Source organism: Dermacentor andersoni, chromosome 10 (genome assembly GCF_023375885.2).
Source record: "Dermacentor andersoni chromosome 10, qqDerAnde1_hic_scaffold, whole genome shotgun sequence".
Classification (NCBI taxonomy): Eukaryota; Metazoa; Arthropoda; class Arachnida; order Ixodida; family Ixodidae; genus Dermacentor; species Dermacentor andersoni.
Window position 1 is genome coordinate 84,253,245 of NC_092823.1, and position 144,179 is coordinate 84,397,423.

At 46.0% G+C, this 144,179-nt stretch overlaps 1 long non-coding RNA gene across 1 annotated transcript; it reads left to right on the forward strand.

Annotated features, from left to right (window-relative positions):
- The first annotated feature begins 23,575 nt into the window (after window positions 1-23,575).
- On the forward strand, window positions 23,576-73,283 carry LOC140213538 (uncharacterized). Its single transcript, XR_011890398.1, has 5 exons — window positions 23,576-23,792; window positions 30,057-30,241; window positions 50,962-51,038; window positions 71,538-71,639; window positions 73,085-73,283. It is a non-coding gene; the product is annotated as an uncharacterized lncRNA (long non-coding RNA).
- Window positions 73,284-144,179: the final 70,896 nt, after the last annotated feature.

A 144,179-nucleotide genomic window follows, 5' to 3' on the forward strand; every position in this document is an offset into this window, starting at 1 on the left:
GATGCAAATGAACGAAACGCAAAGAACCAAGAAAACCCATCTCAGCATTCATAGTGAAATGGGTTCTGCCGGAATTTTCTGGATGTACTTTGTCTATAATTAAGAAAGAGCAAATTTATCTTGACGTTTTGTAGTTTTGTTATTGTGAGAGTGCTGACTTGTTTTTTTTTTTTTTTCACGTGAGAGCTCATATTTTAGCACTGTCATTAATTAATGCCTAATGATGTGCAGTCTAGCTTCAAGGAATTTTTTCAATATTTCCTGCGACCAGCTGGCGCTCGCGAAAAAAAAAAGATTGAAGAAAAATATGTGATCAAAAGTGTAGGCGGGCAGCAGAAGCTAAATACAGTTCAATGCAATTTAGCCAGCTGATGCGAATACAAAAAGAATTCACTCTTACAGGTGCTGTTTGAAAATATCCTGAAAATTTTACTACGGACACGCAATCGTGGACTGCTACATTTAAGTGTAAAATAAAAGCGGGCACTCACACTGGTCGACCGGATTACCATAACAGCAGACTGCGTCGAAAGAAAATTGCAAATACCTACAAGAATACGTTGTTATTATCCCTGGATTAACGGCCAAACGTCTTTGAGGAAATACGGTAATGAAGGTCGAGTTTCACATGTCGACTCTTCGCATTGGAGTCGCAGAAGAAACAGAAACATGCTGTATGACTCTCCGAGACAAATGTTTCACGAAATGTTAAGAAAATCTTCTCTGCTCTTCCTTTAATACCCTTAAAAACAATACAATCTTATTAACCTCCCTTCTCAAGAGCTGCGTTGTTCTAAATTCCATTCGAAGCATTTACTTTATCGTATAAGTTTTCTTGATTCGATACATCCTCTCGAACAAGCTTCACTGTGATTGCTCGCAGCTTAAGAATTAGGCGTCCGAGGATTCCTGCTGAAATGCAATGAAGTGCCTGTGAAGTTTTTCCGTTTCAGCAAGTGCGGCGTTCTGTATTTATTGGAACAATTTCAACCCGTTAGTGTCACATTTAAGCTTCGAGTTTTTCTGCCATGTAATCGCTCTTTTCAACCTATCCCACGGTGACATTCAAGCCCCATCCCTTTCCCGGGAAATGTGTTTGCTGAAAACAGTGTGTCTGTCTGTTTGTGGCCCGTTAACAGCTTGTTCCCGCGGTGCAGATACACCGCTCCGCAAGCCAGGAATCGTATCCTTGTTGCCCAATAAAACCAATAATTGCCCATGGTTCTCTCACAGCCGGGCGGTTATACCTATGGCCATTATTTTCGTGCACGCTTTTATCTCCACTGCTTCTTCTGTAACTGCAAACCTGCCCTAGTAAGCGCTATTAGAGTCGTGTGTTTTTATTTGCGTGTATTTGTGGCGTGAATCCTCATGTTTTCATGGGCCAATCGCAAAACAGTGGTATTTCTTATTGGCATTTGCGCCGGCTTGGTCGTGTCAAGTCCGCTTCGAGCGAGCGTATGAAATACGTTGACGCCACCTCAAGCCAGCCAGAAGTCAAGTTCACGTCAAGTTGAATTTACGAATTCTGCGGCAGCTGTCGGCAAAATAAACATTGTGAGGTTTGAATAGTCATCGCATATTACTTCTGCCCTTATGAAATTAAAAACTTGTTACCCTAATGATACTGCGTAGAACTACATAACCATAACATTTGGGCTTCTTTAGAAGCCGCTTTTCCCAAAATGCCGAGCAACCCTTGCTCTAGATTTGAGGTCGTACTTGTAATAGATCGCGGGCCGCCTAGGCTATTGTGCCGCAGTGCTCGGGTAGCTGGCAGAGAGCACCAGGGACACATTGACCTAAAACGCACTCGTGGATAATTGCCCAAGAAGCGGGAAACTAGAGACAGGTACATATCACCCGTCGCATGATTGCGACGCTCTGCCGCCTGCAGGTAGTAGAAAGGGGAGATACGCACACACAAGCGATGCGCGATTCCGTTAACTCGCAAGAAAAAAACGTTCTCTAACATATTACATCAGACAGCACAAGAATTTAGGATAGCAGGCGACCCGAAAATACCGAGAGGTGATCTCGGCAACCTGGCAATTGCGCAGAGGATTGGAACTCGACGAAATTAATCGCCGCGGACATAATCTACACAAAAAGAGGACAGGAGCACAACCTGCAAGACGGGTTAGGTACAGAAAACATTCCAAGGATTTTGCAAGCATCTCTTTCCTCGGGAAGGGCAGTTGGACGACTCTGAGTTCGAGCTCAGATTTGCGTCATTCTGAGAGGGGCTGTCGAAATGAATGCTCGAAGATACAGTGTCTTTTGATATCCATGCAACAAAGCATGAAGTTGTGCAAGCACTTAAAGAAATGAATCCCAACACGGCAGTGTGCCAACTCCTCGGCTGATGCCACATTTTGGGAAACTACAGGTGCACTAATCGCGCGCGAAGCGAAACAACTCGGCAAGCTCTATTTGAGTGCGTCGCGATCAAAGGTGCATGGCAACTAGTTGAGGTGCACTTGATTTCCGATCTCAGATCGGAAGTCAAGGTGACACCGAGATACTCTGCTGCGTAACTGTTTGCAGCAGTGTGCTGTTAAATATGAAGGTAAATTCGGAGGCTTTTTTTTTTTTTTGTTATCGTGATACAGACCGTTTTTGATATGTTACAGACATTTGCCGCTGCTAGCACCAGTGAACTATCTTATCTATTGAAAGATTTAGCGCCGAGTGCTCCCCACAATTGGTAATTTCCCTGTATATGATGCAATCGTCTGCGAAAAGTTTCGTATTGCAGTCGATGTCTTCGGTGACGCCATTTATTAAAAATAACGAATAAATATGGCCCCAGGACGGATCCTTGGGGGTCACCTGAGTTACGTGAAGCTCTGCTGATGATGCACCTTCGAACACCACGAAATGTGTTCGGCCGCTGAACAGTCTTTCACCCAATTCGTAACTGGGTGAACGCGTTTTTTCAAAGGATATCACGCGTGAGCTATGTTTCCGCGATAGCCACTATGTGTGGTTCTTGATCAAGCAGTAGATCTTCAAAACATATTATTTTATCTACTGACTCGTGCGTTTATTGTTAGTAAATTTATTTCTTCCATTCAGCCTTTCGTCGAGTCTTTGGGAATTCAATTTGTCGTCATTTTTTGCAAGGGTACCCTTTCGTCATTGCGTCGTCCGAGACATAGGCGATATTCTTATTATAAAGCTTGGTGTACGCTAACACAACTATTTTCTTTTCTGCATCGATTTGGTTTGTCGCTGTCCCAAAGCTTTTCCCGTCTCTCAGGAGTTTACGAGACAAATCTTCCCCTTAGCCAGCCTAGTATTCTTGAGCTTGAAGCCATTCTTTAGAATTTCTCCTTTCTTCCGAAAATCCAGAAGCTTCAGAATGACTGACCTGTTTTTCTTTGGGGCGTATCTGCCCAAACTATGAATTCATTTTATTTGAACTTGCTCCCGCACAAGAATGCGTTCTGTAATGTCTTTGTTGACAGCGAGCTCAAGTTCTCACTTGTCTCTTCTTTCATTTCATGTAGGCCATAAATAATTAGGTTTTACCGACGGCTGTGATTCTCAAGTTCCTCAATTCTCTGCTCAGGCGAATGCATTGTGATATTCCTAGAATAAATCTGATCGTAGCAGATAACTTTTTCGTCGAGTGCACCTAGCGCGTCCAATTTGTTGTCTATAGCTAGAAATCTTTTTGCTTAATTTCTTTAATTTCAGTAAAAATTTATTTCAGTTGCTCGGAAATTTGGACGAGAGCAGGTCCTGGGCTAATTTCTACGTCAGTGCCTAGCAACAAGTATTTTTTTTTAAGAAGCAATGTACATTCGAACGCGAACTCACATAGCCGCGGGTAAGGCAGGCCCGAAAGACAGAGGTCGCACGAGCGGATACATTTTCCGTAACGTTTCCTCATCTGAACAAGGAAGACGAAGTGATTACGGAACCGCATGGTGCGGGTGCCGTCGTGGTCTGTGGCCCTTCCGCTCCTGGGAGACGAACTGATAGGTGGTCTCAGCAGGGGCGACCGTGAGGCCCCGCATGCGTGAAGATCCCCGCGTGCTGACGTCGGCTGATAGCGTTGATTGTCACAGAAGATCAATGCTATCGTTAGCACGAGATTGCTCGTTGCACTTTGTCCCCTCGGATCGGTAGCAGAAAATGGCTTTCCCGTAGTGCCAGTGCACGAGTGAAGTGGCAGACCAAGAAACTGCACAAGGAAGACGAAGTGGTGAGGGAACCGCATGGTGAAGGTGTCGTCATACCCCATTACGCGAAAATCCGTCGGCTTCGGCATGACGGAAAGATGGTACCAGAGATTGCGACAGCGCAAAGAGTAAAAACAGGTCAAAAATTGCTCACATGATAGTCAAGTTTGTCAGTGAAGTTCCCGTTAACAAAGTAAATTAGTGGCATTGAAAAAAGAAGATTTTGCAAATTTGGTCTTGGTGGGAATCGAGCCCTCGCCTCCGGGGTGCGAGAATAGCTCGTTTCCCTGACGTAATGGCGGCTCCACGGTTCTGGCTGAGTAAAGGTGTGCCTAGTGCGTGCATCCTTGCACTCATCTCACGACGCAGCCATCTGGCTGACCACAGGCGTGGCCTAGTGCATGCGTCATTGGGCACGTGATGGCGTAGCCAATAGGGAGGTGGTGGTAGTAAGTGATCAGCGCATAAAATGAGCGCGTAGATGACGTTCTGAGGTCTACAAAAAGTATAATGCTTTTGCATTTCCAAACGTAAGTACTGTTAAGTGCTTCTGCTGAAATTTTTTTATTGCTGAAACATGAATTATGCTATCCATTCTCTAGGTTGTGCTTAGGTCGTAATTTGCGATTTTCTTTTGTGAATTTTACTATGAGAAATTCCATTAGTGCAGTAACGCCTGTGCGCCACGCGGAGGGCCTGTGTGGTTGTGGTTCTGAACGATTTTTCGTGTTACGACGTCCGACACCGACAACATATTTTCTGCGATACAACACCTTTAACGCTGTCGCGCTAATAAGCGCCACCAAACCGGTTTTTAAATCCTATTTTATTATTCGGTTCGACACATTACTTACAAGTGTCTTCACCATGCGAATTACCTTTCCAGGCATTTGTTCTCTATTTGAATAACTTGAAGAATCCTGTTTCCATTGGTCTTTTCTAAGTTTCTTTTGCGTGCCAGAAAGTAACTTGTACAAATGTGCCAGCATCTTCTACAAGCCTGATTGGAACGCTGTGGACGACCACGAATATACAGAAGGAAATAGACAATATCCTCATGAATACATCGCGGACGAATACAGTATACATGTCCACTCAGTGTAGCTCTATGTGGGGAAATTTTTATGCATCAATAATGATATATCACTTATTTGTGCGCACCCTCACCCACTTGCTTTAATGTGATTACGTAACCTCCGAGATTTAGCATCGTACACGTATCGACACCTGGCGCCTCCCATAGTAGTCGCCTGACTCTCGACATAGTGAGATCTGTCAAGCGAGGGCGCCACGGGTCTCGCAGTCGCAAAGTTTGCCGCCGTGGAACTAGTGGCAGGGTTGCCAGATGGCTTAATTATAGCCAAATTGGGCGACCTTTTAAGCGGATTGCCGTCGAAAATTCCTTTTGGCTGTATGGTTATATTTGGGCTATTTTTGTCTTGAGGACTTTGGAGTCCCGAAGCACACTTCAACACCTAAAAAATTTGCGAACGCAGTTTATGAAAAGCCAAAGCTAATTTCTGATAGAAAAATATGTAGGAAAATTCTAAAGCTGCGTATTTAGGCAATGTCGGCGCTGGGAGGATGGCGCTGAGTCGTGGCTGCATTGTGTATGCGTCATTTCAGCGCTAAGCTCTTTTCTTGTTTTGGGTTCGGCGTCATCTGCTGCCGGTTCACGCGCAATTCAGTAAGGAAAATAGTGAGGCTGACAGCTGTCGAGTACGTGTTCGCTGCCGGGTGCTATACAGCAAACAATTATGTGGACTTACACAACAGCTCAAGTGTATGCACGCATGTGTATGCACGCATTTTCCCCTGTGGTCCTTCTATGTTTATCAAGGGTTCCTCGAAGCCTATTGCTTGGTTTTCCGCCGTATCACCGGGTTATTTGCTTACCCTGTTACTTTACGAAGAAATCCGCAAGTCGCTCTAAACGATAAACACGACGGTTCGAGTCTTTATGCAGTACATGGACAGCAACGCATAGTAGTCTCAACTGTCGATCAAAACAATATGTTCTGCTCTCGCTAGTACGACTAAGCATCACCAAATTGGCGGGATAGCATCAGGAATGCAGAAGACAGCGTCAGAAATCTTATGTTCCTCCTGCTATGTGAGCTTCCTTTGTCCTTACTTGCGCTGCTTCTTTCGAACGAAGCCGTCGAACGCGGGTTCAGCCAGGTTTCGATGACAAAGAACGATCTGAGAAATCGCATATTGAATGAGACACTGCGTTATGTTTGGTCTTGCAAAGAGTGGAAGCTACTGCAAACATTTTCAGGCAGATGAACCATTTCTGTCGCGTTTGAACTATGCAGTTCTATATGGTCCGAGTTGCACTGAAAGTTGATTAAAATGGAACTAGATGTACATTTTATCCATTTGCGTTACCCAGTGTGAGAAGTATCAAATGCAACTTTACGCAATATTTTTTTTCTCGTTCTTTTTTTACTCAAGCGGCTTTCTATGCATGAAAGTTGCGATTGCTTCATGGTATTCTTTAATGTTGCATGTTGGTACAATTATAAGCGCAGTAAATATATGAAAAACGATGTTCGTTCACAGTGAAGATGGCAAGGCAAAGGCCGCTGAGTGATTGCCTTGTCAACGTCAGGATCATAACTCGTAAATTTTCATACCATACTCCTGCAACAACTTTTTCCCCCTTAAACTATGTACGTACTAAAAATTGCGATTAGGGCTAATCTTCTATTGCACGTACATTGTGATTATTGTATTTACTCTTTCTTGATCTTACCATTAATTTCATTGTACTTTGCTCGTGCGTATTTCTGAGCTTTGATAAAAAAAAGATAACTGCGTTAGATATACATAATAGGTGTTTGTCTGTTACGGCCGGATTGTATTATTTTTGCCCACGTTGCAGTGGTGGTTGGGAAAGAGTTCTTGCCAGTTTGTAAAGATATATATAGTGTTCTATTGACTTCCTGTTCTGATGTATAGTACTTGAATTTGTTAGGCAAAGGGGTTTACGCTGTACTTAACCTTATGACAGCCGCAAGCAACCAATAGAAGAGATTTTGTGTGTTCCCTAGTGGAATTACATTTCTTTACTTTCTTTCGAGCCGCACTCAAAGTAAAGTAAAGAGCCTTCTTCGAAAATTTGGCAACACAGGCATTCGTGCCTGTATTCACAGAAATGTAGGTACACGTTCTCATATCCCACGAATGTTGCCAGTGAATCCCTGTTTGAATACCGTGCAGTTCATCTCTCTTCGATTCTAATACCTTCTGCATTATTGCCAGAGCCGTAATTCAGGTGGCAATCAAAACTATAAATTTGAACTCGCCTCTTATGATATGGGCAAGCTGGTTGTTCTGTTTTTTCCCACTCAAAGACGAATTGCAGTCACAGCTGCCGCTTTTTCGCACGAGTAGAATGCGAGAAGCTCTCAAGTTTTTTCCGGAATCCAGTGTGCCTCCATACGGCAGCATTTGCTAACTTAGCGTCAAGTTGCTTTAGAGTAATTTGCGAGAGAAAGAGAGAGACCGGGAGAGAAATAACATGTTTCTTTTATAAATCAATCTTAGGAAAGGCATCCCTGTTTTAATGACTTGAGTCCGGGCCAAATCTTGGGCACTCGATCCTGACCAGCCTCAGTTGATCCTCGTGGTTGGAGCTGGCAATATTTCGCCCGACTGTTATAGAAAAATGCCTCGGGTAAAGCGAGGCATGGACTAATGCTAGCGCAGAATGCAGTTTAAGAAATACCAATAACGTTATGAGTAAACCGGAAAAGAAATTGTTCGGTTCATTCTAACAATGCATGGTCTTCTTCTGTACCTCCTTCTGTATATTGACATCTCTCCTTCGTATATTAACATGCTGTAAATTTTTAATCATCACAATAAAATCGATTCTAATTCTGAATCCACGTCTGAGTGGCAAGTCTCGCTAGAATTATTCACGCAGACCTTGAGGCCATAGTTGTGCTGGTTGCATGCGGAGGAAGTAATTTTAGAGTTGGAAAAATACCCCAACGGTGAAATTTCTACACTATCCACACCATCTATGAGACCCCTGCAGGACAGTATCAAATGTTTTGGCTACTTTTCTCTGACGAAAAGTTTTGGTCTGGCTATTTTTGGGCTACATTTTGTGATCATATGGCTATGTTTTGGTGGGGCCGTCAGGCAACCCTGGCTAGCGGAGATTATGTGCGATAACAATGACGCGCGACCACATAATGTCGCCGTTAGTATTTCTTTTGAACATATATATATATATATATATATATATATATATATATATATATAATTAACAGGACAGGGAAAGCGAGGAGCAGGCTGGGAAGTGACACCGATGTCGCCGTTCATCCGGCCGGACTAATGCATAACGGCAGCGCAGGTTTGTCAGTTGCCGGGAGCGCTACGCCTGTTCGTCACTATCTAAACAAGTAAAGTGGGTGAGAATGGATTGCTGCAGAAGCGGGAAGCAGGGCGCAGTGACTGCGTATGGGCAGCTAAAGAACAGAACGACCGTAAAATTTAATTCATCACGTGCTCAGCACATAAAAACTACATTAAACATGGGTAAAATATGCGCCCTACTTTCCTTAAATACTTGAGCGCCACAGTTGCGCAATAAGCATCTCAACCTAAGGACAAAATTATAAACACCATCAAAGTTATAACGTCCTGTCATCGTGAGCGCAAACTAATAGACGCTAGTGAACTCGAATGGTAGTGACACAGACACTCATCACGACGAGTTGTGCATAAACCTTTTCTTTGGGTGTCTCAAAAAAAATTTGCCCCAAATGCGCGCAGACACCCAATTCTCGGGTGACGATTTTTTTTTTTACTCTTTGGCAATACACAACATCTAGGTGAGGTTAATTACGACGGCACAACATGATGGTGTCCCGAGTAATGAAATGATGCGTAATTACTGCCGCACAATTTCTCGTTTCATTATTCCCGCCATAAGGAGCGAATTAGCTTGGAGGAATATATAAATGGTGAATACCCGACCACACGGGGTCACGTGAACCACAAGAACATGGACGACCGCAAACTCGTCCGTCGTCTCTTCAATTTCGCACAAGGGCTCACGTTCACTCAAAAATGAGCTAGGTGGGAAAGGGGCACCTACGCCTCCCTGTCGTACTTAAGTAAATGCATGCACAGCCTCTCTGAAAAAAACACCACCACCAATGTCTTGAACGTCACAGTGTGTTGCCGCCAACAATGACGTTTTCATGATGGCTATCATGATGAGTCCGAAGAAGGGAAGCATGCTTCAATTCTAGAGTTAAAATTTGACACAAATGAATTATTATGCGCCTGCTGTGAGACATATTTCCTGAAAGCGTTCCATGTAAGGATACTACGCTTATGGTAGTATCAATATAGCCTCAAAAATTGGTGTGTATATGCACACACAACATCTCAGGAGAACCTCAGGAAATCTCAAGAGAAGACTCACGTGTGCTTATATAAAGGCAGCTTAATATAGTCTCCACATATTCTAAATGACATAAGTACGTTGGAAAGTGCTTTGTTAGAACATTTATCACAATGAGTGTGCGTTTCCCTTGGTTATATCTGGCATATAACCATATAACTGTCATATAAGTGTCATATATCTTCAGGATATTTTTCTCAGTAGTACACTTAGCAAGAATTTTAGTGTGCATTCAGCGCTTTTTTGGACATGTATGCTGTTCTCTATTTTTCCAGGTTTACGTCTTCTATGGGAGGGCCACGCGACGGACGCAATTTCGAGTGTTTACACCAATCAATACTGCATAAAAGAGTGCAATACTTGCTACCCATATTATTTCGCCGCGGTTGCTCCTACACGAGACAGAACAGCTACCTCAAGTGATGTGATTGGTTGACATACAAGAATTCACTGATATATTAAATAACAGAGAGCTATAGAAATTTAAACGAAGGCAGCGGTAAAAGTGAAAGGCAGGATAGAAACCTAAAAATAAATATTTCAGATCCAGTACACAATTTGGAGTCTATGTGAAGAAGCTTTTGTTCAGTGGTTATTGAAATTCTACAAATGTGTACCTTTTGTTCCCGATTATTTAGCGTAAGATGAACTGCCGCGTGCAGGTGCTCACGCGCACCCATGGTCGGCACTGCGACAACAGAAGGCGGAAACAAGTTTATTCGAGATAAATTTCAGGGCTTTGTAGTCCGGTGTTAGGACTGGGGGCTCAATCCCATCGCTCGTAACCCGTTGTCAAGATTGGAGTCGGGCATGAATTAGGAGGTAGCTGGCCCATGCCGTCGTCCAACTTATCCACGCTGAGGACGTTGATGAAAGGAAGGACTGCTTCTCATCGAGAACGAGGAATATGGGTTTATTTACAGTATTTACATGCAGTTCATCAGTCTAGCATGACTGCGAGAGAAAGTACATCAGTCTAACAAGACTGCTTGAGAAAGTGCATCAGTCTAACATGACTGCTTAAGAAAGTGCACTGAGCAGCCGCACAACAGTGGTTTATAAACACGCGGTCCTCCCCCGATACCCAGGCGACGGAAACGGCCGTGCAGTCATCGTAAACAAGTCGCCTCTCTGCCGGACGGTTTACACACACACACACACACGCACTCACACACACACTTCCTTGCGCGAGGTCCACGGTCCGGAGCCGATGTCAGACGGACTTCGTAGAACTCGGGGCTTGTGTCATGTGTTATTCCCCGAGCTAACCCCCGCAACTTGGCCGGGTGCCCATTGTCTTGCGTCTTGGACGGCGCGTGGGAAGGGGCCTTCGTAAACGTTCCCGCGGCATCTCCCCCGCTCATAGCAGAACAGGTCGGCGTTGGTGGGTTCGGTAACAATAGTTCGTCCGCCGAACGCATTCAGTAACAACGGCGACGAGGCTAGAGTGTAAGGGTGGCGTTTCAAGAAAGCTGACGCCGCTGTCGCAACTGGCTCGCAAAACCTGCACGTCAGCTGGGCAATTCTTAACAGCGCCTCCACGTTCTTAACACCAGGCAATGACTGATTTTTGTACTTCGCGGGAATGTATTAGGGTCTCCCACGTCTTCTCTGAGAGAGCTAGCAAAAGCTCTCTTGGCAGGGGAAGGCCCTCGCATTCCCAGAGGATGTGGCTTTGGTTGGTTTTGTATGGCGTTTTTATCGTAGTTTCTGAATATTGGGTCAACTTTTCCATCACCCGCCGTGGTTGCTCAGTGGCTATGGTGTTAGGCTGCTGAGCACGAGGTCGCGGGATAGAATCCCGGCCACGGCGGCCGCATTTCGATGGGGGCGAAATGCGAAAACACCCGTGTACTTAGATTTAGGTGCACGTTAAAGAACCCCAGGTGGTCGAAATTTCCGGAGTCCCCCACTACGCCGTGCCTCATAATCAGAAAGTGGTTTTGGCACGTAAAACCCCATAATTTTAACTTTTCCATTTGTTAAGAGCGCTAACCGATGAGGAGAGGTAAGGGTGTTAATTTGAATTCGCTGGAGGACAGTGGCCTGCGTTCGTGTGAGCCTGCTCTGTAGTATGGGGTATATTTTGATGTCCTGTTTATATAGGTTAGTAAGTTCGTTGAAGGAAGTCACTACCTCTCCTAGCGGGGGTCCTGTTCCAAGAAGAGCGCGACCCAGTTTTTTAACCCTCGGGCCACTTTATGCGTATCCTCGTTGCCGGGATTTCCCGAGTGATATTTTATTTAAACATAATGTTGCCCTCATGTGACAGTCATTACACAGAGGGAATAGGTCATAAATACCCAACTGATATGGAACGAACTTTGACGTATCATAAAACTTCAACGAAACATCATCGAAAAATATCAAGATCATCGAACAATGGGCATAGAATGACTGACAAGAATGCAAAACACCAAGAAAACATTGAATTAATTTCAGGTAACAAAACTATCAAGAAAAGTTCCAAACGCTTGTACATCAGTTCATTCTGCAATATGTGCAGGTCGTCCATTCCATTTTTCGATGACATCAGGAAAAAACAAATAACGAAAGACGTTTGTGCGGGTGGCATATGGACGCATGGTTGCACCATGATTTATTCTGTTGCTAAGTCTACCAGGTGCACGTATGTACCTGTTTTCATCAATCTTTACATGACCCTGTAGAATCTGAAATAATAATTTTATCCTGTTGCTCTCTCGCCTAATTTCTAATAATTCCAAATTACATGAACTTAGCATTTCGGTAACTGAGTCTGTTTTTTGTACCTAGAACATACAAATCCAACTGCAAGTCTCTGAATTCTTTCTAGTTTAGAGTTGAGACCTTTTTGATGGGGACTCGAAACTACGGCAGCGTATTCTAGAACAGGTTGAATAAAAGTTTTGTATGCCATTAGCTTGGCGTCTTTGTTTGCGTTTCGTAGCTTTACTCGAAGAAAACAGAGCTTTTTGTACTATGCAGGGCATACATTTTCAATCTGGCTGCGCCAATTTAGGTCATAAGCAATCAATACAAAATATCTGAAACTAGACACATTTGTCAAAATAAAATTTCCAATATGATTTTGGTTCTGTCTTCCTGATAGAAATTTATCACGATCTTGTCTGTATTCAGTCCCAGACTCCTCTCATAAAAGCTGAGGATAGCGCTCTTACAGTCACTAAGGAGAATGTGGGTAGTTGGGTTTATGATGGCCATTTCTGTGGCCTCTTTGATTGATGTGGCTCTAGTTGAGGCCGCATTTACGATCATAAATTCTCTGTCCACGGATCACAGGGTGTATGTGTTGTCTCCCTGGTTGGAGGCGTCGACGAAGCTCGCGGTTTGGTATTGCTTGCGCTTTTCGCGTAGTTTGTCTGCCATTGCTTTTGTCTTGGCGCCGTGTCTGCCCGCCAAGGTGTTTCTGGGTACTGGCTTGATCTTTAGGTAATGTTTGATTGCGCGATATAGTTGTGCTCTTCCTCCCGTGGTGTGTATGGGTTTAATGTTAAGTTTTCTCAGGATATATAGAGCAGTCATCATGACTAATAGCCGTGTTATTAGTGCTGTTTTGTGTGCTCCGATCAGTTCTTCTAAGACGTTGTGCACTCTACGATGTTCTGGGTGCTGGTATAAAAAGGCAAACCTAGGGCCCATTAGCACGCTTGTCGAATTATAGCTTCTATTTTATAATTGTCTGATTTCCTGAGATGATAATAGGGAAAATAGTAGATTATGCGGCTGATTAAGAATGCCTCAATCAGCCTGGAAAAGCCCATATCCTTCATTCCTCTTTGCCTTTTGGCAACTCGCCTGAGCAGTCCCCCAATTTGTTGGCCGATGCTTTTCAGTTTTATGAGAGCCGCGGTATTCTGCGTGTTATGCTGAATAAGTATGGCCAGCATTCTAATGGTCTGAATGGGAGGAATCGGGCCACTTTCCAAAACATTTTTTATCAGTGCTTGTTGTAGGCTGTCTGTCTCTAGCGTCTTTTTGATTTTATTTCTAATTGTTAGGAGTTCCATTGATTTGTATTTCTCTATTTCATCTTATTTATTTCGGCTGTTCCGCCCACTTCTTAGAAAATCACCCTTGTTGGCGTATTCCATAGTGTGAAAATCATCATCGCCATCATCAACTCGCGAGGATCATTTCAAAGACCTAATTGGCGTTGGCATGATAGACGCATACGTGAGATGTCGGCCCAACATGGGCTGTAGACTCCTGTAGAATGGAACTAGTGGTTATAAAGCGTTCAGCATACCTATCACACATTCTGCTTCAGCCGATACTGTTAAAGTAGACAAGCAGAATCATGTATTGCGGCGGCTTGCCGAAGTTTGTAAATACACACAGAGATTTATATATGGTCTCATGTCTGTTTTTTAGCATTCTTTGTAGCATGTCTCAAAAGAAGTCAGCTTCCACACTATCAATAAATTAGTGATCCTTCATGCCAAGGATAAATACGGCAATTTGTCGATCACGAAACAAAAGTTCTTTGATTGCAACCACACTTTAACTGAACCTGATAATGTAGTTTAAGAAGACTGTTTTTATACCAAAAATCATGCACATCCGCTGGACTCGCTTAGGCACATCTGATAACGACATCGAACGTAAAGCGATCGATAGAGGGAAGCTCGAAACTGGATTTACACCATTGTATCAGAGATTGCCTTGTGAGAAGCAATTAAAGTGAATTCAAGGCTAAATCGTACCTTACAAAAATAAACTGTTTCAACCACTTAGAAAAAACTACATGGTTCTACAGGAAGTTCTGTGTAGGAAGTGCGTATACTGCAGGAAACGCAAGATTTAATGGCTAATCTGGATGCATACATAGGCCTACCAGATTTTCAGGATTTTTTTCAGGCGATTTCTCAGTTTTCATCTGCTGCTTCCACGCGTGAGCTTTCACGATATTGTGTGTACAATGGTTACAGCGTTGGGGCGCTATGATGACGAACTGGCGTTGAATCTCTGCTTTGGGCGCGTAATTAAATTTTTAGGTAGGATCTATTCGGCAAGACAGCAGAAGCAGCCAGCCAGCGGCGAGGATCAGGAAGGTCCGGGAGGATTCCCAAAGAAAGAAAGAAAGCAGTCTATCTATCTATCTATCTATCTATCTATCTATCTATCTATCTATCTATCTATCTATCTATCTATCTATCTATCTATCTATCTATCTATCTATCTATCTATCTATCTATCTATCTATCTATCTATCTATCTATCTATCTATCTATCTATCTATCTATCTATCTATCTATCTATCTATCTATCTATCTATCTATCTATCTATCTATCTATCTATCTATCTATCTATCTATCTATCTATCTATCTATTGTTGGAATCGCACCGCTGGCACGAGTTGTTGGGGTCTCGGTGCTGACGCCCGTTATTGCCAATGGGTCGCAAGCCCCAAGGGTAGCGTTGGCCTGGCGGCCTGGGGTACTGGAAGCATCCGAAGGTCCCGGCAAAGCAAGAGAAGACTGGTAACAGAACAACTTGTTTATTCTAACATAGCAAAAGAGCGGCCGGTCAGGTCGACCGAAGTGGAGAGACGGGAGAGCACGTAACTCAACAGTACAAATCGGAGCCTCTCTCCTGGCGTCCGGGGGCAGCTGCTCTTATACTCTCGGCGTCGCGGTCCAAAAGGGAAGGTCACGGGATGAAGGTCACGGGATGAAGGTCACGGGACGGCGGAGCATGAGCCCACGACGGCGCGCACGGTCGAGCCGAGAGACCTGCTGAACCGAGTGTAGTGACGCATCGCCAACCTTCACTTGGGGAGCTCCGCTCCCCGGCTGCCGCGCTTTGACAAGCGTGGGCACACACACACACACGCACACACGAAGACACGTGGCACTGAAACACGCCTGGACACGCTTGGCGGGTAGGCGTTGCGGCGGCGTCGAACGGGCCAAAATGTCCGCCGCTTTGAACAAAGCCCCGGCGTCCGTTGCATCCGCGCCGGCATTACCGCGCGTTGTAGGCGAAACGTAACAGACCGCCCCGCCGGGGGAAGGAGATCCCGATGGTCAGGGGACTGCATCCGCTGTCCGGAGGGATGTCGCTCGATGATGCTCATAACCGTAGTCGGGCGTCCTTTGGCGTTTCTTGAGCGCAGCGCACAGAGAAGGCCTCGTTCTCACGTTCAGGTGCACACAGGACACTGCAAAGTGACTTCGGGAGAGTTGACATTTTTGTTCTCGTTTCCGGCAAGCGTTAGAACTACGCTGAAAGTCAACCGCTCAGTCAGCAAGCACGGCACAACCCTCACTAAGCCCTGCCAGGCTCTTTCCCCTTTTATACTGCTGCCTAGTTCCTTACAGTAGTTTAGCAGCACTCAGAACGCGTCCACAAATCGGAAAATTGCACTAGAAAGCACATCATCACTTTGAAACACTACACAAAAGCAATAAGTTAAAAAAAATCCTGCCTCAGGAAGAAAAACATCAGTAACAAGCAATTTTGAGGCTGATTCCCACGTTAGGGGCTTCGACTTAAGCCATCGGCGTTACCGTTGAGACTCCCCTTTTTGTAACGTACCTCAAAGGAATATTGTTGCAAAGCGAGGCTCCAGCGCAGGAGGCGGCCATTTTTGGGAGAGATGGTCTGCAGCCATTGGAGAGGGCAGTGATCCGTTTCAATGATAAACCTCGAGCCGGCTAGGTAACATGACAATTTCTGAACGGCCCACACGATACACGCACACTCTTTCTCGGTGGCGCTATACGCCTGCTCACGACTGGTCAGCTTACGACTAGCATACAGGACGGGGTGTTCTACTTCTCCATTTTCCCGTTGGCACAGTACAACGCCCATGCCTCGCTCACTAGCATCACACTGAACAACGAACCCTTTTGTGTAGTCGGGCGATCGTAGCACAGGCCGGCTTGTTAGGGCGCTCTTTAGGGCGCTAAAAGCTCTTTCCTTTGTCTCATCCCAGACGACTGTTTGCGGCTCTGTCTTTCTTAGAGCATCCGTCAAGGGAGCCGCGATATCAGAGTACCTGGGGATGTACCTCTGATAGTAGCCGGCGACACCTAAGAACGACCGAATATCGGTCTTCGTGCGCGGTTGCGGGAAGTCTCGCACAGCGGCCACCTTTATTTCAGAGGGGCGGCGACGACCCCGACCAATCACGTGTCCGAGGTAGACAACCTCGGCCTGTGCTAACTGGCACTTGGGAGCCTTGACTGTCAAGCCCGCATCGCGCAGGTGGGTTAGCACTGCCCGCAAGTGCGCCATATGTTCCGGCCAGGATGCGGAGAATATCGCTACGTCGTCTAGATACGGTAAAGCGAATTCTTGCTGTCCCCGCAACACTTTATCCATGAGGCTTGAAAAGCAGTATGGCGCGTTCTTCAAACCAAAACTCAAAACTTTAGGACGGAATGTCCGCATTGGTGAAATGAACGCCGCATACCTACTAGCCTCTTCTGTAAGTGGAACCTGCCAATAACCCCTGACAAGATCTAGGGTGGAAATAAACTGAGCGCTACTCACTCTCTCAAGGCGCTCCTCGATGTTAGGGATCGGATAAATTTGATCCTTAGTGATGGAATTAAGCCGGCGGTAGTCGACGCAAGGACGAGGTTCCTTGCCCGGTACCTCAACTAAAATCAAAGGGGAGGTATAATCACTCTCACCCGCTTCAATAACACCGAGCTGTAGCATTTTCTTTACCTCAGCCTCCATAATATCGCTCTGGCGGGGTGACACCCGGTACGCCTTGGATCGTACTGGCTCTGGGGAGGTAAGTTCTATGTCATGAGTAAGGACAGAAGTCCTACCAGGCCTCTCAGAGAACAGACCTTGAAACTCTTGTAAGAGCTGGTGTAGTTCGGTTTTCTGCTCAGGCGACAGCGATGCTTTACTTATTAAGTCACTAATGACTTGATCGGTGTCTTTCCTGTTTGTCACTGAGCCTAGTCCTGGAAGCTCGACCGGAAGCTCTTCTAACTTTCCCGCATCGGGAATTTCCTCTCCAGTATCTGGTGCCTTTAACGCTACAGGCTCAATTTTATCCCGTTCGGGCGTGCTCTGAATACCAGCTTGCTGCGCCTCTGACCCTTTTTCATCGTTCAACAACGTCGGCCCCGCAACTACCGCCTTTGCAGCGAGCTCCCGAACTTTCGATCTGGTTAAGGCCTGAACGCTAGCCTCACCAAACAAAAGCCCCTTCTCGCGCAGGAGGTGATCGGACCTGTTCGAAAATAGGTACGGGTACTGGGGGGGGGGCAGCATAGATGACACTGCGGCCTCCGTCTCAAGTGCTCCGAAAGGTCCTTCAATAAGCACTTTTGCTACCGGCAGACACACGCTATGAGCTTCCACTGCTTGCTTGATCCATGCGCACTCGCCCGTGAACATATCGGGTTCTACGTAAGAGGGGTGAACTACATCCATTGTAGCTGCGGAATCGCGAAGCACTCGGCACTCTTTCCCGTTCACGAGGAGGTCTCGCATGTAAGGCTCGAGAAGCTTCATGTTCTCGTCAGTGCTGCATAAAGACAAAAACACGACTTTTGTTTTTGTTTCTGGACACTGCGCCGAAAAGTGACCCGGCTTCTGGCACGTATAACAAACGCGCGCTTGCCTCGTCTCGAACCGCTTTCTGCGTTCGGCTTCGGTTGCGGCCGTCTCCTCACGTTCGGTCGGACACTGCGCCGAAAAGTGACCCGGCTTCTGGCACGTATAACACACGCGCGCTCGCCTCGTCTCGAACCGCTTTCTCATGGGCGTGAACTTCGGCCTCTCAAACTTGGAGCCAAATTCACCCTTTTGACCGTCCTTAGCTCCACGAGCCCGACGCGTCACAAACTCCTCGGCTAGCTCAGCGGCTCGAGCCACCGTACTAACGTCTGGCCTATCCAAGACCCAGTACCGCACGTTCTCAGGTAACCGACTATAAAACTGTTCTAGCCCGAAACACTGCAGAACTTTCTCGTGGTCACCAAACGCTTTCTCTTCTTTGAGCCACTCCTGCATGTTTGACATAAGCCTGTACGCAAACTCTGTATATGACTCACTTTTGCCTTTCTCATTTTCCCGAAACTTCCGACGGAACGCCTCCGCTGACAGCCGGTACTTTTTTAGCAGACTCGATTTCACTTTGTCGAAATCCTCTGCCTCCTCTCTCTCCAAGCGAGCGACTACGTCGGCCGCCTCGCCGGGTAGCAAAGTGAGCAAGCGCTGTGGCCACGTTTCCCGAGAGAACCCCTGCTTCTCGCACGTTCGCTCAAAGTTAACCAGGAACAAACCAATGTCCTCTCCAAGCTTAAACGGCCGCATCAGGTCAGTCATTTTGAACAATACTCGTTCTCCTGCACCGTGTGCCTGACTTCCATTACGAGCGCGTTCCATCTCTAACTCGAGACGCTTCATTTCCAAAGCGTGTTGACGGTCGCGCTCTCTTTCTTTCTCTTGTTGCTCTCGTTCTATCTGTTCTTTACGTTCGCGCTCATCTTTCTCTTTCTGTTCTTTAAGTTCACGCTCCTGTCTTTTTGCCGTCTCCCTCTCCTCAATGGTCTCAAGGCATTCCGACAGCTCGTCATCCTCAGCTTCTAACTCAAGAATAGCCCTTAGCAGTTCTGGTTTTCTGAGTTTGTCTGAGACATCCAGACCCAACTCTCTTGCAAGCTCCAGCAATTTCGGTTTGCGCAACGACTTCAAATCCATGGCTGCTCTGAATGCTGCTTTCTCTACTGCCTACTATTGTCTTGCCGCAAACTAACCCGGCAGCAACGACAACCACAATTACCAGCTCTGTTTCTAACACTAACAAAAGCCTGGCAAAACTCAGAAGAAGAAAGTCCCGCACTCACCAAACCTCGCAGCCAAGAATTCAGCGCAGTCGTTCCGCTGCAGGCAACCAGTCATCACACAGGGCTCGTTGCACTGCTCCCGGATGGTCGTTGTGCTGCTCAGCATACATTCAACCGCATCTCTTCGCTGCTGGCCTCCGTTGTCGCGATCTCACCGCTGGCAACCAGATGTTGTAATCGCACCGCTGGCACGAGTTGTTGGGGTCTCGGTGCTGACGCCCGTTATTGCCAATGGGTCGCAAGCCCCAAGGGTAGCGTTGGCCTGGCGGCCTGGGGTACTGGAAGCATCCGAAGGTCCCGGCAAAGCAAGAGAAGACTGGTAACAGAACAACTTGTTTATTCTAACATAGCAAAAGAGCGGCCGGTCAGGTCGACCGAAGTGGAGAGACGGGAGAGCACGTAACTCAACAGTACAAATCGGAGCCTCTCTCCTGGCGTCCGGGGGCAGCTGCTCTTATACTCTCGGCGTCGCGGTCCAAAAGGGAAGGTCACGGGATGAAGGTCACGGGATGAAGGTCACGGGACGGCGGAGCATGAGCCCACGACGGCGCGCACGGTCGAGCCGAGAGACCTGCTGAACCGAGTGTAGTGACGCATCGCCAACCTTCACTTGGGGAGCTCCGCTCCCCGGCTGCCGCGCTTTGACAAGCGTGGGCACACACACACACACGCACACACGAAGACACGTGGCACTGAAACACGCCTGGACACGCTTGGCGGGTAGGCGTTGCGGCGGCGTCGAACGGGCCAAAATGTCCGCCGCTTTGAACAAAGCCCCGGCGTCCGTTGCATCCGCGCCGGCATTACCGCGCGTTGTAGGCGAAACGTAACACTATCTATCTATCTGTGTGTGTTTGTATATATGTATCTATGTGTGTTCGTATGTTTGTACCTAACCGTTTTTCCGCCTATCTGGGTCCCTGGGTGGTCAGGGTTCGCCTAGATAGCACATCGGGCCGCTGTGGTGTGGTAATAGGGTTCAAAACCATCGATTGGGCCATTCTGTGTTACTGAGTATGTGGCAATAAGTACATGCGTGTCACTCTTTAACGAATCTCTTTCACGCTGAAATGGGTGGCTGTTTACCTGGGACTGGGTATAGGTAGCACTGTTCGAGAAACTCTTTGACGCCGACTTGGAGTACTGGGTACGCGCCACTCTGTCTGTGCTTCTATCCAATGAACGTCTTTGATGCCAAATAGGGTAATAATCTAAGTGCCACTGGGAATGTAGCACTCTACAATGACGTGAAAGATCCCTTGAAGTTCTCCAATGCTGAGCGGAATCGAACTCACGTCACAAAGGTTTCCGACCGATACGAACCCTGCGCATTAGGTGGCTGTTCCACAAATGTACTGCCTATGTGTCGCTTTTTAGGGAACGCCTTTCACGCCAACACTTCAGCGAGCGGGGACATGATTGCGCTGAATATATGCCACTCTTTAGAGAACCTCTCGCTAACTTGGTTTACACACGAGCAGTAAAACAGCGCTAAGCAATAGGACGAGGAGGGGGACACAGACACCTCGTCCACACGTCGCACACGTCCTCGTCCTGTTGTTTAGCGCTGTTTTACTGCTCGTAATCATGAACCAACCAGCCCAAATGTGTACTATTCTTGGGTTACACAGTGTGCGCACTGAGTGTGCGGCAAGCGAGGGAACAATTGTAAGTGCTCGCAAGCACCATCGAACCACGCTTATCGTCTCGGAGGCCACGATCGGACATCTCGATAGTACCGCTAGAAGGCGCAGCGTGTCAAAAACGAAAAGCGCGAGAGGGGAGCACGGTTGTCGCATGACGCGTTACTCAGCGTAAGCACGCACCGGCGAACCACGAGTTTCGGAGTCCACGCACATGCTTCGAGGCGATGATCATAGATGGCGCCGAGTGTTGTCCTAGGGGAAGCGCGGAAGAGGAGTTGCGCTGTAGCACACGCCTCATGCAAAATTCGTTTAGGCAGTGGAAATACGTTCTCTATATTGAGTGCTACTCTCGACAGTCATCGATGGGTACCGTATAGTATCGGGCTGCTGCACTGGGGACCGATGTTTGAATCCCGCCACCGGACGCACTTCATTTTCTTTTAGGAGAATGCGAATCAACTCACCAAGTGCACAAAAAGCGACCGACTAATCCAGGCGATACCAAGGAATAAGCAAGCAAAGAAAGCTTCGCTTTAAAGTAAACTCCCGCAGTGCCGGTACCATTCACCCTCTTGTTCTGCACCCGCGCTCGCGTCAAACACAATTGCTTCCTTCACACAAACAGGTTGGTTCTTCTTCGAAGACTTCTAAAAACACTAAATAGTGCTGGAGCACCAGGTACTGACAAACTAGTTCCTATAACATCTATTTCTATATTGCGTGTCGCCTGCATAATATTTTTAGCGATATTTTGCTCTCTTGCTGGCTGCTATTCTTGCTTCTTGGTTGTATTATTACTTGTACAAACGTACCATGTTACGCATATCACTATAAATTTCTTCTGAAAGTTGGCACACGTCTTTGTGTTTTTGTAGTTTGACAGCCTCTGCCGCTCAACCGACTTCTGCAACAATTACCAATACTAATTAGCCCAATTCAATGCAAATAAGTAGCATTGCAAAGGATAGCAGTGATTTACTCGCGCGAAGCTTATTCCGGAATGTGTTTATACTAAGTTATTTACCATTCAAATATGATTTTTTTCTTCCATTCCCGAGTTTTGGTGACAGGGATAATAGTTTTCAAATAGAAAGTCTCTGCGAAGTGCAACAGAAATTTATTTAATAGTACCACATAAAAGACACTCAATAACCTTATCGAACGCACTGTCCCTGAGCTACACAAAGATATCTGTTGTAGAATCAAATGTCCAATAAAGTTTGTAAGAGTATGCCACGGGCATAACCTTTGTTGAAGAGCATGATAGTTATAGTCCTGCAGAAGCGACTAGCGTTCGTGGCACGTGACAGACCAGGCCGTAGAGTGAAATGCATTGTGTTGTTATACTGGACAGAGAAGGTTTCAGACGCAGAGAGATTAGACGCGCGCAGACTTGGCCTTGTATATACAGTTAATTACTATATAAAAAGCAGCTCTTCGGTTATAATATTGCAAATAGATGTCAGCACATACGGTGTCACCGAGCTGCCAGATCATTCTCAGAATGAATGCCCAAGACTACCGAGGCTACTACTACTTTTATCTTGCTTATCCGCTTCGGTGCCCCCATTCCTATGGTGCTCAGTTATTTAGCATGAGGTCGCGAATTACTGTAGGGAGTGGCCGTATTCCGATGTGGGGCGGTTGAAAAATAAAGGTCTATTTTTTAGGTACTTCTGAAAGGATCGTACGTACTTCATCAGAGGTAATATAGACGCCTCAAGTACGGGGTCCCTAAAGTGCAGTTTCGGCACGTCGAACCCAATGCCGCCCTCTCATTGGTTTCTAACACCATACCTATAGAAGGTAAAACCGTTTTCGTTAAGTCAGCATGCACTTCTAGCACATGTGTAATGGCAGACGATGTATTAAAAACATTTCCTAGCAGCGGTCTATACCAGCGGCAGCTTCAAAACGTTTCCTGGGAGGGGAGTTGGGAGTGCTGGAAGTGCGAAATAAGAAATGTTGGGAAAATTGCATGTGGTAAAACTTTTAACCTAATGAACAAGCACTATTACTGCAACAATTCGTAGCTTCCAGAATAAAAAAGGGGTATATCTGCAATAGATATGAGTACAAGAAAAAAAATACATTTCTTGGAAAGAGAAATGAAAGGTGTAGGCAACGTTCTGCTCTGCACTCTGACATTGTTCCATACACCATGACAGCCTCTACCTGCACAATGAGTTTGCCGCACCTGCGGGACGCAATACCAGAATGTCCGCGTTGACCGTAGGCGGCGTTGCTATAACGGCCACCTGCGAGTACTGGTGAGCATCGACCATGCGATTGCAAAGAAACAATATTTCTAGAAGAAGCATTAAAGCGCCACACTCATTGTTCTGTAAAAGTTTCAGGAAATAACTAGGCTACGAAGAATTGTTTCTGTGGGTGAATGCAAAATATCATTTTTGTTGGAAAATTTTTCTACCGCCGTGCAACGGAAAAAGTCCTACAAAACACGCGTACGCACTCACTCATGCGCGGGAACAACAATGCATCCAACGCTTGCGAGATTGGGAGCTTATTATACTTATTTAAGACACTCACCTAAGTGGACACGTACGCAGATAGCCTCCATCGAACATGAAGCGTTGGGCTAAAAACACCGTATGGTCGTCAATTATTGCAGCCGTACTTTCCACTGTTGTCTTCAGTGCGGAATTTGTTAACATCAATAGTAATGGGACTCTCAACCTCCCAATGGTAAGATTTCCTTATTGATATTGGTTCATCATCGTCTCGCTTTTACAATATTGTGACGCTGGCATCTAGAGGCAAGGTTATTGGCAAACGACAATTTAATAATAAATTATCTGGTTTTACGTTCCAAAACCACTGTCTGACTATGAGGCATGCCGTAGTGGAGGACTCCGGAAGTTTCGACCACCTGGGGTTCTTTACCGTGCACCTAAATCTAAGTACAGGGGTGCTTTCGCATTTCGCCCGCATCGAAATGCAGCCGCCGTGACCGGGATGCAAACGACAATTTCTTCCCGCACATGAGGGCTCCACAATTTGTCTACTTGCACAGATAATAGATTATAAAGCGGCCATGCCACAAAATTAAATGGCACATGAAGGCATATCTTTGAAGCTCGTGAGACATGGCCCCTCAATTTTTACCACGGAAAAAAATAATAAAAAGCTTCAAACTAAGATAACTATGTCAACCAGCCTTTTCGTTTAGCCACACTAATGCTAACAGTCAAGTCATCATCACTAACATCTTTTCCATCGAGCCGTCTCCGCATTGTCACCACCGGGCAAATTCAGAAAACACTTCCTCACCCCGCTGTTCGCACTGCTGAAATTTAATCCCGTAGCAGGGACACGTATAGAGCTCAGCAATGTGGAAAGTTGGGCTACTTGGTGATTAATCATCATACCAGGCTGGTGAAGAAGCGCACTGACACGGACACAGTGAAGACACACATGAAAAGCGAGTATCGTCTTTTCTTGTGTGTCTTCACTGCGTCCGTGTCAGTGCGCTGCTTCACGAGCAAGGTATGACGTATAGAGCGCAGTATTCGAAGCCAGAAAGCTGTAGCGACGATTATGCCTCTGATGTGCGTATATATAAAGAAACGCGGATCGTGGCAAAACGCATACGTCCCTGCCACAGCATGCAAACTTGCTGGTATAACAGTTAGAACTATTTATTTGTTTGATTATTCAAACACAATAGGTTTCAGACGCTCAAACAATGCAAAACCATTGCAGAGGCACCTAAATGCTTATACGCGTAACATGAAGTAAGCCAGAATCACGCACGTCGCAATTTCCCGCTTAAAACTTCTAATACGTTGCGCGAAATGCCGAATAGGTCCAATAAATGTGTTCAGCAGTCCTTGACCTATCATGAGTTGCGCTATTCACTTGCTAAGAAACGCAGATATTGGGTCAATTTATTCCGATGGTCACTTCTACTGCCTTTGTGTCAGCGCTTCGACAGGTCTATAGCATTTATCCTTCTGCCCTTTAAATGTCAGTGTCAGTCCCGTGCCGTGTCTGAAGAAGGCAAAGCTTACAAACAACTCTAACCATGTTCTCTTCCCCTTTGATGAACTTCATCACATCTAGTGTCACTAGTTTTTTTTTTACATTCCACGCTATTTCTCTGCCTCCTTTCTTGTGGTGCTACCCTTTCCGCCTAGCATCTATCCCAGCAATAATCGCCGGCTTACCCTAGCACGCTTCCATTTGCACATACAGCATGCGGCGCGTGGCGACGATGTTATCACCCTTGGACTTTATGTGGGACATCACGGCGACGGCAACAATGCGCCTGGAGTGTCCATATAATTGCTATCGCAACATTATTCGTCTAATTTTTTGTTTGCACTTCATTAGTTTCAAACTTCACACTTTCTACATTCCTGTGAAGAATGCTGTCACGCTGACAAACCGCATGCCATGCGTAACCTGGAATTACCGGGCGAACAGCGTCAAAGATAGGAAAGACAGGCAAGCTACGTGACTCTCATGATTTGGGGACAAGATAAACGCTCCAAAGGGAGCAAACGCTTGTGAAAATGCATGCATAAAAGCATTAACTCTGACATTGAGTCTGATTGAGTCTGACGCAGACATGGCCACATTTCTTTAGGGGAATATCGAAAAGCACTTGACAGAAGTTGTCAGGAGACTCCTTATCAAATTGGTTATTTTTTTTCGTCTCCCCAATGCGTGAAGCGTATGGGTGTGTAATTAGTGTTATTTCGCTCAGAATGCAATCGAATTCATAACTCAGAAACAAGTAGAATTAAATAGAATATCGATGTGTTAAGTGTGTCTTTTCGAATAAATAACACCTTTTTACACCACTAATGTGTATAGGGTCCTTCGTTGAGGGGTAGAACGCGATACCTCTACGAAGTTGTTTGGTCCTTTCATAAAGGTCCAGAAAAAGGCCGTTCTTAAAAAACAGTTAATGGTGCTTCACTTATGTAGGCAAGGGGTCAAAATATCATAATTTTATGTATGTATCTACGTATTACATGCTTACTTTGCTGGCTAATTCTAAGGCAGCTACCAATATATTTATTACATTTCGGCCTTGCTTGAAATGACCAAGCGAAACCCTTTCGCCGTCTTAGTAGCCGCGATTTGTACATGGATACGACAATGGCGCAGTCTATCGCAATTCCCACAAGTTGCCCACAATTACACGGCTGTTAGGCGCTAGGAAACAGGCAGCAATGCCATTGTTCTTCGTTGTCATTGCTGGCTGTGACGTTCAGAAGACGCTATTTCAACTAAGGTACGTTCAAAGAAAGGCCCGAAGATACTGCGAGTTGTTTATATATATATATATATATGTGTGTGTGTGTATATACAACAGCTGGTCTGCTCGAGGAGGCGAACATTGCTTGCATAATAAATTGAAATGCGCAATCGACTAATTACCAGAAAATGACTAATTACGCTTTAAAACGATTACCTTATGGCACATAAAGCAACTTACGAATTCTAGCGGCTGAGTTTCCATGACGGATCCACTTGGAACTAATTATCAGGATGACACCTGTTTCGACATAATAATTCTCGAACTTTGCGGAGAATTCCCTGACCTTCCAGCTACATTTGTGCTTCAATGCATAAAACGACGTGTTAGGAAAGTATGTGGAACGACGTTGTATTTTTACCACGAGTTTGAGGTTGCGTATCTCGGAAATAGTGTCAGCTCATGACCTTATTATCATGCCAGCGCTCGAGTCTCTTTGGTCAACGCTAAAGGATGCAGTGATTCGGCGGGTTTCACTTGCAGAACAGAAGCGCTTGCAGCGTCTTCTCTCGGCCGAAGAGCTCGGCGACTACCCGCGCACGCATTGCCTGCGTCACATGCAACCCCTGCAGGGTGAACTGCAGAGCCCAACGGACGCCTCTGTTCTTCGTCAGCTTTTTCTCAGACACTTCCCCGTTAACGTTCGCCTGATACTCGCCACCACAGAAGATCTTGACTTCGGCAAGATTACAGAAATAGCGGATAAAGTCATGGAAGTTTCAACATTTTCCATATCAGCCTTCAACGCACAAGCCTTGATTTAATCAGGTATCCTATAGATGTTTTTTATGGAGCATTTTTGTATCCATCTCCCTTTTTACCCTTCAAAATCTACATTGTACGCTAGCCGTGACTGTGACAGATCGAGCCTTACCAATTTCTCCCCTGCTTTTCTTACACCAAAACTCCAAACTTCTCTTGCTTATCTCAGCTGCTGACCAGTTGATGCTTCCGTCCACTTTATACCCAAGCGATTCTGGAAGGTGTACGCTACCTACGGCTCTCATTGGGTGAAGCTCTTCGCATTTTATTAGGAAGTTCTGAGTGGTCTCGGGATTTTCACTGCACCATACACAGGCCTCCTCTATGTTCCGAATATTTCTACGGTATGTTTTTGTCCTTAGGCAACCGACTCGAGCCTTTGTGCTACCGTGCCAGATTTGCCCTTCTAATTTTTTTATTCTCATTCTTGTAAATCGTGATGGTCCTTTCTATTTCCATTCTTTGCATCCATATATCTGTTTCTGTTTCTCCCGCGTTCTTTCCGATGACTCCTGGTTGTGTATATACAATTTCAATTACCTTGTACTTGGTTGCCAACTTTCTTGACCTCTTCCTCCATTCTGTGTCCACCCTTTTCAAGTACAGACACTTGTGCACTTCAACTGCTCATTTATTTTCATCTGCAGGTTCCCGAGTCTTTCTTCAAAACTAATTTTGATCTGTGCTTCTCTGGCTTCATAAGAGGCCCAACTCTTGTTGCCCTGCACTACCTCATTTGTGGTTTTCCCGTGCGCTCACAAAGCCAACCGGCCTACCGATCTTTGGATAACTCCCATTCCCGACATGATATCCAATTTTAAGATTAGAATGGCATTTGGGAGCCTTAGCGCTGGCACCATTACTCATTTCAAAATTCCACACACCACCTCATGCTTATTTTGCCCTCACAATGCTCTCTGTGTTTCATTACTGCAGAATTCCACTTCCCCTTTATTTTCAGATTGTCTTGGTGGGTGGTTGAGTAAGTCTCTCCTTCGTTTATGTACACGGCGAGGTAGTTAAATTACTTGAGTATGGGTATGAATTCCTGTTGAATTGACACCAGGTAATTACTTGGGCTTTCAACAAAGATCATAATTACCGATTTCTCTGTGCGCAGCTTGAGGCCTAGATTTGTCGCTGCATTGTCAGAGATATTAATAAGTATCTGTAAATGTATTTTTGTCTGCTAGTAACACTATGTTGTCCGCATACATAAGTCCAACGAGCTTCGATTGAGCCATTTGTCCATTAGGCATGGATAATAGATCAAGCTCCAATTCGCTGTTTTTTAGTCGTCTTTTAATGCCCTTAACCTAAAGCATGAACAACGATGCAGACCGAGGACAATTTCGCTCGAGTCTTTGGTGAATTTCCACCACTTCCTTACCTTTTCGATCGTCCCATACAATTTTTGCTGTGTTGTTTCTAAATATCTTCTTCAGCAGCTCCACGGAATCATCCTCTACGCCTTCGTGCTTAATATCCCATAACAGTTCCCTGTCTACGCCCCTTTATTATCTATAAATGCTATCGATAAAGGTCTATTCTGAGCTACTGAAATCTCTATTCACTGAGTTAGTACAGACATATCCTTTAAGCGTCTGCCTGGCGTGAACCCACTATGCAGTCCCCCTGGTAAATATTTTTCCTCCACGCACTTCGACAGTTCCAATCTTATGGCTTGCGTTGCCTATATATATATATATATATATATATATATATATATATATATATATATATATATATATATATATATATATATATATATATATATATATATATATATGACCGACGTTAGTGTAACTTGCCTGTACGAGCTTGTCTTATTGTTATCACCTTTGCCTTTGTATATGGGGTTCATCGTGCTTTCACGCCGTTCAACCGAAAATTTCTTCGTTATAATTACTTGCTCTGTGGAATTAGTCGGCAGTGCCTTGCCCTTTCGTCACAGGCTTTTGATTAGCTGTACAGAGATTTCATCGGGTCCTGCTACCGTGTTATTCTGCACAGGGGTGGGGGGATGCAGACTTCGGCATCGCCGGTAGCAGGGGAGGGACTCTTCCGCCCGGAAAACATCGGAGGGAGCTCGCCCCCTCCCCTTAGTAGGCACCTATGGCCAATTGTTTTTCATCCACTGTCATTTTGTTTTATTTATCAATTCCATATTCAATTAGGAAGTACAAGTAATTTCCCCTATGCGGCCCTTGGTGTCATTGTTCGTTTTCTAAGATATGACTAATACAAATCGGGTCCCTCGGATTTCTTCCTTCACAGTCATTACATACTAAGGTCTTGAATCCGGCAGTTTTGATGCCTTCAGCTAGCACCTGTTGGTTTATTTACCAGTTGCCTTCACCAAGAATTTTCCCGTTACACCTGCAGTAGAAATGATGTTCCACGTCAGCCGCCTTGGCGGTGTGTGGCGGCGCTGGCTTACACCCCCAAGTTTAGTTCTAGTAGATAAACATAAATGACCCAGAAAGTGGATGGGAAAATGGCGCCGCGGTATCTCAGCTGGTAAGATCATCGCACGCGTAATACGAAGACGTCGGTTCGTATCTAACCTCGAGCCCGTTTTTTTCATCCACTTTAATTTCCATGTATTTAGCATTGCTTCCATACAATTAGGAACTATAAGTAATTTCTCCTGAGCGTTCCTTATTGTCATATTTGCTGGCTTCTGATGATATATATATATATATATATATATATATATATATATATATATATATATACGCATCAAGACAGAACACTATACTATTAGCACAGCACGTCAAATGGTCATCAGTAAAGTAATAGGACCTTGGTTAAAAGTATTTTTCAATATGTACAACTTGCTATCTATAAATTATTATGCTTTACATTTTGCAATCGTATATATTTCTAACATATAAAATTTTTGCCGCTTTCTTGCACAGGTATTAAACACATCTGTTCCACTTTTCCTGTTCCTCTGGAGTTACCAAGTTCGTAGAGAAGATTCAAAGTGCAAAGGGTATGAATGCCTCAAGGAAACTGGAAGCTGTGAACAGATGCGAAAAAACACGCTTGATAATGATAAATACAATTTTACAGTCTCCAAACTTGGGGACGACAGTCAATGGTAAGTTGCTTTCTTAATCCTGTCAGACACTTCCTCCCCGCACCGAAGTCATTGTACCACCATTTGTTGTTGATTTCACGATAATTGTGTATCGATGCACAGACTATTTAGGAAGCACATTTTCTAAGTTAGCCCAAATATCAATTACCTGAAGGCAGAGTACCAAATGTGAACCTAAGTAGCTATCTGAATAATACCATGGTAAACCTATAGGAGGTCACTGTGGCTTTTATGATGCAACTGTAGAATATATGCAGGTACTCGGTCATCTCTTGCTGCTGGATAGCTATGACTGTTTTATGTTTTGGCTGTGAACTTGTAAAGATGTGACTGGGGATGATCGGAACCTGTGCTATAGAGCGAGATCATCATCGTCATCATCATCATCAGTCTGTTTTATGTCCACTGCAGGACGAATGCCTCTCTCTGTGATCTCCAATTACCCCTGTCCGGCGCCAACCAATTCCAACTAGCACCCGCGCATTTCCTAATTTCATCGCACCACAAATTCTTCTGCCTTCCTCTACTGCACTTCGCTTCTCTTGGTGCCCATTCTGTAGCCATAATGGTCCAACGGTTATCTAACCAGCCCATTATACGACCTACCCAGCTCCATTTTTTGTTCTCTTGATGTCAATGAGAATATCGTCTATACCCGTTAGGTCTCTGATCCAAACAGCTCTCTTTCTGTCTCTTAACTTTATGCCTAGGAGTCTTCGTTCCATCGCTCTTTGCGCGGTCCTTAACTTGTTCTCAAGCTTCTTTGTCAGTCTCCAAGTCTCTGCCCCATATGTCAGTACTAGTAAAATGCACTGATTGTACACGTTCCTTTTCACTGATAATGGTGAGCTTCCAGTGAGGAGGTGACAATGTCTGCCGTATGCGATCCAACCCATTTTTTTTCTTCTATGAATTTCCTTCTCATGATCAGGGTTCCCTGTGATTAGTTGAGCTATTTAAGCGTACTCCATCACACACTCTAGAGGCTGACTGGCGATCCTGAACTCTTGTTCTTTTGCCCCGTTATTCATCTTCTTTGTTTTCTTCATATTAATCTTCAACCCCACTCTTACACTCCTTTCTGTTAAGGTCCTCCATCATTTGTTGTACCCCGTATGCAGCGTTGCTGAATAGAATAACGTTATCGGCAAACCGAAGGTTGCTGAGGCATTCGACGTCGATCCTTACTCCTAAACCTTCCCAGTTTAATAGCTTGAATATATTTTCTAGGCACGCAGTGAATAGCATTGGCGAGCTGTGTCTCTTTGTCTGACCCTTTCTTTATAGATATCTTCCTACATTTCTTGTGGAGAATTAAGGTTGCTGTGGAATCTCTGTAGATATTTTCCAGGATATTTACGTAAGTGGTCTGTACTACGGGATAGAGCAAAATGCAAAATAGCAATTACATTTTTCCAGTTGATTGACTGGAAAACATAAGCTCTAATGACTTTTGACCTCGAAGAGAAGTTCATTCCTTTAAGAATTCTTCCAACCTACACGTTATATCTCTGCTGAGGAGGGGGAAACAACTTTAGTTTGTGCTGAGGGATCTATAGCATTCCTCTGACTGCTCTTACAAAAGTAAATGTAGGTACTTTTCATGATGTTTTAATGCCGTATGACAAGAGAGTTGTTGGATAGATGAGAAAAATAGCAGTATTCATAGCCGGAACTTACAAATCTTGTACATAAAAGGCTCCTCGATCGATGTTACCTATCAGTGTCCAGAAGGGGTTGCTACGAGATTTTGCATTGACACGTAGATTTGTAAGATGTGACGCACCTTTATGGATTGAGCACATGTCATTCAGCGAACTCTGTGTGCAAAAAGACTTGCTCCGGCGTAACTTTTTTTTATTTCGCACAGGAAAGTAACGAAATTTTGGGAACAGTTTGTATCTTTTCAACGATAACTAGAGAACTCGTTGCTAATGGTGATGATGACGATTTCTAGGCATACCCTTTGAAACGTGGCGGTGAGAAATATTCACCTAGATTGCTTAACCTAATCAGGTATGCTGTATGCTTTTCAGTCTAGCATTTTGCCTACACCTCCAATTTTCTCAGTTCCCTAAAACGTTTAGAGAGAAGGAAAGAAGGAAGGGCAGGGAGGTTAACCAGATTAAGTCCAGTTTGTTACCCTAGGAGGAGGATGGGGAGTAAAAGAGAGAGAGAGAGAACACATGAGTCTATACCGCACTTTCACATGCACTATGTTAAGTGTGGGATGTCTATAGTCGGGCGCTCAGGTCTGTTGCCTTCAGGTAGTGAAGAAGTGCTCGAACTGCTCTCTGGGCTAATGAACTATGACGCCAGGCTCCGAAGATCTTCTGTAAATGGCCTCTCCTCCAGTCTATTCAAACCACACTGGAAAGTCTGACGTTGGTTATCAAAACGGGAACAGTGGCACAGAAGATGATTGATGGTCTCTTCACACTTGCACTTAGGGCACATTGGTGAGTCTAAAGCTTTATATTTGCTCCACTTTCAATTACAGCGCTTCCGGAAGGTGCCCGTTATTTACTGGTCTTGCTGGGTAAACATCTACGCATTTAATTAAGATGTGCTGAGCTGTCTCCTGTATTTGGCTGCTTAGCTTCGCGGCGTTAAAGCTGTCCGCGACGAAAGGGGTGGCGTAGAAGTAGGCATGACATCGCGTTGCTCTGTTTCACGCCGTTGGTGCCGTTAATAGGCTGAGCCCATGGTAGCGCACTACAAAGTGTTTCTATTGCTTGAAGCGTACTCGATAATGCGTGCTAATTGGGTACGCTTCAAGCAATACAAAAGCTCGGTTCACTGATTCTCTGGAATACTACAAGATGGCGTTGCCCTCAGTTCACCACGAGTGGCGAAGCACACCAATTGCACCCGTAGTAATTATGTCGTATTCATTCTTTCTTTGCTCTTCCATCGTATTCATGTCGTCGTCATTCGTTGGTGATTATGACGCCATTGCCACGCAATCACTGCCTTCGCGTCGTCGTCATAGATTCTTGGTCATGATGTCGTCGTGATGCTATCGAGGTCTGTCCATTGTAGTCATTGCAGCTGCGTCATCCAATTCTCGTTATGCCATCATTGTGACGCCATCATGTCACGTTATCGTCGTCATACAATCGTCGTTATGCCATCTCATGCCACCGGCGCCATCTGTCGTCATCAATCGAGCTTCTTCATCCGATTCTCGTCATGCCCAGTCAAAACGCGTCGTCATCGTACAGTCGTCGTTAAGTCATCTTACTCCAAGGTAGCCGTGATGCCGTAGTGTCCACTTCATCGTCGTCATTCAAGCTTCCTCACATGATTCTGGGCATTCCGCCATCATTACATCGTCGTCGTTCATGCGTTGTCATCCTATTGCACTAATGCAGTCATCGTCACACTGTTGTCATTATACTGTCGTCACTTCCGGATTGTCATCCCATTTTTGCGGTGCCACCACCGCCATGCTGGCTGCTCTAGTCTACATTTTGAAAGTCAGCGAGCGCTCGAGTCTCATGGCGAAGCGTATTGTTTAAGCAAGAATTCGTTAAAACATTCCCTCAAGAGAAATGCGAAGGAAGAGTCAGGAGCTCAAGATTGGGAGCAAGAACGTTTAGCCTAATCCGCAACTAGCGCTTAAAATTCATGTTACACACTCGGTACTGTCCCGTGAGTTTCTTTCCCGGTAGAGCTTCTCGACAAGGCCTTTTGATGCACGATGCTACGGAGTTTTGCAAATGCACATGCAGCCTAGAAAAAAAATAGAGTGGTGTAAAAAGGGCAAACGTTAGTTACCGGCTGCGATCGAATGCTACCGTTGAACATGAAAATGGCCCAGCGACGCACATAGGGAAGCGAGAGCAACAGTCTGCACTGCGATGTAAAGTATCCAGGTGCATCGAGCCTAATGGCTGACGTAAGTTGGTTAGTATTTCAAACCGCCGCGAAGGGTTCATAATGTGCGAACGACCAGGTCGATGCTGGTGCCCAGAAGCACTTTTGAACGCTTGCAAGACGCGTAGTCGCATAAGCAGGTGCGCAATTTGTCCCGCACACCGTGCCTAATCAATGTTTGGCAGCAAGGACTGAAAGGGGGAAAATGAAATGGCAACCCAGGCGCCATTGACCGTTGAAGAAGAGCGACGCCCGCAAGAACTAAGAAGCATCCACCATAACTGAGAAGAATGAAGCAGCAATTAATCCTAGGCGGCTTAGTTTGTTGGTATGGAAATGGGCCTCGTTTCTCTTAATGCGATTGCGTTTTTTGCATACTTCAGTTGATTTGAGTGTGTCCGTCCGTCCGTCCGTCCGTCCGTCCGTCCGTCCGTCCGTCTGTCCGTCTGTCTGTCTGTCTGTCTGTCTGTCTGTCTGTCTGTCTGTCTGTCTGTCTGTCTGTCTGTCCGTCCGTCCGTCCGTCCGTCCGTCCGTCCGTCCGTCCGTCCGTCCGTCCGTCCGTCCGTCCGTCCGTCTGTCTGTCTGTCTGTCTGTCTGTCTGTCTGTCTGTCCGTCCGTCCGTCCGTCCGTCCGTCCGTCCGTCCGTCCGTCCGTCCGTCCGTCCGTCTGTCTGTCTGTCTGTCTGTCTGTCTGTCTGTCTGTCTGTCTGTCTGTCTGTCTGTCTGTCTGTCTGTCTGTCTGTCTGTCTGTCTGTCTGTCTGTCTGTCTGTCTGTCTGTCTGTCTGTCTGTCTGTCTGTCTGTCTGTCCGTCCGTCCGTCTGTCTGTCTGTCTGTCTGTCTGTCTGTAGCGATGTCTGCGCTTCATTTCACGCCGACGCGCATTGTGGCCATGGCGGTGTGTCCAAGACTTACACGAAACTTTAGCTTCGTTTTCATTGACGTGGCATGTACAAGTCAGCAAATACGTCGCTCGTGCCTCGATTGATAACTTCACAAATTAGCCCCACATCAAGCCGCTCCGTTGCAGCCAGTTCCATGCCCTGTCCGCCCCTTGAATTGCGTCGGCATTGATTTATCCTCTCATGTACGGCTGCTGGAAAGCGTTAGGTAATAGCAATGTCTCCTTTACTAGATTCCGGCCGCGTTGTCCGGTAATCTCGGTTCCGTGCCCTCTCCCTTTTCTCGTCACCGCGAAAAGGCAACGAGCGCCTCTCATGGCGAACGCCTGTAACTGAGATCACGTGCTGCGGCTTCTGAGATTACCATGGCATCTGTCAACGTTTCGGAGGCCCGCGATAACGCTCGCTAACAGACGTCCGCGCATATAACGCGCCGGCGGAAGCATTCAGCCGCCGCTGCCACATCCGCCGGAAGTTGAAAAGACAAGGAGCGCCGCTTCACGGAAATTATGCTGAACTAAAAAACCGCCGCTACAATGGGAAAGCGAGCAACGCGGTGGGCATCTTGTAAAGGAGGCATTGGTAATAGTCGCGGTCGATCACCTGACGCGACATGCGCATACCGCTGCCCTCCCCGTAGCCACAGCGCACGACGCCGCTTCCTTCAACCTCGATCACCTCCATGTACGCCACGGCTCTCCTCGCGTACTCATGAGTGACCGAGGGCACGTGTTTCTTTCTGAAGTAGTGAAGTCTATCCTTCATCAATGTACCATCATACATCGCAGCACCACCACCTATAACCTCCAGACAAATAGTCTGCTGAAAAGGTTCAGCCGTACTCTTGGCGGCATGCTGCCCATGTATGTCGCCTCAGATCATTCCTACTCGGACCTTATGCAGCCGTTCGTAACGCACGCCACGAACACTGCGTAACAAGCCACAACTGAATCCTCTCCGTTTTGCCTTCTCTACAACCATCGACACAATCCTTTCATATGATCCAAATGCTTCAGAGTGCACTCCAGTTTCCACCAGCCGTAAGCATGCCGAGGAACATCGGCAGCTCGCCCGCTCGCTCACTGTCACAGACCGATCCCGCCAAAAGCTTCGAAGTGACGACGGCCGACCTGGTCCTATCTTAACTGAATCCCTTGTATGGCTCTGGGTCCCACCTACAACTGCTGGCCTCTCTTCTAAATTACTATCGAAATTTGATGGTCTTTATCGTGTCATTGCCCAAAGCTCGCCCGTCAACTACATCGTAAAACCACTGACGTCCCCAAGTGACAATCGTTGCCGGGGACGGGAAATGGTTCATGTAGACAAGCTGAAGCCTTCTTATGATGCCATCACTGAGTAGTCACCACAGGTCGCCACGGTGGCTCCTTTTTCTGCCGGGGGCTGATTAGAAGGAAGAAGAATGGCACTGGAAAGTCCCGTTACCATAGCGTGTCTCGGAGCTAAGCGAAGGTAGGCACGCTAGAAAGCCTACTGCCATGGCGTGTCCCGCCGCCAGTTCGCCAATATACCTCAGAAATTGTTGCTGCTTCTGTGTTCCTGGTTGATTCTGGACGACTCCAATAAACCTCGTCACAGCCCAAATATTACAAGCTAAAATTGCTCGAGCAGAGAAGTGTGTCAACATCAGTTAGTTTCCTAGCCATGTCCCATTATGCAATGTGCGTCATGCAATATGCATTATGCATAATGCATTATGCAAATTAACAGAGGCCTTCTCTTCACCCCTTTTGGGGCTACCAGCGGCTGTCCCTGAGTGTCAGCGATCAGACACCGATATAGAGCTGCTAGTGGTCGAAGGCTCACATCAACGAAAAAGTGCGTTTCGATTAGCGCGCTTCTTCCGGCTGGTACTGTGTATCTTTATTGACGCAGTCTACTGAACGGACTCGTGTAATAAATCCGCATTTCAAATTTTGACAAGAATTACGTACTTACGAGAGAAGCCGGCAACTGTATGCTCACGCTTAGCCACACCCGCCCATATAGGATTGAAACCTGTCCCGCACCGCTAATCTTTGTTGTAGCCGTTGGGCCTCGTTAATTTTCACTGGTTTAGAATACTCAATTACCCTTGAATCACGCGAAACTTAAGGTCGAACCACACGTACCTTCGCGAGCGCGCGCTCAGTCCTGGCAGCTCTTGGCTATACGCCTTCGCGGACATCGCAGCGTAGCGAGCCACACTTGAAAACGCGCAGTTCGGATGTAGTTACTATTTTTCAATCAAGCTGGTGCAGAGCGATGCTGGTCCGCACCACTTATGACGGCCGTCCTGGAGCACATGAGCGAGAGAGCCCACTTCAGCTTTGTCGGCCACACAGCATACGTTGCGCTGCACTGGCTACAATGTTATCCACTACTGCTGCGTGTAGCTGCGTCTGCTGCGTAGCCTAGATATTGCGGACACCGAGGGGTGCCGCGATGAGTGCGTTCGCTGTGCTTGCTGTAAGCTCGCGGCGGCTCATTGAGAACCGCGTGCACAGGGTAGAACGGCTCCAGGGGCGTGTTGAGCCGACCTAAGTACTACCAGCAGCTGACTGATATAGCTCGTATGCTTCCCGAGTTCCACGTACATCGATTGCAGCGTGGTCTGCCACGGCGCCAGCACATGAGAGATAATAAATTTTTATTATAATACAGCCACTAGGGTGCTATGCAGGATGCGCCGAGTTTGGCGAGACTCGGGATCTTCACGAGCTCTGGCGACACCCCAAGATGAAAGCACAAATGGTACCGAGACACAGTTTATCTTTCGACAAGCCTCCAGTTTCATTGGTTTATCTAGATTCACTCTGGGTGGCTATCATTCCTTGGGCGTTGCCTTCTGGGCGGTCGACAAACTGGGGCTCACGTGATCATACCGTCGGAGCATGGTCGTGCCTTCTTTCACTTGTTTGTCGTTCCACCGAGTCCATTACATGCACAAGCGTGTTAAAAACAAATGCATTTAGTACAATATTATTAGTTAGTTTAACCTGGTTTAAAAGCATTTTAAAGCTTACAAGATGTACACTGAATGTGCATTCGACTAATTTGTAATTTAGTACGCTTCGAATTATACCACGAGGGAACGCTGTGGTGGCGTCATCACATACATTCATCGGGCGAGCATGGCGGCTAGACATCGAAGAGGCCCAGTGTAAACAAACTCGTACAACGAGTTTGCAGTGCGCGACCTAGTGATCAGGCTCGACGACGACCACTATTTCTTGGATAGTTCTGTTCCTCCGTGAGCAATCTTTCCGTGCACCCCAAAAGACTGCCAATAGCTTCGGCGATTTCACAGATCGCAACGCTCACCTACCGTTCACGGCACAATCCTGTACAAACAACTTATCCGGTGCTGCTTCTGTGAGTGCGCTGAGTTCCTCCACTCTGCGTGATTGCGAGCGTCACGAATATTACATAGTGTGTGCAAATGGAAGACAGCCGATATAGCTACGATGCGACAAGGAGGTGGTGCCGACGATGGATCTCGCAACCAACACAGTGGAGGAGACATCGACAAACTGCAGATAAGTATATTTTTACTGTTTCATATTTAGCATAATAATAGTGCACGGATTAAGTCACTTTCGTAGTAACGAATTGAATGTCCAGCAGTTTGAAAAAGGCATTGAGAACCTATGAGTGTTTGTGCTTTTACATGCACGTGGGCCCGCGAAAATATGGAAAAGATAAAGGTAGCCTTAACTAACTTGGGGAGATCACAGAAATTCATCAGTGACATTCAGCCCGCAGAATCTATGGAAGAGTATCTTTATCCAGGTGAAATATCAATAGCAGGTACTGATATAAAGCAGGAAAGTTAAACAAAAATTTCATGTGTTGAACAGCACATGGGAGGCATTACCGAATCGTGCTCGCCACGTTACCGATATCCTTGAAAAATGTTTAGAATTATTGCATTCTACCGGTTATGCAATATGGGACATAAACATGGAGGTTAACAAAGAAACTTGAGAAGTAGAGGACTGTGCAGAAAGCGAAGTAACAAAAATTGTTGGTGATAGCATTAAGGCAGGAAGACAGTGGCATAGTAAACCGTGGCAACTGACATGCTAGTTGAGAATAGGAAAAAAAAATAGAATCGGCGGGTAGGCCATGCACGTCTTCAATCACTTGTTGCCAGTTCATAACAGGTGATTACATAAGCGTGACAGAATGGATGTCAAGGATGGAGAACTGCAGCCGAAGATGGTAGAAAATTGCGCAATGGGACAAAAATATGATGTTTGTAGGCATAGGATGCAATCAGCTCGCATAAGACGGGATTGTAGGGAGCGGCATTGGTTTTGCAGTGAACAAAAATAGGTTTGTGGTGCTGACAGTAGAGACTCATGAAGGTGCGAGGACACCTCAGCTGCTGGCACACTAATAAACATTACAGTTGGCTCTGAAAAGAAACAACCCGTTATGAAAAATAAAGCAACGTTGTCCCGACAAATTGTTTTATTATGCATACACTAAAGGCTTCCACAGTTAAGGGCATTTAGTACGAATAGTGCAGTGAGCATTTTTATTAGTAAATAATGGTTTATATGCGGTTGATTTATTCCAACAACCCACTTTTTTAGCAGCAAAACATTCTGCTGCTGGAGGCACTCAACCGCTTGGTGGCAGTAGGTGAGTGCCAGGCACGTGCTCTTGAGAGTGTGGTAAGGTCCCGATGGCTTCTCTGCAACAGTAGCATCAGTGCCCTCACTGCTCTCCAGTCGAGCCCCCAGAACACACCTTATAAAGGAGCTTTCAGTTTATTATTTTGTTTATTATTCAAGAGCATGAATAAAATTATTGCAATAAACATTGTGCTGTGCATATTGGCACACTTGTAACATGCACTCGATGTCTCTTCAAAATGGGCAAAAACGTAAGACAACCTGTGCCACTCTTGGACCGTCTAAATGAAAAAGACACTAACACAGCATATACGTCATTGTGCTGTTTGTTCATTCTATGTGCAAGAATACAGCAGGTGTTGATTAGCCACAAGATGAGCGGTGTGTGTATTTCACAATGAAAAGACAGGAAACGGCATGCGCTTAATAATGCTGTCACCTATATACTGTGCATATAAATGCAACACTCCCCGATTTAAACGTGTCATTACATGCATGTTCGATACCACATATTCTTTAACAATGCCATATATTTGCATGTACGAATTTTCACACAGCTTAAGCCCATGCATAGCTCACTTGTGATGTATTCATTTCATAGGCCAAATAATTGTACACTTTGTCCTTTTGTGTTGTATGAAAAGCGGCATCTTCTAGTCGGATACAACTTCAGAAGACAGGAGAGGCCCCGCCCAGATGACCAAAGCGCAGCAGCCGATTGCCTCCACGTCTAAAGAAATAGTCCCTCTCCAATGAGCGGGTATTAGTGCGTCCAGCGGCACGACGTCAGTGTAGAGTGTGTGCCCATTGGTGCTGGCTTGTGTTCACCTGCCGTTGAAGTGCAGATTCTGCGGCCTCCTAAAGTTGTATCCGACTATAGAATCAAGTAATGCCTTGCACTGGTTGCATAGACTTTAGCCACTTGATAGCACACAATGATCAGGAACAGAAATCTATAAAGGCACCCAAGCAAAGCTGGCTGGCCACACTTCCATTATGAGGGGCTGTAAAAAGGTCTCGCCAAATATTCCCATGACATCCTTGAAAAAGAGGTGGTGTTTGGCACTTCTTTAGAATCAAAAACAGATTACAGTGAATGTTGTTGACCACGTTAAAACAAACTGAGCTTGGTTATCTCCACAGCATGTAATGGAAGCTTGTGCTTCACACAGGAAACAAACTGCTCTGTCCAGTAGAATTGTGGAGTTCGCTGTGGCACCTATTATGTCATTAGTGTCAACATACAAATTACACTTTTCGAAGGCCATTCATTTCACCATTATTTTTGTATGACGGTTTTTTCAATCAGTGCTTGTATTACATGAGCAGGTGGATTTGAAAGCAAAGCTTTGTTTCCAAACCTTCAGACTTCCATAATTGTGTGGCAAGGCACTGGCATGGTGTCGAGTAGCTCACACTTCCTCGGTCCTGCACCAAAGAAGCCCAGTGCTTTATTTGAAGTTGGATCGCGCAACAGTTCGACGGCACACAAAGAAGAGTAACACACACAGCAGAGCGTTCTGCTGTGTGTCTTTCTCCTCTTTGTGTCCCGTCGAATTGTTGTGCAATTCAACTTCAACTTTCTATACCAATACAACCAGTCTTCAACCTCACTAATGCTCTAGTTATTAAGCCACAATCGCGCACATCTTTGAAATGTCCCAACACGAATTAGCTCTCCAACAAATCCCCACAAGCGTAAAATTTTGCTGCACAGGCGTATGCACGTGCCATATTCTGTACAACTAAATTCACAGGAAGCAAAGGGGCAAGCATTAACCAGCCTTACTGCTACCGTTACCATCAGCATCATGACACCAATGGAAAGACAGTGCCACGTTTCAGTAAAGGGAGTGCCGGAGGGAAAGGCGTGACAGCGAGGCTTACAATAAAAATAGCAGTCACAAGACATGTTCAATGCCAAAATATGCTGCATATCGCTCATCTTACTTTGGCATTGCGGCAAGCTTTTACACGTTTGAGCATGTCACAGTTTGTGTAATCATTGCTCTAAAGCTGTACAAGAGGTATATTCGCTCTGCAATCTTTATTTTTATCATGGCGGGTTAAAGACCCACTTTTCATTAGCATCTGCACCACATTTCTCCCGATATGTAATTTTGCCTTGGTGGTTCATGACACCTTCACGCACACCGAGTTCTGCAGAACATTGGATCTGCATTGTTCTACTGCTGAAGAATTAGAGCCCTATTATGAGACGAAAATATACTATTTGTCCATACAGAATAACGCTCCGCCCCCCCCAAAAAAAAGAAAATACACTGAACTACTGGCACATGCACCAACAGTGAACACAGCATACAGTCTGAAGTATTTTCTTCACGCAAGCCAGCACACCAAGATTCTCGAAGCATTTTCATTTCGCCATAAATGCACAGGCACAACCGTCTTGGCGCGACATCCGCATCTCGCAGTGCAACGAATTGTGCAATGCCTTGCTGTTTCATAGTGCGGCCAATAGATGACACATGATCAAAATTCAGCATTATGCATACTAAGTAACTTGTACTGAGTACTAAGTAATCTCATAAAAAAACCCAAATTCTTTATGAGATTAGCACTCACAGGGTACTTCACACAATTTGTGACATTCATTTATCTATTAGTACTTCATTAACCTCTTTCCCCAAAAAGTGAGCCATTTGGAAGGCACCCTGACAGACAAGTAGAACAATCGGTAAAAAGTCAGCAACCAGGGAAAAAGTCAGTATCATAGGCTGCCGCATGTGTGATGTCGGTAACACAAAATTTAAGTCGGCTACACAGAAGTGACAAATTTGGCACTTTGGTGCGTCTAGATATTGCTTCAATGCTAATCACAGTAGCGCTGACATTGAAGGCGCCTTAATTCCTACGTACGTTCCGTCGACACGCCCGACTACGTTCGTAATGTTTCCGCGAAGTAAGCGTTCTTTTATCAATGCCCGCTCAGCCGCAGTCTTCGGGAAAGCCAGCCACCGCTTCCGCACTGCCGCATCAATAAGTGCATCAGACACCTCTGACACAGAGGATCACAGTAGTTTGATGATGTTCAATGTAACGCTCGGCGCCGACGCTTCCCTGAAAACTCCCAGTCCCGTAGAAACGCAGAGCGCAGAGGACTTGCTCTTCGAGGGTGAGCGAATGAAGCCCGCCACGCTGTCTCCGCAGACGAGAGTCTTCGCCTAGCTCGTCACACAGCCAGCGCACTGATGTCTTCGACAGGCCAAAATGACGCTGAAACTCCACGGCCGTCATGTACACGAACCGGGTCCAGACGGTCATACTGACGCTTGCTGCCGCTGGATGAAATAACACAGGCTGCTGCTGCCGCCGCCATGTTCCCGAATGGAACTCGGAGGGGTCTCGCGATGTACGAGTTTAGCACGAGTTCGCCTGTCAATCAAAGCCAGAGGTCACGCCCCACGCGAGGCATGTAACTCTTGTGCGCGCACCCACCACCGTTGGGCCACGCCCAACTTGTCTTTCAGCAACAGCGACGCCGTGCCGAGCTGAGAGGCATCAACAATATTCACCACCGACATAAAACACGCACAACGCACTGTCATCGGTGATGTACTGCGCACTACTATCAAAAACAAAGCGATGACTGTCACTCGCTTATGCATATATCTTCTCGGGCTGAGATGGCCCCACAGCACGGTTTCATTGCATGCATTGTGGCGACGTAGCGCACAGTAAATATTAATCGGCACGTCACTGTAGCTGCTTGCAAGGCGTCGATGCGCCGAGGGGGACGACGACGCTGAGGAGTGCGTATCGCAGCAGTCGTTTGAGGTGGCTGCTCTGTCATCGGTGATGTATTGGAGCCACAACGTCGTAAACACTATCAGCGTAAGAGAATCGCTCGCTCTTCTAGACCCAGTGCAATGGCATTTATTCATCACAAGCACTGCGCACCCAACAGTTCCAACACCTTCCTCAGTTCGAAGTCATTTCATAACCGCACACAAAGCCCTCACCTGCCAAAATGCGACTGCTGCGGTGTCGTTACGATATCCTTCTGCGATCGCTGCTGGCTCCAGCATAAGTAATCCGCCAGCACCTTGGTGTGCACAAACACTCAAATACTGCGAACATGCGCTCAGAGGCACTTTCACTGGGCAAGCGATGACAAGCGATGAATTGTGTCGCTGGGAAGCACGCTATTCTTCGCAATGCATCACCGAGGCTTCGTGCACAAAGATAAACTGGTACATTTTCACTGAACTGCGTCCCTACGGGCACTACGGACCGCCATTTGGCAGCGACAGCCATTGCTCCCGTATATATGACTATATAGTGTGTCGTTTTAGTTGGTAAAGCGAGGGCCTTTAAACGCGTGCGATGAACAGCCGTACCGCGACGCTGCGTTTCTATTCCCCTAATAGAGAAAGAGTGGTGATCATTGACTTTATTGAGAATACCACTGTAGCGCCCCTAGGCGACTTCTCACCATATGAGCTGCCTCGTGCGTGCGACCCGCTTCAATGTATCCGCTTCTAAGCTTTCGCCTCACTGTTGCTGCTCGCGGCAAGAAACGCAAAATTTAATAATTTGCTTGATCTCCGTCTGTCATCAAAAATGTTCGTTATTTTATTTGTTGTATTTTAACGTATTCGTTTGAGCGAAAGCGTAGGTGCAAGAATGCGCAGCATGTACCCTGTTCGCATTCGATGGAGGCTAGAAAGATAGTGCCCGAAAGAGTAGGCACGCCCTTGACCCGCCCGGGAAAGGCGTGGCAAGCGGCTCACGGCAAGTGTGCAGACAGACAGCGGGACAGTCACGGTACCGCTGAGTTGCGATAATCCGTTGATAACAATACGCGGCGCTGGCGCGTTTCGTTGTGCAGCCGGCAAGCGGCAAGCGGCTCACGGCAAGTGTGCAGACAGACAGCGGGACAGTCACGGTACTGCTGAGTTGCGATAATCCGTTGATAACAATACGCGGTGCTGGCGCGTTTCGTTGTGCAGCCGTCTGCGCTTGAAACGCGGAAGCAGCGTGCCGCGCACGGAGCGCTCATGTTGTCATACGCGGCTTTTTGTCTACATATTTTTTTGCCTGCAGCCTTCGAGCGTTTCACGCTATCTCCGTTCACTGACTGCCGTCTAGCAAACTCTGGTAAAACTCGGGTGAACGAGAAACTCGGCGCATCCAGCATAGCCCCCCTAGTCAGGAGCTTTCGTTTTCAAATTGCCTTTGCCTACCAGGGGCGCTATAACGTAAAGTTATTCGAAACTTTTCTATTCCAATTCTGCTATCAGCCCTTCACAACTGATGAAAAAAAGAATAGTCGGGCCACACCCACTTCACCTGTCTGTCATGCGACGTCATGAAAACCGCGAAAACGCCCTATCAGTTATGATATGTGCCGCTGACAAGGCATGCTTAGGCCGAACAAAAGAAAAATTATTCTTTCTGATTCGACGTTTTTTGCCATTAGCCATCAGCTGCTGGTCAAAATTTTCGGGGCTGCGCCATCTTCGCCTGTCTGTCATGCGATGCCACAACGCCGCGAAAACTCACGCGTCAAAATGACGTGTACGCGTTAAAGATGCTATAATATGCCGAACAAAAAAGAATATTTTTCTGAATAGCCAGAGGCTGCCCTGTTCTGATAGCTATTAGATTTGGCGGTCGTAGATGTAGGATTTGGAGACGGGCTTGTAGGCCGATCGGAAGAACTTGGGGTGACAGGACTAGGCGAGCAGGATTTATTTACATATTAACATTTTGAACAAGAGATACATTTACACAGTCTATGCATAACTCCCAAATGCAGTCCGCAAGACGAAGCACACAGCAAACGAGCACACAGCTCACGAGTATATTGACGAGCACAGAGCACGACGACGAGCGCCCACTAGCAGCCAACAACAGCCGCTTATAAGCACTCAATTTGTCCCTGGTTCCCTAGGTGAGGAAAACATTCGACCAGTCAATCCGTATAAAGTCCTCGTGGTCGCTTTTGTGAGAAGGGTGTATGGGTTTTACACACACACATGCTGCACAGGTTTCATTGCTCTCTCCGAGGGCCGACGACCTTTGCAGCGCAGTCATCGTGGTATCCATTGTCAGGCGTCCCCGTAGTCAGGTGATAACGCCCGACCCCAGCCGGCGCCGCTAAATTCTAGAGCTGCCTTTTTCCTGCAGTCGCCACGTGTGTCAGCAGAGTGTGACGAATCCTGGGGCCCCCGTACCGCAAAGCACCCTTTTGCCAGGGAGGCTCCCCCTGCCGCAGAGAAACCACGAATGACGACCCGACAAATTAACCGACAATGCACGGGACACCAAACGTGGCCAGCCCTGCTGTCGTCACCGATCCTCCAAACGCGGCGCATGGTCGGTTAGCGTTGTCGTCCTCGCTCGTTCTCCGGAGGGCGCCCCCACCCCGGATCGATCGACGCACCTGCAGCGGGCTGAAATAGCTTTCAGGGCAGTACCCCTGCAGGCCGATCCTAACATAGCTAAGCTCAGGCATTGCTTACTCGTGCCTGCAGGCGAACATGGATTTATTTGCGTATAATAAAGCTTTTTGCGTGGCAGCATAACGTTATCGAACCCTTTCAGCACGTATACGACATCGTTCGCCAACTCTTCTTTGCTGAGGATCAGATTTAGCGGCATTCTTAACCTTCCGTTGCACGCCGTCGTGATTTTCGACCAGCCACCGCAAGCAAATTAAGGGATGGCGGACCAACGGCAGACGCCGGCACCACCTTCCTCATCCTAATATGAATGTTCACTCTGCTGGCTCTGCTCCATGCAAAATCCTCTTTACTTCAGCGTGCTCCTCGCCTCTCGTCAGCCAATTAGATAAGAAAAACTGCTCAATGTAGACAATGTTACTCCTTTTTTAAGCAAACAAAAGGGACATCCTGCAAACAAGGATATCATTTGATTGGGCTATTGAGACATAACTGGCGTTCTCACATAGGAAATATTCGAACGAAGGGGACACGAGCCGTAGGTTTACTACGTAGAACCAGTAACCGGCGTTCTGGTATACGAAGTGACACACTAATTATGATTTATCGTATATGTATGTACGACAGATTCTACAATTTGGCTGTGTTTTGTTCACCGGAAGTGCAAAATATAAACTAAGACAACTTGTTCTTTTAGAAAGAAAAGCTCTTCTACTATGTTTAGGTCTTACTAAATTCGTTGCTAATAATGTATTATACCAGGAAGCGCGCCTACCTACTCTTCATACGCGATTCCGCATGCTTACGGTTCAAGCCTACTTAAGAGCTTATGAATCTTGGCTACGAAGTTGACACTATGCATTTGTTAGTGAACCAAATCCATTTTTTGAGAACACGTGGTCACAGTTGCATACCCCCCAAGTTGTATTTGTGCAAGCACAATTAGCACCTTTAAATGTTCGCCTTAGAGAAATAATTCCGCTGGATAGGTCTCCAGGGTCGCTCAAAATTGAATTTGCAGACATTTTTCCAAACAATGCGAAATTTCTGCCCAGAACATATTTGAATGACCGTTTACAAGACTTTTTGGCCCGTTTCAAAATAAGCGTAAGAGCGATTGATGCTTCTTCGTGTGAAGAGAAGGCAGGCGTTGGTATCTACTCACCATCCTCGATTGGTCGTTTTCACTTTGCCTACCAGACTACACATAAATGTTTCATGCCGAACTTCTGGCAATAGTTCTTGCCTTGCGGAAATTATCCCTTTATACTACAAAAGTTACTACCATCACAGATTCTCTATCTGTATGCAGCGCACTTACTGCGTCTACAAAGTCGACAGTATTGTACATGTTTTATTCATTAGCTCCGCCTCACTTAAGTTTAGTTCATGTGGTATGGGTCCCAGGCCACTGAAACATTCCTATTAATGAAATAGTGGATTCCTTAGCACGAGCTTCTTTAACAGGTCCTGTGATACCTGTGCTGCCGGCAACTGCGCACATCACTGCAGCCAGATTTAGGCAATTTTCTTTGAGCGAAGAGAATAAAGCCCTGTCATTAGCAAAATCTACAGATTTTTTCACCTAAATTATTCTTGGAACCGGCAATGGTGTCATAACCGGAAATTTGAAGTTTCATTTACTAGGCAGCCCCCGTTGCCGTATTCCAACACCTATTTTTTACTTGCACGGATGTGGTCTGGCAGCATCTCCTCTACGCTACCTCTGCAATGAGCCGGAATCCATACATCATTTTTTATTATCGTGTCGGCGGTTTTCTGCTCACCGAAAACTATGTCTAGAAGTTCCGCATCAAAATTTAGGATTGCCTTTAAGCAGTACTGTTATACTCTCCCCTGGAGCAACGGTATTGGGATACAGCAACAGGAACGTTTGCCTAGCCATTTATAATTTTCTATGTGGCGCAAAAAGAATGCCTTGTTAATAGTTCCCAGTTTCCACAATTAATTTACTTCTACTTTAATCTAATAAATTCGAAAAATTAAACGCACGAATTCAGTTTAATTTATACTAGCATTATTATTCAAAATTTAACTTGCTCATGTTTAAGTATATCTTTTATATTATGTATTTCAGTAACAGTTCATTTTATTTTATTTTTTATAATATTCCTATCAATGCAAGGCTTACTTTAGTATTGGTCACTACTTTATCTTATGTATTCACAGTTTATTTTTCATGTTGGATTATATATTTATTTTCCTTTTTTGTGTAATTTATTTATTAATGAAGTAACCACGTACTCCCAAGAAGGTCAACCGAGCAAAGAACGTTTATTACGGGTATCGCGTGCTATATATAGCACACAGCAAGAAAGAGGGGAAGGGACAAATAGAGAGTAAGGGAAGAAAGTTATTACAGCAGGTGCGCCGAGCTTCATAGGCACGTGCGGTGCCATGACGATACAACAATTAACTAATATATTTTATTTTCAATCATATTACCACCCGATTCGTGGCCTATCCCCCATAGTGGGTTCGGGCCGTTAATTGAGGCTTCATCATCATCATCATCATCATCATCATCATCATCATCATCATCATCAAGGCTGCGGGTCACCACCCGGCGCATGCTAAGGCTGTTACGTAAATATGACGTCAGTAGATTGGAATAAAAACAGATTAGAATAGTTCTGCGTTATAGGGCCCCAGGTCACGCCCAGCACGTTACGGACATACTGAACAAGGGCCGCGAAGAGAAGTGAGGCGTAGGTTTGCGGAGTCAGCCAGTCATTCAAAGAGGTGGGATGTAGGGCAGCATGAATTCAATTAACTGCACTTGAAGTGGACTCTGTAGATGTAGGGCAGTACCACGCCACCGCACGAAGACGGGTGTCAGGAATCTGCTTCGAAAAAGTCTCAGGAAGGTGCCAGGAACGCAGTCACCCGTAGAAGGCTATACGTGCGATCCTCGGGAGTTAGCGCCGTTCGAGCCAGCCACGCCGCGGCGAATGCAACTGTGACCGTATCGCGCGCTCCCACGGCGGCTGAAGTGCGGCATCCACTGCTTAAACAAGGGGCGCCCTGCCGACTTGCTCGCAGGTGAACCTGAAGACGGCGTTCCTTTCGACCTTCGGAAGTTGCGTGATGGCATGCTGAAGAGTTATGTTATAAAGGAAATGCGCTACTCGTGCCACTCGCTTTGTGAAAACGCAGCCGCGCGTAGTTCTCTAGTACGCTTTAGCTTGGCAAAACGATTCGACACCTGTCCAGACACCGTGAAGTCAACCTTAAGTTGACGTATAGCCTCCTAGTCTAGAGCGTCGTAGGCACCAAAATGGGAAGTACTGGCGTCTACGTGAATATACAAAACCAAATTAATTTGCATGTCAAGGGTATGTTTAGTAGGCGGAGCATTGTGGGTACCATTCCGACATAGCGTTCGCATTGCAAGGCCTTGAAGAAGATACAGGAACACCGTGACAGGGGTCACTGGTGTTCTTTGGTTGCCAATAGCTCTGCTTCAATTGAGCGCATTGAAGTACTTTTACTGCAATGTATTTTTGAAGTAATGTCTTTTAACGTCAAACGCCATTATGGACTTCGACAAAAAGTGTATCACGGCCCCTGTGAGACGTGTTGTGTGGTTAGCTGTAGGTTTAAATTATTTATATTCTAGTTTCGTTTCCTGTGCTTATTAAATGTCTTACGGGTCAGTATGAACAGACGACTTTTTCGCCATGTGGTTCTTCCTCGATGAAGTGTCCTAACCTTAAGAACCTGCAGGATCCCAAAGATACGTTGACTTGCTAGTTAAAATGGTTCCAGTGACATTATTTGCCAAGATCTTAAGCTCAACAACTACCGCCGCGTGCCCGCCCCTCCTAATGCAGTAGACTTTTTTCCTGAGCAGTATAATGAATTCCGAACCGTTTCCCCAGAGTGCTTTTACGTTGACCTCGTTTGCTTCTGATCTTCATTTTGTATCTTTTAATGTAGGTCAAACTCGGACCTGACTGACCTGTGACCCCTGTTCTGTAACAACCTTATAAGCACTGCTGGAGCATGCTCATTCGTAGGATAAGGACAAAATGCTAAACCTACGTAATTTATGGCTTTCCCGTTTGTACGTCCTTACCCAAGTGTGCACTTAGTGCAGATCTGCTTGAAGATATTGACACCTGGTAGTGATGGACAGGAACACAGTAGCAAAACCATGAAAGGCGAAACTCTTTATTGGGCGAACCTGTGCCAGGAAAAAAATCGGGCCGAACGCAAAGCACAACGACAGCAGCGAACACAGTCGGCAATCGTCGAAAATCTGGTCAGCGGGTCAGGCGCGCATGCTTTTATACATGAGTCGTCGAATGTTCCAGATTAATCGCTAGTGCCCGCGTGTCTTCGACAAAGTACTACACAATTCGTGTGGCGCATATAACCGGATTACACAAGGTTTGGTGACAACCGGCAGCAGGTGTAACCATCGATAGTATTTGAGGAACTTCTGATACTTGCAGGGGCGTCCTGCGCTGAGACGGTGAAAAGCGGTCAGCCAAGAATGATAAACAAGTACCCGTGTTAATATTGAATGATCATAACCAGTTCATTGTTTGTGAGTTCTACGGAAATGTATTTTTTGCTACCTCTAGCATAGACATCATCGTTGACAAATGCCTAATCTCCCTCCTGCTTTTCTCAATTTCGCATTAGAGGTGCTGTGGAAGCAGCTAGCACTTTGACACTTTGCATTGCTAATCTTCAGGAGAGGCCGTTGAACCGCAGTTGCGTGCTTTCTTAAATTCATCTATTGTTATTGTGCTTTCTTAAATTCAGTAGTGTGCAAATCGCACATCATATAATAATTCAGCATTAACAGAATCTTTATAAGAACGTTCTTTTTTTTAATGCAGGCTCGTACAGAAGAAAGTGGGACTATTTGATAACACTACATACCCACCAATATCGATGAAAGTCTACAATACAACAGGTATTTGCGCTATCTACCAATAACTCCATAAATGTTTAGAAGTTGCTATAGAATATTTGCGGAGAAGCCTAACCACTTGCGCTTGTTGGTATATGACTTGAGAAGAAACAGCTCAAAGCAACAGAACAGATGAAGGCGACGAACAAGGACGCTGACTCAGAACGAAATGTTTATTCATTTAAGCAGAATATCTAGTGAAATACTCTGCAAGAAAAAAAGTCGGAGTAATCGACTGCGATAACAAATTAGCAGACATCAATAACAAGTAAGGATAGTACTTTTACCGGTTGTGTCAACTTGTAAACATTCACTTAGTATTCATTTATCAAGGACAGTGCCATGCGCGCACAAGCAAACATGAACACATGCCAGTCGATGGCAGCGGAAACTCGCTGTCAAAGCGCTGGAGTGAGAAGCGGACTTAAGCGACAAAAACAGCATGCATCAAGCTGTCAGCACACGATGCACATTTTACCGATCGCTGATAGCTAGTTATATGCAGCGGTGGCGTAGAGGTAGAGCATGCGCCTCGCGTGCAAGAGGACTGTGGTTCGAGTCCTGGTGCCACGCAATTTTCCACCGGATTAAAAAAATTCCGCGTGTTGATAAAATTCCATAGACAGGCCTGGAGTGCGGCCTGATCCCGGTGACAGAACCGGTAACGCACTCCCTCACAACAGCAGGATTGGCCACCCTGGTGCAGTACTTGGCCACAAACTCCGATATGAATACAACAATCAAACCCCTTCCCTCAGTTCCCAGCAGCCGCGGAGTAACTGACCACGGCGGGGGTCAGACCTGTGACGCAGCAGGGGGTGCTAAGAATCCCTGGATCAGGACAGGCCACCATTGGAATGTGAACCTGGCAACGTTTAAAGCTAGAACGTTATCTAGTGAGGCGAGTCTGGAAATGCAATTGGAGGAATTAGCGGGCAGTAAATGGGATATAATAGGGCTCAGTGAGGTAAGGAGGACAAAAGAAGCATATACAGTGCTAAAAAGCGGGCACGTCCTTGCTACCGGGGCTTAGCGGAGAGACGAGAACTAGGAGTCGGATTCCTGATTATTAAGAATATAGCTAGTAACACACAGGATTTATATAGCATTACCGAGAGGGTGGCAGGTCTTGTGAAAATGTACAAATTCAAGGTCGTACAGGTCTACGCCCCTACATCCAGTCATAATGACCAGGAAGTCGAAAGCTTCTATGAAGACGTGGAATCGGCGATGGGTAAAGTCAAAACAAAATACACTATACTGATGGGCGACTTCAACGCCAGGGTAGGTAAAAAGCAGCCTGGATACAAGTCAGTGGGGGAATATGGCATAGGGTCTAAGAATAGCAGGGGAGAGTTATTGGTAGAGTTTGCAGAACAAATGATGCGGATAATGAATACTTGCTTCCGCAAGCGGGATAGCCGATAGTGGGCGTGGACGAGCCCGAATGGCGAGGCTAGAAATGAAATAGATTTCATACTCTGTGCTAACCCTGACATCAACAATATGTGGACGTGCTCGGCAAGGTGCGCTGCAGTGACCATAGGATGGTAAGAATTTGAATTAGCCTACACTTGAGAAGGGAAAGGAAGAAACTGGTCCATAAGAAGCCGATCAAGGAGTTAGCGGTAAAAGGGAAAACAGAGGAATTCCGGATCAAACTGCAGAACAGGTATTCGGCTTTAACTCAGGAAGAGGACCTTAGTGTTGAAGCAATGAACGACACTCTTATGGGCATTATTAAGGAGTTTGCAACAGAAGTCGGTGGTAACTTCGTTAGACAGGACACCAGTAACCTATCGCAGGAGACGAAAGGTCTGATTAAGAAACGCAAATGTATGAAAGCCTCTAACCGTACAGCTAGAATAGAACTGGCAGAACTTTCCAAGTTAATCAACAAGCGTAAGACAGCTGAGATAAGGAAGTGTAGTATGGATAGAATTGAACATGCTCTCAGGAATGCAGGAAGCCTAAAAGCAGTGAACATGAAACTGGGAATAAGCAAGAATCATATGTATGCGTTAAGAGACAAAGCCGGCAATATCATTACTAATATGTATGAGATAGTTCAAGTGGCTGAGGAGTTCTATAGAGATTTACGCAGTACCACTGGCACCCACGGCGATAATGGAAACCCACCGTGGTTGCTCAGTGGCTATGGTGTCCGGCTGCTAAGCACAACGTCGTGGGATCGAATTCCTGCCACGGCCGCCGCATTTCGATGGGGGCGAAATGCGAAAACACCCGTGTACTTAGATTTAGGTCCACGTTAAAGAACCCCAGGTGGTCGAAATTTCCGGAGTCCTCCACTACGGCGTGCCTCATAATCAGAAAATGGTTTTGGCATGTAAAACCCTATAATGTAATGGAAGAGGGAATAGTCTAGAGGAATTTGACATCCCACAAGCAACACCGGAAGAAGTAAAGAAAGCCTTGGGAGCTATGCAAAGGGGAAGGCAGCTGTGGAGGATCAGGTAACTACAGATTTGTTAAAGGATGGTGGGCCGATTGTTCTAGAAAAACTGGCCACCCTATATATACAATGCTTCATTACCTCGAGCGTACCGGAATCTTGGAAGAACGTCAACATAATGTTAATCCATAAAAAAGGGGAAGCCAAAGAATTCAAAATTATAGACCGTTCAGCTTACTGCCCGTTGCCTACAAAGTATTTACTAAGATAATCGCAAATAAAATCAGGAACACCTTAGACTTCTGTCAACGAAAGTAGCAGGCAGGATTTCGTAAAGACTACTCAACAATAGACCATAATTCACACTATCAATCAGGGGATAGATTAATGCGCGGAATATAGCCAACCCTTGTATAAGCTTTCATTGAGTACGAGAAAGCGTTTGATTCAGTCTATACCTCAGCAGTCATCCAGGCATTTCGGAATCAGGGTGTAGACGAGCCATATGTAAATATACTGAAATATATCTACAGTGGCTCCACAGCTACCGTAGTACTCCATAAAGAAAGCAACAAAATCCCAATAAAGAAAGGCGTCAGGCAGGGAGATACTATCTCTCCAATGTTATTTACACCGTGTTTACAGGAGGTATTCAGAGACCTGGATTGGGACGAATTGGGGATAAGAGTTAATGGAGAATACCTTAGTAACTTGCGATTTGCTGATGATATTGCCTCGCTTAGTAACTCAGGGGACCAATTGCAATACATGCTCACTGACCTGGATAGGCAAAGCAGAAGGGCGGGTCTAAAACTTAATCTGAGGAAAACTATAGTAATGTTCAACAGTCTCGGAAGAGAACAGCAGTTTACGATAGGTAGCGAGGCACTGGAACTTGTAAGGGAATATATCTACTTAGGGCAGGTAGTGACCGCGGATCCGGATCTTGAGACTGAAATAATCAGAAGAATAAGAATTGGCTGAGGTGCGTTTGGCAGGCATTCTCATATCATGAACAGCAGGTTGCTATTATCCCTCAAGAGAACAGTTTATAACAGCTGTGTCTTACCAGTACTCACGTACGGGGCAGAAACCTGGAGGCTTACGAAAAGGGTTCTACTTAAATCGAGGACAACGCAACGAGCTATGGAAAGAAGAATGGTAGGTGTACCGTTAAGGGATAAGGAAAGAGCGGATTGGGTGAGGGAACAAACGCGGGTTAATGACATCTTAGCTGAAATCAAGAAAAATAAATGGGCATGGGCAGGACATGTAATGAGGAGAGAAGATAACCGATGGTCATTACGGGTTACGGACTGGATTCCAAGAGTAGGCAAGCGTAACAGGGGGCGGCAGAAAGTTAGGTGGGCGGATGAGATTAAGAAGTTTGCAGGGAAAACATGACCAAAATTAGCACATGACCGGGGTGGTTGGAGAAGTATGGGAGAGGTCTTTGCCCTGCAGTGGGCGTAGTGAGGCTGATGATGATCATGATGATGAACGCTTTCAAGATAAAGTCCTCGTGGCCGCGTCCTACGCAGCATCCGCCGGAGTAGAACACCCCCCTGGCCTCCGCGACGGAAGACGGCGCGCTTCCTCTCCACTTTCCTCCATCGCGCTTGCGACTGAGCCACCATGGTTGGCTCAGTCTCGCAGGCTTTCACTTGCACATACAGCACACAGCACGCGGTGGAGTGCCCATAGCATGCGTCTGGAGTGCCCATACAGTTGCTATCGCCATAAATGAAAATGAAACTTGTTGGAGCTTGGTTTAGCGGAGGCAAGGAATACACGTTTTGAGAGCGTGAGAATGGAGCGTCGACTAGCTTTATTCAAAACTAAAAGGTTTGCCGAGTGCTGTGGTGGTGCCCTCGTCGGGCGAGCCGGGGGCAATAACCCCCCCGGCGAGATTTGGCGACGGGAGCAAGAGGCAGTGGCCCCTACCGCAAGGAAAACTGCATTTACGAAGAGCGGGGCAACGAAGGTACGTACGGTTGCTACAAACGTATTATTGGCGAGTTTTCATCAATCTGGGAATGTCGTGAGTGTACCTTGTTGCCCTTGCTGTTCATGCTGCGTCACCATTGCGAGTGCGGGTACGGATGTGCAGGGCGGCGTATTGCGAAGACCAGAAAGACCTTGGCCTGGAGATGGCGTAGTTTGTTCGGAAAGTTTTCATTTGTTGCTTAATTTGCTAGTACTTTGGTTGCAGGGGCTATGGAAAGCAGATGCTGCCGTAGTTTGTACTTTCGGGTTCACGCGAATCGAGAGAGATGTGCGAGGCAGCACCGATAGCATGGGTTGTGAGTGAGGCGCAGCCACAGCGACGCCATAGCGCCAAATCACGGCCTGCCGCAGCTTCTTGTAGATTTCCCACCCATAGAAGTTGGAGCTCCAACAGAAGACCACTTGGCAGCTGGCGTTTTGCGTGGAGATAGTGCAAGGGTTGGTAACTCCCGTTGTTGATGTAGATGTGATTCTCGAGCTGAATAAACCAGATTACACAGACACTCTTGGAAAACGTCGGTAAGCTGTGCAGTCGTGGAAGGTGCGAGTACAGAACATCGGAATGCTCGCCTGCTACTGCGTGAGGTGAAATCACGAATGCCGATGGCGTCAGGGTCGCGGCGATCGCTGAAGGCATCGCGATGGTTGTGCTTGTGGCGTCGCCGTGCCTGCGACATTGAAATTTGTGCCTAGTGGAGCCAGTGGGAGAGCCTCTTAATCTGTGATTAGTGAGGTGCCGCCGAAAGGAGAGCAGATAGCTTATGGAAACGCCCAAGGAAGGAGAGTGGTGGGCCGTAGAGTAGCGTAAAGCGCTTGCGTTTGGCCCACTAAATTCCTTGGAAAGAGTTGTCGCAAAGCTGCCTTTGAGCTGGGCAGGAATGTCGCAGACGGAGTGGAGGTTTGATGCTGTAGCCGGCTCGTGCTTATGATCGGCACAAGTGGACTGAGGTGATGTGAGGCGACAAGACGGGGAATGATGCGAGGGTTCAAATGCCGAGAGCTGTTGTGACTGAGCCCTCGAGGGGCATAGTGAGCAAGGAAGGCTGCCCGCAGGTCCTCGTAGAAGTCGGGGCCGTGGGCTGGCAGCGGGAGCCTGGAACACAGTCAGAGCCTAGAACCTTATTGATACGGGAGTGGCTGTCCAGCTGGATGAACCAGATGTCCGGCATGTCAATGTAGAATTGCCGGACACCCTACAAGCGCGGGACGTCTGCCCGACCGCGTGAGGCCATGTCACTCTCGCCTTGGTAGAGTCGGTGCATTGATGCAGGCATGACTGGGCTTGGTCGTCCGGGTGATAAATTTGTGGGAGGCGGCGCGAAGAGGTAGCCGCCGCGGTCACAGCTTATTTGGGCCTGCCAGCCGTGATGCATGCTTGTCGGGAGTGGCCGATACCGCGGCAGCTCAGGTCGAGCGACTCAGCGTGTTCTTTTCTCGCGCTACCTGCGCGTGAGCAGTCTTCTTCACCGGCTCCAGAGGCGATAGTCACGCCACTACTGTTCATGCTTGCCTCTGGGCTCGTCACACCATGCTTGTTAATTTAGACAGTAGGCCAATGTTTGCAAGTTTATACGGACAATAAATCTGCTATTCTTACTGCATATAACTGTCTAATAATTTGCTATCGGCATTGATACTTCGCCTATCCGGCTAAACGGCGCCTGTCTTTCACTCCAAACAAATTGGTTTGTTTGTGTCCTCATACAACGAATAATAAGACAATAGAAGAAGCACGCCAACCGTTCTGTTTGCTTTGCTTGTGGGGATCTCCTGCGAGACACAGCTGTGCGAAGTTCTGTGTGGGCCAAAAAGGGCGATTTTTACATGACCGTCTGAGGCAGCATTACAATAGTTTTCTGCTGTGAATCTTACCGTACATTGCAAATGCCTGCGCATGTGAGACATTCTTTTTGGGCGTAGATATTACGGGGAGTAGCAGCAACGAAACAGTACTTAAACTTTTGGAGGCACGCGTACGTGAACTCCTGGAGGTACACGTCTGCAAGTGACACTTCAAAACGTTATGTTAATCCGAAATGTCCCTGTTTGGGGAAGAGTTGTAACCAGGGGGTAAGATAAAAAGGAGCTCCAACTCGTCTGATAAGCCGTTCGAACTTGTGTTGGACATTGCGGCGCAAATCATAGATGGCGTTGAAACTTGCTAATAGACCCAGAGCTGTGTCGGCGGCGTGGCTTGTAGTGAGGCATGGTGGGCTTTCTGTTTACTGACTAATTCATTTGTTGTAGAAACATGCGCTTCTTTCCAGTGTTACCAACGTGTTGCTATGAATGTGCCTAGAAGTCGAGATAAGATACCATCAGAGTAGTAGCGGTACAAAGGTTTGGTAGATATTGATACAATCGTAGTCGTTTGCGAGCGTATGCAATGGTACTACTACCTAAAAAATGAAAGACCTTTCAAATGAAAAAATTATGCTCGAGGTCATATAGGCAAAAGTCTAGATAGCGATAGGCGCAGTCAAATCTTGATGAAGCAAGCTCGGTGACTATTCTCGCTCGTTTCAAAGCAAGAATGAATAAACATCATCATCAGCATCATCGTATGCTTGCCAGTGCCGCTTATCCCCTGCGGAATTTCGCGCAACAACCTGTCTTTTTTATATGCATAAAAATTTACTACGGTAAGCGCCAGTGTAAAAGTAGCGTCTGCTAAACAATCTGATTTGGCACTTATTGAAGCCGTTGTAGCGCAAAGAAACAGGGACAAAGAAGAGGACAGGACACGACATGTACAGGACACCAGGGCCCGTGGTGCCCGGCGATCTTCTTTGTCTTGGTTTTTCTTTGCTACGATGGCATTAATATCTATCAATCATCTCGCTCAAGAAGAAAGATTTGCGGATTTTAGGCGTTGGTATGCCTTGACTGAAGTTACATTTGTTATACAAAACTAAAGTGAAAAGCTGGAAGCTGGCTTACGTCTATGTGCATTCATTAGACAACAGAGCAAATGTTATCAATACATTTACCTACTTGAGCGTGTTTTGGTATCTTGTATGTGTACAATAACTTAATTTATGCCATTTTTCGGCCTGTGTCATGGCATACTTCAGCAAGCATGCTAGACATCGTATGAGTACTGCATCGTGGCTAAGACCCCCAGCTATAATTAAAGCATTCAGGTGTGTTTTTTACGCACCATACCATTTAGTTCGGTAAATGGTGCCAGTAGCACTCTATAGTAAGAGCACACCGCAGGATCTAGAGAACAGCATAACATTGAAGTTTTATTTTGAAACAATGCTTAAAACAAATCTAATTTTATTGAAGCGACGGTCGTCAACGTAGTAGTAACAGACTCGCTAACACGGGAGGCGCAAGGCATGTGTTTTGTATGTGTATTAGCTTGGTCTCCGTAAATTCCCAATACAGCCAATATGGCGTCCCTGATAGGTTCCAACAGTGCGCAGTTGTCGCCTTTATCTAAGCTATCGTGTAACAGATATGGGTAACTTCGTCGACTCACTAATTTTTCAGTTTTTGTAAAACGGCTGATCGTATCTTTACTCTTTGCATTCGCTATCGAAAAACACGCCGCAATGATATACTACTCCATTAATCAACAACAGCGCCTCTTAATATTTTGATAGCTGAATATGTTCTCGACACATTAGTTTCTCTAGTTGACTGCTACAAGGCGCAAGTATTTGTGGCCAACAGCAGCAGAAGGCAGATAGGGAATAGAGAACTTGGGAAAGTCACCAAGAAAGGAGATGAGAGGAAGTAAAAAGCTCGGTTGAATACCCAGCCATCAGTTGGCCACCCGTCATCATCATCATCAGCCTATTTTATGGCCATCATCATCAGCCTATCCCACTTGAATTGCTGCTTCTGAAGCCAGCCTAGCTACGGTTTTGTTCTTTACCTCTATGTCACCTTGATGTCGTTGTTCTAAGGGTGCATATTTGTTCGCATGTAGCAGCCTGAATTGGTCTACTTTTACCCTTACTGCTTCTAGGTGGGCCTGTTTCTTCTTGAACAATTTTACTCTTTCTCCCTTCAAATGAAATGAATCCTAGACCTCACTAACCTATGATCACTGCAGTTCACCTTACTTAAGCTTCAACATCGTACACTATGCTGGGATGGCCAAGAAAGATGAAATCAATTTCATTTCTTGTTTCACCATTAGAGCTTCTCCAGGTCCACTTTTTGTTGCTAGGCTTTCTGAAGAAGGTGTTCATTATTCGCGGGGAATTCTACCATCTTTCCTCTATTGTTTTTAGAATCGACGCTGTAGTCGCCCATTGCTTGTTCGCTAGCCTGCTCTTTCCCCACTTTTGTATTGAATTCGCTCATTACGACAGTATAGTGACGTTGCACTTTTCCCATCACTAATTCTACATCTTCATAAAACTAGTTTATTTCATCATCATCATGACTGGATGTTGGAGCGTAGGCCTGTACTACCTTTAATCTATACCTCTTGTTAAGATTTATTACTACTGCTACCCTGTCGTTAGTGCTTTAGAATACGTCAATGTTGCCCGCTGTAACCTTTTGTGTTAGGAATCCTACTGCGTACTGCTTCTTATCTGGAAGTCCTCTATAGCAGCGGAAGTGGCCATTAGTCAGCACTGCATAAGCCTCACCAGTTCTTCTAACCTTATTGAGGCCGATCATATCGAAAACAGCGCCTGATAGTTCCCCTAGAGGCCTGCTAAGCTGGCTTCACTAGAGAAAGTTCGGGTGTTAAATGTTGCCAGGGTCAGTAATGCAGTGCAACCTGGTAGGTTGGTGTTTATGTATATTTTACTCTGTGCCTGTAAGAATGTAGGTAGCCATTACTAGCACGTCATCTGCTTTAGTTGCCCCACGCAGGGAAAAAGGTCATCGAGGAGAGCTGGCGTGCACTTTCCTCCTGGACGAACGCTTTCATTTCTGCAAGCAGCGCTGACTGGTCAGAGATGGTAGCCAAACCAGCAATGTGTTCGCCGCGCGATGACAAGCGCCGTGTGAACGAGCGTTGCCTGCGTAGCTCCTTGTAGCTTTGGCATAGGGTGACGATGTCGGTCACGGGCAAGAAACATGTTGAAAGCATCGTCCTCTATCCCTTTCATGAACTGCAGGATTTTGTTGGACTCTGACATCGTGGCGTTGACTCGCTTGCACAATTGCAGAAAATCCTCAATGTTGCTGGTAAATCATTCATCTGGTTGCTGTGCACGTTCTCGCAAACGTGGTCCCGCACCCACCTTGGGAACAGCCAGGCGATGAAACATAGCCACTGAAGAGGTCTTGAACGAAGGCCACGTCAGAAAGTCGGACTCAAGGTTGTTGTACCAGAGACTGGCCACACGCGCGAGATAGAAGAGCACGTTGCTCAGTTTTGCGGGGTCGTCCGATTTGTTGTGGGAGCTTACCCTCTCATATTTCGTCAGCCAGTTCTCCACGTCGGTGTCATCCGCGCCGTTGAAAATGGCAGCACCGCCGTTGAAAATACCGCACCCTCGGGGTTAGTAGCGCGACGTCATAGCCACTACATATATGCCACCGTAGTGGGTGAATTGTGCTCATTATCACTTCAAAGAGTCACAGTTAACCTGGTGCGCCTCGTCTTGTTAGAATAAAGGTCAGAGCATTGATGAAGTAGCCATTTTTTCAACTCCCTTAAGGAAGCAATCAAGATTGATTGTTTGAAGCACACCAAAGCACATGATGAACGGAAGAGGCACCTGCTGGGACGGAGTAGGAGAGGTTTTCTGGGATACGTCCGACATGGTCGAGTGTAGGGTGCAGGATCGAAGTGCCAGGATGGACGTTGTAGGCGCAAGCATGTTCCACCACTTTTAAAGGCGTGTATTAGTCACCGGCGTTTGGGACCAACCGTTACAGCAGGGCAGGGACTCCCAGCATGAACAGGGTTTCTCGAGCAAGAGGGCTGAAGAAAATGACCCACTATACTGTTACGCTCCTCCTCTACACACACTCTCTCTCTCTCTCGCTCTATATATATATATATACATATAAGCGAGAAGAAAGAATGTTAACCGAGGGGCCCGATTTTTATTAAGAAGCCAACAAACACTGACAACAAGGACAACATAGGGGACATTGTGCTTAGTAAATGAAATAAAGAAACAATAAATTAATGGAAATTAATGGAAACTAGGACACATAAATACCCAAGAAGGTGGATGGGGAAACAGCGCCACGGTCGCTCAATCGGTAGAGCATCGCACGTGAAGTGCGAAGGTTGTGGGTTCGGTTCCCACTTGCGGCAAGTTGTTTTTTCAACCACTTTAATTTCCATTAATTTATAGTTTCTTTATTTCATTTACTAAGCAGAATTTTCCTTATGTTGTCCTTAGTGTCAGTGTTTGTTGGCTTCTTATGATATGACTAATAAAATATTATGACTAATTTTCACAATATAGTTTACAACGTTTCCGCTAGTGACCAGCTTTTGTCAAGTAACAAAAACATGTATTTGGGTGTCCCTACAAACACGCTATGCATGAGATAGTGTTGTGCACAATAATGACAACGTGTGAAAGAGAACGTATCATACGTCTTCGTAGAGAAGAAAGGCGCCTACTACGCAGTTAGGGACGCGTGAAACAGAATGATTGACACCCTATATACATAGCAAGAACAACAATGTATGCGCGTTCAAATGCATTAAGTTTATTCGCGACGGCCTAGCCCTTTCTGAACGTATTGGTAATGAAAATAATGTTACCGTTCAGTCATCACTTATAACTAAACTCACTGAACTGAGCAACGATGTTGGAAACCTCTCCGCGGTTAATCTTTCCGGTGCTCATAAAAGTGCCTTACCGAAGGGTCTTGCTTTTTGGCCAGCCTCAGGGGGATTCAGTAAATTTCAATTCTTAAAAGACATAAACAACATTGCGGTTTGACGTTTGCGGTTCTTCCAGTGTTTTTTTTTGTGTGTGTGTAGGCAGCAGGCCTCACAGCGACAAGTTCGTTTACGAACCAACTTTTGTTGACGCTCGCGGTACTTAGCTCCTTCCTCAGGATTACGCACGACTCCTGGTCTTCTTATACATGTAGCTGGGATGGAATGTGCGGAAATACTAATCCAAAGCAAGGCCAATGTGCGGAAATACTAATCCAAAGCAAGGCCAACCACTGGAGGTGCGGGCGCTGCAACCATTTCGACCATTGGTTGGATTTGTTTTACGATTGACGCGGCTGCCGGCACTTCTTGCGCAAGGAAGTGCAGGCAAGCAGCGACAGAGAAAACGACGTCAGTGACAGTAAAGCCACATTCCGCCTTTGTCGCTTGCGTTCAATGTCTCGAGTTTGTTCGGTGGCGTGGTTAGCAGCATCCGCCCTCCGTTGTCGCTTCGGATTGTTCAAAATTGAACCTGTACATCACGTAAGACAATGAATAGCTCATACCCTCGTAAACACGGCCTCCCCGTTACGACGACAGAAGAGAAGTTAAAATGTACGCTTGATTGACGAGCGGCAACGGAGCCAGCTGTGGAAGAAGACGACCCTTGAGCCATTTCTGATTATGATAGTTTTAGCGAAGTCTGACAACGACGGCACAGGGTCCACATAAAAAGTTTCGCTGTAAAAACCGTTCGGTTACTTCTACGGCTCTGTCCTGTGAGTGTTGAATTTTACTTGATTCGAATATTCACAAACAAGGCAACCCAGGCCGCCAGATGTTTTCCGGGGTAAACACTGCAACTAAGAACCTATCAGTCTACGCAGACATATTATCAACCAGATTCCCGGAACATTTCCGTTATTTATAAAGGATACCAACAATTATGTTCAAGATAGACTAAACCTTACCACTCAACATAACGCAATCCTTGTAACGCTCGACGTCAGCTCTCTTTATACTAACATACAGGGTGCCAATAAAATTGCAGCAGTCCTTCAGTCCTATGAAGATTCTCCTTTTGAGAAGCCTGTTGAAAAAGAAACCTTGGATCGCTGTTAAAGGGTATTCTCGAGCTCAATAACTTTGAGTTTAATGATTGTCATTACGTTCAGATCAGTGGTACGTCAGTGGGAACTAGCATAGGCCTAAATTATGGTGATATCTGCATGGGTGTTCTGGAAAATGATTTTCTATTCAGTACAAACCTAAATCATTTCCTTTATAAGCGCTTTATTGACAATATCCTCTTCATTCGGACGCATGGCGAGGCTAGGCTGGTAAAGTTCATAAAAGGCTTTATTCACTTTGACCCTTAAATAAAATTTTCCCACAAGTGCTCGTCATCATTGGCCAACTTTCTGGACGTCCCAGCTATGCTTTCTCAAGCTAAACTGCTGACAAAAGTTTATCGCAAACCTACTAATAGAAACCAGCTTCTACATTTGCTGATAAGCCTGTGCGACCTTGCAAAACCGGTATCACCACAGTCATGCTCACCGTTTCACGCGATTGTGTCCCGATCGCAAACATTTTATTTCTAATTGCGAACAACTTAAAAGTGTTCTCGTTGAAAAGCAGTAGCCATCAGATTTATCTGACGATGCCAAACGCCCAGCAAATCAATTAAATAGAGCCGGAATTCTCAGTGGAAACTGGTTACCCGAAGAATTTACCAACACCAATCTTGTGCTAACCTTGTCCACACTAGCGCCAGAAAAGTTTTTGCGATATTGAAACACGGCCACAATACCTTGCCCAGATATCCTTGCCTTGACTAGCGGCCAGGTGTGTCGAAGCGCGAGGAGGTATATTGCCTATACGTGGGAGTGCGCTTTCTCTGTTCAAATGGCCTACCACAATGCGCAGAAAAGCTTTCACACAAACTGCATTTTCTCAAGTGGGGCCGTCACACAGCAAGTCACCAAGAATATATGCGATGGGGCGTTGCCGGCTGTCGTTATGATCCCTTAACTACGTCTTGCAAAGCTACCGTCCCAATAAGGGCAAACTGACTAGTGGAATATGTTGGACATAGCTCTTAATGATTGGATGAACATCAAGCAGAAAGAAAGGACTATGGCGTGTGCGCTAAGATACATTGGAAATGTACATTACAAACAGGAAAATCTCGTTTTTGTTTTCTAGATGTGCGGGATATATATTGAGACCATACTAGCAATCATTGGTTTGGTACACTCGGTTCTGCGGTAGCTTGGATCCTAATGTTGCAAGGAGCTCCTCCGCTCCTCCATGTCTGCTGCGAACGGGTGTCTTCGGCCACCTATACCACATTGTACTAGTGCCTACCACCCTCCAATGCATTTTGCACCAATTCCCAGTTTAAAGCTTCCACATTTCGGTAGCGTCTGAGGGCTGTTTGCAATATAACGAAATTCTTGCCTCCAATTGTGTGCCTGCTTGAAGAAGATTATTACTATTCATAACTTTTGGTTCACTTCATTATGGTGGCAATATCACTATGAACATCGTGCAATAATACATCCTTCCCATTTACGAATTTCGCTAACAAAAAACTGTGCTATGCTGGCTCAAGGGGAAAGTAGGAGCGCTGCATACGTCAAGCACTCATCACGCAGATTTCCTAGCAACCCCGCGAGATGGCGCCACTTGGCCGTTGTGTGAGGCACCCTAGTTGTGCAAGGAGGGGCCAGTTGAAAGAAAATATTCGGAGAATATATGACAGCTAGAGCAGTGATGCCGCGGCTGCTGATTTATCAGTAGATCTACTGATTTTTAAAATTTTCTGCTTATTCAGTGATAAAGCGCTTGAATCTGCTAATTTTCTTGCTTTTCTACTGAAACGAAAGCGGAATCTGCAACTTTTTTCAGTACAGAGGATGGATGGATGGATGGATGGATGGATGGTCATAGAGGTTACAGAGGTTATATTAATGTGATGCCACCTAGCGAGAGAAAAAACAACGTGGTTGGCTCCGAGGTTAACATGCATTCTTGCGTTTCCAGACTCTCAAACGTGGCGTTAACTCTGTTTTTGAGCAAACTGGGGAAAAGGCATAGAGTTTCTATGCTCTATGGGAAAAGGTGAGGCGGTGAATTTGTGAAAAAGGATGCATACCGAACCCCACAACTATGAAACCACCATTATCATCATCATCATGACCAACCTATTTCTATGTGCACTGCAGCACGGAGGCCTCTATGGAGGCCTCTCCCAGCTATCTCCAATTACCCCTGTCTGGAAGATACTATACTCTAAAGCTTTCAGGCACTAACTACCATCTGACGCCTTTGAATAGGCCATCGGAGGGCTTCACTGTTTTTAAATTCGTGCTTGACAATGGCTCTCTGGATCCCCGGGTTTTTCAAAAGTATCGCTATGAATCTCGGGGTCAATTTTTGTACTATTTCCTGGAAGCTACAATACTTCAACAGAGTACTAATATAAGCGCTGAATTCGTGGGCCCATAAACTGAGTGCAAAAATTGAAATTAAAAAATCTACTGATTTCTACTGATTTTTCGCGAAAAAATCTACTACTATATTTTAATGTGTCGTGGCAACACTGAGCTAGAGGTGTGCGCAGAGGCGTCGTCGCGCCGCAGCCGATTGTTCTCGCTGCGCCGCCGCCCATGTTTCTTGTCGGCGAGATCAGCGCGCCATTTAAATAGTTATACAGATTTCTTTTTTAAGTCAAGCCAGCTTCGTTTTAGATGTCGTGTTGTCTTGTTTAATTATTTTGTCTTTCTCAAGCATAGAGTCCCGTGTCAAGCAAGGGAGCAATGTATAACACAATGCAAACAAACGTAACCCTGCGTTCCACGCGTCTGCGCATGGGTGTCGTCACAAGTCAGCGCAACGTGGGATTCCGAAACTTTTCCTCCAAAAGTGTAATATGGCGCAAGGAGAAGAAACTGGGGCCTCAGAACATCACAATCGCGGCTTGAGGGTCGTGAACGCTGTAGTTGCGGGTAGAATCGGTGATATGTCTGATAGCGGCATCAGTGTTAGAGATGCAACTTGTAGAATAATAGAAATTTCTGGACCTGGTATGTTTAAGATGCCGGTTGGAAGTTCTTGCAGTATTCCGGTAGTTGCATTCGAAGAAGTTTTTCAACATTTTTACGTGTAAAAAGTATTTTTGCATGTGTACGGCGCAGTGCTCTTTGTTCATAGCGTTCAATTAAAAATTGAATGCCACTGACACCGACAGCTGCAATGAACTATAAAACAGTTTCTACGTGCCGGTTAAAAGAACTGTTTTAAAAAATAATTGTGCATCCGAGCAATGCCTGCATTTCTACTAATCTACACTTCGTTTATTCAAGCTGGTGATGATGAGCATCTGAGCAAATTTGCTCCGTTTTCTACCGCGTCATGTCTCAGCTGCAAAAAAAAAAAAAGATGTTCACCTGCTGCACAAATAAAAATATTTTGATTCTTTCTTTCTTCAGGGAAAAAGGATGTTATAAGAAAAGTTACATAAGCAAAGGGTGAATAATATTCAGAACAAGTGATTTCACTTATAGTCCAGTCGCTAAGGTGCGTTGTAATATCTGCTGATTGGTTGACAGCTTAATTAAGCGCTGAACCCAGCGAAAGTTGGTGATAGAAGAGGTCTGTTCTTTTTGTTTGTTTTTTACGTAAAGCATGTTATATAAACACAATCTCATTCAGAACAAGTGGAAGCAAGGTTAACATATCTGTAGAGTGTCACGTGGGTTGGTGCTGGCTTAGCAATTCTAGACGGATTCACTGACTCGTTGCTCAATGGAAAAGATATATCATATAAACCAAGGCATATAAAAAGAAAGAATTGCGACTACGACGCAACAGCAAAGCTCTGCTTATTCGTGGAGAAAGAAATATACAAACACACCCAACAGAGACGCTTCTAGATATGTGCCCAATTTTTTGTTAATATGTCGGCTGAAAAGCAAAAAAAACTTACAAAACATTTCTGTTTCTCTCACTTTCAACACCTCTGTATTAGGTCCTCTCAGCCCTTAGTAAGAAAAGGCCAGAATTTCAACCAGGTTAGCAAAGAAAGATGTAGCTTTTTAAATTTGTGGTTTCGGTTTCAACGCCGCCGGTGCCGCCGCCGCCGATGAATAAATCGGCGCCGCGCCGTTGAACCTGCCGCTTTCGACTAGAAATGACCACCACGCCACCGCTGGTCGAAACCGACACGGCGCCCACCTCTAATGAGAGAGAGATTCTTGATAGGGGAGTGAAGGGTGGGGCTAACTGAACTAAAGCTCCTTAAACATCGTAAAGTAGTGTCACGCTTTTAAGAATGCCGCCTCCTCCTCACGCGCTCTGGCCGAGGCCGCCGCCGCGTCGCTATTGGCCTAATAGCATCACGTGGGCCCTCGCGCCTTCCTTCAGTGCCATTTTTGCTCGAAAGCGTCTACGCACTGGCGAGGAGCGCATGTTGGCGCCATTGCTACGCTCGAGCAGTGTAGGTGGCGCCACGGTCGAGGAGGGAGCGTAAAGAGAGGAGAAACGAGGAGGAGTGAAGACGGAGGAAGAGAGTGTCACTACTTTATGAAGTTTAGGGGTTTTAAAGTGCACCGTGATAGCTGTCACTCAATGGAGGACACTTTAACCGCGCTGCACATAAAGGGGTTTTAACTGCACAAGGGGGAAGGAAGAGAAAGGAACACCTCTAATGACAGCACGGAAGTAGGAATGAGTGGTCGCGGAAGGGGAAAGAGACAGGGTTGCTTGGAGAGGGTGGAAACCCGGTGCAAAGGAAACGATGCACCGCCGCCCTCTTGTTTTTAACCGAGTGGTCTTCTTCAGCGCAGAGATGCTGCTCGATGAGTGCGCTCACCGAAGGCATGTCTGCTCACGTTTTCAATAAATGCATGGGCGCGCGCACCCAGTGTCACCGGTGCTTTAACGCCGCAGTTTCACGAAATACGAGCCCATCGTCGCGTTCGTTATGGCCACGCGTCCTGCTTCCCTCCGGCTTCCTGTCTACGCTGTGCAGCAGCACCTGGCTCACGGGCTTGCTATCAGTGCCACCACTTCGCGCTTCAAGCAAAGCTGCAGTTATTGAAACGGTGCAGAGCTATGGACTTGTACTTCTGAATGCGCAAGAAAATTTCCACTGCTCCTTGGAATACGCGAAAGGATTTCGTGTTATGAGCGGTTGTTCTGAATGAGAGAGAAGAGAAATCAATTTCTTTTCCTAAATTTATTTTACTCATTTTGTGTAGTCATCGCCTAACCGTTTGTCCGATAGGTCATAGCGTGACAGCAACAACAGCAGCGGAGTATGCGAACGAAAGGTGCAGTGGACCTAAGCAAGTGAGTGAATAAACTTTATTACGGAGACCAAACTGTTCAATCCCGAAGGTGGGCGACCACCCAGGTCCAGGTAGCCGTGCCTATGTGTTGACAGCCTATCCCTGTTCACCAGCCGTAGCTGGTCCTCAGGAGTTGGGCTTGTCAGCTGGGCCTCCCACTGGTCCTGGTGGTGTGGCCTGGCGTACATGTTCTCTGACGGCGGCGTGAGCCGCTTGCTTTCTCCACCAAAGATTCGTGTCCTGGGTCCGTGTATTGCAAGTTTCAAGTATGCCGTGGGTCTTGATTATGTCGGCTGCGGTCTTACTAATTCTTCCTGTCCATAAATGGCGTCAGGCTGCCTGCGAGTCTGACTACGATGCCCAGCACGTCACATCAATATGTCCCTATGGCCATGGCGACCTGTTCGGCTACGTCAATGTCTAGCAACTACTGATGCAACTGCTATCTCTTCGTTCTGCTTGTTGGATACGAAGGTAGCATATCTCCCCGCCTTGTATCTTGCGGCCTCCGCGTACCTTATTTCGGCCTTGTAGCATTTTTTGTAGCACGATATCTCTCTCGGTTGTCCTATCTATTGTTGCATTGGTGGCGCATGTTTCTAGGTATGGGTGTGACGTGTGTTCTTGCCCTGAGGTTCGGATGTACACGTTGTGGACTGTCGTGTTCTTCTTCTAGAGGGTATCCAAGTCTTCTGAGTAGAGTTCGACTGGAAGTGGTAATTTTAACGCGACAGCGTTAAGGAGCTGGTGTCGCAGAAAAGCCGGTGTCGTCGGCATCAGTGTCGGCGTCAGCGGCGTTGGCCGTGAGCGATAAATCCCAGAAGGCACTTCATAAATGAAAAACATCTTGCAAGATGGGCTGGTGGGAATCGAACCAGGGTCTCCGGAGTGTGAGACGGAGACGCTACCACTCAGCCACGAGTTCGTTCCTTCAGAACGGGACAAAATCGTCTCTAGTGAATGCGGTGTTGCCTTAGAAACGTGCCGTAGAAAGTTATACTGCGGTCTATATCGGTAATTATGACCATGTAACTTACAGAAGTCGCAGTTTCACGAGTAGCGAAGTACGTTTCCGCTACATTCCTTCTGCGCTCTGCGCACACAAAGAGCCATCTTGCGGCAAACACAGACGACCCCCTCCTCGCAATGTACGGCGCTGCCCCGACACGTGGCGCCCCCTTCGCCCCATGATCGCGTCCGCCTTCAGGGCGCATCGGGACCCGGCTATCTGTGCCGATCGCGACGTTTGGCTGGCGTAGCACGTTTGAGTAGGCGGTGCGAACGGGGTGCGATAATGCTATCGCGTTCCACTCTTGAAGGCGAAGCTTAAGCGTCCTCCAATTTTTAGTTTATCGATTTGGTTCATGTTCTGGGCCTCCGCCAAATCTTCCCAGGTATTATGTACTCCTAGTTTCAGCAGTGTTGTATGTGTTTCTTATCAGTATGTTCATCTTGTCTCTTTCAGCATTCTTCATATCTAAGTAAGTTGTATCGCAGGCGATTGTGCTGATCACCAATGCTTGTGTGAGATATAGTGTGTTTATTTCCTTTAATGAACGTCTTCTAGTGAACCTCTTCAGCAGCTGTGCAACCGGTGTGGTCGTTTCTTGAAGTCACTGTGATGTCACAACCCCGCTCCATCCTTTTGAAGACCGATGCAAGGACACAAAGTGTACTAACCTTTAGCATGTGGATTCCATAGGGCGTTACATCAGGATCCGGTCCCTCTTGGGTGGGGCGTCCTCTTGTTCCCTTTCTCATAATCAGGAGTTCCGATTTCTCAGGGGAACATAATAGTGCACGAGCTCTCAGGTACCCTTCAGTTTTCTCTACTGCCTCTTCTACGGCTTCTTCCCGTATTCCCGTCGATTCCCCAAGCGTCCATATGGTCAAGTCACCTGTTTAAAGGACATGCACTGGGTCTCGAAAAAAAAAAAGGTGGACGCCCGAAAGAAGCGTGTAGGAGAATGCGAGCGGTTGTTTGCTCGCAAGCTAGTTGCCGAAAAACGGCACTTGGAAGCTGTAAGCATTCTAAAGATAACTCTGCAGCTATGGCTGAAGGCGAGCTCCAGATCTAGTCACACAAAAGTATTCAGTACTTCATCCACAAGTCGTAATGCGTTGGCGGCGTCAGCTCAAGCACTATTTATGGCTGCGATAGCAATAACAAACATTTGCAGAGGGAAGTTATATTTTATAAACAACCACTAAACCGGGTGTCCTCGTTACGCGTGGCGTATGGCGACCAAGTAAACGCGCACAGTAGCAGAGGGCAGATATGCTTGTCGCTCAAGGAAAGGGAACGTGTGGTCTGACGTCGATGAGAGAGTTGCTCAAGAATATACCGCCTTCCCCGATGGAGAAGTGCCCAATTTGGTTGTGGTATTTCACGTCGAAGGGATTGTTGAACAAGTACAATTTTTTTTTTACTTTAGTGAGCAATGATATATACCAAGACATTCCCGCGTACCGGTCTCCGCTGGATAAGTTCAGTAAGCTTCTGTGTATCTCCTCCAACGGCACTGCTGTGAATTAAAGGCGCACGGACCGCGGTTTTAAGTGTCATCGGCAAATCGTCGTTCAAGTGGGGGACGACGACGTCCAAATGGTAAGCAAATAATAAGTGCACCGTCCCATATTCTTTATTTTCTACTGACTTTTCTTTCATTACTGCTATGTTTGCGTAACATATGAATGATCGTTTGCCTGCAGATGAAGAAAAGCTTCGATTAACACGATTTTTCACGTGTCGAGTTTGGCTGTGTGGAATCTGCCGCTTTAATTTATATTTATACTTGTTTTCGTAAGGTCATCATGTAGCGGCACTTTTCTGAAAATGGCAGAGCCTGTGCAGATACCATATTTATTTTTTCACACTACTAACGGGTCATCTACGTCTGTAGGGCATACCGACGGGTATCAAATAATGACGCTCAGATATAATCAACCGGAGACTTTCAACTGCAGCGTCTTCATCGTCAGTGAACAGAATACACAAGATGGTAGTAAGTATTGCCAATTGACAACGTTATTCTCTTCTTGTTAGGTACTGCTAAATGCCCCAAAAAAGCAGACCTCCAAGGGCAGCTGGAAAACCGGTTTGTGTTTGAGTTTCCGCGTAACAGAATTAAGTTTTGTGATATATTCGAATTACAATCTGATGATATTACGTCTGCAGCTTGTGCTTAAGCCACACTTGACGATTTTTCTGACGCATTTTACCCTGAGAAATGTAATTAGTTCAATAGGGCACATGCGCTTGGTGGAAAACCTACAAGAATCAGAATGTATGCTGGGATTCTGCACACGTGCGTGCGCGCGTGACAAACGAGTGAACACAATGTATCTGTCCTTTATGCGTTTAGTTGCATCTGTCCCCCATAGCATGATCTGCGACATTAATCTACATTATGGCAAGCATTAGCCGAAAACAGTACGGGCGCCTAGCTGCCCCGGCCACTCAGACATACCTAAAATGGCACCTTTGTCCTTCAGTTTCCGCGTAACAGAATTATGTTTTTTTCGTACATGCGTATTAGTATCCGAACATATGACGTGTACAGCCTCTGCGTAAGCCGCACTTTACGAATTTTTATTAGGCAATTTACTTTGAAAAATTCAATTAGTTCAATAAGGCACTTGCGCTTGGCTGGGCGCCTAGAGGAATGAGGATGTGTGCTGCACTTCCGCACACGTTCTTGCGTGCGTGACGTAAGTCGCTTGTGGTGGTGGTGCTTGTGTAACATCTTATAAGGCCAGCTGGGGTGGTGATACTTGCCTATCGTTGGTTGCGCTTGTTTAACGTCGACAACAGCTTCAATGTACATCCACGTTCACAAGCTGGAATGGAGTCCGATTTCTTTCGAAAAAGGTTCTTAAATTTATGGAAAGAAATTTATCGCCTGCATCTGCGAACGTTTATTCCAACTGACAGGTTGTATGGAATACCCAGAGATTGCTGATGTATATTAACCTTGCACTAAATATCGCGTTGCTGCTTTACATTATGGGAAAAACTACGTTTTTTTTTTGTTGAGACATAGTGACTGATAGAATCTGGCCTACAGCACTTCAGTAGTGGGCTGCAGAAAAAAAACCGACGTGTTTGTGTTGCTGTTTACCAAAAACAATGCCTGTCAGCAACGCTATGTAGTGCGTCTTATGACACATGTAACAAAATCCTAAGCAAATGAAAAGGAACGTTCTTAAGTTCTGAATATCGGTGACAGTGTGTAACGATGAACAAACCTGTCTATGGAGCCATCAACAAACTATATGTGCCTTGCAAGAAAAAAAAAACAAAGCTCATTAGACAAAGTAACCGAAAACGTCTAATATGCTATAGAATGCACAGCCATGCTTAAAGCTAATGACTGGTATTTCAGATATTTCATAGGAATTATTTTGCAGGCGCTGTAAGCATTTCTGTTAACTCTCTGTTTGGTCACAGATGCGACGAAGTGCGCCATGTATGTGAAGGGGAAACTTCTTAAAGGTGTGAACCCTCCACTGCAATGCCAAATTTCATTCAATAGTTGCGGTACCTCGAAGAAAGTATATAAGCCATACAAGTGGACTTGTGAAGTGCATATGCAATAAAGTGGCAACAAATATTATTGATAATATAGTAATAAAGGCGTCAAACGCACTGTCTCATGTGGTCAAGAAAGAGGTAACCAATATGCTAAGTAAAGTGCTTCTTCTTAAATAATATGAAAAATATTTGCACGCGTTACTGGTTTAGCAATAACAGAAAGCCGAAAAGATGAATTAGATCCCAAACAGTTTGGAAGTTGGTGTTATTCGAAGCATTTTTCTGATAGCTGGCTACCCATAATCCTTTGGAATTGCGCAATGCATTACCAGGAGAATCAACTTATTTTTTCTGGGAGACGACAAGCTGGCGCGAACGTGTGTGACGACAGCAGCAAGACAAAAGTCACGACAATCACCGCGGCGACGGCTAATTTAGTTTCCGGCTATTGTACACCAGCTTACGACGTGCTGATTGTTGGGTTTCGCATGGGTATTCAGCGGGTGTAAGCCATAGATACACTGGTACGTGATCTGTGACTACGTGTTATAGAATCGTACATACCTATGTTAAGGCTATGTGGTCTCTGTCAAAATCCTGATGGCATTTGAACTCCCTCGGTTAAAGGTCAAAGGTTCGTAGACCTGGAACTATTGAAGGCGGTACAATGTCGCGCAGTCTTAACGCAGCGTTTGCTGCTATCAGGAGATTGCTGGAGAATGTGGGTGAATGACAAAACGGTGAGGTGTCAGACAGCGTCCTAAAGGACTAGCTGTCACGAGGAAAGAACACGGAAAACTGGCACGTGCAACAAGCGCCAAAAGGCTAAAATAGCTAGTCGGCTTTACCACGAGAGGAGCACACACTAAATAATTTCACACCCTTAACGATGTTAAAAGGGGTGCTTTTAGTATTTACACCCACTAGTACATAATTTCAGCACCCATTTTGCTAAACGCATCCTATTATAAGGGTGTGTAACACACATAAGGTGCGAACTTGCTCAAGGAAGGATATTAAATCGACGACTGAAGGATGTTGAACGCAAGGATGCATAAATCTGGGGATAAAAAATTAACAGACGATTACGACAGGCCCTGGTGCGAAATATGAGCGCAGCTCTATACCTTTTTATTTCACGATGTATTGGCTGGCGCGGACAATCTGTCTTGTACGGCACGTTGCAAGCGCAGCGAAGTGTAGCGTGACTGCCTCGTTAATCGGGATATAGCGAGACAGCGCCAGGGCGACGCGTGCGCACGATTCACAGCAGCCACCACAAACAAATTTCCGCTAACGCAGCGCTTTGTTTTCGTATATTGTCACGTGGTAGTAACGTATAAAGAACACAGTAGCAATACTGTGAAAGATGAAACTAACTTTTATTGGGCGAACCTGTGCCCACAAGAACAGGCTACGCTTAAGGAACGACGATGGCGGCGACCACAGGAGGCGATCGTCAAAATCTGATCAGCGGGTCAAGCGCGTCGGCCTGATGCCTTTCTTCAGAAAGGTTTGGTCTTGCTTTCTCTGTGTGTGTGTGTGCGTGTGCGTGCGTGCGTGTCTGCGCGTGCGCGCGCGCGCGTGTGTGTTTGTGCGTGCCTGCGCGTGTGTGTTTCTGCGTGCGTGCGCGCGTGTGTGTGTGTGCGTGCGTGCGCGTGTGTGTGCGTGCGTGCGCGTGTGTGTTTGTGCGTGCGTGCGCGTGTGTGTGCGTGCCTGCGCGTGTGTGTGTGTGCGTGCCTGCGCGTGTGTGTTTGTGCGTGCGTGCGCGTGTGTGTGTGTGCGTGCCTGCGCGTGTGTGTGCGTGCGTGCGCGTGTGTGTGTGTGCGTGCGTGCGCGTGTGTGTGTGCGTGCGTGCGCGTGTGTTTGTGCGTGCGTGTGTGTGTGCGTGCCTGCGCGTGTGTGTGTCTGCGTGCCTGCGCGTGTGTGTTTGTGCGTGCGTGCGCGTGTGTGTGTGTGCGTGCGTGCGCGTGTGTGTTTGTGCGTGCGTGCGCGTGTGTGTGTGTGCGTGCGTGCGCGCGTGTGTGTGTGTGCGTGCGTGCGCGTGTGTGTTTGTGCGTGCGTGCGCGTGCGTGTGCGTGCGTGCGTGCGCGTGTGTGTGTGTGCGTGCTTGCGCGTGTGTGTGTGCGTGCGCGTGTGTGTTTGTGCGTGCGTGCGCGTGCGTGCGTGCGTGTGCGTGCGCGTGTATGCGTGTCTGTGTGTGTGTGTATGCGTGTCTGTGTGTGCGTGTGTGTGTGTGCGTATGCGTGTGTGTGTGTGTGTGCGCGCGTGTGCGTGTGTGTGTGTGTTTGTGTGTGTGTGACATAGTCTTCGCTCCTCGAAAAAGGCAGCAGTTACGTTGACTGACTATCTGAACAACACTTTGCATTGTGGTGAATGTGGCTTAATGAATTCAAGACCCAAAAGAGTTGCGACGCTATGCTTATACATTTCCCTCACATTTACCACAACATCGCTAGTGAATTTTTTACACACTGGCACTGTTTGGGTAGAATAGGCAAGAAAACATAATAATGCATCAAAATTGTCTGGTTCACACCAGTTGTGGCCAGCATAGTACTGCAAGTCACTAGTATGAACGAGTACAGATTTGCAATGAGGCATAAAGATTAATCATGACATTCAACTGAGGTTTTTGAGAAATACAAAGCTTTCCAGCCACTTTCATAGCTGGTAATAAGCTTAGAGAACACTATAGGAATTATTAAACTATGCAAATCACGCTGGTACAGCACTAGCAACAGCGTATCAGCATGAAAAAATACAGCTGTGCGGAAATTTCAATGCAATGAACTCCGATATCAAAGTCTGTGGTATGAGGTTTGTTCTTTTTAATAAACTGCATAGTGTTCGTATTTGATTTTTCTCTTTAAAACGAAAATGAACCTTACTGCCAGTGATAATGTCTCTCGTTCTGATAGGATTTGTTTATCTAGAAGTTAGAACGTGATTTCTCGCAGCTCATCCATATGACAGCAGCTGTCTCCCGATGCCCAGCCTTTGTGCTCTCCATTAGAAAGCCATCAGCGGCAAATTAAGCCACTTATGCTGGCCGTCAGAAAGGTGGTCGATATCATATGCGGCGTACTTCTGAAGACAACATTATAAGTATACCGGGTGCCCCAGTAAACTTGGACCAAGATTTAAAAAAAAAAAAGCCGAGAGCTCTAGGGAAATGGTACCAACTGCATAGTAGCAGCAGTCGTAGTTAGTCGTATTTTTTCATCACTAAGTATCATATAATAATTAGGTTTTAATTGGTGAACTTCTTAAATATTGCTTGAATTGCAAACATGTCAATTACAAAGTTGTGAGGCACCTTAAATAACCTCGGAATGAAGCATTTATTTCGTGCTGAAGTGTGCCTCGCTTTTCCAAGAAAAACAAAAGCCGGCGAAATACACGCAACATGAAATAGATTCGCGCTCCAGCGACGCTGCGCAAGCGCCTCCAGGCAACCTTTAAAAGATATGCGGCTGCATTCTATTATCACCGCTTCGTATAAAGCTTCGTCATGCAGGATGGCTCGAGAGGTTTCGCGACCTAACTAGCGTGGTTCGATGAGCGTCAGCGTTTGCGGACGCAAGAATGTTGTGCTCGATCATACACTCTAAGAAAAGTTTACACCCTTCGGGGTGTGTATCTGCCACACAACGATAATCATCATGTGCCTTGCTTGCGTTTGCTTTCTTGAAAACGCCACGCCCGCTACTTTGCTATCGGCAATCGTAAACGTCATGCTCATAAAACGCGTGCCATTCGTTACTGGGAAGTACTGGGCCCGCAGCGTTAAAGAAAGGAAATGCGGACAAGACAGATGACGTTTATTGTTGTGTGGAAAGATACGGCTAAAATAGTGTAAACTTACAGTGTAGGGCCGTACGGATAGCATTAACCTTCGCGTATCCTGAAACAAAGCTACAAAAAAAATTCAACCAAAGTTAAAAAAAAGACAGTGCGCAAAAAAGTACAAAAAAGATTTGGCACCACTCGGGAAAACAGGAAAGAGCTACTATGGAGTTCATTTCAATAAAAAATAAACCAAAAGCACGTAAGGTGCTTCATCCTCCTACAAAGAAACATCTGTAACGAAGAAGAGTAGCCTGCCTGCGCCACAGCACCATCGCTACCGGCATGAGCTCGTGGTTGCTGTCTTTCGCCGAACGCTTGTGACGGCTACCCGTTCGCGCCCGTTGCTAATAAATCTCTTAGCAAGTGGTCTCGGACCTTACCCCCACCAGTGGCGCACCTTCCACGACCGCCCAATATGTTTTCCTTGTGGTGGTGCTGGCCCCTGTGCCCCGAAATGTCCATCCCGTCCATAACGAGGGCAGGCGCAAGGCCAGAGCAGCAGCCATCCAGAAACATATCAAGCAACGAGACATTACAGCAAGCTTCGTCGACGCCGCAGAGTACAGCGATGGTAAGACCTTTGCCATCGTTGTGGTCGACTCTAGCGGCAAGATATCCAATTGCGCCTCCACTCGCACTTCAGACCCCGGAGTCACCGAGCAAGCCGCCATCGCCCTCGCCCTGCTAGACGGTCGTGGGTCCGAGATATATAGCGATTCCAAAACGGCAGTTAGGGCTTTTCAGAAGGGTTGCATCGCCAAGCAAGCTGCTCGTCTTCTTAGCAGCTCGAGTCGATATGCTCTCACGCATCATTCAATCCACTGGTTTCCAGCTCACGTAGGGTCGGTCGAGGGTGCTCCCCCGAACCTCAATGAGTCTGCTCACGAGGCTGCGCGTGCACTCACCGACCGCGCTTCCTCTGCAAAAAGCACCGACTCCCCTCCTCCCTACGGCCACAGGGACGCTCCCGCTACTCACAACGAGATTATTAAATTCTTCTACATGTCTAGAAGGGTCTTTCCACCCCCTCACCCCAAGCTGAATAGGGAGCAAGCTGTTTCGCTTAGGCTTCTGCAGACCAGTACGTATCCGTGTCTGTCCGTTCTTCACGAGGCTTACCCGGACGTGTATCGCGACGACGCCTGCCCCTCCTGCGGGCAGACCTCCACTCTAGCGCACATGCTGTGGGAGTGCGGGTCGACATACGCCAACTTCATCACGGAGGAGTGGGACTCGCTTCTGTGTAGCCCCGCTCTAGAAAAGCAAATCCTGGCTGTCCGGCGTGCCCGCGACCGGGTCGGTGGGCTAGACCTGCCGGTCCCGACGTGGGACTAGCCAGGTGCGCGACGAGTTCGCGTCCTCGCCGGACCTGCAATAAAAGTTTCTTCACTCACTCACTCACGTGGCGCGCCATTGTCGTCGTGGCATGCTTCCTCTTCAGAACATCCGGCGAGCGCCACCTTTCCCCGCTCCGTTTTTCTCTTCGCCTTCCAGCCTTCCTACCTCTTCCTTTTCCCCTGACCGCCCAACCGCCTCTACTCGCCGCTCACCATCTCCCCGTCGTCGCTCGCTTTCTCCGATGCGGCGCCGTCCCGTGTCCACCGAGCAGGAAAACTGATGGCCGCAGTTCCCGAGGCACGAACTGCGTCTACGTCGCAATGCCCAAGTCCTCGTACCTCTCCAGCCAACGTAATTGAAGTCTCTGTCGAAGGAATCGCCGTCCTGACACATGTAGATACAGGAGCCACCGTATCCGTAATTTCCGCCGAACTCTGCCGCACACTACGAAAGGTTTTGACGCCTCTCTCCGACTTCTCCCTTCGAACCGCGAACGCTCAAAATATAACGCCTCTCGCTGCCTGTACTGCTCGCATCTTCATTCAAGGTCTACTGTATACCGTCGAATTCGTCGTGCTGCCCACGTGTTCCCATGACATCATATTAGGCTGAGACTTCCTTGCAAATAATAACGCCGTTATTGACTGTTGTCACGCCGAACTCGAACTTTCTGCACTTCCCGACGTCGAGACTATCGAAAACGACCCTTCCAGTGCTAAACTGTTTGTTTCCGAAGAAAATTCCGTCCCTCCACGCTCTTCCCTGCTCGTGCCTGTGTCGTGCGCCGCTATTTCTGATGCCACTGTTCTCTTTACGCCCTCTGAGCTGTTCATTCGCCGGCGATGTTCTCCGCTGCCCTTTGCTCTCCTTACTCTTCGCAATGGCGTCACGAAAATGGTCGTCGACAATCCCACGGCCTGCCCTTTATCTTTATTTCATGGTGAATGCCTAGGCCTTGTTCAACCGGTCGACACCTTTTGCATCTTTGACGCTCCTGCCGTTTCTACTTCTGCGGGCCTTGGCGCACTTACTTGTGACTCTGCGGTTGATCAGTCACTCCTCGACGCTTTCCACTGCTCCATCGAGGATGGCACGTCATCTTCAGAACGAAGCCAGCTTATTGCTCTCCTGCAGAGGTTCAGCGCTTCTTTCGACAGCCATGCTTCCTGTTTGGGCCGCACATCGACCGTTTTTCACCAGATAGATACCGGCAGTCATGCACCTTTACGGCAGCGCCCTTACCGAGTATCCGCCTCTGAGCGCCGTGTCATTGACCACCAAGTTGCTGACATACTCAAGCGTGGCGTTGTGCAGCCTTCCAACAGTCCCTAGGCATCACCGGTCGTACTCGTTAAGAAAAAGGATAGCTCTATTCGATTCTGCGTCGACTACCGACGTCTGAACAAGATAACGCGCAAGGACGTTTACCCGTTACCGCGTATCGACGACGCCCTCGACTGTTTGCAGGGAGCTGAGTTCTTTTCTTCGCTGGATTTACGTTCCGGATACTAGGAAGTCCCCTTGGCACCATCTGATCGACATAAAACAGCATTTGTAACACCTGACGGATTGTACGAATTCATCGTAATGCCTTTGGGCCTGTGTAACGCTCCGGCCACTTCTGAGAGAATGATGGATAATATTTTACGCGGCCTCAAATGGAACACATGTTGATGCTACCTGGATGACGTAGTTGTCTTTTCCGCTGATTTCCGAACCCATCTCAGCCGTCTCTAGCAAGTTCTGAAATGCCTTACTGACGCGGGACTTCAACTTAACTTTAAAAAAAAATGTCGTTTCGGCTCCCGAAAGCTCACTATTCTTGGCCATGTTTCGCGAGACGGTGTCCTTCCGGATCCATCCAAGCTCCGCGCTGTCACCTACTTTCCGCAACCAAAGAAGTTAAAGGAGCTTCAAAGTTTTCTTGGTTTATGCTCATACTTCCGACGTTTCATTCGAAATTTCGCTTCCATAAGTGCAACCCTGACAGCCCTTCTAAGTGGCGACAAAGAACTTTCCGCCTGGTCGCCCGCCTGTGATGATGCCTTCATGAAATTATGCCGCCTGCTAACCTCGCCACCTATCCTCCGCCACTTCGATCCTGCAGCGCCCACAGAGGTCCACACCGATGCCAGCGGCATCGGACTTGGCGCCGTACTCGCACAACGAAAAGCGGAGTTTGATGAATATGTCGCTGCCTACGCGAGCCGAACTCTGACAAAGGCCGAGGCTAATTACTCTGTTACAGAGAAATAGTGTTTAGCTATTATTTGGGCCCTTGGAAAATTCCGTCCTTATTTGTATTGTCAACCCTTTCGATGTCGTCACTGACCATCACGCCCTTTGTTGGCTGTCTACCCTTAAGGAACCATCTGGCCAACTTGCTCGCTGGGCCCTTAAGCTACAGGAGTACGACATCCGCGTTCTCTACCGTTCCGGCCGCAAACACACGGACGCTGACGCCCTTTCTCGCTCACCGGTCTCCGCTGACTGCGCTTGCCTATCCGCCCTTGAGCCCACACTTGCATCTCATGCACTGCGCAACATGCCGTTGGAGCAGCGCAAGGATCCCTGGATCAGTGCTCTCATCAGCATCCTTTCTCATCCATCCACCTCTTCACCATCTCGCGCTCTTCGCCGCCAGGCTACCTACTTCTACATTCGCGACGGCCTTCTTATATCGTCGTAATTACCTCTCTGACGGTGGCAAGTGGTTTCTCGTGATACCCCGCCCTTTCCGTGACCTTATCTGCGACGCTTTCCACGCAGACCCTCAGTGCGCACATGCCGGCCTGTTCAAGACCTATGCTCGACCACGCGTCCGATTTTATTGGCGCGGCATGTATAACTACGTCAGAAAGTTCATTCACTCCTGTGCTCAGTGCCAACGCCGAAAATTACCTCCCGGACAAGTCTACCCGTCACAACCCCTTCCCTGCCCTAGTCGGCCCTTTGATCGTGCTGGTATTGACATATACGGACCGCTACCCTCCACTCCGCAGGCAACCGCTGAATTATTGTTGCAGTGGACCACTTCACCCGCTATGCTGAAACAGCTGCTCTGCCAACTGCCACCGCCCGCGACGTTGCATCGTTTCTGTTACGACATTTCGTTCTTCGCCACGGTGCCCCTCGCGAACTTCTGAGCGATAGAGGCCGCGCCTTTCTTTCCGATGCTTTGAAGGCACTACTCGACGAATGTCGAATCGTTCACCGCACCAGTACAGCGCACCATCCGCAAACTAACGGCATGACCGAGCGCTTCAACCGTAGTCTTGGCGATATGCTCTCCATGTACGTCGCCTCTGATCATTCCAACTGGGACCAAGTTCTCCCTTTCGTGACGTATGCGTACAATACTGCGGCCCAAGCAACTACTGGTTTTTCCCCTTACTTTCTCTTATACGGACGAGAACCTTCTACTACTCTCGATACCATTCTGTCATATACACCTGACGCGTCCGAAAGTACTCCGCTATCTGAAGCTGCTCGTCATGCCGAGGAATGCCGCCAGCTTGCCCGCTCTTTTTCCACCGAGGACCAGTGGCAGCAGCAATCCCGTCAACCTGCTGGCCGTTCTGCACCAACTTTTTTGCCTGGCTCTCTCGTATGGCTTCGGGTACCCGCTACTACACCCGGCCTCTCCTCAAAACTTGTCGCAAAGTACCTAGGACCCTACCGCGTTCTCGAGCAAACGTCCTCCGTCAATTACATCGTAGAGCCCCTCATGCCATCGACGGACCTACGCCATCGCGGCCGCGAACTTGTCCACGTCTCTCGCATTAAGCCGTACTACGACCCAATAGTAGTCTCTTCGCCTTAAGTCGCCAGGATGGCGCCTTTTTCTGCGGAGGGCGACTCTAACGAAGAAGAGTAGCCTGCCTGCGCCACAGCACCATAGCTACCGGCATGAGCTCGTGGTTGCTGTCTTTCGCCGAACGCTTGTGACGGCTACCCGTTCGCGCCCGTTGCTAATAAATCTCTTAGCACATCCAAAGGTTCAATTCGTTTAGCGATTTACCCTTTCTCTCTATTGAACTCCGGGAAAGAGGCAAAACAAAGCAGTATTTTGCTGATTTCTATCTTCGTCACAAGCTTTCTTTTATGTAAGGATAGGGTGACATATGAAGGTGAGTGAAACAGTCACGTTTTACACAAATTTTAAGCGGTTATTTTCCACTGCCACAAACAGGTCACTGTCTGAAGCAATAGAAAACTTGCTTCTTTCTAACACTTCTGAATCTCGGGGCAGATTCTGCTTATTTTTTCCCTTAGGGCGTCCGGTGGGGTAGTTTCGTTGCTATACACGCGATGTTTCACGTAGCCTCACAGGAAGTCCAGCGGTGTCATGTCCGGCGGCCTTGCAGCATTGGCCTTTCCGGCCTATCCGCTGTGCAGGATAACGCTTGTCGAGCCCAGCTCGAGACTGACTACTACTATGCGCAGATGCGCAGGAGCCCTATCGTGTTGAAAACAGATGTTCCGAAGGTGCGCAAGTGGAACGTTGCAAAAGACGTCGTTCACGGAGCCCTCGAGGATGCCATTGACGTAGTGTTGCGTCGTTAGTGCGTTGTCAAAAAAGATGGGTCCGATCATTTCCCCATCAAAAATACCGCACCACACATTAAACGACCACTGGTATTGGTGTCGTGTTTGAGCCAGCCAGTAAGGATTCCCTTTGTGAAGAATAACTTGTGCGTTTCTGGATAAATTAGCCTCATCCTTCCATGCACGCAAGTAAGAAAGTCCGACTCTTTTTTACATTTCGTCAAATTCCAATTGGCAAAGTCAAGTGTGTTTTCAAAATCTCGGTCTTCAAGCTTTTGATGAAGATTTATGTGGTACAGGTGCATACGACCTTTTCTTTTAAAAATTCTCCACACTGATGACCTTGAGGTTCCGGCCACCGCACTGGCGTAGCGCACACTACCGTGATGGTTAGCAGTAAAGAATGCCAAAACAACCGTTCCATGCATCTTGAACTACCGTCGCAGTACTGTGTCGCTTTCTTGTGAAGCTACCCGTCTCGTAAAGGACTTCGTACATTCTAAGTATTGTTGATGGACTAGGGTGTCCTCCGCAATGCCACATCCGGAATAGCTTGGCTGCCTTCCTCTGGTCGCCGTGCGCCACCACCATAGCCAACATCATTTTAGTCTTCTGATCATTCTTCAAGGGCATGACGGTCTTCTTGAAGAGCGGGTCACTGGCGTGGTACCGTTAAGATCTCCCGTTATTATCTGTGCACTGACACGTCAAGCAAATATGATGTTTTGGTCGTACAGATCCGCCAAAACGCATTATGTGGACATACACTCTTAGACAAAGGTGCACCCTCTGGGGTGTGTATCTGTCACACCACAATAATCGTCATTTGCCTTGCTGGCGTTTCTTTTCTTCAAAACGCCACGCCCGCTACTTTCCGGTCGGGAATGCTTTGTCATGCTGATAACGCTCATGCCGTTCGTTATTGGAAAGTACCGGGCTCGCAGCGCTGAACAAAGGAAATGCGGATAAGACAGGTGACGTTTATTGTTGTGTGGCAAGATGCGACGCTGTCTTAGGACAATCGCATGCGGCCATGGGAACTAGCCAGTAACCAGACATCAGGACTAATGACTAGAAGTACGCGGCACCTTCTAAACAGCCAAGTGCATGGTCAATTCGGGGTAAGGGATAGACGCCCTTCCTTGTTACTTTGTTGAGATGGCGGTAATCGACACAGAATAGAATACAACAATCCTTTTTGCGCAATAGCAGAACTGGAGAAGACCATGGACTCTGGCATGATTGAATGACGCCGTGCTCGAGCATGTCATTCACTTAATCGTTGACTACACGACACTCCACCACTGAGAAGCGATAAGGGCGTTGTTTGTGGGGAGGCTGGGACCCGGTGTCGATGTGGTGGGAAACACTGTTCGTACAGCCCAAGGCGTGTTCCATACAGTCGAAGGAAGAGCGGAAACCATCTAGGAGGGACAGAAGCTGGTCGCGGTGTCCGAGAGAAATGTTGGAGTTAACGCACGAATCAAAGACCTCGATAGCCAATTGGGAGCTCTTCAGAAATGGTGTCATGGCGCCGAGCGAAACTCCAGAAGAGGAGGCCGGCACGCCCGAACAATCCGATGTCAATGGGTTCTACACAGCTGAGGGATTTGTCGCGATGGGGATTGAGCGGGTATGCGAACGGGTTGTGCACGAGCATAACTGTTGTAGCAGCGGCTACGTCAAGAACGGCGAATGGAAGCGGTAGAGACTTGCAGTGAAGAAAAGTAGATGAGGGCGCGAACAGCATCTGGGCGTCGGACGCCCAGAGACAAAATAAAGGGACAGGTGTTGAGCTGCTTGGTGGCAGATCAGTATCGGCGGCGAAAATAATCTTTAAGAGGGCGGGAGAGGCGGCGGGCAGAGTGTTGTTAAGGAGAGACAGAGCAATTTCGGCACGGGCTCAGTCAATGACGGCACTGTGGTGCGACGGAAAGTTCCAACCCGTGCTGACATCATGAGAGCAGGAAACCAGCCCAAGAAATTCAATCGTGTAAAGTACTATCAGCGTCAAGTGAAACTTGAACAGCGGAGCGTGTGGCCCAAGCATAAGTGAAGATATAGTGCACGCCGTCCAGTCATCACCATTGACAGGCGCGCACATCCGGTTTGGCCGCCCTGCGCGATGCCCCTCTAGTCCGTGCGGGCGAATCTACCTTGCTATGACGGTGCAAACAGCACCACGCGCACCGCTGTTCGCGCCGACTGCACTTGTGGTTTTTGCGATCTGTGCGACAAGACTCGCCGTAAACTGCAATATTTGAGCTTCATTCTTATTTTTCATTTTCTCCCTTTCAAATGAAAAAACCAGAACGGAAGCGAAATTATCTCATTAGAAGGGGATCGCGCAATGCGGCCAAACCAGATGTGCGCGCCTGCCAATCGTGATGACTGGACGGCGCGCACTATATCTTCACTTATGCTTGGGCCACGCGCTCCACTGTTTAAGTTTCATTTGACGCTGATAGTACGTCCTAAATAACGGTCCTAGCGGTGCATGCGGCTGATCGCTTGACGGGCTCCGTGGTGGCGGTACGAAGTACAAGGCCAGAAAGTGATGTAGTGTACTTTAGAACTGTGCACGGGCCGCAATTCTGAGCCCGCGCCCGGCCCGGGCCCTACATTACCACAGGCGGCACGGTCCGGCCCGACGCTAAAGAAGCTTGAGTTCGCCCGACCCGGCCCGGCTCGGCCTTAGGACGGGTTAAGGCCTGGCCCGGGCCCGGCCCGATCTGCAAGAAGGTGACGCCGACACAAAAAGAAACAAACTTTTATCCGGTCCCTGTAGATACCATTTTTGATGAATAAATACATTGCACTTCCTGCTGTACCTACATGCGAGACGACAAGCATACTTTCGCATAAGGTACGCAGTCGAGATCGGGGAGCCCGACCGGTCCGTCCGAGACATAGAAAGCCTGGCCCGGGCCCGCCCCAAGCCCGAGTAAGAGAATCTCCCAATGGCCCGAGCCCGGCCCGCCGGCCACGCCGGGTCCAGGCTTTCGGGCCGGCCCGAGCCGGTGCACAGCTCTAGTGTCCTTCCTGATCTTACAGCAAAGAGTCTCACGTATGACGGAAATGACAGCGCCCGTGTACACAAACGCGAATGTAACGACTCCTTCAACTTGTTTTTCTATAATGTGTTGCGGCGATAGCGGAGGTCTTGGGCGTTTCGACAACCGTGCAGCTCTTGCCTCCGAAGCTGGAGCACTTAGTTTCCCTCGTTAGAATGCTGGCGCCGACGCATCGCTAATATCAAAGAGCGACGCCATGATGGTGAACGACGGCTGTTTAACTTGTGACGACGGGTATAGAAATCCGACGACGGGTTCTAATCGGCATCTTGGTGGGCTGCAGGTACGTGTGGATCAACAACGACATCCGGAGGCGGCAGGCGGAGGCGACAAAACCGCGCCACATGTCCCGCGAGACCGCAGGAAAAGCATATCAGCCGATTGTCCCGCCTGCGCCATGGATCTTGCGGCCGGAAGTAGTGAAGGGGCATTTGAGGCACTGGGAGAAGTGCTGGGCATGGTGGCGGCGTCGTGTACGGAAGCGTCGTTGGTCTAGGACGCGACACGACTTCAGCGTACGTTAGCGCTGGGGCAACGGGAGCGTGCTGGTGGGCTTCTGCAGCCTCTCGCGAATGGCCTGCGGTTGGCCCGAATGGCCTGCAAGTTGCAGAGGCAAAAGCCTCTGCAGCTTGCTCGCGAAAGACCTGCTGCATGGCCGAGGACAAAGGTTGAGCAGGCTCCCCGTGGGTGAGAGGGAGCAGCGAGAGCTGGTGGGCCAGCTCTTCGTGAATGAAGGCTTTGATTTAAAGAAGCACAAACCCGTCGTTAGCCTCTCCGGGAGAAGTCGCCAAACTGGAAAGGGAGGCCACGTGAGAAGCAGTTTGACGGTCGAGCGCTCGTTGCCGATGTAGTTCACCGAAGCTTCGGCAGCAGGTAACTTCGGCTGCAACGGTAATAGTATTCTTAGCCAGGAGCATCTGAAAAGTGTCTTCTTCAATGCGCTTGAGGATTTATTTGATCTTCTCTTCCTCAGTAATTGTTCGGCTCACTCAGTTGCAGAGATTGATGACGTCCTTGATATAACTAGTGAAATCTTCACTCTGTTGTTGCGCTCGTTGGTAGAGACGTTGTTTGGCGCGAAGCTTTCGCATGGCTGGATGGCCAAGTACCTCCACGAAAGCAGTCTTACAGTCAATTCATGTTGCAATAGTAGCCTCATGGTTTAGGAACTAGAGGTTGGCGTCATCTGCAAGATAAAAAGTAACGTTGGTGAGTTTTGTCGGATCGTCCCATTTGTTGCGGCTGCTGACCCGTTTGTACGACGAAAGTCAGTCGTTGACGTCACTATCAGCGGTGCCAATGAACACAGCTAGGTCTCGTTGATGAGCGACACCGCAGGTGATTGGTCCAATTGACGTAGAGGGTCGCTCACCGGAGTCGTCTGGCATGGTCGTGATGGTAGCGGTGGGCAGAGTACGGCTCCGGAGTTCCAGGTCGAGGCATTAGGGCACAACACACTTCCACCAAATGTACGAGGTTTACTGACTATTAGCGGTAATCGCAGTCACGTCGGGTCCAGTGCAGAGAGCAGCCGAGCGATTCCAGCCACGCGCTAGTGCAAGCAACAGTGGCACTGGCCCTTTGGTTTTTGTCTTTCTCACGTCAGGAACCATGCGGCCGCGGTAACGCTCGTGCTATCTTCGTTCTTACAACATATGTATATATATATATATATATGACAGTGGGATCGTTTGCGTAAGAGTGCATAATTTGTGAGGAAACACTTTTCCTTTCTGACTTAACATCTATTTGGTGTTCATGGGATCCGGGTATCCGGCTGTCACTTTCGTCGAAATAAGACTACTTAACATTCTTATTGTGCACGTAGGACGACGAAATAGGCATCCCAAGTGAACCTTGGAGAGAAAAAGCCTTACCACGGTAGCTTAAAACCATACTTCTCAGCATTTATTCTATTCACTCATCCCTTTGAAGTTAAAGCGCACGCACGACAGAAGTCTACTGTAATAGATTCGGCGGGGCGGCCAAATGGAGGACCTACGGCATGAGGCCTAAACGGCCGGGGCGCGCAGCGCCGCAAGGAACATCCGGACTGCTCAAGTCGGGGACCAGACAAAAAATTCACTTTATTCCAACGAGGTCAAACGCAACAGGTGTACTTACAGCGTTAGCGCTAAGTAACGGCGCCCTGACGCAACCGATTCGAAACCAAAACAGGATGCCGACACAGGATACTACATCACCTCTACCTTGAGAGAAAAATGCACCGCTCACTCTCCTAGCAACAAAGGAAGTCAGCAGTTAAAGAAGAACACATGTTAGCACTGTAACACACGTGTTTGGTGATGACATCTTTATACAATAGAAAATTCAGGTACCTGTACCTATCAGACTTTTTTTAAGGGGACATCTTTAGCTTCCCCATTTTAAGAGAAACACACATGAAGACTGAAATGAGCTCGATTGCACTAGATTTCTGACCCCGCAGGGGCGTCTGCGTCAGCAGGCGTTTGGTGCGTTGCGACACCACGTACCCGAGCACACGAGGGTTGGACCCTCCCGCGTGTAGCCGTGCGCGGCTTAGCCGTGTCCGGGGAAAGGGGGATCCTGGGGGTTGAGCCGATGCCGGGTGTTCGGACCTTTAAGGCCCCCCGGCGGAGGCAACACACCTCTTTGGCCTCTGCTTCACGTAGACGGCACCCCCGGACTGACCCACCCGGGGGAAATCGGCAGTCGCCTTTTCCTGTCCCCCTCTCTATCTATAATCCTTCTTCTGCACCTTTCTTTCTCTCCACTCCTTTCCTTATCTTTCTTTCTACTCTAATTTCCTGGCGGCGAGGGTTAACCTTGTGTGGCTAACCAGCCTTGGTTACACCATGTACGGTTATAGTAGTGGCGTACAGCTGGCGCTCGCAAGTCTTGAGATACAAGCCTTGTGGCGTCCCCATGTTGGGCTCGGTGGTGGGCGGCTGGCGCTGCTGCCGAAGACAAATACTTTTTATGGCTACTTCATCCATTTCTCTAACTGACCGTCCTCTAAAAAAGGGGCGCAACGAAGCAACCACTCAATTTTTCTTCAAGAGCTACGACAACTTTGCAAAGTACCATGTCATCCACAGTGACGGCAGTATAACAGCCAGAAAACTATCTCCCTTCAAAGTTTCGAAGTGCCTAAGAGACACATTAGGCCCAGGATTCAAAGCTACAAGGATGGCTAGTGGCGACATCCTTCTGGAACTGAACGACAAAGAACAACTTAAAAAGCTTTCAGACCTCAAATTCATTGGTGACATAGCAGTAACTGTCACGGCGCACCGTTCGATGAACAGTGTTCGTGGGGTAATCTCTGATGAAGACATGCTTGACCTTAGTGAGGAAGAATTGCTTGAAGGTTTTGCAGAACAAAATGTGACCAAAGTTCAAAGAATCATGATCCGTCGGAATGACACCGAAATCCCTACAAAACATGTAATCCTAACATTCGGCTCCACCACACTACCAGACTCAGTCGAAGCAGGCTATGTGAAAATCCGTGTGAGGCCTTATATCCCCAATCCTAGACGTTGTTTCAAATGCCAGAGGTTCGGGCACAGCTCTCAGACATGCAGAGGAAAATTAACGTATGCCAAATGCAGTTCTAACGATCATCCATCAGATAATTGTAATGCTGAATCACACTGCACGAACTGTGAAGGGGATCATCCTGCATTCTCACGATCATGCCCAATCTGGAAAAAGGAGAAAGAAATCATTGCCCTCAAGATAAATGAAAACATCACATTCTTTGAAGCACGAAAGCGACTTACATTTCCTCGCAACGAAAGTTTTGCCGCAGTGACGAGGCAGGGGGCCCTCTCACAACGGCCTAAAGAGCCCGCCCTGGTCACCCGCAGTGAACCACGGGGGACTTCTTCTGCCCCCACAGAGGCAGCACCCAGTGCTGCCAAACCCAACAACACGCAGACCTTGCTCTCGCAGGGCTGCATTACTGTGCAAAAATCGAGGCCCGAGATGGGTCTCTCAGAGCCTCGTGACCCCGCCTCCACCGCCTCTCAGAAGGTGATGGAGGTTGACGCAAGTACAACGGTGCCAGTGGCACCGAAAGACAAGCGCAGCTTGCTTGAGGGACGTAAAAAAGAAAAAAAAACCCTCGAATAATTCCACCAAAGCCAAAATAACATTATCACTCTACACAAAACACTCCCAAAAACACCATTGTCATAATGGGTGTTCAGATATTGCAATGGAATGCCAGAGGGCTGTTGCATAACCTAGATGACGTCAAAGAATTGTTATCTACGTATAAGCCTAGAGTGTTCTGTGTTCAGGAGACGCACTTAAAATCAAGTGACTCGAACTTTCTAACTCAGTTTGGAATTTTTCGTAAAGACCGTGATGACGGACATGCTGCATCAGGTGGCGTGGCAATAATAATATCAAAGACGGTTGCATGCCAAAACCTCCAACTTAACACGCCTTATGAAGCAGTAGCCGTACGAGCTATTTTGCTTAATAGGCTTGTTACTGTATGCTCTTTGTACATCCCACCAGACAAGAGGCTCGACATTACTGAGTTTGAAAAACTAATAGACCAGCTTCCTGAGCCGTATATTGTGGTTGGTGATTTTAATGCTCATAGTGGACTCTGGGGGGACTCACGCTGTGATGCAAGAGGCCGCGTAATTGAAAAATTCCTTCTATCCTCTGCAGCATCCCTGTTTAACAAAAAGTTCCCGACTTATTATAGCATTACACATAACACCTACTCCTCAATAGATCTGGCGGTTGGCTCTGCAACACTTCTGCCATTGTTTGAATGGAGAGCTCTCACAGACTCCTTTGGAAGCGACCATATTCCAGTTCTCTTAGAGGCAATACATACGTATGACCCACCTGTGAATCCAAAAAAATGGAAACTAAATGCTGCAAACTGGGCAGAATTCAAAGAGCTCGCATGTATATCCCTTGAATCCATAAGGCAGCTTGACATTGAAGAAATGACCGCCTATATAACTGAACACATTATTCATGCCGCGAAACAATCGATACCGCAAACCTCTGGTAAAATAGTGAATCCTAAGCCCTGGTGGAATGAAGAGTGCAAGCAAGCACGAAAAGAACAAAACAAAGCCTGGCGTACGTTTTCCAAATATCCAACAGAAGAAAACCTTATAAATTTCAAACGTGCAAAAGCAAACGGAAGACGTATTCGTTGGGAAGCCAAGAGAGATAGTTGGAGAAATTATATCGGCTCAATAAACTCATACAAAGATAGCCAGAAAGTGTACAGTAGGGTTCGAAGGCTGAAAGGGAATACCACACTACCCTTGCCCGTAGTAAATGACAGTGCTACTACATTAGAAGGGCAAGCAGATGCTTTGGGCGAACACTTTGAGCACATATCGAGTTGCGCGAACTACACAAAAGCATTCCTAACATATAAAAAATTTGCTGAGTCAATACCCTTCTCCTTCCGAAAATCCAATAGCGATGGGTACAATTGCCCATTCACGATGCAAGAATTAAAAATAGCTTTGTGCAACTGCAAAAACTCTGCGCCAGGATTAGACAGTATTAATTATGAGATGGTCAAGCACCTACCCGAGGAAACACTTGAATGCCTCTTATACTTGTTCAATAAAATTTTCTGCAGTGGTCGATTGCCGTCCTGCTGGAAGGAAGCTATAATAGTGCCAATATTAAAGCACGGAAAAGACCCCTCCTATGTACAGAGCTACAGACCTATCGCTCCAACGAGCTGTGTATGTAAGGTGTTTGAAAAAATGACCAACCGCCGATTAATGTTCTTTTTGGAATACAATCGAATTCTGGATCCCCACCAAGCCGGTTTTAGACCAGGAAGGTGTACAACAGATAGCCTAGTTCTACTTGAGAATTATATACGAGACGCATTTGTTCATAAGCAATACTGTCTATCAGTATTTTTTGATCTCGAAAAAGCTTATGACACTACCTGGAGGTATGGCATATTGCAAGACCTCGCGTCGTATGGCGTGTCAGGCAACATGTTTAATATAATAAAAAGCTACCTGTCCGAACGAAAGTACAGAGTAAGGGTGGGAACTGCAGTGTCGAGAGTCTTTGTGCAAGAAAACGGTGTACCACAAGGAGGAGTGCTCAGCTGCACACTATTCTTAGTTAAAATGAACACACTACAAAAAACACTCCCACCATTTATATCCTACTCAGTCTATGTAGATGATATACAGATAAGTTTTAAATCATGCAATCTGTCCATATGCGAGAGGCAGATTCAGCTGGGAGTGAACAGGCTTTCAAAATGGGCGGACAAGAATGGTTTCCGCTTTAATGAAGAAAAGACGACATGCGTGTTATTTACTCGGAGAAGAGGCATACACCCTGAACCAAATATTATGATGAACGGGTATGTGCTTAGTGTAAAAAAGGAGCAGAAATTTCTTGGCGTTATATTGGATGATAAGCTCTCGTTTGTGCAACATATTAAAAACATAAATATGAAATGCTTAAAAACTATGAATATCCTCAAAATTCTTTCGCACCAGTCGTGGGGAACTGACAAGAAATGCTTGCTCTCGCTGTATAACAGTTTGATTAGAACACGTATCGATTACGGGAACATTGTTTACCAATCAGCTTCACGTTCTGTTTTAAAAATTCTGGATCCTGTACATAACCTTGGCATGCGACTAGCCCTAGGTGCATTCCGTACTAGCCCTGTTCCAAGTTTGGACGTAGAAGCTAATCAGTGGAACCTAGACCGACAACGTAAGTATTGTAGTTTTATGTACGCACTTAAGATTAGTTCCAACCGAGAACACCCGTGTTACAAAATGTTGAAGAGCACAGAAACGCAAGCCCTCTTTGCAAAGCGGCCATCATTAGCAAAGCCATTTCCATTGAAAGCACTGTCGCTATGTCAAGAAAACAACATATTGCTGTCGGACGTTCACCTGCATAACACTAATCAGTTAGTAGCACCATGGGAAACAGTCACCATACATTGTGACCTCTCATTCACAGAAACGAACAAAAAGCATACACCCCAAGAAGCTGTAAAACAACACTTCTTATCACTACAGAGTAAGTACAAGTGTCCAGAATTTTACACTGATGCTTCAAAAAATTCTGAAACAACATCATGTGCTGCAATTGGTCCAGATTTTGTAGCCCATTTAAGATTAAACAAATACACAAGTATCTTCACCGCTGAAGCTCACGCTATACTCCTCGCAGTTCAAGAAATAACAACAAAACAGATCAATCAATCGATAATATACACAGATGCCTTAAGTGTGGTCCGGTCAATACATGTTGAAAAACAAAGAAAGAATCCTGTGATAAACACTCTCATCAGCAGCTTAACCTCAGCCTACAAGAGAGGGCTACATATTATAATCTGCTGGGTACCTGGCCATACTAGTATACCTGGTAATGAAGCGGCAGACGCAAATGCTGCCTTAGCAGGTCTAAGGCCCCAAATAGATGTAAGTTATGTACCATATACAGATATGAAACCTGTCGTTCGAGGAATACTGCGTCACGCATGGCAAGAAGCTTGGGACACAGAAAATAATAACAAACTTCACATCATCCAACCCTACATTACCCAAACACCTGTACACCGGCATAGACAGGAGGAAGTAATGATGTCGAGACTGAGGATAGGACACACACATGCAACTCACTCATACTTGCTAATCGGTACTGACCCACCGGTCTGCATTAGATGTGGACATCAACTCACAGTCATCCACGTTCTTATACAATGCCCTGGCATGGAAGCCACGCGAAAAAGATACTTTCCTGAACTTTACCGCACCAATTTACCTATGCACCCTGCATTTTTCCTATCGGCTCAGCCGATGTTCCCCCTCGACCGGCTGTTCAGTTATCTTAATGATGTGAACTTTTTGAAGAATATATCTTACCGCTTTTAAACTCATCTTCCCTACGCTACCTGAAATCCTACATGATCATCCTAAATTCTCCCAAGAAATGCAAGCCTTATGTTTTTAATTCCTAGGCATTTACAGCCACCGCAGTACATCACAGGCATTGCAACCCACTATACCCGCTGACATGTTTATAACATTCTACTGCACTACTAAACATCGTTGCTGGCGCTCTTTGGCCGTTGTAGCCCTTGCGCCATAAACTACTATTAATAATAATAATAGATTTCTGAAGAGTTTCAGTACCCGTCTTGGGAAGACGACGAGATGCGCAGTTGCACACACAGAGAACACATGAAAAAGAATTCACTGAATACAAGCAAATGCAAACATCCGTGTGCTTAGACAACGCTAATGGGTGGCTCATTCGCTCTGAACCTGACTCGGAGACAGCTCTGTGGCGGTCGCGAATTGAAGATTGTGCGTATAAAGCACTTTACACTCCACGAATGTTGGGACAGTCCCCCCGTGAAGATGCTAAAAACCTAAGCAATGTTCAGAACTTTTAGGCATGAAAGGCAAATTCGTATGACGTCTAGTACCGTAGTGACGCTATGCTTACTGCACGTTTGTGCTACAAGAATCGTAAGGTATCTCCTATAGCAGTAATAACTGGCAGAAAAGATGGGAAACCATCATCAAGGAATGGGTAGTGACTGGAGTGACGCTTTCAGTGAAGTTTTTAAGAAAATCATGTCCTGCAGGGCATTTCACAAGTTTGGATGCATTCCAACGTTTGCCCTTTTCAAGCTTGAAAGCATTGCGACCTACTCTACGGTAAATCTTAAATCGACCCAAGTTTTTAGGACCGGACGTTCTCGAGTTACGTACTCGGACAAGATCTGGACGAAATTGAGGACATTTTGTTGCGCAACGACGGTCCACCTACGTCTTAGCACTTATGGCGTAAGAGCCGAATTCGCATTCAACCACTTCGTTAATAGTCTGGAAGCTGTATTCAGTATCTTGATCCCAGATAAAAGGTTGTCCTTGCTTTAGCAGTTTCCTAGGCAGTTCTACCAATTCAGTGTACTGCGGGATCAGCTTAGAGTAGTACCGCGTGAGAGCAAGAAATGAATGCGACTTCTAGTTAATTGGCTGCGGTGCATCAACAATTGACTTAACTTTGTTCTTCAGAGGCGAAATGCCGTTTCCACTGAGCCTATGTCCAAGAAAATGAGCTCTGTGGCACTGTATACACACTTTATATTTAGCTCCATGCCAGCAGCTGAGATTCTGAAAAGCGTAGTTTGCAGATTTTTATCATGCTCAGCTTGTGCGCGGCCCCAAATCTAAACATCACTTAGGCAGCACAAGGTACCTGGACACTCTTAAAACAGATGACATGATCTGCTGGAAAACGGATGGCACAGATGTCAAACCAAAACACACACGCTTGAAGCGAACGAGACCGCCATGAGTGATAAAAGTAGTAAGCTCACGGCTTTTCTCGGACAATAAAACCTGATGATAAGCAGAGTGCACGTCCAACTTACTAAAGACGGTAGCACCAGTGAGTCGATGCAACAGTTCCTCAGCTCTCGGTAGTGGAAAGGCGTCGATGATGATAGCCTTGTTGGGGTCTCGAAGATCGACGCAAAGTCGAATGGAATTGTCCCTCTTCCGAACGACGACGAGCGGAGAAATCCACTGGGACGCAGTGACTCGTTCGATGAGATCAGCTGATTGCAGCCGTTGCAGCTCGGCGGAGACTTGCTCACGGAGAACCAGAGGTAGAGGACGCAGTTTCACCGAGGCTGGTTGCACTGAAGCTCGGAGACGAACGTCGTGGATGAAGCCCTTTACAAGTCCCGATTGTCCTGACAACAGATGGGCGAACTCTGATGGAGTGTTGTGCGGAAGAGACGGAAGCTCAACGCTTGGGTCAGCTGGAGCTCCTGACACTTGCTGGTATTGGAGCGAGGACCCTTGAATGTCAATGCACAAAGCTTGAATGGCGTCTAAGCCCAGAAGAGTAGTGCCTCGGTTCGTGACGTGAAGTGCCACTAACGCAGCCTTGTTGCGGTACTTGACGAGCACGGAGAAATGTCCTTAATTCTGAATTTCTTGCAGCGAATAGTTCTCGAGTCGAAGACTCGAAGGAGATAATGGAAAAACCTTGAAATGTTCTTCGTTCAGGGAGCTGTTCATCAGCGACACCGTAGCACCTGTATCCACGAGCAACTTGAGTGTTGTATTCGCAATGAGCACTTCGGCGTAAATTGTTGCCGGAGGGAAAGTCGGTGCTTGAATTGTAAGCACAGACGGGACTGCAGTGGCTGATTCTGTATCAGCGGTAGCAGAAACAAACTACTTTCGAGCAGGAGACTGTCGCTGCGTTCGGTTCCTCGAACAGCAAACTAAAGCGTAATGTCCCACTTTTCCGCACGCATGGCATGTAACGTGCTTGGCCGGATAGCCTGGATCGTATGCGATGTGGTGAGGTGAACCACATCGGTAGCAATGGACTGCGATGGCTCGACTGGCTTCGCGGAGTTCAGGCCGGGCGCCATGTGGGCCGACCTCCCCAGGTCGCGACTTTCCGCCATGTCATCGAGCGCCACCTTAAAGCCGCCGGCTCGAGGGAGATGGATGGCGGGAACCGCCACCTTGGGCGCCTTGGCGAGGAAGGTGATGGCTGGCGACGTCATCTTGGCGTTGCGTCGAGACGCGCTGAACAGACGAGCTGTTGGAGACTTGAAGTTCCTTGTCAACGTGCTTTACACTTCGTCCGATTTCCCGGGCTTTCTTGGGCGTGAGGGATGATCCTTCGTAGAGTAACCTTTCTCGTATTCTTGCTGATGCGACGCCTTGCAGGATTTGGTCGCGAAGGGACTCGTCGTGCCAAGCGCCGAACGCACAAGCAGGCGCTAGCCTTTGTAACGCGCTGACAAAGTCCTGAAAGGTTTCCCTCGGTAGTTGCTTTCTGTACCTGAAGATAATGCGGTACACCAGGGGATTGGTGATTTCTTCGTAATACTGGTCGAAGATGCGAAGAATGTCTTCGAATGTAGTAGCTGTCAGGTCCTTTTGCGACGCGAGGTCGTAGTAGAGACGCTTCCCCTCGAAGCCTAAGTTACTGAGTAAAATGGCTTTCTTCCTCTCGTCTTGGGGTGCCTCGCCTCCGGTTGCCTCGAGAAACGTGCAAAAGTAACGTTTCCACGTGCGCCACGGTACCGTAGTAGTACCGGGTAGCGCCAGGAAAGGCGGCGGGGGGGAGGGGTACGAACACCATGCTGGGCACCGAGAAGAAAGGCGGGGGAGTTGCAGTTGACGGAGGCGCAGTAGTTGCGGCGTCTTGCATGCCAGAAGCAGGATAGCAGCAGAAGTAGAATAACAAGGGCACGTAGGAAGCAGAGTAAATGGTTTACCTCGTCGCCAGTTTGTTGTAGCTTCGACGGGGCGGCCGGACGAACGATCCATGGCATGAGGCCTGAACGGCCGGAGTGCGGAGCGCCGCAAAGAAGAGCCGGGCTGCTCGAGTCGGGGACCAGACAAAAGAATCACTTTATTACAGCGAGGGGAAACGCAGCAGGTGTACTTACAGCGTTTGGCGCTGAGTGGCGCCCTGACGTAATCGATTCGAAACGGAAACGGGAAGCCGACACAGGATACTACATCTACCATGCACTCGGGTCCACTAGAGATTTGCTTTTTTGTTTGAGTTGCCATTCCACTGCTGGCTGGCGCTTGCCATTGATATTTGGGACAATGATAGTTCTATGCGAGCAACATTCCGTTTAATTTATTTCTTTCCAAGCCTGTGTATCCATTTCGGGCACGCCCTGAATGCTGCATTCTAACGTCGTCTTTGGATACCTATTGATGTTGTCGCTTTTATTTAAAAGAGATAAGTAAAGCATCTGTAGACAATCGTCTACAGATGCTTCAGCCGTAACACAGACAGACAGACAGACAGACAATGAACTTTTATTGAGGTCCTGAGGGACTAGCCGGTGGAGACCCGTTGGGGCCCCCGGCTCGCCGCTGGCTGCTCCCATGTCGGAATCGGGAGGCCAAGCCTCTCCGCTCTTTCACGGGCCCTCTGCACGGCCATGAACTGGAGCTTGAGTTGCGTACTAGATATGGCCTCGTCCCAGTCCCGTTCGCTGGTCAGGGACGTATCCCGTAACGCAGGACACTGTCAGAGCATATGAGGTAGAGTGCTAACCTCCCCACAATCCGGGCACTGTGGGTCAATTTCTGGATAAATCCTGCTTAAGAAACCTCGCGAGGGATATGACCTCGTCTGAAGCATCCTAAGCGTGATCGATTGTGATCTACATAGATTTGGATGTGGAGGCGGGAAGCGCCTGCGTTCCTCTTTATAATGGGAGACGATCTCGTGAAAGGTTAATAAGGGGTCGCTGTGGCCGAGCTCCTCCGGATCCAATGTAGCCCCATCGCCGTCGCGGCGCGTTAATTCTCGCGCACGGCGGTGAGCAATTTCATTGGGGTTCGGGCGGTCCGGCAGCACGTTGTCGCCCATGTGAGCTGGGAACCATATAATATAATGCACGGGGTCACAATTAGTTCTGGACTTGTTTTTCAGAATCGCCTCCACCTGTCTCGCAACCATTCCCGAAGCGAAAGCCCTGACGGCCGCGCGTGAGTCAGTGTAGATATACGGCCTTTTCGAATCCTGCATCATGTTCTTTTTTTCGTAATAGTTCAACATTTGAGGACTGCACCTTTCTGTATCACGGAAACGCCTGCCATTGCGGCTCAGTAGCTACGGCGTTGTGTTGTTGGGCACGAGAGCGTGGGTTCTAATTACGGAGGTGGCGGCCGTTTTGCGACGGAGGTAAAATACAGAGAGGCTCCTGCACTCACATTTCGATGCCCGTTCAAGAAGTCCACACGACAAATATGAACCCGGAGCCCCTCTATTGCGTCGGCTCTAACAGGCAAGTTGTATATTTCGAACGTTCTTACATTGTTATGAACCGAAGAAACGGTAGATATATGTGATGGCTGACACCGCTTGTTAGAGTTCGTTGTTGTAGATTAACAAATTGAAAGAGGAGCCGGCCGTTCAAATTTTATTTCTCTTGAGACCTGAACATCGGAATTTAGGCCAGGCTTCTTTGTTTGTTATGCAGATAAGAAGCCAGATTATGAAAGAAATGAATCCCATTGCTCCCATAAGATAAAGGAGGCCATCGTAGGAACCTTTGATGTCTCGAAAGACGCCTGCAAAGGACATAAAAGGAAGAGTGTTTATCACTGATGAAGCAGCCAGCTATTTTCTTTTGATTCACAAAGTTAAAATTGCTAATAGAGCCATTCTTGGTACCCGCAGCACGACAAGAGGGACACAACGATGCGTATTTGCTCAGCCTTTTGCTGTAATCACGCGAACATATTTTTTTACTTCAAATTCAGTCTACTAGCACTACGTGCTTCAAGTATTGAGTACTAATCGCTCGGCAAACGACCATGCAGAATTGTATGCCTCCGGATACCCTATTTTTGCACAAACAGAACTGGTTAACGATTTTCATCGGCAATAAGATGTGGGACGAAGTCTTCACATTGGGCTGATTTATGCGCCGAATATTTCCCAGAGGTGCTTGATTTAGCCCTCGGTCACGTTGCCAGAGTAAAACTGTTGATTTTTGAAACTTGACATCTATGTTTTGCCTTAATTGTACGTACTTCGTATAATAAAGCTGTTAGCAGAAACGTACTATTATGCCCGTTCCATTGCCTGCATTTCATTGCTTCCTATTTTTTGTTCTGTTTTAGCGCTCCTCTTTCACGGTCAGCTCTTTGTGAGCCAAGTATTCCGTGTCTGGCATAAAATTAGGAATTGCCTTAGGCTAGCAACACACTAGACAAACGCCCCGCCTTCCCTATGGACCAAAAACTACAAATAAAAGCCTAGTTTCCCCAATTTATGTCGTCGTCAATACAACTCAGAAACCAAATGCACCAACTATACATCTCCCGTATCATCTGTGTCTTCATGTGCGTGCCTTGGTGTCTGTTCTTTTTCATCAGGATATGTTTTGGTCATCACAGGCATCAGGTCCTTGATCAACATTATGTGTGAATTCCTGAGCATCTGTTGTCACTTTTGCTGAAACTGTTACAGACTGCTGCAACAGACCTGTCGAAGCCGTCACTAAACAGGAAACAGAATGCCATGCCATTGGTACCACGGTTCCTCATGAAGTGCATTGTCACAGCGCCTTCCGAAAAATAACTCTATGAGAGGTGGGGTGACGGCAAATAAAATGAGAAAACTCGAATGGCAACTCAATCTCCACTTGAAATAGATGAAAGGCGAAACCGTACAATAACGGACTACGGAGTAAACTAATGATGTTACGAATTATTAGGCTTTTAGAGAAAGCATTCTTGAGGGAGTTTGGGCTTAGGCATGAGTCGCTGCACACGGCGCTCTATCGCGTCACCCGTCGCATAAGGGCAGTAGGAGGAGCTTCGGGGTCTTAAATCTTTTGCGGGCACAATCTTCGCGCCCTATGTTGGGAATCGGCTAACATTTGTATACTGCACTATTTTTGAGATCGCCTCATATTTTGCCGTGTGAATTCGTTTTAACACGTTTCGTGGGTTTTATATGACAAATGTTCTACGTGATTATCATGCACACTGTTGTGGGGGAATAGCATCTGTGGCGTAATAGTTACCGCATCGTGTTTCTGCGCTAATGGTTCTCTGTCCAAATAATGCCATCACAGAAATTTATTTATTTATTTGTTTATTAGGGCGAAAGCCTTGAGTGGCTCGTTTTAATGGCTCCTGGCCGACGAAAAGGCCGTCTAGTCAAGTGAAGCAAAAGATGTGATCATCGGGAATGGTTCGTACGCCGTAAGGAAGCAAAGATGTAATGGCTGGATATGAATGAAGAACTGAAAGAATGAAGAAAAGAAAGAAATAACGAAACAAAGACGAAAAGAGGGAACGAAATAACATGTCATTGAGGAGGTCGACCGACAGCGCCGTACGTTTGCTTTACACTGCGGCTCGTTACGTCTTGCAAGAAGTCTGGCCACTCCGATCGTTTAACTTAATGCATTACCACGTCTGCCGCAGGCATTCGCATCCTGGTGTTCGAGGAAGGAGTGTAACATGCTGCCGAACTTTTTTAAAAAAAGCAGTTTCGCCAGAAGGGAGAGCCGTTGGCAGCTATAGAAAAGTTCAGCATTGGGCTTCGGCTCCTGGGGTGGTGTTTAAGGTATATGAGGCTGCGACATCTTGGCGTGATGCAGCGCTTAAGGCGACTCCTGCTGGATAGAAGTATCAGCACCCTATCAGCTACAAAATTTCTGACAATGATGGTGTCATGAAAAGCACTTCCAGTACTGTTGCACGCCTGACACATCGACAGTGCACGAGGTGAGACCGACGGGAAAAAGTCGGCTTTCGTAAAACATGCGAACCCAGAAGTCCTATAGGCAATAAAAAAAAAATTAGAAGCCTGCGTGGCGTAATGGTTATTATAATGGACTTTTGTGGTGGCGCTATATTGTTCGAATCGCGCCGGCGCACATTTCGTTGTCTTGAAAGAAACGACGCTGTTTCGATGAACCTTAATTCGGTGTGATGTAAAGAAACGGCACTTTCCCAAAAGTACACTTCACGAACGTTTCAGAGAAGGTCAACTGGCGTACCAAAAAGTAACATGTGGGGCTTACCGATTATTGAAGGCGTCATGAACGCTCCCACGGTGCTAGCACCGGCTGCGAAGCCGTAGGCGATTGGAAGGTGGTCAAGTCCCACATCTGCAGCAATAGTCTGTGGCACAGCAACCATTAAATATCCCATGGGAAGACCGACAGCTATAACTAACGCTGCGTACACAATACGCATATGGATTACAGGCAGAGCCGTCCAGATAATAGCTGTCAGCACGAACGAAAGAGTCATCAGGCTTAAACGTCCTATAATTTTGTAGTCAGCAAGCAGCGGAACTAATACGCGGCCTGCAATGTCGGCAACCGAGAACATTTGTAGTATATGACTGGCATTGTCCTCACTAATTCCTCTGTCGGTTGCCAAGTCTACGACAATAGCCATGAGGGTGTCGAAAAAGAAGTATATTGTGAAGTACCCCACCACATCGGTGTAAAAGCACGGGAGGGATAGCACTCTCCTAGCAGAGCTGAGAATTGACGGCAGAGTTTCTTGATGAGTTTCTAAAGACGAAGGTGTAACGTCAGGTTGGGAGGACGGGCTGAGTGGAACTGTTCCAGTTTTGTACATGTCGCATTTATTCGATGGGTGGTCTGCAACAATTTCTCCTGTGGAGCCGTATCCTTCGATATTTCGAGCTGAATCGTAGAGACCGAGACACTCAGTGCCAGTCGAAAGGTCAGCTGAGGTTGCTGTGGTACTTCCTTTTCTGCCATTATGCTCAGCCTTCAGGCCACACGCGATGTACTCGCGTGAGACGCCTAGCCTAATTGGATGTGTTTCACTATTGACCTGGCATTGTGGCGCTCTGGAAGGATGGGTTGCGTGTTGATCATCACGAGGATGGGCTGCACTTGTTGCTTGTGTTTTACTCGCCGTGTAGCTGGTGTCCGTGCCTTCTTTTGGTACACATTTTTTGTCTCGATGCGAGGGCGCCTTTTGTAAAGGGCATGCAAGGGCTCTGTCGACGTTTTCGATGCTCATTACTATGGAGGCATTGGCGACTGATGAATATAGCGTTTTTTCTTTTCTCGCAGATACAGCGCTTTCAGCAGAATTTGGCAGGCTGGTCTCGACGGGCTTGCTTGTTACATTGACACCGGTCTGATTTACTGATATTCTGTAACCTTTAAGCGACACAATCTTACATTCGGCGTCATTTTTACTTTTGGGTCCACGTTGTCGTGCATATTTTGGTTGTAGCCTTATTCTCCAGGGTGGATAGCGAAAAAATATGGCTATGACAGGAATGTTTAACATCAAGGCACCAGCGTAGGCAAGTGTAAGCTTTAGGCCGTATTCGGCAAGACACAGCTGGAAAATATTTGTGAATAGCAGGGATGCCGTCGCAGAGCCAGCATTGTTGACACCAAGCGCAGCCCCAACTTTCTTTTCGAAGTAATGGTTGATGAGCACGATGAGGCATGACTGTAAGACTCCATGTCCTGATCCTGCGTGATTTGTGCAAGAGTAATCAATTTCCTACTACTCGAATTGTGTGAACATATTATTGTTTCTGTAACAAACGCAGCTTTATTTTCGTAAAGTTCAACAGCGCATGTCTATTTGCCGAGTTGGCTTCGTAGACTTTAGTATTTTTTTTTCGCCTATTGCATGACGGAATTATACCGTTATGAGCAATACAGATATCTATGGTTTGTTATTAGCGATAGCCTCAAACCTTGTATTTAAGGAAACAATGTTGATAGCGAGAAACTTCTTTAGCCCCATATTTTTTTTCGTGTAGTTCTTGCCCAGCGTTTATACGTCAAAGGAACCAGTAGAGACGCATAACGGGAGTGCCCTTGGACGGTTCCTTGAGCAAAAGGTTCTTCTGGTAGATAACAGCCTTACATCGGCGCTTTCGAACCTGCGGTGAACTTTCGTACGTAAATATTGCTACGCTGTCGCCCTATTTTTTAATCATCATCACCATCTTCATCAATGTCATCTCATTTGCCTCCACTACGGGACCAATTGCTCTGCTAGAGGCATTTAATTACCGCTGTCTCGCGGCAGCTGAACCGATATTTTTCCTTAAATATTCCTTATTGCAATAGCAGTTACCTGGACAATTAACCCAGCACTCCAAGCGGATTTTCGCCCTCGCCATCGGCATTGGCGCCGCCATGACGTTCCGTATAAAGTCCAAGGGCTATGCTGAATAGTGTTTGTGCGAGTGAAAGCGTGCGAGGGTGAGCTGACAATCGCGGCTCGAGCTCGCGTGCGCAAGGGCGGATAGCGCACCGTCTACGTCACGCGCAAGGAACCGGAGGGGGAAGGGAGGTAGAGAGGGGGGCGTTGTACTTCGACAGAAACCGCGTATGGCGCGGGCGCGCGCAGTCCCGTGGGCTTTATCTTGAAAGCGATCTGCTTTGGGGACATAGTCTAGGCGGGCCTACGGCTTGTAGCCTTGCGTGTGCTGTGTTCTCGTCATTTAGTTTTCGTTGGAGCGATAGAGAGCACGAAGGTGACTTCGCTCGCTGCTGCGGCGACGCATCCAAACGCCAGCATTTTGACAGCGAATGTCTGCCGTCATTGAATGTGATGTGTGCATGTCTGTCTGCGCGCGCTGTCATCATGCTTGTTTATTACTTGGTAGGAGACTGTTTACTAGTTTTTACGGCCAGTAAAACTACTATCCTTACTTATTATGGCTGTCTACTAATTTGTTATCGCAATCGATACTTCGCCTTTCAGGCGAAACGGTGACTAATTTATCACAATACCCAATGATCTAACACTCTTGACAACGGTTTCTTTTACTTGGTCTCCATGCTGTAACTCTAACACAACACCGATAATCCGCTCTACGACGTACATAGGGTGGCAACTGTATTTTTTTCTTCTAATGTCTACCATAATACGGCCTGCCTAATGATGAGGTTACGCCTCACGCTTTTCGTTAGGTATCTTGTTGAGCGGTCCTTAAGTTCATTTCAAGCTACTTTGTTAACCTTTAAACGTCTTTTCCATATATTACAATAGGTAGGATACAATATTTGTGCGCATTTCTTTTGAATGATAGCGCAAGCTAGTGGTAATCACCCGGCAAGGTCTGCCGTATGCGATAACCTCTACTTTATTCCTGCTGATGTCATTCTCATGATCTGGGCCCGCAGTGAGTAATTGGCCTAGAAAAGCGTGCTCTTGCACAGGTTCTAGAGACTTACTACCAATCATGAATTCTTATTTTCCTGCTGGGCTAAGTGTTTTGTGTGTATGATTAGCGCGAAACATTTTTTGCCTTGTTCCAGGCACTGTGCAGTAGGTCGGTATGTAGGAAGTAATTTTCTGTGTCACCACATTTCGCTCAGGCCACTGTTGCTGTCGTCTGCATCTGCTGCATCTGCCCTCAATACAACGGCGCGGCAGCTGTGGCGGGAAAACACGAGGATGTGCGCCGTGGTAGCAGCTGCGGTAGCCGCCGCGGTGTGTAAGAATCGGATTGTGCATTGTATGCAGAAATTAAGAGGTATGCAGAGTTACATGGAGGAATCACTGTCTGATAATGAGACATGCCGTATTGGAGGCTCAAAATCAATTCAAGCACCTGAAGTTCCTTAGCAGGCCCTGAAACCTAAGTTCGAAAGTGCTTTTGCAATTCTCCCCCATCAAAATACAGCCGCTGCGGGCGGTATCAAACCCGCGACCTCAAGTGGTGTGTAACATCCTAGTCCCAAGGCTACCGCAGTGGGAGCAAAGAAGCAAAAGCGGGCAAGAAATGCTGAACTAGCATCGTTGACGTACAGATTCATTTCCAGCTGTGCTGTTGTGAGTTCATGGAGCAGCATGGGGAACCCAGATTGGAGGGGCGCTGCATGAGAGATGATCGGCGAAATCTTCAGGTCCTGATCCCCAGCTACGATGCCGCCACACTGCCCTACGTTTATAGTTCAGCCCCGGGAAGCGGTCACCAGACGCGGTTCAGTGCCACGGAAGCAACCTCATGGCAGCATTACTGGCATGACGTGCTACTAAACAAGACTGGGGAAAACGCGGGGAATGCGGGAGATGGAAATTCAAGACGATGAGCAAAACGATGAGCTTTCAGCTTGTGCTCGTTTTGCTCATAAACAAGACCGGGTATTATGCCACGTTGGTCAACTTTTTTTTTCACCAGACAGCACCACCGTGAAGCGCAGTGACGGCCATCACCTACACGACTTCGTAGGTACAATGACCACGTCTGGCGCCACCTCGGTCCGGATCCCTCCGCTACAATTAAGGCTCGACTACGCTACTAATGTGTTTTAAACTGAGACATATTTCAATTTAACTGCCGTTATTTGTAAATGCGAAGCAAGGATGTGGGTCTAGGTATATGGTAATTGTTTAAAGTGCTCCTGTGTCGCTTGTCCTCACTCATCTTAATGTTTCATATGGTGTTTCTGTTACGTCAGCGTTGTGTCCTTTGTTTCCCTAGCGGGCTAATATTCGTGACGAGTACGACGTGCGTTAATCATTACATTTCTGCTTTTGAGCGTTGTGTGATAGTTCATTTTCCGTCATCATCATCATCATACAACGCTCTACTATCGTACGCCTATGCTCCTTTACATGTTTTAGTGACCGACACGTGACAGGCTGAAGCGCGTAGCAAATATATCAGCTTCGGGTGCAGAGTAAATAATTACAGCTATTTTATACACCCAAGGAGTGTGCGCGAACACTTCCTCAACTAATCAACGTAACTTAAATATTCCTAACTTAATTTGCAAATCATTGGTCTCCAGCCTAACTTTCACAGTGGTATACAGATAATCCCTGCATTATCTGAAAGGTTATGCACTGTACTTGGGGAAGGATATTAGGTACCGCTTCACGACACGAGCGTCCGCGAATTCAGCGAGGCTTCCACATGCATCTTAAATATATGCTCCACCGAAGCCCCCTGCCATGTGTAATAACGAAGCCACCAGCTTCGAAAATCAAAGGCATCTCGCCGATTTCGAATCATCGCGGAATAACACTTCAGCGAAGCCTCACAAAGGAAAGGATCTGGCACTAGCGCACGCTTACTTTACGATCAAGCGTATCCTCGCTACCTCCGACACATACTGCAAATTCCTATGTGTAATCTGCGTTACTCATTTTTTTATCGTATGGGTAACTGCTTATTAGGTGTAGTTGAAGCTTACCTGCAAGTACTCCTATAGATACCACCAGAAACAATGTGCCTGATGCAAATACTGACACAATGCATCCAAGGGAAATCAGAATACCCCCGAGAACCGTTGTAACTCGCAGACCATACGAGTGTATTAGGGGTCCAGCTGGGAGACCTGCGCAGTGCAACGAAGGTTCCGGTGATACAACGTGAGGAAGACTGATTTATGGTGTTTTAACATCGCAACATTCACGCTTCGGAAAACGAGGCGGCAGAGTGTATTGTACAAAAAAACGAAAAAAAAAACAACTTTCATTCAGTGCTTATGACATGACTGCAAATACTAGTAAACGCGCTCCTTTGTATTGCAACCGAAGATTCGGTATACTTCCTTGAACCATAAGCCCCAGATAGCAATGCTAATAATCGCACACATACAAAATATTTCATTTTGTTGAAACGTAAATTTATCTGGGTCACGGGGAAAAATCGAATGCCTGATGCATCGACAGATGTACTCTTTCCGGTTATCGTTTATCACCTACTGAAGGTGATTGCAATGTTATTGCTCTGACAAAGTCGCGCATTCATGCATCGGAACTTCCTGCTATGGTGATACCGACGCTATAGCGAAATTATCTGGTCAGTAATCTAGTTGTATGCGCGACGGGAATAACAGTGTACATTCTGGAACCTACGCGTGCACCAGTGATTACGCTGCAGTGCACGATGAATCACGTAGCCGAATCAGTCAAGCCGAAGCGCTTGACCCACAGAGGATATTTTGGTGTCCAGTGATTCTGCTCGTCACTCTCGTTGTACTTTCCAGTGTTATTGCTTTCCCGGGGCACACGTTCGACAAAAACGAAGAACGATAAATTTATGACTCACAGTTATGCTACGGTCCAGTTTGTCACCTTCACTATAACTTGACAATATGGGGTGTGTATATCACAAAATGTAGGTGCGAGAATATCCTACAGGCTGTGTTAAATTGAAAGAGCAGCTATGCCAGCGAATTCATTTATATATTACCGTATTCTATTGTAGAGTTACGTGAGTGTAGGCACAGTGAATGCAGTCGCTTGTGTTCCAAAAGCAGCTGATCAATATATATCGGCAAAAAAAAATATAAGTAAGAGGCGATACTGTTCAAGCCCCGCGCCTAATGACGCTCTGAATATTCCCCTCGCAATTGCTTATGGGAACATTCATGAGACAGTATTTGAAGGCGAGGCACCAATGGTTCTGCATCGGTCCAACTCTTCTTAGTAGCCTAGGTTCGTTAACACATAGCCAGCATTTTCGAAAGTGTTAAAGTAAGCAAACCAAAATAGCCGTTACGTTCTTAGACCGCATGAACTTTCACTTACTAGCGAGGCAGGAGAATCCAGCGTAGATTGCAAGCGGGAGTGAGGCCTCTTCCCTCGTGGTACCAAATGTTGTCATGATCGAGGTGAAGAAAAGACCGGAGCAACGGTAGAATGAAGAATAGAAGAGACTCACGAGGAAAGAGAGGACGGCGATAAACCAGCTGAACGGACCATCGGGACCGGCGATGTCCGCAGAATGTGACTTTTTCGGCATACTTGTTTGACCTCGTGAAGGCTTCACTGTATCAGTTTCATCGCAGTGCGCACCACCTTGTTTCCCGGAAGTCTGCCCCACGTTCTGCGAACGAGAAAGAAAAAGCGTGAAGGAATAAAAAAGGCACAGCCCTTCGGCAGGGCGTAGGACGCCCGGCAGCCGTCGTTAGTCGAACGTCAATTAATTAAGACTAACTATCTAATTAGGCGAATCTAAAAAATAATTTCAGTATCTCAAAGCGACGGCAAACAACATTAACTTGTTTGGACAGCAACTAGCGTATGTAATGTGGTCCTCTAGCCGCATTTTCTTAAGTTTTCACTCGTTGTCCGGATGATTTTCTTTTGTTCTCCCTCACCAGAGCAGGATTGGCCACCCTGATGCAGTACTTGGCCACAACACCCTGTATGAATACAACAATCAAACACCGGCCCTCAGTCCCCAGCAGCTGCGAAGCAACTGACCATGGCGGCGGCCAGACCTGTGACGCAGCAGAGCGTGCTAAGAATCCCTAGTTCCGGACAGGCCGCAATTGGAATCTGAAACTGGCAACGTTTAACGCTAGAACGTTATCTAGTGAGGCGAGCCTAGCAGTGCTAGTGGAGGAATTAGCGGGCATTAAATGGCATATAATACTGTTCAGTCAGGTTAGGATGACAAAAGAAGCATATACAGTGCTAAAGAGCAGGCACGTCCTGTGCTACCGGAGCTTAGCGGAGAGATGAGCACTAGGAGTCACATTCCTTATTAATAAGGATATAGCTGGTAACATACAGAAACTCTATAGCATTAACGAAAGGGTTGTAGGTCTTGTTGTGAAACTTAATAACAGGTACAAGTTGAAGGTCGTACAAGTCTACGCCCCTACATGCAGTCATGATGACCAGGGAGTCGAAAGCTTCTATGAAGATGTGAGATCGGGGATGGGTAAAGTCAAAACAAAATACACCATACTGATGGGCGACTTCAATGCCACGGTAAGCAAGGAGCAGGCTCGACACAAGTCAGTGGGGGAATATGGCTTAGGCTCTAGTAATAGCCGGGGAGATTTATTAGCAGAGTTTGCAGAACAGAATAATATGCGGAGAATGAATACTTTCTTTCGCAAGCGGGATAGCCGAAAGTGGACGTGGAGGAGCCCGAATGGCGACACTAGAAATGAAATAGACTCTATACTCTGCTCTAACCCTGGCATCATACAAGATGTGGACGTGCTCGGCAGCGTGCGCTGCAGTGACCATAGGATGGTAAGAACTCGCATTAGCCTAGACTTGAAGAGCGAACGGAAGAAACTGGTACATAAGAAGCCGATCAATGAGTTAGCGGTAAGAGGGAAAATAGAGGAATTCCAGATCAAGCTATAGAACAGGTATTCTGCCTTAACTCAGGAAGAGGACCTCAGCGTTGAGGATATGAACGACAATCTTATGAGCATCATTAAGGAGCGTGCAATAGAAGTCGGGGGTAACTGCGTTAGACAGGATGCCATTAAGCTATCGCAAGAGACAAAAGATGTCATCAAGAAACGCCAATGTATGAAAGCCTCTAACCCTACAGCTAGAATAGAACTGGCAGAACTTTCGAAGTTAATCAACAAGCGTAAGACAGCTGACATAAGGAAGTATAATATGGATAGAATTGAACATGCTCTCAGGAATGGAGGTAGCCTAAAAGCAGTGAAGAAGAAACTAAGACTTGGCAAGAATCAGGTGTATGCGTTAAGAGACAAAGCCGGCAATATCATTACTAATATGGATGAGGTAGTTTAAGTGGCTGAGGAGTTCTGTAAAGATTTATACAGTACCAGTGGCACATACGACAATAATCGAAGAGAGAACAGTCTAGAGAAATTTGAAATCCCACAAATAACGACGGAAGAAGTAAACAAAGCCTTGGGAGCCATGCAAAGGGGGAAGGCTGCTGGGGAGGATCAGGTAACAGCAGATTTGTTGGGCATGGGCAGGACATGTAATGAGCAGGGAAGATAACCGATGGTCATTAAGCGTTACGCACTGGATTCCAAGGGAAGGGAAGCGTAGCAGGGGGCGGCAGAAAGTTAGGTGGGCGGATGAGATTAAGAAGTTTACAGGGACAACATGGCCACAATTAGTACTTGACCGGGGCAGTTGGAGAAGTATGGGAAAGGCCTTTGCCCTGCAGTGGGAGTAACCAGGCGAACGATGACGATGACCTGTTCTGTAGCCTGATCCGGCATTCGTCTGTTTTCCCTCTTACTGCTAATTCATTGATCGGCTTCATTTGTACCAGTACAGATAATTCACTACAGACTAAAACCATTTTACACATGCATTCATGGAATACGAACCTAGGTGATTACGGCAAACTCCGAAATCAAATGAACCCTTTCCAACGGACATAGAAGCAGTACACACGGCCACTGATCCATCATTGGTTACTTCTCCCTTCTACGAAATTACAACGTACAATGGATCCTGCGTGGTTGCTCAGTGGCTATATTGTTGGGCTGCTCAGCACTAGGTCCCGGCATCAAATCCAGGCCACGGTGGCTGCATTTCGATGCGAACGAAATGCGAAAACACCACGTACAAGCACCGGTGTACATAAATTTAGTCGCACGTTAAAGAACCCCAGGTGTCGGAATTTCTGGAATCTTCCACTACGGCGTGCCTCATAAACGGAAAGTGGTTCTGGCACGTGAAACCCCATAAATTAATTTAACAACGTACAATGCTTACTGCGTCCCTGATAAAAAAAAGTAAATAGTTTATCTTCTAATTACTGGCTGCAAATGATAACATTCAGTGCTTGGTCACCCAATCAGTAACAGATACAGGAGAAGCAGCTTACAGTAAACGTATGGGAATTACTATTTCTTATTTTCTGACGTAAGACGAAGGTGTAAGGTATATACATTTTGGTCAGGCGCCTTGTAGTATATAAAGTATCAACGACACTAGTGAATGAGTATAGTAACGGCAGCGGATGCCTATCGGTGGGACGACGGAATTTCACATAGAACGCAAACGAGAGTTAGCGCGGGCAAGGAAAGGACGGATAACAGAAGCAACCAGGCAACAGCGTCTTCACGCGCCCTGCCGCTGCCATATCTGCTCTCCTTAGGCGATGCCGTCTCCCCCACGCTCTCCCCTCACCACCGTGACGTACTTGCGCACATCACCCAATCATCACCTTATCAAGCGCCGGTTGCTATACGAACTCGACATAAAACCGTTTCTATCTCCTGGAGGCTTACGAAAAGGGTTCTACTTAAATTTAGGACGACGCAACGAGCTATGGAAAGAATAATGATGGGTTTAACGTTAAAGGATAAGAAATTAGCAGATTGGGTGAGCGATGGTCTTTAAGGGTTACGAACTGGATTCCAATGGAAGGGAAGCGTAGCAGGGGGCGGCAGAAAGTTAGGTGGGCGGATGAGATTAAGTTTGCAGGGGCAACATGGTCACAATTAGTACATGACCGCGGTAGTTGGAGAAGTATGGGAGAGGCCTTTGCCTTGCAGTGGGCGTAACCAGGCTGATGATGATGATGATGGTGATGATCTTGGTGTTGCGTCGTCCCTCCGATAGCTAACCGCTGCCGTCACGGGAGCGGTGGAGGCACGCCCTTGCTACTTTATCTAGCAAAAGGGACACCATTTTGGGCCAATCAATCAAGCATTTCGCTAGTTTAGAAAAATCTGTGATAGATACTCTGAATTGGCGAGCAACTCTGAGTGAATGCAGATCATGTGGCTTCGTAAGCTTCTAGATTCATTGCACCGACTCTTGTTTGGTGATCGTTGTGGCACCATCAAACACCCTTCCAAGAAAAGCTACCAGAGGCTTGAGAAATTCCCTTTGTTTTTCGTTTGCTTTCAGATCTGCATTAACAAGCGCTTGCACAATAGTGGCCAAGTGCTCAGAATATTCTTTTTTCGACCCCGAGTAAACAACACTATCATCAATGTAGACGGTGCAGAAGCGTCCAAGATGTGGTTTCAAAATATAATTCATATTCTTTTGAAACCACGAGAGCAAATCCTTTCAACCAAAAGCCAGTCTATTGTATTCGTATGTGTCGAAAGGTGAATGCTGAAAACTTTCTGGTTGCCTCATCTAAAGGAACTTGCTAAAAGCCCTTGCAAAGTTCCAAGCCAGAGAAGACGCTGCAGCTACCAGGTTGATTGATAATTTCGTCGATGTTTGGCATGGGGAAAGGGAACAGGTCAATCTGTTTGTTAAGTTGACGGTGATCGATGCAAATTCGATACGTTTCTTCCTCTTCCGGTGCTATAGTGATTGGTGACGCGAAGCTCGACGTGGACGGTCGGATAACACCAGCGTCAAGCATCTTCTGTAGTTCTTCTTTCAGCCATATCTTCTTATCCCGCCAGATGTTTTAGGGCGTGCGCATCAAAACTGTTATATCTTGAAGCTCAAAGGTACTTCATATTTGGATGCAGCTTTAGGATAATCTCCTGCACTCAGGAGCTTCGGGTACATCCTGGTAACGTCATCCGCTGTAGCGGGCTTGCGAATGCTTCCACTAAGTAGAGAGAACGATGATAACGGACGATCATCTTGAGTAGTAACTTGGTCATCGCAATAAAGATTTGGATGAAGCTCTTGCAATACTGGGCGTGACAAAAGCATTTGATATTTTACTCCATCGAGGACCTGTGCTCTGGTGCGGAGGTTTTTGCCCTGAAACGTGACGATTACTTATACCCACTGATTGCGCACTTGCTTGTTGCCGTCAAATTCATACACACTAACTGGAAAATCTTTTACTAGTTTCAAATTAGGAATATGTTACTCGTTTACAGCGGTGAACGAAGGTCCACTTTTAACCAACGCACTCACCTCTTTTCCATTGACTTGCGCCGAAACATCCACCAAGTTCGTGCGCTCTACAAGAAATACTTTGTGTTGTCCTCCCGGTGAGTTGTTCTCAGGGGTATGTTTAGCTGCCTTCCTGCTTTCCTCCTGATATGCGACTTGTATATACGGTGGGGCCAATTCATCTTGAGATTTCACACTATGTAAATACGCTCCTCCGTATACCTTGCTGACGCTATCATAACTGTTCACAGGTTCCTCAACATTATAACACACCTCTTTCTTATTCTGCAGTAACTCTTCTGTGTTCTTTTACTTTCGAGGCAGAGCACGACACCGCATGTCTTCCGGAAGTCCCAGCACAATGAGCGGGGCCAATGAAACCTAAGATAGAGCAGAGTCAGATAAATGCAGCAGTCTTCATTTCTCAAACAAATACTCAAGGACCGGCGCGGAGTGGTAAGACCTAGCTTTATCCCAGCTTTGAAGCTTGTTCTCGCCGAATTCAATTAAAAATCTCTGTTTCCATGCGTTCCATTGGCGTTCAGCTTTTTCATAAGCTTGAAGCTCGTGCCAAGTTTTTGCACTACCTCCCAAGTACAGCTGCATGCCCATAGCTTGGTCTTTTTCCTCTCGCCAGCAGTCCCTGTCACATGCTTATTCGTAAAAATCAAGCCATACCTAGGCAGTTCATGTATACGACTAGTCGTAGACCTCCGTCCTGACAAATTACATAGGTTTCTTCCTCACTTGCGAAAGTTTGCTTTCGATGAAAGATCCAGTAGTTGCTGCCGATGGTGACTATTAGAATCTTGCAACTTCATTATATCGTGCACTACTTGCACTGTGCTTCTCTAAATCGTAGTGATCAGAGCTTCTCGGGAAGGCGGAAGTTGCTGTGCAAGAATGCGCGACGTTTTGTATTATGCTGAGGATTACTCATGGCAATCTTGAAAGCCCTGGCCAGCGTTCGACTTTAGGGAGCGAAGCTTGTAGTAGTAAAAGTTCAATGTGACCAGTGCTCACCCGAACAGGACCCCTCTTCATCGTAGACGCACTGTGCAAAGTTTCCCGGCTTATCCCGGAAAACTGTAACGTCAGTGAACATTGTACATGGAAAACCGGAACGATTTTGGCGAGTAGCATAAGGTTACCTATGCGACTGCGCCAAATTTGTAACAGGTGATCGGGCCAACAAGGCGGCCATCACTCTTTATTTCTGTTCATAAAAGCCTCCTCTTCTTCGTTTTCCGGAGCACCTTCCTCGCTTCTTCTTTTTCGGCTAGGTTATACGATTGTGCTTAAATTATACACGGCAACGTTGTATGATTGAAATTCCCTCACCCCCAATCCCACTTGTAGGCTTCCTTGCACAAGTTCTTTGGGTCGGCTGTTTCTATTTACACTTTCCATAGAAATTTAGTTAGATAAGTTGTATTAAGTTACCTAGCTCAGTAAGTTATTAGCTGACTTCATGCTTTAGTTAGGCAATAAGTTTGCTTAGTTATCACAGTTAGGTTGATTATTAGTTTAATTAGTGAAATATTTAGTTTGGCTTGATAAATAGGTAATTAGTCGGTTAGATTATGTTAGTTTGCTTAATTAATTAGTTCACTTAGTTAATTGTTTAGATGCGAGTTACGTTAATGTTAGGTAATAGTTAATTACCTTAGTTTTGTTCGGGTATTAGTTAGCTAGGACAATGGGCTTGAATGATTAATAAATTCCTTCAGCTAACTTTGTGAAATTAGTTATCATTTAGTGATGCTAGTCAAGTCCGGTATTAGTGAGTATAGTTAATGATTTATCTAGTTTAGTTCGCTTAGTTCCTTAGTACTTTTTGAATTCGTTCATGTATTTAGACAGTTTAGCCTTTTATTAATACTCGCAGTAAGGTTAGTTAGGTACCCTTGTAACCTGCCTGACACGCAGGAATAGAACATATATTAGGTACCGTGCTATCGCGCAGCATGTCACTACACGGAGAGAGATGCACAGTGAAAAAAATTGAAGCAGGGACGGCTAACAGCAACAACGCATGCCTTTCACGCGTAACTGAATAAATGACTATACATGAAACGGCTGCGTAGCCGGTTTCTAACAAAGGAGACGTCAGAAGTGTATTTAGAACTGAGGTGAAACAGTGCGAAAAAGACGAGGACACGAGGAAACAAATACCACAAACAAGCGCTGACTGCCAACTGGAACTTCCAGTTGGCAGTCAGCGTTTGTCTGTGGTATTTGTTTCCTTGTGACCTCGTCTTTTTCGCGATGTTTCACCTCAGTTCTAAGCATGAACCAACTAGCCCTCATCAAGATCTTACTAATGCAAAGATCTTACTAAGTCACAAGTGTAATTTTTGAAGGAAGGTGCAGGCCACTGTTCGAAATAACTGCGAGTGAGTCTGGAAATGAAAGAAGGTGTTGTGTTCGCGTTTATATCTTTGAACACTGTGCAGAAACAGGACGGCGACGTGACGGTGTGCCGACAATAGCCACACGCCGATAAAGGCAGCCGACCTTTGCGCACTACCGGGCGCATGCACAGAACACCTGTGGCGTCCGTCGGGCGTGTGATCCCATGCTATTCTATTTGCGCCAGCACTGCGGTGCGTGCATATGGGCGCCATACGAAGCGATGTCATTGGGTTAAGCGGGAGTTTCCGCACCAGATGAAAAGTAATCAATGACCTTGTACCACCCACGCGCCTTACTTTGGTATCATTTTGTGGATGATAGAAGCCTTTACTCTATCATGCGCGAGTCGGCCGCGCACCTGACACCGTTGACACGCCACGTTGACGCAACTGGAGCTAAATTTAGTATCTAGCTCGGCGTGCCGAGAGATCAGCAGCCCGTCTGCAGAAATGAGTGGGAAGGGTCGCACTTGGGAAAGTTCACTCAGACACACGCATATTGTGCCAAACTCTAAGCAACGCTTATAAGAAGTTATAAAGCATACAAGTGCGAAGCTGTTGCAGCATTTTGACGGTTCTTAGGGTATGGCGTCCCCGTACTGGACACGCAGAACCCGGAAATGGCGTGATGAGATTGAGGCAACAAGCGAAGCAGACGCCGATTCCTACCCACCACCTTGACCGAGGCTGGACCACTACGAATAGGAAGCGAACACGATCGCAACGTTACACTGGGGGACCCCCACTAGCTGTGACAAATGTTTAGCATGTAAGATATCTACCGAGTGAACAAAGGTAACTTGTGCATTTGGCTAAGTCATTCTTGTACGCTATTGCCGATTCACCGTGCGGGCGGTGTCGCTGATAAAGCTTACTTGGTGTTATTTAAGTTATAAACTATTTTGCACATTGCAACGTCTTAGACAGCTTCCAATAACGCAAACACCTGATCGTACGACAAATAGGCACTGCTCCTCAGGCTTGTTAACTTTTTGATTACCAGAGATGTTATCTGGGGACACAGGACTCCTTGCCAAAGCATTGAATAGAAGAGTGCAGTAAATTTTAGGTGATTAAGAAACTGCGGTTAATTTTTGACGCTGGGTACCTTTTCACCACCGAACATACATGAGCGATTACTTCCATCTTGAAAAGCATTTCGTAAGTTATGCCTCAATATATCTATATTTGCACTTGAGCGTGTTGTTTTCTTTCAGTACTTCTACAGCGATGGTTGTTTTCGCTCGCTGTCCATTTTTATGTCTGGTGAACTGGTCGGTGCCCATTGCTTGAATCGCAATATTCTTAGCGAGAATTGAGTGGTCTGTGCGCTAGTTCTGAATGAATAGCTTCAAAATCAAAAGCTCTGTTTCCAAGTATATCGCATGTTTTTTGCATATTAAGCGATACGGAGGTTTGTAATACTACGAAGTCATGTTTATGAGTAGCTGTCATATAATTTATATATATGATACTTCCTATGAGTGCCTTTCATGCGTCTGTGGCCAACGAACACTTTGACACTTTGATGGTTCTAATTATACCGAGCTTCTTGCCATGTTACAGCTCTTCCGCACTGTTCTTCGCTGTTTCTTAAAAGTACACAGTGCATCATTTTCTATAACTCAACTTGTAGTATTTACGACAAGATGGCTTCTTTTTGACCATGCTAATGACGCTGCACTAATAATTGTTCCTAATGGTCTTTCGTTAGCAGCGTGTAAATGCTGTCAAAGATGGAAATATCTCACAATGAAAGATCTATCGTAACACAGCATTATATTGGTCTTAGCATTCAATTTCTTCTTTCCTTGGAACAACGGCTACATTTGTAAACGCCTTTATCTTTACCTTCTTCAGATATCGCCATCTGCGCTACCTTATGTTTATGCCTGCATACGTCTTACGAATTAGGCTGGCCAATTCATTCCACCTTCAGGTCAGCGAATACGTCACTGAATGACTCTTCGAGTTAAAAAAAGAAGTCTTCCTGCTCTGTCAGGGTGAACTCACCATTTTGTCTTCGTGGACGTTTTGTGTTTGGCAAGCGCTACGCATGATGACGAGTATTCGCAGAACAAACCTCCAACCACTGAAGAGCTTGTCGGGACCGTGTCATGCCGACACTGCCACAGTTGACTAAACTTCCCTTCAATGCTCTGCACCGCGGTAAATGACCTTCATCTCATAATTAAAATACCAAAAAGGGCACAGCTGCAGGCACAGCAGCGCCTCTGAACAACGTCCCCATTCAAGCTGCCAGAGAGACTTTTATGCTAACTACATGGAGAAACGGAATCATGTAGCGGATCATTTCTATACCGCTGCGGAAGCTTTTCAAATGTCGTATAAATGTCGGCTTTTTCTTTGAACTTTCATTATGAAACCGTCTAAAGAGCCTTATTTTTTTAATGATAGCCGCTATTCAACAAGTTCATATCTACCGATTCCCTAACATTCACATATTGCTTCGATGCACGAAAGGAAAGTACTGTCAGGCTTCCTAAAGTGCCACTCTACAAGTGGCACGAAGCTAGAAAAGGTTTCTCGGAAAGAAAGCACCGCAATCGGAAAATTTGCTCTGGTCTGGAGAAGAAATCCGCGACTGAATGCTATTCGGTGTGGTTACTCGACAACTTTGCTAGCTCCAGAGAACTGCTTTTTAATATAGTGCGTCTCGTCGTTTCCAATTACCAAACGATTCTGCGTCGCCCTTGGTCTGATAGCCTCCTGGTTAGCTCAGATGGAGAGCCAACCTTCCTGTAGGACGCGCAGGCAATGGATTTGTCGATTAGTACCCTATTTGTATGGAATACAGCACTTCCCTTTTACTAATACCATTCCTCCTTGTGAGCTTAACCAGAACGGATTTGACTGATTGCTTGATTCTCCCAGATGTAGTTTGGTAGGCGATTATCGTAACTAGCTATCCGGCATGTTCGTTTAACCTTTCATGTTAATTAATACCCTTCAAAACACTATGGTTAGATTATTTTAAAATAAACTTATTTCCTTTCTCTTGATTTTCTCCCAATTTAACAGTTCTGTGTTGCTCTGTAATACGATGACCACTATAGAAATCCAATTTTCAATTTTAAATTTAACAGCTATGCTGGTACGTTTAAATTTAAGTAATATTACAGGTACAATACATAATTAACTTCGGCGCTCAGTGTTTCAATACTTTCTTTTGCTCGGTAACTCCAAGTTCTGCATTGTATACTCGTGTCAGATGTACGTACAAAAGGGTAAAATGCCGCGCAGCTTACAGACCTTGACCAATTCACAGGAATGGTCGAGGTGCATGCGGAGAAGGCTTTGTGGATGCCCTTAGCAGTGCGAGGAGTGACGCCATTGTGCTATCCCCATGTTTACTCCGTCTATTTTCACATATTTTACGCGATTTCTTTCGCACACATATACACACGCAGGCGAAAAAAATTCACATACGATGCTCTCTTAGGCAATTTAAACGGTCGCATATCTGAACCTGGCAACGTTTAACGTTAGAACGCTATCTAGTGAGGCGAGTCTAGCAGTGTTATTGGAGGAATTAGAGGGTAGTAAATGGGATATAATAGGGCTCAGTGAGGTTAGGAGGACAAAAGAAGCATATACAGTGCTAAAAAGCGGGCATGTACTGTGTTACCGGGGCTTAGCGGAGAGACGAGAACTAGGAGTCGGATTCCTGATTAATAAGGAAATAGCTGGTAACATACAGGAATTCTATAGCATTAACGAGAGGGTGGCATGTCTTGTTGTGAAACTTAATAAGAGGTACAAAATGAAGGTTGTACAGGTCTACGCTCCTACATCTAGTCATGATGACCAGGAAGTCGAAAGCTTTTATGAAGACGAAGAATCGGCGATGGGTAAAGTCAAAACAAAATACACTATACTGATGGGCGACTTCAATGCCAGGGTAGGCAAGAAGCAGGCTGGAGACAAGTCAGTGGGGGAATATGGCATAGGCTCTAGGAATAGCAGAGGAGAATTATTAGTAGAGTTTGCAGAACAGAATAATATGCGTATAATGAATACCTTTTTCCGCAAGCGGGTTAGCCGAAAGTGGACGTGGAGGAGCCCGAATGGTGAGACTAGAAATGAAATCGACTTCATACTCTGCGCGAACCCTGGCATCATTCAAGATGTAGACGTGCTCGGCAAGGTACGCTGCAGTGACCACAGGATGGTAAGAACTCGAATTAGCCTAGACTTGAGGAGGGAACGAAAGAAACTGGTACACAAGAAGCCAATCAATGAGTTAGCGGTAAGAGGGAAACTAGAGGAATTCCGGATCAAACTACAGAACAGGTATTCGGCTTTAACTCAGGAAGAGGACCTTAGTGTTGAAGCAATGAACGACAATCTCATGGACATCATCAAGGAGTGCGCAATAGAAGTCGGTGGTAACGCCGTTAGACAGGAAACCAGTAAGCTATCGCAGGAGACGAAAGATCTGATCAAGAAACGCCAATGTATGAAAGCCTCTAATCCTACAGCTAGAATAGAACTGGCAGAACTTTCTAAGTTAATCAACAAGCGTAAGACAGCGGACATCAGGAACTATAATATGGATAGAATTGAACAGGCTCTCAGGAAAGGAGGAAGCCTAAAAACAGTGAAGAAGAAACTAGGAATAGGCAAGAATCAGATGTGTGCGTTAAGAGACAAAGCCGGCAATATCGTTACTAATATGGACGAGATAGTTCAAGTGGCTGAGGAATTCTATAGAGATTTATACAGTACCAGTGGCACCCACGACGATAGTGGAAGAGAGAATAGCCTAGAGGAATTCGAAATCCCACAGGTAACGCCAGAAGAAGTAAAGAAAGCCTTAGGAGCTATGCAAAGGGGGAAGGCAGCTGGGGAGGATCAGGTAACAGCAGATTTGTTGAAGGATGGTGGTCAGATTGTTCTAGAGAAACTGGCCACCCTGTATACGCAATGCCTCATAACCTCGAGCGTACCGGAATCTTGGAAGAACGCTAACATAATCCTAATCCATAAGAAAGGGGACGCCAAAGACTTGAAAAATTATAGACCGATCAGCTTACTGTCCGTTGCCTACAAAGTATTTACTAAGGTAATCGCAAATAGAATCAGGAACACCTTAGACTTCTGTCAACCAAAGGACCAGGCAGGATTCCGTAAAGGCTACTCAACAATAGACCATATTCACACTATCAATCAAGTGATAGAGAAATGTGCAGAATATAACCAATCCTTATATATAGCTTTCATTGATTACGAGAAAGCGTTTGATTCAGTCGAAACCTCAGCAGTCATGGAGGCATTACGGAATCAGGGTGTAGATGAGCCATATGTAAAAATACTGGAAGATATCTATAGCGGCTCCACAGCCACCGTAGTCCTCCACAAAGAAAGCAACAAAATCCCTATAAAGAAAGGCGTCAGACAGGGAGATACGATATCTCCAATGCTATTCACAGCATGTTTACAGGAGGTATTCAGAGGCCTGGAGTGGGAAGAATTGGGGATAAAAGTTGATGGAGAATACCTTAGCAACTTGCGATTCGCTGATGATATTGCCTTGCTTAGTAACTCAGGAGACCAATTGCAATGCATGCTCACTGACCTGGAGAGGCAAAGCAGAAGGGTGGGTCTGAAAATTAATCTGCAGAAAACTAAAGTACTGTTTAACAGTCTCGGAAGAGAACAGCAGTTTACGATAGGTAGCGAAACACTGGAAGTGGTAAGGGAATACATCTACTTAGGGCAGGTAGTGACCACGGATCCGGATCATGAGACTGAAATAACCAGAAGAATAAGAATGGGTTGGGGTGCGTTTGGCAGGCATTCTCAAATCATTAACAGTAGGTTGCCACTATCCCTCAAAAGGAAAGTGTACAACAGCTGTGTGTTACCAGTACTCACATATGGGGCAGAAACCTGGAGGCTTACGAAAAGGGTTCTGCTGAAATTGAGAACGACGCAACGAGCTATGGAAAGAAGAATGATGGGTGTAACGTTAAGGGATAAGAAAAGAGCAGATTGGGTGAGGCAACAAACGCGGGTAAACGACATCTTAGTTGAAATCAAGAAAAAGAAATGGGCATGGGCCGGACATGTAATGAGGAGGGAAGATAACCGATGGTCACTAAGAGCTACGGACTGGATTCCAAGAGAAGGGAAGCGTAGCAGGGGGCGGCAGAAAGTTAGGTGGGCAGATGACATTAAGACGTTTGCAGGGACAACATGGCCACAATTAGTACATGACCGGGGCAGTTGGAGAAGTATGGGAGAGGCCTTTGCCCTGCAGTGGGCGTAACTAGGCTGATGATGATGATGATATTGAGGGTGAACATTACTGAACCGTGTGCCAGTGAATAATGGCGGCCTGAAGGAACGGTGGATCATTACCCGCCGTGGTTGCTCAGTGGCTATGGTGCTGGGCTGCTGAGCACGAGGTCACGGGATCGAATCCCGGCCAAGGCGGCCGCATTTCGATAAGGGCGAAAAGCGAATACACCCGTGTACTTAGATTTAGGTGAACATTAAAGAACCCCAGGTGGTCGAAATTTCCAGAGTCCTTCACTACAGTGTGCCTTATAATCAGAAGGTGGTTTTGGCACGTTAAACCTCATAATTTTTAACGGTGGATCATTCGCTTATGCCCAGCTTTTCAGGGCATAATATAGGACACCGATAAGTTCCACCTGACGTGTCAAACTTTAACGCTATTCAAGTTCAAGTTCTTTTATTGAGCATACGAAATACATCGGCTATGATATAATGGTGGGGCCCTGTAGCATTCGTTGGAGTTGTGAATGGGGCCCCTATGGTATATATTGTTATATACACACTACAGCGCCTGAGAAAAAAAGAACAATGTGTGAAACAGTACAAATACGGTACGTACGCATTAGTAGAGCAAAATGCGGTTCAACCTCGAATAGAGGTGCAGGCGCTGTTCGACGCATTCTGTCACGCCATTATCGCATTTTGCCATGGTGCAACTCGTGTTGCAGCAGCGTCGGACTTTTTTTTTTTTTTTTTGCTGCACACTCTTCCGCGTCACCCACATTTGGACGTTTGATGATGCCTAAGTTACTTTAAACAAATTCCCAAGGTTTAGTGTGTCAGAACTGTGATCACGTTATGAGGCAGGCCCTTTTGAGGCAGAAATGTCCGTTGTGTTATTGCTACAAAGCCAGACTTCTATGTTAGATGTCCTGTGCTCGACTGTGGTCATTGGAGGGTTTCGCGTACTTATTTAAAAACCACAATTTCGCCATCAAGGTGACACAGTGAAGGCGTTTGCAACATGCTAGAATATTACACGGAGTAAAGGCTCGTAGCCTTAGTGGCAGTACGAATTGCACTAAGCATAAGGTGACTAAGTAAGCGCTAGTGCCGTGACGTGCGCAGGCAGACATTGGCCTTGTCAGCGTTGTCGCCTTGTGTCAGCCTCGCGTCCTTGTACTGCGGCATGCCCACGGCGGGCGCGATGTGCGTCAGCTTGGCGCTCTTGAACTGGACAGTTTTGCCGCCGTTCTTTTCGAACCGCAGTGTTTTATCGCCGGAGCCTCTACCTCCATACGTTCTCTAAATAAAACAAGTTTTCAAGGTATTGCCACTCCTCATTTCGTGCTACTTTCCTCCCCCCTGTAACTACTCTGGAGCACCCCCAAGAAGGGTCCAAACTAACGAGGGCGTGCATAAAAAAGGGAATTGTTTGGTGTTACTAATGACACCGAATAGAAGCAATTATTTTCTGAAAGTTAATCGCATCAAGAACAAGCAGTTGCTTAGACCAAAGCATAATATACAGTATAAGGGGCATAATGTGTGGTGTCAAACTAGCAACGTAATGCATGTTTTATTTTGCACCGCTAGCCATGGCGCACTGCATGCTCCGTAGGAGTTAGGCCAGTTCTTCGAATTCGTGCATGTTGTGTGCCATAGCCAGCGTGTCCGATCAAAATGTTTTTTGTTCTGGGTCTACTTTCATTGCACTGAAAAACGTTCCGTTCAGGTTCTACTCTGAAACAAACAAAAAACTGTCCGTAACGGTTCGTAACCGCATTGGTTATCAAGCAAGAGTTTTCGAAGCGAGGCAATGATAAAAACATACTATTTATTTTTCTTAATAAGTGAATTATTAATGCTGAGATGATGCTCAGTGCCGTGAATCAAGGCGTTGAGCACGATCTCAGAAGAAGCACGTCGTCGAGTGTACTAGCACAAATACGAGGCAGCTCTTTCGACAAAACGAACTTAAACCAACATAAACAAACTATAAAACATCGGCTACAAAGCGCTGTACCTGTGTGCGATTGCCCGGCAAGAATCACGTGAGTTCTGGCCCACAACTGACTGATTCTAGCAGGGTCTTGGTAGGACAGTGACCAAAGAACAGCATCCTTTTGTGATTAAGTATAGCCGGCTGGCCGGCAAAACCCCGGCCAGGCTCGAACGAACGCTCAACAAGCCTCAATGCGACGATCGTTCTTCCAGAAAAAACTGCGTACAGTTGCGTAATTGTGATGCGAGGTAATTATGGTGCATCATATATTATCTGTGCGACGATAAAAGGGACCTCGGCACCGTCATGTGGCAATGTTGACCGTCGCGCACGCAATATTACGAAAACAAGTACGAGGCCTACCAGCGGCACTTGCTGAAGGGACGAACCTTGCGACGATGACATGCCCCACCCCGTCAGCGGCAATAAAAGAAGATATGTTTGAGAACAGAAAGTTCAGCATTGCAAGGATATGGTAGTGAGCTTGCGGCTTTCCAGCAAAATCGCTGTGCCATCGGTCAGCCAGCATGGCAACCAACAACATGGTAGTGTGGCCAATTGTGTTGCAGTCTTGATACGCATACGATTGTGCCCTTTATAAACATCTCTTCGCCTGTTCACAACTCATGCGCCAAAGTTGCTGCATTGGGGTAATACGTGTGGAAGATGTAACTGTGTTCACTTTTACCTGCTTTCGGAAACTTGAACGCTCGCTCGCAGAAGGGAAGCTAAGGTAAACAGCGTATTTGATGTTTTCCAGCTTTCAGAAACTTCACAACACTTGCATGTAAAAGGCACGAATGCATTATACTGTGCTTATGCGCCAAAGTTTGCCGTGGATCATGACTAATAAGCATTTTAGTGTAATAGGTTTAATAGTTCTAAGCATGCAGGGATTAGGATTGCAGAGATGTCCACTTGCATAACTCATTTTCATGCTAGGTATATGCTAAATTGTGTAAAGGTGAGGTAGATACGTAATGTGTTCATATTTCCCAAGATATTCATGATGCATTTTACCGGTGTTAACCTATGGAGCTGAAACTTGGAGATAACTGAAGCTTGAGAAAAAGTTAAGGACGGCGCAAGGAGCGATGAAAACGAAAGAAATGTCACCGTATCCCTAAGAGACGGCAAGATAGTGGCGTGGATATGAGAGCAAACGAGGATTGCCGATGTTCTAGTTGACATCAAAAGAAAAAATGCACCTGGGCAAGGCACGCAACAGGTAGGGGAAGGCATGAAATTATCTGGTGACGTAACTGGGAAATCAGGAGGTGTGAGTTGGAATCAGGTGATGCATGAAAGGAGTAATTGAAGATCGCTGGGAGAGGCCTTCGACCTGCAGTGGACATGACAATTGACTGCTACTACTGATGCATCAATAGATGCAACAAGCCATTCAGAACAGCACTATTCGATCACGTGATACAAGAGAGGGCATCACAAATTTAAAATAAGTGTGAAGAGGCAGCGTATAAAAAAAACAGTTATTTTTTTCTACCTCATGACAACGTATGGCAACAATTTTCAAACAGGCGTTTCTGAATAGAGAAACATGGCCTGGGGTAATGCAGTTAAAGAGAAACCATCTCAAGGCAGTTTATTTGTCAGTGCACAATACAATCTAATGAGAAAGAAAATAGCGGCATGCGAGTTGCAGTGCACAACACTGCATGATCATTTTTTAGACTATTGCAATGCCTTCACGGCACAAACAGAAAAACGGCAGAGGACATAATATGCTTAGAGTTTACCACTGCATTTTGTTCACAGGTTGCATAAAGAAATACACATTGTACCTTCACCAATGCTTGCAGCAACAACTTGCCTGTTTTTTAACTGGTATGAAATGGCATATCGAGACATTTTGTTGAACTTTCCTTATTACAGCATTGTCGCCATGACACTGAAAAAAATCGCAGGGTATATAATGTACAGGCAGTAACACTCAGTCTGCGTTGCCGTGTTACGTATAGAACTGGAACACAGCACCTTAAGCATTGTTGCGTGCAAAAGCATGCATGTGCTCGAAGAGAAAAAGAAAGCGACAGTTTGCCACATAAAAATACTTGCTACAGCAGAGAACAACCCCTTCATAGCGCGAGCAATGCTTACCAATCTATATTATAGTCAGAGAGGTTACCACTGAAGCTTGTTGCCAGGTTACATGAAAAAATATAGTTATGCTCAGCAATGTTTGGAACAGTACCTCGCCTGTTTTAAAAAAAGGTCTTAAACACTTGTGCTAAATAAGTCGTAGGCACCAACAATTTCCGCGATGAAACAAATGCCTTCATGACACAAACAAATTTCGACCGTACATATTATTTACAGGGAGGTCACAACTAGGACTTGCGGTCATGTTAAATTGAGGGCCTAGAGGAAGGTGCCTTCGGCAATTATTGGAGCAATAAACTCCGCGTTTTGAAAAAAATGTAGGTAGAAGGAGATTAACATATTAAAGAAGCAATTCCCACAGGCTAAAGGAATGCTTGCATGGCATGAACACGGTTAAGCAGTGTATATTGTTTGCAGAGCGGTTACCACTGCGGCTTGCTGTTGTGTTAAGTGAAGGGCAAAAGGAAGGTAAATTCAGCAATGTTTAGAGCAATAACTTCTCTGTTTTCAAACAGACAGGAAGTGGTCTAGTAATCACTTCCAAAAACTATACAAATACTTCCATGGCATGGCCAAAGTTCAACAATGTATATAATATGCAGAGAGGTTTGCACTGCAACTTGTCATGTTACATGTGTGGCTACTGGAAGCTACATTCAGTAATGTTGGGATCAATAACCTGCCTGTTTTGAAAAAAGGAAGGAAGCACGAGATTAACACATTGTCCGAAGAATTCCCAAACGCCAGAAGGATACCTTCATGGCATGAAGACAAATGAATAGTGCACATTATTTGCAGAGAGGTTACCACTGCGTATTGCTGTCGTGTTACACGAAGGAGTAAAGAAAGCTACATTGAGCAATATTTTGTTATTTAACCAGTCTCTTTTCTATAAGACAGGAAGTGGCATAGTAATTACACATTGCACTAACAATTTCGACGTGCTATACGAATGCCTATACGGCATGAACAAAGTCCAATATACTATATTATATGCAGAGAGGTTTCTAGCGCAGCTTGTTGCCATGATAGATGAGCGACTAGAGGAATGTACATTTAGCAATGTTTGGAACAATAAGCTGTCTGATTTTAAACAGCGAGGAACTGGGATATTAACACATCGCACTAACAATACCCACAGGCCCAAGGAAGGCCCCATGGCATGAACACAGTTCAACGGCCTCTATCATTGGCAGAGAGGTTACCACTGCCGCTTTTTGCCATGTTTCATGAAGGAGTAGAGCCAATTATGTTCAGCATTTTTTGAAGAAGCAACTCGCACGTTTTCGAAGAAGTCGGAAGCTCCAGAGTAATACTTTGCCCGAACAATTGCCAAAGGCGAAACGAATGCCTCCATGACATTAACAAAGTTAAACAATATATATTATATTCAGAGAGGTTTCTACTGCAGCTTATTGCCATGTTGCATGAGCGACAAGAGGAATGTACATTCGGTAATGTTCAGAGCAATAACCTGCCTGTTTTCAAATAGGCAGGAAGTGGCATAGTAACACAATGTACTGATATTTCCGACAGGCTATACGAATTCGGACGTGGAGTGAACGAAGTTTAGCATTGTATATTATATTCGCAGAGGTTTCCACTGCAGCTTGTTGCCATGTTACATCAGTGACTAGAGGAACGTGTATTCAACAGTGTTTTGAACCATAACTTGCCTGCTGGAAAACAGGCCGGAAGTAGCATAGTAGCACATCGCATAGTAGCACATGCACTTATTATTGCCAAGATTTCTTGCTTGATAGCTAGATAATGCATGAAAACAATTTGCCGTCAAATGGTACCAAAAACCTGCTTCCACTGAGTGGTGAAACCACCAAGCACAAATACAAAACCAAGGTGCTGCAGGCAGGTTAGCATCTGCCGAGGAAATTATTAGTGAGCCCAGTACTGCATCAGCCGAAGCATCATATATGAGACCTGGAGTGACCTGCATCTCGTCCATCACGAGGCACGCATGGCACTTGCACTCTGTCATGCAGGTGACCTGCGCATGGATAGGAGAGAGACAAATCAAGAAAATGAAGAAATAAATACGCAGTACATAGAAAAAGTCACTGGCGTGCGCGCCTGATGGAGCACAGTTACAGTGTAATATGGAGGTGCGGCTCCATGGGATCTCCATTTTCAGCACTACGCACTACAGGGTCTTCGCGGAGAGGTCTTTTCGCGTCGTTTGCACGAGAACGGTCTGAACTGTCCCCTCCGGCGTCGACGCTGAGCTGCGCCTTTCCTGCTTGCTGCACAGCGGTCTCCTGAGCCCCGATGTTCTCTGGTTGCAGCCGCGTGCGTAGATCGACGATTCACTTCTTCAGTAGCCGTTCGTACCTGACGAAGATGCGTGATAACGTATACCGAAGAGCGAACACAGGTACCCAGACTACGTGGCGCATATGTCTCATCCCTTCACCCGTGGCACGGTACGTTGCTGCTGATTATGATGAAAATATTGATTGTTTATTGGCATCTCCTTCGAAATGGGGTGGTGACAGATAGTCAACTAGCCGGCTTGAATTAATTAGATCTGGGATACCTGTTTTTGATTACATCAATATTTACACTTTTGGATAATCTTGCTTTTCTGGCTCAAGACTTCTCTACATACCGAGCGTGAAAGGAGTTCGTAAATGTACGCAAAGGGCCTCGAGCGGCCATTCGAGCGGCCATTTTGCGTTTATCGGCGTGCTCCTCTCACGCTCGGAAAAATCACTTCTATGTAGCTCGCGTTGACAACAGAAAGCTTCATCGGGAGTTTTTCCTCTTGCTCTACAAATTTGTCCGTCACATCTTTAATCAAACTGTAGTAATTGACAAGTTGAATAACTAATTAAGAGTATTTATGTAAGTAGGCAGAATGCGAAAGATAAGCTGAGTGTCTCCAAGCGACGGCAAACAACATTACGCTGGTTCGGTCCGGCAACCTATCATTCGCATATATTTAAGGTTTGACTTGAGTTACGGGAAACACCCTGTATAGCTTGCATTCAGACCAGGACAAAATACAGAACGCTTATGTATGGCGCTGTGGATGCATTCAAAAGACATCTTACTTCTACTTACTCGGAGTCCTAGGCTATGGCCTGTTTAATAATGAGTTCATTGTGCTGCCACGTAAACAACGCCAATTATGTCATTAAAAACGACCCTAGGGAACGGTTCTGCAAAAACCGTTTTGCAGTAAAATTGCCCTGCACGACTAGCCCAGTTAAACAGTCCTGAATATCTGAATCTCGTTGAAGAGGTGCAAAAGCTGGTTGGGGCAATTTGTAAGGCCTTGAAAACTCTCAATTACCAAATGTCCACAGCTCAAGACAACAATTTTAAACGCCCTGAAATTATGCGGATGAAAATGCTTCATTGAATGCATTTTACACATTGTTAGTGTTCACGCGCTTTTGGGTAATTTTGAATTCACACAGTTTTGCAGGAACATTTTGAACAGGCACTATGCTCTACATAGTCGCAGCCACAAAGATGCGTGCCGAAGACAAGCAGAAATCTTCACTCAACTTAGCAATACAATATTGATGTAAAGGCTGCAGAGAATTTCGCTGCCGCCATAGATTGAATTGATCAGTTCAGCCCATCAATGCGCCGGTGTGCCCGTGTAATGAATGGATCCGAAAAGTGGGTATGCAACAAACTAAAGAAAAAACACTATGTTAAAATTTTTCATTGTAGCTTCTCGCTTCATTCAGAGTCGATATCGTGACTATAGTGTCCTCACTCGATCTTGATGCGTTCTGTTGTTGCTGCTGCTGCCCTGCCAGGGAGGTTCCTGTCGGTTTCTCTTGCGGTTTTTGTTGCTGCATGCTTTCGCTGGCTTGTAAGTTGCATATTTTGCCTTTCTAGATCTCCTATCCTTACTCGCATTAACTCTAATTCTCTCTCTAGTCGTGAGACCTGTGTGCATGTAGTTTGCGTTTGGTGTGGAGGAGGTTGGGAGGCTGCAGATGCGAATCTTACCTTGTTTTTCTGCTGCGACGCCTTCTTGCTCTTCTTATTCTTGTCCTTAATGTTGTTATGCTGTTGCCATTCTTGAACTGCTATAGTCACGCTACCATATGGTCTTTTACTCGGTTGCCCTCTCTGGCGCTTGAGTGGTCCGAGGAATTGGATCTAGATCTTGATCTGGAGTGGTATATCAGTTGGGATCCAGATCCCGCTCCAGAAACACACTCTCCAGCTGATCTACTCCACGGCATATAGAGACTAGTGCCCGTGGTATGGATCAACACTAACACTCTTTCACATCGCGCGGGAGCGTGCAGAGCACGGAGAAGAACGCGAAACAAACGGCATATGGGACGAATGGGAGGCGCTGCTGTCGAGCCCAGCCTTGGAAGGCCAGTCACGACTGATCCAACGAGTTGATCCAACGGCCCGTACCCGTGAGGCGTCGGAATAGGGGCACCACCCTGCCGGACTAACTCCGTTTTCCACGCCTGTACTTCCTTATAGAAGCTGTGGTTGAAGCCGGTCTGGTGTATGAATATGATAAAGTTTTACTACTACTTTTACTACTACTGCTATCGGTAAAACTCTACATTGAGAAATATTTTGTAGTATTTTAAATGCAAGCATCGCAAGCGAACAAAATAATCGCGTGAGTTAAATAAAATCGCTATGCACACATATTTTTTATGCATCATCTCCACAGCAAGAGACTCCGCAATGTCCGTCAGCAGCTCCAGCCGAAACTTGCAATGCTTGATATGGTGCTGAAGGGTACGCGCTGAAGGCAACGGTTGGCCGACATCATAGGTGACATCCTCTTTGACGACGTCATAGGCCTTAGAACCACACGAAGAGCGAATCTTCATCGCCTTGATTAAGTTGTCCTGTGTCCATACTGTGCCTATTGGGGAACGATACAAGCTGGTGAACTGGTCTTTATTCATGTACGACAATAGCTGCACCATAAGGACGTTGTGGTCCCGTTCTTTTACTCTCGCTTTATCTTCGGTAATAATCAGCCGTTATTACAGATCTCTGGTTCGATTAAATAGAGCTGTATGTGAAGATGGATCTGTAACAAAGAGATATATCCATTTGAAAATGTACAATGGCGTCTAACTGAATAACAGCTTGGTTAACACTCTGACCAAAGAGTCGGCAAGTGGCCTCTCACATGCCACTCTCACATGCCACAACAACCGTGCTTGTTTTGCTCTTGATGATAGTGTCACTAAACCTGATATAGCTGCAAAGTTAGTAGGTGTCACCGACACTACCTCCTGACAAGTGATCTTCAAGATCCACAGGATTCTCAGTTGCCGCAGTCACTGAAAATGTGAAGGCTTCGGATCTCCTGGCACTAAAATTGTGTTTGTGATGTCTCTAAAGCAGTCACATCGCCAACAAAACTTGAAAGCCACAATCCTCAAATGCTGCGATATACACCTCGTCGTGCACGTGTAGGATTCACATATGTGCGCATAAGTTGTCTTCGCTGTAACTATTTTTGTATCTTCCCACTATAGAACTAAACTGTCGCACCCTCGCCTGCCAAAGTGAAATTTACATTAAACATCGCGGTGTATCCTTGGGTGCTTCACAGGATTTCATGAAATCCTTTGTCAAGTTACGTCTCACAGCAGTTTGTGCCTGTAGGTTCAAAGGTTGAATCACTCACTCATTCCTTTCGACAATGCTGCCGCACAAGTGTGGGAACCAGAACGAACATTTCAAGCGATAGTTTTAAGGGGCCCATTACGCAGTAAATCCGCCGTTGACCGTGCTTAACGGTGATCGAACATTTTCTGCCGATCACAATGCGGCGCGTGCCACATGAGCAAAAAAAAAGAATCAGAAAGCTCGCCTTCGTGCATAGCGTTACTCCAAGTAGTTTTCCGGTAAAGTTTATGGTAAAGTTTACGCACTTGCCGGGAAGCATGAGAATCAGCCGGAGACCCTTGAATATTATCGCGTGGTACTCTTAAAGGCGAAGCTTAAATGGCTCCGAAGATTTTCAACGAAGCGCTCTCCTTTGGTGTTACGTCACACGGGTCTTCTTGAATCATGCATATATGTAGCTTCGTATGGACGCTGAAAGCTCGAAATAACCACAGGACTACAGAAATTGCATGTTCGCACAAACGTATCCTACTGGCTCGCCATAAAATAAAGTGGCTACACTTCTAACCGCCGACATGAGTTCGTTTGTACTCAAAACTGAAAACATGCACTGCAGGCATGTCAGGATGTAACCAGTTATGTAATTTCAAGCCTGAACATTCCCGTCAGGTTGCCGTAGCATATCAATTGAACTGTGAGTTCACTTTGCTAAGTGTCACTGTAATGCAGTTACAATCCTCCAGGCGAGCGTTCGACAGTTTAGCTCCATAGCGGGAAGACACAAAAATACTTACAGCGAAAACAATTTATGCGCACATATGTGAATAAGTATCTTTCATTTCTTAATGATATGTGCGTAGCAACGAGCTTGTTCAGCTGACATACCTGTGTATGCGTGCATTCAGTGAAGTGTTTTCTCATTATCGGGCTACGCAAGCACACTTCGTACTCATCTGGAGATACTTTCACTAGCATAAAGCATTCACATACATAATATTCACAACTGAACATAGAGGGTATCCATTTTGCTTACCTACGGTAGTTCATAGCATAAAAAATGAAGTTTATGAAATGAACAAGAATCACCTAGACTGTTGCGGGCAGAGATTCTTTTCATACTCTACCGAGTGACTTTAGCACCAACCAATTTTAGGTCACTTGAAAGGTCAGGCGGAACCTTTGGTGGCCTACCTACAAGTTAGAAGGAAGATAGGTGTGTTAGTGAGCTCCATTACTTTCGGTTTTGCAACATCAGTGTCACCTGAACCGTACTTCGAGTGTCACTCTCAGTAAATCTACGAATAGCAGTGGTCATGTCCAACTGAGCTGCTCTCAGTGTTCACGCCAGTTCCTGAAAATATTACTAATCCAAAATTATCAAGCACTACAAGATGAAGCATGCGAACTATAATCGTGCTTTCTGAAAGTTCCAATCTTTCTAACCTGTAGCCTAGCAGCTGCTGCCATTTACAACACTACAAACATGTAAACAAAGTTCTCAGTATGTTTATACACCAGTCTGGCACATCCTATACGTCCTCTGCAGCCATCTCTTTAGTACTTGCACTTGCATTCTCAGGTGATCCCTCAAATAGGACCACTGAAGACAAATAAATTACATGCGTGTGTACTTCATGTTATTGAGGTCTCTGATCGATGTGCGAGACAAAGCATTGGTGGAGCCTTGGTTTAGGCTGTCATGTACACATGACCAGCAGTAATGGACACATTGCCTTGTGTTGTGTACGTGTAACATGCTTTGTCAGACATATAGAAACGGCGCATCGACTACACAAGCTGGATACCATGTTCACCTTTGCGGACTACGCCAGGAAGGGCTATTGCAGCCTTCTTTTCGGGGAAAGGTTAGAAAGCGTTGGCAGAGCATCGAGTTTCAGCTTCTTTCTTCCGCGTCACAGGGCAAGTTGCTTGAACTGGTCTAGCGTGAAATCTTCCTCTAAGGTGCAACCGCAATAATTAAAGTGTAGGTGTGCATTTGCAAACATCTTTTGTAACAATGGGCATGCACTACACGTGCGTCCCCATACCAGCCCAAAAATCAACTCACTTGCCAGGGCCATGTCGATGCCGCTGCAAGGAAATCCTCGTCGGATATCTCTCGTAGATGAGCTTCACGGCGTGCACAGTTTGGGACACCACGAGGAATGCCGAAGAGAACGAAATAATATTTTATTTTCTTACTGCAGCTGACAGAACAGCAACCCGGCATTGTTCAAAAACTACTGAGCTGAATCGAACCCATGTCACAAGAGTTCCTCAAGGAGAACAATACAACACATTAGCAGGCTTAGCCACAATAGCATTGGGTGTGTGCCACTTTTCAATGAACGCCTTTCTCGTCAACGCTTTAGTTAGCTGCGATACGAATACACTGGTTTTGCGCCGCGCTTCAATGAACTTCTCGCCAACTTTGGTCGCTGAGTATGGGCCACTGAGTGTGCGGCAACGCGAAGGAGCAGTTCTCAAGGCTCGCGCCACGTTTCATGTCTCGGAGGCAACGCGTGCACTTCTCGTCAGTGCCACTAGATGGTGCAGAGGGTGCAGAAAAGAGCCTGAGAAGGGAGCCCGGTTCGAGCATGACGCATTTCCGAGCGTTCACACGCACCGGTACACTGTGCATTTCGGAGCCTACGCTCAGTTTTCGCAGCGGTGGTGCTGGATGGTGCTGATCGTTATTAGGGAATCGAGAAAGAGGAGTCCCGCTGCAGTATGTTCCTCATATATAGATCATTTTGACGGTGGCAATATGATGTGTCGCTATACTGGTTCAGTGCTAATGCTTTACCCACAACCGTCATCGTGAGAGAGGCTCTGCTGCGATTCGTCTTTCATATCGGGGATCTGGAGTTCAGCCTCTTTCGTAAGCCGGACCGGAAGGAATTTGCGCCAAAATATCTCGCTGTTCATCCCAGAAATACAGGTGGTAGAGGTGCTCCAGGTGGTATTCGTACTGATACCACCAATGCAGAAGATCTGGTGCCACTGATGCAGTGCTCGAGGTGGTAATCGCTTCTAGGAGGACACCATCGTGTGGTACTAGTTGTGTAGGTGGTATAGGTACCAGTGCACGGATCGCAATATAGAACTGGTAGCGGTCGTCCCGATACTATGGGTAGCCGTGAAGATGGATCTATAATACGTTTCACTCGGTGCAGCAGTACTAGCATGCGGTACCCGTGGCACTGGTGGCATTGGTGCCGGCGCGTCGGTCCCTGAAATAGTGATAGCGGTGGTGCGAACCGGTGCTACCGGCAATATCGGAACCCCTGGCACCACCATTCGGTACCATTGAAATAGCTAGTATTGGTTGATCCAATTTCTAAGTCGGGTTGGTCTTGAAGAAGACGGTACTGATGGTATCAGTGCTCCCAGTTGTGTCGGTACCTGTGATATAAACGTTTGGTCAGTCGTTCCTGCGGCACCCCTTCATGCTGCTAGTGGTATCACTACATTGACACCACCATGCGGTACCTGTGGTATTAGTGGCACTGGTGGTATGAATTAATGCGGCGCAACCATATGGTTCCAGTAATACCAGCAGTAAGGAAGCGGTTTGCAATCTTTGTTCGCGACAGATGTTGTTTTCAGGTGCTGTTGTGCCTCTGGTCAAAGACGCAGACGATGTCGTGTGAGGTGCTGCCGACGTCTCACATTAAACTATAAATTTCACACAATACATCATCATGCCCTACTCGCCCCAGGAAGACATTATTGTTAATGGACTACAAACATAGATTGAAGCGCGTGCAACTTGTTGAATGGTGGGTGTCCCATATTATGACTAAGGACACTATGTCTCGACTTAGACCATTTATGAGAAATTGCATACAAATGCTTTTCTGAGTCGAGACTCAGACGCGAATTCTGTAATGCATTGTTTGTTAACCATAGCGCTCCACAATTTGCCGACTCCTTTGCCTTTGTGAAGACATTTGTTTCTGCACCACAGGTCGTCGAATGGACAGACTTTCGTCGAGGATGGCAGTCCCCGCTTAACGCCCACAGAGGCACCAGCGAAATGCTCGAACGAGTCCTAATTTCTTTCATGGCCATCTGCTTCATCAGATACATTAAATAGAATGCATTTTAATTTGGAAAAATTACGAACTACTTTTACGGTTACCTTGTACATACGTGAGTGTCCCATTGTTTTTGTCTTTTACGGAGAATAAAACTGTCTAGTTTATTCATGTAGTTCAGTGAAACCGTTGGTGGGGCGCGCACTTGTGGCTCGTGATAGTCTAACCTTAGTAATAATAATAATATATGGGGTTTTACGTGCCAAAACCACTTTCTGATTATGAGGCACGCCGTAGTGGGGGACTCCGGAAATTTTGACCACCTGGGGTTCTTTAACGTGCACCTAAATCTAAGTACACGGGTGTTTTCGCATTTCGCCCCCATCGAAATGCGGCCGCCGTGGCCAGGATTCGATCCCGCGACCTCGTGCTCAGCAGCCTAACACCATAGCCACTGAGCAACCACGGCGGGTGTCTAACCTTAGTGTAGCGAAACTGTAGTTTCCGGCCTACAAAGGTTCCTGCTCTTGCAGGAAGTTATGTTCTTTAAAAATTGAGTACGGCGTAAATGCGGCTCTTTAGGGAGCATAAAACATTACACGTACATTTTTTAATGCCCTTTTCATTGAATATCTCAAATATGAATATACGTGCTGAATTATTATTTCGTGTCTCAATTGTAGTCTCAACAATACTGCTGTGAATATAATTTTGTAGTTGTCAGATGGACATTCTGTGACCTTACAAAGCTATTCCTTGCTGAATGATATAAATTATACAAGAATCGTGGAATATGTTCAGCTTTTTTATTCTAGTCAGCGTCTATATAACTTTCAGTAGAATTTTTGAATAAATTGTTCTGTGTGTTGCTGAGTAGTCCGCTCTGATAGTGATGAATTATAACGTTAGTAATGAAGACTGACGGTTTCACTGAACGAGTTCTCGTAGTACAACTAATGAGCGCCCAACGTATGCAGTATGGCTGCCGTTTGAAATTTGCTATAGCGGTCAACACAAACAAAGGGACTTGTGAAATGCAGAAAGTGGCTCGACCATAGCGAGGCATCTGCTTTTACAAGCAACGTGCATTCGTAGAGATGTAAACATCATTGAAAAGCTTATTCGACAGGAAATCTGCGAAGTGTTGTATAATCGATTGATTGAAGACAGGTTCTTTACAATAGTTGTAAGACTATAACTACCATGCTTTACACAATATGTACAACTCTGTAATATCGCTGGGAGCGAATTCCCTTCCACATGTCCTTGTGCCTTCTTTCAAATAACTGCATCTTGAACTCTTTGTATTTAGATGTCAAGCTTCGATCATTTTAGCTAAAGTAAGTTTTCCAACTGTACTAGATGTTCAGTGGAGGCTACGCAATATTAAAATCTATGGAGTGCTAACACGTACTTCGTTCAAACGAATATCTACACACAAGCAGTCCTCGCTTTAGCATAGTGAGCATGCTTTCAATTAAATTGGAATTTTTACATTCTCTGCAGATAAGTTGGCACACCAATTTAAACTTCAGAATTTAAGCCAGCCATAGTTTACGGCCCTTATTAGGAGTGACTAGGCTATTTCACAAAATTCAAGCAGTGCAGGTTCTAAAAATGTTTTTCAATTCAGTGCTTAATGTATGGGTCGTTTAGAAAGCCTCAATCCCTCTGACACACTATAATACGCAAGCTTAATGCATTACCGGTCACGGTTCTTGAGTATCCCATTCAATCGGTGTATGTTTCTTGATACTGACCAATAAATACATTTCGATTACTTATCATTCGACTTCTGTAAGCAAGCCAGGTGAACATGGAAAGCATAGAGCCAACATTTAACATTGTTTGTTAGATTTATCTGCAAGCATGATGATTATGTATACAAAAGGTGTCATTGCCAGAAGTGAAAGGTTAGTTGTCAGTTATTAACAATTATCCCAGTTAAATGAACACATCTTATAACTGATCCATTTCTTGAAATATATCTTTAATTTTTATGTATGCAAAATTGGGAATATGAGCACTTCTGTCATAAGTCACCGTGTTTAGTGCATACTTCTCAATTTCTAGCAATTTCAAGTGAGAAATGCACATTTATTTAAATGGCACAATAATTATTTATTTATTAAGAAATAAATAATTTATTTATTTCTTTATTTTCAGTACAGTCAGTCCCATAAGGGACCATAGCAGGTGGGTATACAAAAATTAAATGCATGGTAATAAACGTGCGCGTACAAATTGCGTGTCAATAAGCCAAAGAAGAAACGCCAAAGAACAAGGTAACAATACATAAAAAACATATAGATATCAGATGTCTAGGAGACATGTTCAGCAATACGCAGAATACATCAAGAAAAGGACAGCGAACGGCCACAAAAATAACATTAAACACCTTCACGATAATGAACATCGCTTACAAGAGTTTCAAAGCATATGATGTGAATAAGACTGCGCTACTGATTGGCTGATATGGATTCTAACCGTGATGTGAACTGAGGCAATAGTCTGCAGAAATGACAGACGGATCAAGGCGATTCCATTTCCTGATCACGAGGGGGAAATAAGGGTACATGAATGTGTCATTATGGCATGAATAATCTGTTGTAGCGCGTACACGTTTATGTCTCGGTAGTCGTTACTGAGAAAAACATATAACTTATTTTAGGTCTATCATATCATAGTTGTCATCATCATCATCAGCTTGGCCACGCCCACTGCAGGGCAAAGGCCTCTCCCATACTGCTCCAACTACCCCGGTCATGTGCTAATTGTGGCCATGTTTTCCCTGCAAACTTCTTAATCTCATCCACCCACCTAACTTTCTGCCTCCCCCTGCTACGCTTCCCTTCTCTTGGGGTCTAGTTCGTAACCCTTAATGACCATCGGTTGTCCTCCCTCCTCATTCCATCCATTGCCCATGCCCATTTCTTTGTCTTGATTTCAACTAAGATGTCATTTACTTGCGTTTGTTCCCTCGCCCAAGCTGCTCTCTTCTTATCCCCCCCCCTTAACGTTACCCCCATCATTCTTCTTTCCAAAGCTCGTTGCGTCGTCATCAATTTAAGTAGCACCTTTTTCGTAAGCCTTCAGGTTTCTGCCACGTAGATGAGTACTGGTAAGATACAGCTGTTATACACTTTTCTCTTGAGGAATAATGGCCACCTGCTGTTCATGATCTGAGAATGCCCGCCAAACGCACCCCAGCCCATTTTTATTCTTCTGATTATTTCAGTCTCATGACCCGGATCCGCAGTCACTACCTGCCCTAAGTAGATGTATTCCCTTACCACTTCCAGTGCCTCGCTACCTATCATAAACTGCTGTTCTCTTCTGAGTCTGTTAAACATTACTTTTGTTTTCTTCAGATTATCATTTAGACCCACCCTTCTACTTTGCCTGTCCTGGTCAGTGAGCATGCATTGCAATTTGTCCTCTGAGTTACTAAGCAAGGCAATATCGTCAGCGACTCGCAAGTTACTTAGGTATTCTCCATTAACTCTTATCCCCAATTCTTCCCAATCCAGGTCTCTCAATACCTCCTGTAAACATGCTGTGAATAGCATTGGAAAAATCGTGTCTTCCAGCCTGACGCCCTTCATTATTGAGATTTCGTTGCTTTCTTTATGGAGGACTACGGTGGCTGTGGAACCGCTATAGACATCTTTCAGTTTTTTTACATAAAGAATCATAGTTGTGAATCAAGTTAAATCAAAATTTGAACCGTGCTTGTTTTGCTCTTGATGATAGTGTCACTAAACCTGATATAGCTGCAAAGTTAGTGGGTGAATCTGTGCGCTTATACATGTGGTAAGTAAACCAATATATGACATATCTTGCATTTATTTGTATACAAATTTATGAAGATACGAATTTCTATTATAAGTAATCGTGTTTAGTGCACATTGACCAGACTAGCTTCTTTCTGCATTGGCTTGTCAATAAAGATAGCACTGTCGAAACAGTTTTGATAATTTCGATAGTAAGATGCCAATAATTTAACTGCAAAATAAATGACGATAGACGAGCTCTATTAAAACAACTTGGGCTTACTGGCTAACGACGGTGAAGCGGATAGTGATTTCATAAATCCATAAGACTTGGCAAAAAAATTCCGGCACAGCGGTGTTATCAGTCGTTATCAATGATGCACTCTTACAGGCAAACAAATGGGGACATTAGGCGCCGTCCTTGAGACACACTCGAATCGACATTGTGATTAACACGTGTTTCTCCGTGCTGCGGAAGCTCTTTGTATCCTTCGTGCACCCTCCTTCCCGCACCTGCCCTCTCCCCCCCCCCCCCCCCCCCGAACAGCTGCGGTGCTGACGCTGGCGGAGGTGGATCTCGACCGCATGAGCCGAACGCTGAGAAATTATTTTTGCCCTTCCAATAGTTAGTACGAATGCACGTCATCTTCCATATGGTTGCTGATAACTGAAAGCAGATGTACAGCCATTTGCTTGAAGTAAGTGTATAAAGTGTAAATGCAATTTTCAAATGAACGTGCCAATGCTTCCTGCGGTAAAAAGAAAATGTTTTGCAGCGGTTTGTGTACATAAACAGCTGTACTTCTTCAGCGCGATCCTTCGACCTCAGAAGTTATGCCTACGAATTTTTCTTTCAATAAGCCAGAAATTGGCAAACATAACACATTTCCAAACCCGAGCATAAATTGTGAAGATTTATTCGCCGCTGTCCAAATATCTACAACCATTGCCTTTACAAGCTCCTTTTTCTACATATGTACCTGACACGCGATAGTGCTCAAATAGCGTACTGCACTACTTAAACACTATCCATCGCAATTCCAGATTTCGAGCTCGCGGTTAGGAAAAGCTTGCCAAGTTCGTACTGCCCACAAAAGTATCCTACATTCTCAGCTTGGCAAAGAATACAAACGAGCACAGGCAACCCTGTCTCAGCGCTAAAAGTCGACAATAAAATGTGTGGTGCTCTACATCTGCCTTTTGGACGTCACTATTGGAAATGACAAATAGAATGTATGGGTACTATAACTTGCAGCTTGAGTAATATTGTGAACAAACATTAGGAAGAACTTGGAATCAATATTTCTGTAACTTGTTTGGGAAGTAATTAGCTGTAATGTGGTCTTGTACAAATGGTTGGGGGCCAAAGAACTCATTATCTTAAATTTTAGCTGGTTGCCCGGATAACATCGTTTTGATCTCTCAACTTGCCCGGGTTTGTCTCGCTTGAGCGCCTGGACAACCGCTATAGGTTTTGGCTCAAGGTTAATTGAAGGTCGCCGACAACGGTATATAAAGCAATTTAATGGTTGAAAAACCAACTTTAAGCCTAAATCATTACATTTGTAAAATGAGTTGCAACATGGTATAATATCAGCTCTCGCGCAGCGAGCCTGATGAAAGAGAACATTGAGCATAAAGCGGCACGCATCATGGGCAAACTAAAGGTAGGTAGATAATGATGTAAATAATTCACTCACTTCATTTTTCGTAAACATTGTTTCGGTGAACTCTTGGATGAGATGCTAAGTTTACTTGCCATAGATAACTGAAGTTTGGATTTCTTGAAAAGCAAAAAAGATTACAGTTGCGTACAGTCACAAACGTTCAAAGCACAGGTAAATTTTACAAACTCGTTCAGACACGTTCAAGTTTAAACAAATGCATTTGCGAACTTCGTTTCTGTGAATGCCAAAAATATTACACGACAATGCAGCGTCAGTCACAATTTCGCTCGAGACAGTACAAAACAGCGAGATAGCTTGATAGAACTGCTCTAGTTCTATATGGCTAGTGTTTCCCGAAAGTTTGCCTGCCTGAAGCACGCAAGTTGAATGACAAATGGTAGAACTCACGGATGCATGCCCCGGTTTACATAAGCTGCCCGCGAAGGGAAGAAAAGAGCACAATCACACGTGCTGACATAGATTCAGTTAACGCTAAATGCAATTTAAAAAAACTGAAAAAAAGTAACCCAAAACGTTTGTTCTATTGTACGCGAACAATAAGTAATGCAGCATCACATTCAGGCAGCGCTAGCCTTCTCGCCAACAATGCCAGAAGGCACACAACATCAACGCATGTTGTTCAACAAATGCAAAGCATTGCTCTGAGCTTCACTAGGGTAAAGCTTTTTGGATATCAGCGCAACTCTTAAAACACGATGAATCTCAAGCTGCAATCATCGGACTGCAGCTGCTCGGCAGACGAAGATACAACCTAAGAGCTTTGTAGAAACATTGGAAATATTTTGCATCACGCATAAGCAAATCCTAACAGGGGGCCATCATATATCATATCTGCACGGAGCGTGGGCGAGGCAAAACAATGTTCGGCACCCTCTCACCTTCTCACATCCGTGCGTGGAATACTAAACATTTTCTTAAGGAGGCTGACGAAGACTGTGGGGTTTCTCAAGATGGCTGTCAGCCATTCTTCGTGCGGATTTTCCGGTGGACTATCACGACGTTCGTTCATTGCCGGATTTGGTGCGTATTACCGTGTTAATTTCTCCAGACATTTCTTGACGTACAACGCTGTGGTGCAAGCATGAAGCTTCAAGTTTATTAGCATAAATGCAAAATACAGCACATATATGAGGGTGATGCATCTTCAAGAGGAGGCCTAAAAGTAAGAACTGTAGGAGGCCCTCCTACCAGAATATGATAAAATTATTTTAGTATGTACAGGAATGAATTGAGAAAAATATATTAAATGATTAAAAACAATATAGAAGAACATCAATAGAGACAACGCAAAACTGTTTAATACACTAATTAAACTGACGAAAGCAAGTACGTTTTCAAAGACCATCTAAAACGGCTCAACAGCAATATTTTTAAATCAGATTTTAGATTGTTCCAAATGAAAATAGCACTGAAACAGGCAATTTGTTCACCGTAATGTGATGCGACTTTTGTAAGTAGACATTTATTTCATGGGTTTTTATTAGTGAATCGGTGAATCGGAGAAGAATCGATGGAACCTTGGTGGTCGATTACTTTCTACAACAGGACCATCAGCCTAGCTTCATATGTGGAAACAACATGAAGTACACCCACTTTCAGAAATAGGTGCTTAGATGACGAAATAGGAGATGTAAATGTTATAATTTTCAATAGCCGTTTTCCGATGCTAATCAGGTGAGACACGTGAAATTATTAAGTATTTGGCCAAGCTGTCATGCAATATTTCATGTGTGCGTGGGTGAAAGCGCGGTGAGGGAAGTGTGTTAGTTCTAAAAGCTGAATGGGCTTTTGTTAAAGATCTTATGCCGAAGCCAATTTTCTTAACAAATGAAACAATGTGAGCGTCAAATTTTCATAGGAACTCAGCACAACCTTTTTGCTTAATTTCAACTTTGCTTATCCATGTGTCTCAATTAGCTGTAATAGGTCTTTGAGGAGAATAGTAAATTATAAACCGAGTGTTAGCAGGGTTTATGCTTATATAGTTTTTATGACGCCACTTTTCCAGCTGGCGTACCGTGTAGTTTATGTTATCTGAAAGCTTAATAGGGTTTACGGCATATGTTCAAATTGTCGTATTATCGGCGTAACGAAAACACTTGGAATTATATAAATAACTGCGTAGATCATTATTAAGTGTGAAGAAGAGCGGACCACGAATTTACTTCTGTGATACTCCTTTCGTGAAGAGCCTTTGTTGGGAAAAGGCTCCATTAATGAAAACACTTTGATCTATGTTAGAACGATAATTCCTTAGAACTCCACAAAGTCGTAAGTAATGCCCTAACTTTCTAACTTCTAAAACAAAATTTGATGAGTAATATTGTCAAAGGCTTTTTTAAATCAATGAAGGCTGAACCTGCTATTAATCCCTTGTCCAACTCTATTCTATATTTTTTTTAGATTTTATTTCTCTCAAAACGAAGTACAGAAATGACAGAGGACGGAAGGGAAAAAGCTGCCGAATGCAGCATGAGGACTCCCTACGCCCTACAGAGCAGCAGTGTGGTGAAAAACAAAGGCAATGCGACAGGTTGCAAAGTATACACAGAAACAGTATCCAAAATCACAACATACTAGTAATCTATTGCATAATTGTAATTTTACACGTAATCTATTACATTGTAATGATTTTACACAATTAACGCAATTACACAATTTCTTCGCCAATTCCCATTACACAATTCTAACGCCAACATAGACAAAAATACAGATAAATAGAATTTATTCAAGTCCGCTACAATGCATTGTCATACAGTTACACAGGTGAGCTATTCGTTCGAAGGCTCGAAAAGATTTATCAATTCCATGAAAGTTTGTGCAGAAAGCAACCTAAGAGAAAAACGATTATCTTCGAGAACATTTAGGTACCTAGGCAGATTGTACGATAAAGATTGTGTGCGGTATTTGGTGCGACTTAACGGTAGGGTCCATGACATAGAGTGACGTACATCATATGTAGGTCCATGACGTACAAGCTGAAACATTGTTAGCGAGAGGTTGTTGTTCGTTGCTACAGCAGTTTTGTAAATGCAAAGCAGTTTGAACACATACAAGGTAGTTATACTTAAAATATTGAACTGCCTGAAATATTCTCTGGTGTAAGCATTCCACGGTATATTAGCTATCAGCCTTACCGCACGCTTTTGTGCAATGAGAAGGCGCTGCTTATTGTGTTGTGTCGTTGTCCCCCAAACTGTG